This window comes from Aphelocoma coerulescens, chromosome 23, assembly GCF_041296385.1.
Source record: "Aphelocoma coerulescens isolate FSJ_1873_10779 chromosome 23, UR_Acoe_1.0, whole genome shotgun sequence".
Taxonomy (NCBI): Eukaryota; Metazoa; Chordata; class Aves; order Passeriformes; family Corvidae; genus Aphelocoma; species Aphelocoma coerulescens.
Window position 1 is genome coordinate 946,124 of NC_091036.1, and position 139,108 is coordinate 1,085,231.

Sequence of the window (139,108 nt, forward strand, 5' to 3'; positions counted from 1 at the left end):
GATGGAGGGGGGAGCTTGGGGGACATTTGAGAGGGGTCTAGGACAAATTGGGGGGTCCTGGGGTAGATGGGGGGGGACCTGGGACGGATGGGGAGGACCATGGGGGACATAGAGGGGGGCAACCAGGTGGAGGCAGCAGCTCCTCCAGCCCTCGGGAGCTGGGGGGAGACCTGGGACGTATGGGGAGGGATCTGGGGCAGATGGAGGGGGCTGAGGTAGATGGGATGCGCTGGAACAGGTAAAGGAGGGCACTGGGACGAACTGGGGGCAGCCTGGGGTACGTATGGGGGGAACTGGGACAGACTGGCGAGATCCAGGGGGAGATGGGAGGGTCCGGGGGCAGCTGGGGACACCCAGGAGTAGATGGGGGGAGCCCAAGGTGGTGTTTGGGACACCTGGGGGGTAACCAGGGATTGGTGGGAGGGGAAAACCTTCGGCCGTTCCGGGAATCCCTCCCGGGCCGACAGCTGAACCAGCCCCAGCACCGTGCCTCAGTTTCCCCGTTCAAAAAAACCCGGGATAACGGTGGGGTCAGAGGGCGGGGCCATCCCAGTGACTTCCAGACACCTGCCAGGTGACCCTGGGGTGGCTCCGCTCGGAATTTGGGGGCTTGGTCACTCCGAGGGGCCCTGGGGGTGGTGCGGCTGTGGGTGAGCTGGGAGCAGAGGGATGGGGTGGGAATGAGCCGTTTCCACACGCGGGGGATTCCTCCTTTCCTGTGAAGGGCCTAAAACCGCACTGGGATTCTATAAACCCCCTCATTTACCCTCAAAATACACCCCGGGAGGGGCCCGGGGGGGCAGGGGGGGTTACTGGGACAAAGGAGGGAAAATAATCCAAATTCAGCCAAAACTGGAGCTGAACCCGCGGCTGGGGGGAGCAGGGACACGGCCCCCCACAAATCCCCCACTGAGCGTCCTCCCGCTGCCCCCGGGACTGGAAACTCAGGGAAGCCCTGAGGGGGTGGGAAACAGCGCGGGGGGCTCCGGGGGGCCCCGCCTGAGTGACGTCATTCGGTTTTAATTGTGCTGTAATTGGCAGAATCCAAATTTTTTTTTTTTTTTTTAAAGTGCATTAATAGAAGGAGCGAGAAGTTGGGGGGGGGGCAAAACCCGGGGAAAGGGGGGCAGGGGGGAGTCCCCGGGGTGAAGAGGGGGGTCCGGGAGGATCCCTGAGACGTTGGGGGGGTCCCAGAGAGGGGGGGAATCTCCGGGACAGTGGGGTGGCCCCGGAGCAGCGGGGGTCCCGGGCAGGGGGGTCCGGGGACGTCCCTGGGGCCGGGAAAAGGGGGGCTCTGGGGACAGGAGGTGTCTTTGGGGCAGGGGCGGTACTCGGGCCGAGGGGGGTGTCCCGGTGCAGTGGGGGGTCCCAGGGACACCGGGGGTTCCAGGGACACCGGGGCCACCCGGGCCGGGGGGTGTCCCCAGGCAGGGGGGTCCCCAGGCAGGGTCCGATCCCCAGGCACGAGGGTCCCCAGGCAGGGGGGGTCCCCAAGCAGGGTGGTCCCCAGGCAGGGGTGTCCCCAGGCAGGGGTGTCCCCAAGCAGGGGGGTCCCCAGGCAGGGGGGTCCCCAAGCAGGGGGGTCCCGGTGCAGGGGGGTCCCCAGGCAGGGGGGTCCCCAGGCAGGGGTGTCCCCAAGCAGGGGGGTCCCCAGGCAGGGGGGTCCCCAAGCAGGGGGGTCCCGGTGCAGGGGGGTCCCCAGGCAGGGGGGTCCCGGTGCCGGGAGTGTCCCAAGCAGGGGGGTCCCCAGGCAGGGGTGTCCCCAAGCAGGGGGGTCCCCAGGCAGGGGTGTCCCCAAGCAGGGGGGTCCCGGTGCAGGGGGGTCCCCAGGCAGGGGGTCCCGGTGCCGGGAGTGTCCCAAGCAGGGGGGTCCCCAGGCAGGGTCCGGTCCCCAGGCAGGGGGGTCCCGGTGCCGGGGGTGTCTCCAGGCAGGGTGTCCCCAGGCAGGGGGGTCCCCAGGCAGGGGGGTCCCCAGGTCGCAGCCCGGGCCCGGCGCGTTGCTGGGGCTGCACCGCCCCGCCGTGGCCGCCGCCACCCCTGCAGGGACCGGGCCGGGCCCGCAGGGTCCCCTCGTGTCCCCAGCCAGGGGTGGCACCCCAGGGGTGGCCCCTGAAGGGTGGCGGGGGCTTGTGGGGGCCCACAGGAGGGGCTGGGGGGGCGGAGGGCGCTGCCACCGGGTCCTTGTCTCGGCTGCGGCCGCGGTGGCTGCGGCAGCTGCGGTCCCCTCGTGTCCCCCCGTGTCCCCTGGTGTCCCCTCGTGTCCCCCCGTGTCCCCTGGTGTCCCCTCGGGCCCTGGGCGGTGCGATGGGACAGGAGTGGCTCAGCGGGTCCCGGCTGAGCTCACGGAGATCCCTTCGCATCCCTTCTCCAACCCGCAGCCGTGCTCTGGAGGGACCGAAGCAGGGCCGGCACGGAGCACCCGCGTCCTTCCCGTGTCCCCTCCGTCCCCCGGCTGGGCCAGCGGCTCGGGGTGAGAGCCGATCCCACCCCCAGCGCCTCGGGGTGAGAGCCGATCCCACTCCCAGCGGCTCGGGGTGAGAGCCGATCCCACTCCCAGCACCTCGGGGTGAGAAGGGTGCCCAGGGCTGAGCCCGGACCCGCAGCAGTCTGGGGGAGCAAACAGAGCCTGGGCACGCTCCCTTTCCTCTCCAGCCTGAATTAAACGCTCAGTGCTAAATTAAACCTCAAAATTCGATTTCTACTCCTGCTTTTCACCGTGTTTGTCCCCAGACCTGCAGCCAGGTGCTGCTGGCTGAGCTCCACGAGCACCACCAGATAAATGAGACCCCCAAAGGGTTCTGAGAGCTCTAAAACCCCAAAGGTCGAGTGCCCGTGCCCTCGGTGGCTCGGGGCGACACGGGGGCACAGGGTGGCTTCAGACCCGGGGCAGAAACGGGGCTGAAGCCCAAATCAGCTCCGGGGGAATTTAACACCGACAGGAGTGGGAAGAGATCAATCCCAGTCTGAGATCCCACATCAGTCCCAGTGCGGGGTCCCAGATCAATCCCAGTGTGGGGTCCCACATCAATCCCACTCCGGGATCCCAGACCAATCCCAGTCTGAGATCCCAGATCAACCCTAATCTGGGATCCCAGACCAATCCCAGTGCGGGGTCCCAGATCAATCCCAGTCTGAGATCCCACATCAACCCCAGTATGGGGTCCCACATCAATCCCAGTGTGGGGTCCCGGGGGTGCTGGGCCCTACTGAGGGTCGGGAATGGGGCGTGGGAAGAGTCCAGGCTACAAAACCCAACCCTTTCCAAGTGCTCAGCCAAAATAAGTAATTTCCTGTAAAATGGGGATTTTCTTCCCCTCCATCACTTTGCCACATCTTGCACAAATTCCCAGATTCATCGGGATTCCCCAAATGTCCCTCTGGGAACGGGGTTTTTAAATGCACCAAAGTGCAGCACAGGGACAGGGAAGGTCGGGGGAAAACTGGGAGGAAGGAGAGGCCGATTTTGGGGTTCTGTTCATGCAGGGGACAAAGTGGGGAGCTGGAGCTTCCCTAAAGAGGGAATTGGGGGAGTAAAGGACGCCGGGACATCATGGGGGCAGCAGGTGAGGGGAGGTGGAACCAGGACCAGCCTGGAGGGATGGGAGGACAAAAAGTGATCAGGAGATGAGAAGCACCAGGGAACAATTCCTGCCCAAGATCCCATCCAGCCCTGCCCTCTGGCACTGGGAAGCCATTCCCTGGCTCCTGGCCCTGAATCCCTTGGCCCCAGTCCCTCTGCAGCTCTCCTGGAGCCCCTTTAGGCCCTGCAAGGGGCTCGGAGCTCTCCCTGGAGCCTTCTCCTCTCCAGCTGAGCACTCCCAGCTCTCCCAGCCCGGCTCCAGAGGGGCTCCAGCCCTGCAGCAGCTCCGTGGATTCCTCTGGACTCTCTCCAGCAGCTCCAAATCATTGATTTTGGAGGCTCCAGGGCTGGAGGCAGCTCTGCAGGTGGGGTCTCAGGAGAATCCCCCCATCTCAGTGCCCTGGGGAACCCATTCAGGAGGAGGAACCTTTCCCTGCTCTCCATCCCAACCCTCCGGCACAGCTCCAGCCCTTCCCGGTGTCCTGTTCCCAGATTGAAGCTCCAAACTCCAACATTCCATGAAAATCACAGCTCCAGCCCTTCCTGGTGTCCTTCTCCCAGACTGAAGTTCCAACTCAACATTCCATGAAAATCACAGCTCCAGTCCTTCCTGGTGTCCTACCCCTGCTCCCAGGCTGAAGCTCCAAACTCCAATTAAACATCCCAACCCTTCAGCACAGCTCCAGCCCTTCCCAGTGCCCTGCTCCTGGGATGGAAGCTCCGAACTCCAATATTCCATGAAAATCACAGCTCCAGCCCTTCCTGGTGTCCTTCTCCCAGACTGAAGTTCCAACTCAACATTCCATGAAAATCACAGCTCCAGCCCTTCCTGGTGTCCTGCTCTTGCTCCCAGATTGACGCTCCGAACTCCAATCTCCAGCCCTTCCCAGTGCCCTGCTCCTGGATGGAAGCTCCGAACTCCAACATTCCATGAAAATCACAGCTCCAGTCCTTCCTGGTATCCTACCCCTCCTCCCAGATTGAAGCTCCACACTCCAACATTCCATGAAAATCATGGCTCCAGCCCTTCCCTGTATCCTGCTCCTGGATAGAAGCTCTGAACTCCAACATTCCATGAAAATCACAGCTCCAGCCCTTCCTGGTGTCCTACCCCTGCTCCTGGATGGAAGCTCTGAACTCCAACATTCCATGAAAATCACGGCTCCAGCCCTTCCTGGTGTCCTGCTCTTGCTCCCAGATTGAAGCTCCGAACTCCAATCTCCAGCCCTTCCCAGTGCCCTGCTCCTGGATGGAAGCTCCGAACTCCAACATTCCATGAAAAGCAGAGCTCCAGTCCTTCCTGGTATCCTACCCCTCCTCCCAGATTGAAGCTCCACACTCCAACATTCCATGAAAATCATGGCTCCAGCCCTTCCCAGTGCCCTGCTCCTGGATGGAAGCTCTGAACTCCAACATTCCATGAAAACCACGGCTCCAGCCCTTCCCTGCCCCCGGACTGACCCCAAATTCCCCACTGACCAACTCCACGGAGCCCAGAGCCAGATTCCAAAGTTCTGTATTTTTCAAAATAAAGATCACACGTTGTTTAGAGACAATCTACACAAGAGTTACAAAAAATAGTCGCCCAGGCATAAGCATACACAGGTTTGTTAATTATACACATATGGTTACAAGTGTGCTTGCAAAAAAGTTCATTGGAAATATACACAAGGCTCTGTAAATGTACACCGTGTAGTGTTACAATTCTATATTCAAACGAGGAAAATTGACAGTATGTTACATTCACTTACAAGTAGACAAAATGCAAAATACAGTTCATCTTCTGTACAAAAAAGGGGGAGGTGATTCACACTTTACAAGGTGAAAGGGGACTCTGATTGTAAGGAAAACTAGGGGGGGGCTGTACTTCTGCACTTTTTTGTTTCTTACTGTCACAAAAGAAGCAAAACATTACTTTGTAAGATTCAAAAAAACCACTATTTGGAACTGAATCAGGTCTGTAGAACATTTAGAAAGGATCTCTACCGTCCAACTAGGTGACAAATAAAACCAAGCAGTTATTTTTCTTCCTTTTTTGTTTTTAAACATTAACTAGGCTGTATAAAGAGAACATTTCCTTCAAAAGAAAAAATTTACTTCTGGTTGAAATTACAATTTACAATATACAACACTATATGCTACGACCATAAAAGGTGTGAATATACACTGAAATGCACAGGTTTTTGCTAATTCTTTTTTTTTTCCTGTTTTCTTACCAAAAAACGGGTTTTTATGTCGATTCAAACTTCTCCACATTTACATTACAGAGGTTTACAAATGTACAATTGTACAGTCAGAAGTATGTTCCACTACTAGGGTACATTATAGATACAGATCAGACATCAAAACAAGAAAATACTACAAATTTTTATATATGTAAAGTCTACACCAAGTATACACTATATATTTATAGAAGCAAGACCAAAGCCGAGTTGGATTTTTTTGTTTTTTTGTTTTTCCTCATGCTAAATAATCAAATTGTGTCTCTCCAGGTGAACAGAGGAGCGGGGCAGTTAAAAATTCCCCCCCAAATCCTCCCCTTTAAAATCATCTCTGGGTGTTTTCTCGAAACGCCAGCCAAGCTCCCTCCTCCAGCATGTCAGAGTCACAAATAAAATAGAAATAAAGCCATTAAAAAGTCCCAAAAATTGTATTTTGGTGCCTTTAAAACCGAACTTTAGCAAGCTGAATTTTTCTCTTTTCAGCATTTCTACCGGTGAACTCAAATCCCAACTTCTCGCTCATTTTTGGGCTTAAAAGGAGGAAAAAAAAACAACCCCAAAAAAAGGTATTTGCAAAAAATGATGAATTAAAAACGGGGTTATTTTTTTGTATTGTTTGTTTGTTGTTTTCAAACCAACCACCCTGAAAGTCTCCACATTTGGAATTATAGATACAACAGTGAACAAAAATGTGGCCTTCCATGTACATCTGAGACCTATGTACAAGAATTCTATACACCAGTAAAACAGCAGGGCAATTAGTTAATTAAAAAAAATAATTAGTACATGTTATGCATAATAAAATTAAAGAAATTTACAAAGGCTTCTCTTTTTTTTTTTGTTGTGGTTTTTTTTGTGTTTTTTTCTGCTTTTCTTGGTTTGTTTTTTTTTTTGTGGGTTTGTTTTTGTTGTTTTGTTGTTTTTTTTAGAACCGTCGCGGGTGGCGTGGGTGGGTTCTGGGATGGATTCTGGGATGGATTCCTGGGATGGATTCCTGGATCCTGGAGTGGCTCTGGGGGTGTCCCCTCCTCAGATGATGCCGTTGGGGGGGCCGCAGATGGGCCCCAAATCCACTCCGTTTTTCATGTAGTATTTCTCCAGCTTGGCCAGGATGTGCTTCCCGTAGGTGTACTTGCGCAGGGTGGCGATGTGAGGCCGGATCTGCCGGGAAGAGCAGGGAAACCGGGATTTAGGAGAGCCGGGATTCAGGAAAACCGGGATTTAGGATCATGGAGGGGGATTAAACCCACCCGCGGTGAGCTGAGATCCCGAACTCCCCGGGGGATTCTGCAGAGGGGAAGCACCGGGGCTCTGAATGAAAGGGATTCCCAGTGCCCGAGGGCAGGGCTGGGTGGGATCTTGGGCAGGAATTGTTCCCTGGCAGGGTGGGCAGGGGCTGGCATGGAATTGCCAGAGCAGCTGGGGCTGCCCCTGGATCCCTGGCAGTGCCCAAGGCCAGGCTGGACATTGGGGCTGGGAGCAGCCTGGGACAGTGGGAGGTGTCCCTGAGGTGGCACTGGGTGGTCCTTAGGGCACATCCCAACACAAACCATTCCAGGATTCCAGGATTCTGGAGCCCCTCTGGAGCCGGGCTGGGAGAGCTGGGGGTGCTCAGCTGGAGAGGAGAAGCTCCAGGGAGAGCTCCGAGCCCCTTGCAGGGCCTAAAGGGGCTCCAGGAGAGCTGCAGAGGGACTGGGGCCAAGGGATTCAGGGCCAGGAGCCAGGGAATGGCTTCCCAGTGCCAGAGGGCAGGGCTGGGTGGGATCTTGGGCAGGAATTGTTCCCTGGCAGGGTGGGCAGGGGCTGGCATGGAATTGCCAGAGCAGCTGGGGCTGCCCCTGGATCCCTGGCAGTGCCCAAGGCCAGGCTGGACACTGGGGCTGGGAGCAGCCTGGGACAGTGGGAGGTGTCCCTGCCATGGCAGGGGTGGCACTGGGTGGGATTTAAGGTCCCTTCCAACCCCAACCATTCCAGGATTCCATGATTTTACCATTTTCTCCTCTCCAAGTGGCAACAGCCTGGCCTGATGTCCAGCATTCCCTGCTCCAAGGGTGGCCACATCCCATCACTGACCATGAACAGGGAACCCACCCCAAACTCCTCATCCCGGCTCAGCAGCTCAGCCTCCAGCCCCTCCAATTCCCTCTCCACTCCAAGGACCCACATTCCAAGCACCACAAATCCAAGCCTGGTCCCCCATTCCCAGCAGGAATGCCACCTGTGCCCAGGAAAAGGAGCAGTGAAGCTCCAATTCCAACAATTCCTTCCACTTCTCCCCCTTTACTGCCACAACTGCTCAAATCCCTTTTTCAATTTAATTTTTTAAGATCAAAACTTCACTGAAATCCCATTTTTGGCCCCATCCCAGCCTGCTGTTTTCCACCATCCCAGCCATTCCCAGAGCCCCCGAGTCCGCTCTCCCAGGCTTTGCTGCAGCCTGGGATCACAGCTCAACTCCCAGCACTCGGGCCCATTTAGCTGTCAACCCGCAGCTATTTCTGACAGCCCCACTGATAATCTAATTTGCATTTTATTCCAACGAACGAGAAACTGTGGAATGTCAGGAGCAATCATTTGTACTTTTTTCTTTTTAACACAAATTCTAGATTAGTGCTACAGATTAGCAAATCCACGGCCCCTCTGGCACAGATAAATTGGGTGTATCCCTTGCCAGGTATCTTTATTATCTTTAGCATTTCTTGTGCACTAAAACAGATTTGGGGTTAAAAGAACGACTCTGAGTGACTCCTAAACCCAAGAGTCGCCATCCCTGAGGATTATTCCAGCTGCTTGTGTGGATTCCATGAATGTGGAGGTCAAAGCAGCTCCACACAAATTCCCGCTTTTTATAGAGAAATCAGTCTGGTTTAGTCAAGGATGCTTAAATTTAATAATAAAACCACTTCATTAGCATTTGAATGCCTGAATTTATTCACAGTTCCTGTTCACAGTAAATAAACCTCAGGTTTTCCATGCCTGGGTCAGTCAGGATTTCATTTCTCTGGCTGTACCCTGGGATTTTTCATTGAGTAACCCCAAGAAATGTCACTGAGGAAATGAAAACCATCCCAGTTCCATCCCCCACCTAAAGCCTGTTACTCTCCATTCACTGCCATTCCAAAGCCCTGCAAATGTGACCTTTCAAAGCAGGAAAATGAAGACATTCCCAGTTTCCAGAGCTCCTGCCCTTGGAGCAGCAGGCACAGGGCCCTGGGGATGGCAGCAAGGCAGATTTCATTCCAAATGTCTTAATTTGGGACAAATATGAACTCCTGGGATGGTTGTGCATTCAAACACTGCAGGGTAATGCTAAAGCAGGGAAGTTTAGGACATCAGCAGGAATTTCCCCATGGAAAGGGTGCTCAGGCCTTGGAACTGCCCAGGGAGGTTTGGAGTGCCCATCCCTGGAGGTGCCCAAGGAATTCTGGAGGTGGCACTCAGTGCTCTGGGGACAGGGTGGGGATGGGGCACAGAACAGCCTGGGTGGCCTTGGAGGGCTTTTCCAGCCTCAGGGATCCTGGGATTCCGGGAAGTGTCACACCAGAACTCATTGAAAAGTGAGAAACGGAGCGTTTGATCAACGGCTGCAGGCTCGGAGGGGGCACCAGGCAAGGGCAGTGGCCTTGGGAGGGACACGGAGGGACAGGTGGGGCTGGCAGGCACAGGGACACAGCACAGCAGGGGGACAGAGCCTGCAGGGACACACAGGGACATGGGCAGGGGGACAGAGCCAGGGGGACACACAGGGACATGGGCAGGGGGACAGAGCCTGCAGGGACACACAGGGACACGGGCAGGGGGACAGAGCCTGCAGGGACACACAGGGACACGGGCAGGGGGACAGAGCCTGCAGGGACACACAGGGACATGGGCAGGGGGACAGAGGGGGACAGAGCCTGCAGGGACACACAGGGATATGGGCAGGGGGACAGAGCCAGGGGGACAGAGCCTGCAGGGACACACAGGGACACAGGCAGGAGGACACAGGCAGGGGGACACACAAGGACACAGGCAGAGGGACACAGGCAGGGGGACAGAGCCCACAGGGACAGAGACACAGGAATACAAGCAGGAGGACATAGAGGGACACAACCAGCAGGGACACAGGCAGGGGGACACAGGCAGGAGGGAGGACACAGGCAGGGGGACACACAAGGACACAGGCAGAGGGGCACAGGCAGAGGGGCACAGCCCACAGGGACACAGCTGCAGGGACACAGAGGGACAGAGAGGGGGGACAGCCTGAGGCCTGGGTGGCTCCCAGGAGCGCTGCCCTGCTCCCATCCCGGATGTCCCCAGCTCCGGGCACCGTGGGGGCCCAGCGCCGCCAGCGCTGGCAGGAGAGCGGCGCCTGCTCCGTGCAGAAGTGGGTCACTGGGACACGGGCACCGCTGCCAGCAGCCAGCTGCAGCTAAACCCCAGCGCAGCTCCGTACTCCTCCAGAAAGCTGGAGAGGGATTTGTGACATGGGAATGGAGCGACAGGACACGGGGGAACGGCTTCACTCGGACACAGGGCAGGGCCAGATGGGATATGGGGAGAAATTCTTCCCTGGCCCCCAACATCAGCAGGACCTGGAGCTGCTGGGGAGAGTCCAGAGGAGCCCCTGGCGCTGCTGCAGGGCTGGAGCCCCTCTGGAGCCAGGCTGGGAGAGCTGGAGAGGAGAAGCTCCAGGGAGAGCTCCAAGCCCCTTGCAGGGCCTAAAGGGGCTCCAGGAGAGCTGCAGAGGGACTGGGGCCAAGGGATTCAGGGCCAGGAGCCAGGGAATGGCTTCCCAGTGCCAGAGGGCAGGGCTGGGTGGGATCTTGGGCAGGAATTGTTCCCTGGCAGGGTGGGCAGGGGTTGGCATGGAATTGCCAGAGCAGCTGGGGCTGCCCCTGGATCCCTGGCAGCGCCCAAGGCCAGGCTGGAGCAGCCTGGGACAGTGAGAGGTGTCCCTGGGGTGGAACTGGATGAGTTCTGAGGTCCTTTTCACCCCAAACCATTCTGTAATTCCCATCTTGCAGCTACTGAAACACCCCAACCCCTCTGCCAGCACTCCACCCGCAGCCTCATTTCCCTCCACACGCAGGTGCCGGTGCCAGGCTGTCCCTGCTCAGCCCCCAGCTGCTCACCTTGTGCATGACAATCTTCCTCTGGGCTGGCTCTGCCACGTCGATCATCTTCTGCACCACGTAGTTGGCGTACTGGTCCTTCATCATGGTGTATAAGGCACTGTGGGGGCCGTCGTTCATGGTGCACACCTCGTCGATGAGCATGGCCCGCTCCGTGCGCGACGCGTGCGTCACACACTTCTCCACCACGTTGCTGCAAGGGCACGGGGAGCCATCAGCAGGGAGGGGAGCAGGGAGAGGGGAATGGAGCTGGGAATGGAGCAGGGAGATGGGAATGGAGCAGGGAGAGGGGAATGGAGCTGGGAGATGGAGCAGGGAATGGAGCAGGGAATGGAGCAGGGAGATGGGAATGGAGCAGGGAGAGGGGAATGGAGCTGGGAATGGAGCAGGGAGATGGGAATGGAGCTGGGAGATGGAGCAGGGAATGGAGCAGGGAGATGGGAACAGAGCAGGGAGATGGGAATGGAGCAGGGAGATGGGAATGGAGCAGGGAATGGAGCAGGGAATGGGAATGGAGCTGGGAGAGGGGAACAGAGCAGGGAGAGGGGAATGGAGCAAGGAATGGAGCAGGGAATGGAGCCGGGAGATGGGAATGGAGCAGGGAGAGGGGAACGGAGCTGGGAATGGAGCAGGGAGATGGGAATGGAGCTGGGAGATGGGAACAGAGCAGGGAATGGAGCAGGGAGATGGGAATGGAGCAGAGAGATGGGAATGGAGCAGGGAGATGGGAATGGAGCAGGGAGATGGGAATGGAACAGGGAACGGAGCAGGAAATGGAGCAGGGAGATGGGAACAGAGCAGGGAGATGGGAATGGAGCAGAGAGATGGGAATGGAGCAGGGAGATGGGAATGGAGCAGGGAGATGGGAATGGAGCAGGGAGATGGGAATGGAGCAAAGAGATGGGAATGGAGCAGGGAGATGGGAATGGAGCAGAGAGATGGGAATGGAGCAGGGAGATGGGAATGGAGCAGGGAACGGAGCAGGAAATGGAGCAGGGAGATGGGAACAGAGCAGGGAGATGGGAATGGAGCAGGGAGATGGGAATGGAGCAGGGAGATGGGAATGGAGCTGGGAGATGGGAATGGAGCTGGGAATGGAGCAGGGAGATGGGAATGGAGCAGGGAGATGGGAACAGAGCAGGGAGATGGGAACAGAGCAGGGAGATGGGAAAGGAGCAGGGAATGGAGCAGGGAGATGGGAATGGAGCAGGGAGATGGGAACAGAGCAGGGAGAGGGGAATGGAGCTGGGAATGGAGCAGGGAGATGGGAATGGAGCAGGGAGAGGGGAATGGAGCTGGGAGATGGAGCAGGGAATGGAGCAGGGAATGGAGCAGGGAGATGGGAATGGAGCAGGGAGAGGGGAATGGAGCTGGGAATGGAGCAGGGAGATGGGAATGGAGCTGGGAGATGGAGCAGGGAATGGAGCAGGGAGATGGGAACAGAGCAGGGAGATGGGAATGGAGCAGGGAGATGGGAATGGAGCAGGGAATGGAGCAGGGAATGGGAATGGAGCTGGGAGAGGGGAACAGAGCAGGGAGAGGGGAATGGAGCAAGGAATGGAGCAGGGAATGGAGCCGGGAGATGGGAATGGAGCAGGGAGAGGGGAACGGAGCTGGGAATGGAGCAGGGAGATGGGAATGGAGCTGGGAGATGGGAACAGAGCAGGGAATGGAGCAGGGAGATGGGAATGGAGCAGAGAGATGGGAATGGAGCAGGGAGATGGGAATGGAGCAGGGAGATGGGAATGGAGCAGGGAGATGGGAATGGAGCAGGGAACGGAGCAGGAAATGGAGCAGGGAGATGGGAACAGAGCAGGGAGATGGGAATGGAGCAGAGAGATGGGAATGGAGCAGGGAGATGGGAATGGAGCAGGGAGATGGGAATGGAGCAGGGAGATGGGAATGGAGCAGGGAGATGGGAATGGAGCAAAGAGATGGGAATGGAGCAGGGAGATGGGAATGGAGCAGAGAGATGGGAATGGAGCAGGGAGATGGGAATGGAGCAGGGAACGGAGCAGGAAATGGAGCAGGGAGATGGGAACAGAGCAGGGAGATGGGAATGGAGCAGGGAGATGGGAATGGAGCAGGGAGATGGGAATGGAGCTGGGAGATGGGAATGGAGCTGGGAATGGAGCAGGGAGATGGGAATGGAGCAGGGAGATGGGAACAGAGCAGGGAGATGGGAACAGAGCAGGGAGATGGGAAAGGAGCAGGGAATGGAGCAGGGAGATGGGAATGGAGCAGGGAGATGGGAACAGAGCAGGGAGAGGGGAATGGAGCTGGGAATGGAGCAGGGAGATGGGAATGGAGCAGGGAGAGGGGAATGGAGCTGGGAGATGGAGCAGGGAATGGAGCAGGGAGATGGGAATGGAGCAGGGAGATGGGAATGGAGCAGGGAGAGGGGAATGGAGCTGGGAATGGAGCAGGGAGATGGGAATGGAGCAGGGAGCTGGGAATGGAGCAGGGAATGGAGCAGGGAATGGAGCAGGGAGATGGGAACAGAGCAGGGAATGGAGCTGGGAATGGAGCAGGGAATGGAGCAGGGAGATGGGAATGGAGCAGGAAGATGGGAATGGAGCAGGGAGATGGGAATGGAGCAGGGAGATGGGAATGGAGCAGGGAGATGGAGTAGGGAATGGAGCAGGGAACCGCGAATGGAGCAGGGAACCGGGCAGGGAATGTCTCCTCAGAGCTTTTCATCCCACCCCCCAGACACCTCCTGTGCTGCTACAGGGGCAGGTGACCGGTGCTGGCAGAGCTCAGCGGTGTCACACAGGACGTGGGACCTCAGCGGGGATGTGGGATATGGAGCAGCTCCCATTTCATCCCAGTTTGTGCCTTGGGATCTGAGTGGGAATTCAGGAACCGGACCAGGTCAGGCCAGTGTCCAGTGCTGCTGTGTGAGGTCAGTGCCCACCCTCACAGCACAGAAGCCAAGTTGTTGTTTTGGTTTTCTCCCCACTGGAACACGATGGGAATGCAGATCCAAGGTTAAAACAACAGGGAAATGCTCATTCAGGAATGAAGAATCTCAGCCAAGCAGAGGATTTCTGAAATTCCTGAATATATCAGCGAGCAGCCGGAGCTCTCTGGAGAGCCAGAAGTAGGGTACATGAAAGGGGACCGAGGGCTGTGCTGGCCTCATTTCCACATCCCTGCCTGACTCACGGGATCACCCTGCGGGTCTGCTCAGCTCAGGGGACCCTCCACTAATTAATGCTCCAGCTGGAAAGAAGTTTGGGAAAAAAGAGCCAGGCAAGGCAGGGAGGGAGAACCTGAAATAACGACGTGAACACCACCACGCTCTCCTAATCCTCATTAATGTTACACCTCCCTCGTGTCCCTGAGTATTCTCATCAGAGGAAAGGGGAATTCTGAGCCTTTGAAGAGCTCAGCCTTCATGTTCAAAGGGCTGGAAGCACATCCAGCAGGGATTCACGCAGGTGGGAAGCGTTGCTGTGTCCTGACATCCACAAAAACCTGGCTTTTCCTTCAGCCCCGTGTGGCTCTGCAGCAGCTGGGAGTGCTGCAGCTTCCCTCGGAGGGGCCCTCGAGTGTGACTCAAAGGGGACACAGCAAAAAGCTGGGAAATGATGCAGCGAGCGGGGATTCCTCTGGGAGAAGTGGGATGGGCTGGTGCTGCACTGATTTCCCGATGCCCTTGTGGCTGGACACAGCACCCCAGGGCAGTGAATGTTCTTATTATCCAAGGGCTAATAAGTGACAGCTTCAACCCCATGGAAATAAACCAGATAAAAACAGACCACACAAGAACTCCTGGTTAAATCAGGAGCTCGGATCGGGGCTGCTCTTCCACACCTCCATCCTCCTCCGTGATGAACTCCCCTGGCTGACACACCCCAGTTTATATTTGTTAATGTTATAAATAACAGTTTTTTAATTAAGCCAAAGGAATTTTCACCTCCTTTCACCCATCCCTAACTCTTGTGCAGCTCTGGGATGTGCCCACGCTCCCGGAGGGAGAATTTAAGGCAGGAATTCCTACCTGGCAAATTTATGTTGACTCAACACGAGCACGTTGCCTCTGATTTCTGCTACGATCTTGCTCTTGTCCTCGGGCCGGCCGTGCTCCAGGACGTGCTGGATAACGTAATTCCCATACTGATCCTGGTTGTGAGACAGCAGGAGGGGGTCACGAAAGGTGGAGAAGTGGACAGGAAGAATTCCCAGCAAACTGATTCCCAAAGTGCATTCAGAGTGAAAAGTTCAGCTAAAGATTAATTAGAATATTTGCTGTACAAATCACCTCGATAGTTTTTATTTCTGCAAAACTCTGCACTCTGGAGTGGTAGCAGGTAGTAAAATGATGCATTTTTGTAGCAGTTGAATTATTTATAAAACTTAAAATGATGTCCTTGCACAGGAAATGTCAATATCCTGCCTATTCCCGGGTTGTTTTTCCCTCTCTCCAGGTTCAAACCTACCAAATCCCACATCCTGGAGGGCTGTGCCGTGGTTGTGCCTATAGGACACTGTCCTTAAGCACATTCAAGTTCTGAATTTGGGAATATTCAGAGCACAGGATATTAACTTTCCAGTTCAGGGTACCAGAGGCATGGCCTCATGTCCATGTCCAACCTCTTCCCACTTCCCAACGCTGAGCACACAGGATTTGGGATATGCACCAGCTCAGTGGGAATTTGGGCTATGGCCCAGCTCCCATTTCACCCCAATTTGTGCCCTGGCATCTGAGTGGGAATTTGGGAACCGGACCAGGACTTGCTTTGCTGCTTTATCCATGTGCCCCCAGAGCAGAATCCACGTAAAACCCTGGCCCACCAGGTTCTCCCAAGGACTGCAGGGAGGAGGGAAGGCAGCCAGGAGGGGGGTGAGCACAGAACCAACTCTTCCTAAGAATTCCAATGGCTCAGCACCTCCTTTTCCTCGGAGCAGTCGGCTCCTGGCATCCCTTCTGCCCCTCCTTGCACCGGAGCGAGGCACCAGGACACGGGGCCCCCTCAGACAGGGAGGTGACACCGCCCTGACCTTGTCCCTGTGGCCACAGCAGGAGGTGCTGATGCAATTCCTGCTCGCTGTGCTCATTCCCATTCCTTTTCCAGGCGGGAATGCCGGTGATGCTCCCACAGGGCTCTGCAGGAGCTGTCCCAGCACTCAGCAGTGACCTGGGGCCACCCCCAGCCCCTCCCACACTGACCTGCACCAGCTGCTCCGTGTGCTGGTGGAGCTCCTCCAGGATGGGAAGGGTCTGCTCGGGAAGACAGTGCTCCAGGATCCTCTGGATCACCCGGCAGCCGTACGGGTGCGTGGACAGAGCAAACACCTGGGCACAAAGGACAAAGCACAGGCAGCAACATCTCATCAGTCCTTGGGAATCCCAGAAACCTTCCAGGATTCATGCAGGGAACGCCAGCTCCAGGCAGCACCAGCTGCAACTGGGAACACCCGCTGGGATCCCAGGCACATCCCATCCCTACCTGGGGAAGCCTCAGCTTCCCCATCCATGAAAAACAAGTGGCAAAACCTCTTGATTCATACAGAAACCCCTGGAACAACCAAGCATTGCTGGAACCTTGGTTATTTTCCCCAAATAATTCCAGCACACTGTTTGCCAGCACGAATTTTGAGCTCTTTAAGAAATGCTACGAGCCAGAAAAGTTAAAAATGCCCAGCAAAGGATTTTCCTCAACTGTTTGGATTTGTTTAAAAGCCTTAAGAGTGCTTAGGAGAAGTGACAACAAAGAATCTTTCTCATTTCTAATGGATTAGCAGATCCGTGGGTGAGAACATGACACGTTTTATTATTGCAGCTCCCTTTTCTGTCTGAAGCACCAAGTCCCGTTTGGTTGCTTTGATTTAACAACAGCAGCAAATCCGAGCACTGAAGTTTAAATCAACAGTCACACATTTTTAATGACTGGTGAGTAAACCCTGCAGGGAAACAGGGCTTGGAGTGCAATTAACAGCAGGGCAATCACCGGCAGGTGAGAAGTTTAATCTGCCGTGTGAAGGCGCAGATGAAACTGGGACGACTGGGCAAGGAAATGTCAGAGCTCCCAGAGATGCTTCTGCCTTCCCAAACTCCCCGTGGAAAATCCAAGCCTAAATTCTAACCAGGAGCAGCTTTCCAGCCAGAATCCTGCTTGTTTTGAGCCAGCCAAGCAAATCCCCACTTTCCCAGGATTCCAGCTCCTGGCTCCTGCTGTAACAGCCCCTGGCTGTCCTCACATCCCTGGAGCAAATCCTCAAAACTGCCCAAGTGCCCCTGCAAAGCCAATTCAACAGAGGTTGGGAACACCCAGAGCAGCACTTCTGTACTGGGAGCTGAGGCAGGCAGAGTAAAGCCAGACACAACTGATAGCCAGGACATCAACTCAGGAGAGGACACCAATAAAAAAGCAAAAAACCAGGAGAAATCAAGGACAATTGCCCTTTTCTAGATGCAGCTCCTGGTTTTTCCCTGCTCTGAGGCCCTTGGGAATCAGCATTCAGCATTCCTCTGAGCCACCTGCACAGACAGGGATCACAATGAAACTTTGCTCTCCTGTGCATCCCCCACTTTCCTCTCTGCTGCCCTCAAAGAGAAGCAAATCTAAAATGCACAAAGTTCACGAACTCTTTGGCTATCAGGGTCACCTGTCCCTAAAAGGGGATCAGCTCTGGGCTCAGAACCTGCTGGGATTTTACACAAGCCAGGTGATAATTAGGGAATTAATGAAGTTTAGACATGACTGAGGTACCCCAGCAGCACAAAACTCTGCTCACCACCTCCTCTAGGAAGAGGGATTAGGGACAGCCTTGTTCTCCCTCATCAAAAATACTCAATATTCCAGGGGAGCAGCCTCATGCAAGGAGGCTTTACTCTGACAGATCTGCTCCCCAAACTCGCCCTGCTCTGCTCCCCAAACCTGCCCTGCTCTGCTCCCCAAACCCATCCTGCTCTGCTCCCCAAACCCATCCTGCTCTGCTCCCCAAACCCGTCCCGCTCTGACCCCCAAACCCGTCCTGCTCGGCTCCCTAAACCCATCCTGCTCTCCCCCCAAACCTGCCTTGCTCTGCTCCCCAAACCTGCCCTGCTCTGCTCCCCAAACCCATCCTGCGCTGCTCCCCAAACCCACCCTGCTCTGCTCCCCAAACCCATCCTGCTCTAACCCCCAAACCCATCCTGCTCTGCTCCCCAAACCCGCCCTGCTCTGCTCCCCAAACCCGCCCTGCTCTGCCCCCCAAACCCATCCTGCTCTGCTCCCCAAACCCACCCTGCTTTGCTCCCCAAACCCGCCCTGCTCTGCCCCCCAAACCCGCCCTGCTCTGCTCCCCAAACCTGCCCTGCTCTGCTCCCCAAACCTGCCCTGCTCTGCTCCCCAAACCCATCCTGCTCTGCTCCCCAAACCCATCCTGCTCTGCTCCCCAAACCCCCCCTGTGCTGCCCCCCAAACCCGCCCTGCTCTGCTCCCCAAACCCATCCTGCTCTGCTCCCCAAACCCACCCTGCTCTGCTCCCCAAACCCATCCTGCTCTGCTCCCCAAACCCGCCCTGCTCTGCTCCCCAAACCCATCCTGCTCTGCTCTCCAAACCCATCTTGCTCTGCTCCCCAAACCTGTCCTGCTCTGCTCCCCAAACCCATCCTGCTCTGCTCTCCAAACCCATCTTGCTCTGCTCCCCAAACCTGTCCTGCTCTGCTCCCCAAACCCATCCTGCTCTGCTCTCCAAACCCATCTTGCTCTGCTCCCCAAACCTGCCCTGCTCCCCAAACCTGCCCTGCTCTGCTCCCCAAACCTGCCCTGCTCTGCTCCCCAAACCCACCCTGCTCTGCTCCCCAAACCCATCCTGCTCTGCTCCCCAAACCTGCCCTGCTCTGCTCCCCAAACCCATCCTGCTCTGCTCCCCAAACCTGCCCTGCTCTCCCCCCAAACCCGCCCTGCTCTGCTCCCCAAACCCATCCTGCTCTGAGCCCCAAACCTGCCCTGCTCTCCCCCCAAACCCGCCCTGCTCTGCTCCCCAAACCCATCCTGCTCTGAGCCCCAAACCTGCCCTGCTCTCCACCCAAACCCATCCTGCTCTGCTCTCACAGACCTGCCCAGAAATGGTAACAGGGATGTGACCAAGGACTCCCTCATGTGGCTGCATCAACCTCGCAAGCGATGGTCGCTAAAACTGAGAACTCCCAAGAGTTGAAGCCGCAGCCACTCCGAGGCTGCTCCAAGCAGGGCCAGGAGCTGGGCAGGGCCTCACCTGTCCCTTGAAGGCGTCGATGATGAACTGCAGGGACTGAGGCTGCACACACTCGATGCACTTCTGCACCACGTGGTTCCCGTTCTGGTCCTTGACGCACTTGAGCACGTGCCCGTCCAGCTCCCGAACCATCTCGTTCTACGGGAGGAGAGAGCACAAACAGAAAGCACCACCAGCATCCCCAGCTCAGGAGGGCACAGCTGGCACTGCTGGCCTGGGCAGGAATGGCACAGGAATGCTCCAGTGGCCACGAGATGAAGCTTTGCTGGGCTACAGCAACCAGCAGGGAAAATCCTGCTCTGCTGGTTAGAAAATCCTGCTCTCCCATTAGAACCTGGCCTGCTGGGAGGGTCCCTGGAATGGGAGCTTGGAGCTCCATTCCAACCCAATCCATCCTGGGATTGCAGGAAGATGAAGCCCTTCTTGATGAGCATCCTCTTCCATGTATCCAAATTAAAGAAATCCCAACTGATCCACAGTGCTCCTGTGCATCCCCCATTTTCCTCTCTGCTCCCCTCAAAGAGAAACAAATCTAAAATGCCCAAAGTTCATGAAGTCTTTGTGTATCAGGGTCACCTGTCCCCAAAACAGGGTCAGCTCTGGGTTCAGAACCTGCTGGGACTTTATAGAGATGATAATTAAGGAATTAATTAAGTTCAGATATGACTGAGGTACCCCACGTGCAGGCTGGAAGCTTCACTCATGAATAGAAATGACACTTCGGGGCATTTTAATGCTCTGACAAAATCTGGGTGAGTTCAGTTTTGTAGCTGAATCAAACCCAGGAATTTCGGGAGAGCTGAGTACTCAAACATGCCATTGTGGAGGAGACAGCAAATCCTTGGAGCAGCAGTGCTGGAGCCTGGCACTGCCCCACTGACACACTTGGCTCAGGCTCAGCCTAGAGGGAAGGACACTCCTAAAGCCTCTTTCAGATTTTTCATTTCATAACCTACACTGAGATTCCTGTTACAACCGTTCCCAACCCTTCCCGAGCCAGCCTGCCCAGCATCTTTTTCCTCTCAATTCATTGTTCCTGAAACCCTTGAGGGAAGAGCTTTATTAATGAGCTCTGAGTGGGGCTATCAGCCACATCTCTCCAAAGCCAGAGCGAGGAGCTCCTCATCCATCTCCCTGCAGGAGCACAGGATGTTGACCCACATAGCAATAACTTGGTGAATATTAAAGACAAAACTCTTCCTTCAAGGGATTTAAGAATCTCTTTTGATTCACTCTCATTCTCAGTTTTCCCTGTTTCCAGGCAATTAACAGAGAAGCAGCCCCACGGCCAGGGAAGGGGACAAGGAGGTGACAACGACACCCAAGGACGGTGGCACGGACTCCTCACGCACAAGAAACACCACAAACATGCCAGGAACTGAACCAAGGGAACACCAGGCACGAGGGGGACAGGAGGGGACAGCTCAGGAACGTCAAACATCAAGAAGAAAGTTAAAATTGAAACTTACAATTACCTGCTGGTCTGGGGGGATGAACTCCAGGGCCTTCTGGATCACCCTGCAGCCGTACATCTGCAGGGCCAGCGACAGCACGTGGCCACGGATGCGCTCTGCCAGCGCCAGCTTCTGCTCCAGGCTGCCAAACTGCGACAGGAAACACGGTCACTGCCAGGACAAACCCCTCCCTGGCCACTGGCACTGCCCTCCCACCCTGCAGACAGGAGCTGCCCACCGAGGAGGGTCAACCCCATGGGAAGGGGGGGGGTGAACGGGCACAGCCGGATGTGTTCTGTGTCTGCCTGGCACACCCCAAAGGGGCTGGAGCCACCAGGTGAACCCTGCCAGGCCACTAAGGCTGGACAGGTCACAGCCCCAAGGCTGCCAGAGCTCCAGGAGCACTGGGACAACGTGGCCAGGCACAGGGTGGGATTGTTGGGGTGTCTGTGCAGGGCCAGGAGTTGGACTTGAGCCCTGGGGGTCCCTTCCAGCTCAGGAGATTCTGTGATTCTGATTCTCAGTTACTGGGCAGAAGCACCAGAACAGCTGGTGGAGAAGGACCAGACCGGTGTCGAGAGAGAGGGACGGGGGTGGGACACAGCACTGAGCCAGCAGCTGCTGCTACTGGAGAAGCTTCTCCCGTGTTCCTCAATCCACGAGCACCAACAGCTCACCCTGGGCAAGTTCTGCTGGATCTGCATCTCACAGAGTCCCAGGGTGGGCTGGGCTGGAAGGGACCTTAAGGCTCAGCTCATTCCAAGCCCTCTCCCCCTTCCACTGGACATTTACATCTCCTGGATACGTTGCTGTTTACCCCCACACTTTTGCATCTCAAGGTGTTACTTTCCAGATGAATCTGAGTCCCACCCTCAGTGGCCCCAGCGGGAAAGATCCGACAGCCTGTGGGGAGGAGCTGGTGCCAGTGCTGACAGTTATCCGTGGTTTCAGCCTCAAGGCAGGGCTGTCCAGGCCCATCCAGCACCTCGGGACAGCAGGAACCCCAGGAAGAGCTGCGGGGGAAGGCAGCCTTACCTCAAAGAACTTCTGGATGACGTAATTCCCAAACACATCCACCATGAGCTGATAGGCCGCCTGCAGGATCTCGTTGAACACCAGCTGCCGCTCTGCTGGGGTGGCACGCTCCAGCTTCAGCTGAATAAACCTGAACAACAAGGCCTGGTGTGATGCCACGGGCACATCTGCTCATTCAAACCCTCTCCAAAGCCCCACGCGCGTGTTCCAGAAACCACCATGAAAAATCCTATTACGCATGAAGCACTTCCATTACCCTGAGCGTCCTATTACAAGTTAAATACCCAAATTAAAGACCTTTTAGTGACCCACAACTCTTGCAAACAGTTTATCCAGCCATCTGAAAGCTCGGGGTGGGCACAGCCATGAGGTCCACGGCCACATGTTGGAATCCTCATTCCAAGCAAAGCAGATCTCAATGGAATAATGCAGCAAATCTCGTGTCCAGCTGGCTTTTAAAATGAAATAAGCTGTGCCAGTGGGATGAGTGAGCAAACCACAGAGCAGGGAAGCTCCTTTTAGAGGAGGAATTCCTGCTACCAGCCCTTGTCCCCAGCCTAGGAAGGGCAGGAGTGTGACCTGTCTGCTTGGCTTTCCCCACTTATCCTTTGCTCTGCCTCGGCTTTGGGAGGCACCAAATTTGAGCTTTTTTACTGCTTCCGCTGCCTTTGCCTCCATCCTCAGCTTCCTCCCACCTCTCCTGCTGCCCTGGCAAGGACTGAGTTCCCAGAAGCCTCCTGGGGGCGGAGGGCAGGACGGAGACGACGCCGAACAACGCGACGGCGGGAACCAACCACGGCACCGAACCAACAGCACCGGACGGCGGGAACCAACCGCGGCACCGAACCAACAGCACCGGACTGCGGGAACCAACCGCGGCACCGAACCAACAGCACCGGACTGCGGGAACCAACTGCGGCACCGAACCAACAGCACCGGACTGCGGGAACCAACCGCGGCACCGAACCAACAGCACCGGACGGCGGGAACCAACCGCGGCACCGAACCAACAGCACCGGACTGCGGAACAGCCGGCGCTCCCTCGAGGCTCCCCCTCCCACCTGGAGCCGTGCTGGTCCTGCGAGAACTCCATGATGTGGCCGGCGATCTCGCGCAGCTGCAGGTTGGGGTAGCGGTTGTTGCGGAAGTCCTCGAGCAGGCGGCTGCGGCCCGAGGGCATCACGTCGGACATCCCGTAGCGCAGGCGGGACGAGGGGAACAGGGCGCTGCTGGGGCTGAAGAGGCTCGAGGCGCTGCTGGCGCTGCGGTACTTGGCCTCGGCCCCCGGCGCCGCCGAGATGTAGCGGCCGCTGCCGTTCGTCAGCCCCCCTGCAGGGAACAGGGCAGGGATGGGATTGAGGGGATTGATGGGATTGATGGGATTGATGGGATTGAGGGGATTGATGGGATTGATGGGATAAGGGAACAGGCAGGGATGGGATTGAGGGGATTGATGGGATTGATGGGATTGATGGGATTGAGGGGATTGATGGGATTGATGGGATATGGGAACAGGGCAGGGATGGGATTGAGGGGATTGATGGGATTGATGGGATATGGGAACAGGCAGCAATGGGATTGAGGGGATTGATGGGATTGATGGGATAAGGGAACAGGGCAGGGATGGGATTGAGGGGATTGATGGGATTGATGGGATATGGGAACAGAGCAGGGATGGGATTGAGGGGATTGATGGGATGTGGGATTGAGGGGATGTGGGAACAGGCAGGGATGGGATTGAGGGGATTGATGGGATGTGGGATTGAGGGGATGTGGGAACAGGCAGGGATGGGATTGAGGGGATTGATGGGATGTGGGATTGAGGGGATGTGGGAACAGGCAGGGATGGGATTGAGGGGATTGATGGGATGTGGGATTGAGGGGATTGATGGGATATGGGAACAGGCAGGGATGGGATTGAGGGGATTGATGGGATGTGGGATTGAGGGGATTGATGGGATATGGGAACAGGCAGCGATGGGATTGAGGGGATTGATGGGATTGATGGGATATGGGATTGAGGGGATTGATGGGATATGGGATTGAGGGGATTGATGGGATTGATGGGATATGGGAACAGGCAGGGATGGGATTGAGGGGATTGATGGGATGTGGGATTGAGGGGATGTGGGAACAGGCAGCGATGGGATGGATGGGATTGAGGGGATGTGGGATTGATGGGATGTGGGAACAGGCAGGGATGGGATTGAGGGGATTGATGGGATTGATGGGATTGATGGGATTGATGGGATTGATGGGATATGGGAACAGGCAGCGATGGGATTGAGGGGATTGATGGGATGTGGGAACAGGCAGCGATGGGATTGAGGGGATATGGGAACAGGCAGGGATGGGATTGATGGGATTGATGGGATGTGGGATTGAGGGGATTGATGGGATTGATGGGATTGATGGGATATGGGAACAGGCAGGGATGGGATTGAGGGGATATGGGAACAGGCAGGGATGGGATTGATGGGATTGATGGGATGTGGGAACAGGCAGGGATGGGATTGAAGGGATTGATGGGATGTGGGATTGAGGGGATTGATGGGATATGGGATTGATGGGATATGGGAACAGGCAGGGATGGGATTGAGGGGATTGATGGGATGTGGGATTGAGGGGATTGATGGGATATGGGATTGATGGGATATGGGAACAGGCAGAGATGGGATTGAGGGGATTGATGGGATATGGGAACAGGAAGCGATGGAATTGAGGGGATTGATGGGATTGATGGGATATGGGAACAGGCAGAGATGGGATTGAGGGGATTGATGGGATCGAGGGGATTGAGGGGATTGATGGGATATGGGATTGAGGGGATTGATGGGATATGGGAACAGGCAGGGATAGGATTGATGGGATTGATGGGATGTGGGAACAGGATGGGATTGATGGGATATGGGAACAGGCAGGGATGGGATTGATGGGACATGGGATTGATGGGATTGATGGGATGGGATTGATGGGATATGGGATTGATGGGATATGGGATTGATGGGATATGGGATTGATGAGATTGATGGGATTGATGGGATATGGGAACAGGGCAGGGATGGGATTGAGGGGATTGATGGGATATGGGAACAGGGCAGGGATGGGATGGGATTGATGGGATATGGGAACAGGATGGGATGGGATTGATGGGATGTGGGATTGATGGGATATGGGAACAGGCACGGATTGATGGGATATGGGAACAGGATGGGATTGATGGGATATGGGAACAGGCAGGGATGGGATTGATGGGAACAGGCAGGGATGGGATTGATGAAATTAATGGGAATAGGATGGGATTGATGGGATATGGGAACAGGGCAGGGATAGGATTGATGGGACACGGGAACAGGGCAGGGATAGGATTGATGGGACACGGGAACAGGGCAGGGATGGGATTGATGGGACACGGGAACAGGATGGGATTGATGGGATATGGGAACAGGGCAGGGATGGGATTGATGGGACACGGGAACAGGCAGGGATTGATGGGATATGGGAACAGGGCAGGGATGGGATTGATGGGACACAGGGATGTGACTTTGGATCCCCGAGCTGTGCTCCACAACAGGGGGTCTGGCATTCAGCTAGGCAGGATTCCTAGGTGGGATTTCTAGGAAGGATTTCCAGGTGGGATTCCCCCACTGCAAGGGTGCTCAGGCACTGGAACTGCCCAGGGAGGTCTGGAGTCCCCATCCCTGGAGGTGTCCCAGGAATCCCTGGATGTGGCACTCCGGGCTGGCTGATCAGGCACAGCTTGGCCTCGCTGACCCTGAAGGGCTTTTCCAACCTCAGTGATCCCATCCTGTCACTCCTGACTAAGCTGAGTGAGCTGCCCTCCAAGGAATTTGGATGGGGCCGTGTCCAGGCATCCGAGGTGCTGCTGGAGCAGGGTGGGAGTGGCTGAACTCCAGCAGAGGACTGTGGGGACCCCTCCTACGTCGGGATATTCCGTGATTCTGACTCTCTCAGTGATGTCAGATCTGTGACTGCGATTCTCTGACACACAGAACAACTTCTGCTCCTCCCTCTGTGTCCCAGCTGCTGGAACCAGACCAGGGGCAATCCCAACCCTCCCAGATTTGAGCTTTTTTGCTGTTTCCACTGCCTTTGCCTCCATCTCAGGTGTTTCCCACCTCTCCTGCTGCCCTGGCAAGCACTGAGCTGAAAGAAGCCTTCTGGGGGTGGGGGACAGATACAGAAGTATAAAAATTGTGCCTATAAAAACTGAAATCACTGTTAAATTCAGGTGAATACCAATGAATTAAAACCAACAAAGTCTTTAAAACCCTGTGCTTTCACAAACCCTGTGCTTTCACAAATATCTGCACCCACATTAAAAAGATGCTGTTTCCCAAAATACTCCCAAAAAATATTCCCAAAACCAGGAATACGGGGGCAGGTGATGGCTCACCACACAGGGAGCAGAGGGAAGACTTCACAGGAACAAACCTAAACCTTCCAATGCTGCTTCCCTGCCTGCACTTCTCCAGGATTTGGCTCAGCTCTGTGGCAGAGGATCGGATTCCTGCCTTTCCTGCGGGGCTCGGGATCCCTCTGCTGGCCACAGAGCGCAGGAAGAGCCCGCACGGATCTTCCCGGCTGGAACAAAGGCCTCAGGTACAGAGGCCAAGGTGAGGCAGGGGGGAATCCCAGGGAAATGAAGCTGCAGGAATCTGTGCCACGGAGAGGAGAGCTCCAAGGAAACCTTGGCAGCGCTGGCTGCAGAGAACCAGCTCCTGGCAGCTGGGCTGGAATGAAAATATTCCATGAAAACAGAGCTCAGGGAGCTGCACTCCTCAGCCATCGACACCTGGAGGGAGCTCCCAGGCAGGAAACGCTGCTGGAGAATTCTCTGTCTGGTAACAGCCTAATTAATTATTAATTATGACCTCTGTGGCTCACTCCCAGCCCAGGATATTCTGTGATTCTACACCTCTGAGCCGGGCAAATTTCTCTGGAGCTGGTGCCAAAACTCCCCTTTCCCAAGAAACAGGAGGAATCCTTTTCTCCCTTTTTTCCCAAGGAAAAGGAGAGCTGAGAACTCCCTGTGCTGCCCCGCAATGAGATCCATCACCTCCTGCACCCTCCTGACTCCACACTGAGCAACAACTCCCAAAAGCCCCCATCTCTTCCTGGATACTCCTGATATTCCTGTCTCCTGGGAGGACTGGGATTGCCACAGGAGAGTAAAGCACCTCGCAGGTGAAGGAAGGGACAAGCTGATGCTTCCCACACATCCGAAATTCTCAGAATCCCAACGTTTTGTTTCAATGCCTGGAGCAAAGTAAAGAGCTGGGGCTGAAGTGGAAAACAGCTCCTGGTGGGAAAGGGGAGGGTTTGGCACTCAGGCTGTTCTCTCTTAGCTCAGAGCACCATCAGTACAGAAAAGCTGTCAAGAGGTTTTCTGAGAAAACCCCCACCACTTGGAGATCCAAAATAAACCAGGAATGACTCCACTTTTCCCCCATCTCTCTCTCTCCTCATGGAAATGCTGCCTGCAGGTCTCCCCACGATGCTCAGCATCATCCTGTGGTGGACAAACTTCCCAAATCCCAGTTCTGACCCTGACCTGTGGCCTTGGGGTGCCTCCAGCTCCTCTGTGCCACGCTGTGGTTGGGAATAGGCACTGCTCAGACCCCTGACTGCACTCAGTAATTTACACATCTCTAATTCTGATCAACCCTGGGGCGCAGAGAGCCCCTGCCAGCACCCAGAGGTGTGGATTTACTCACAGCTGCTCATTCCTTACACCTTGGAGTATCAGGCTCAGTTTTAGCTCAGCCTTGGTCCTCCAGGGGCCCTTTCCACAGGGGCTGTGTGTGGTTATTTCAGGCACTCAGCACTGCCCAAGGTCACTTTACAGCACCAGCAAAATCCCAGCTTGATAAATGCCCCTCATTTTTCAGCGCTCTGAGCTCCCAGGGAGCCAGAGCCGGATCTCTGCAGAGCCCAGCGAGCCAAGCAGTGACTGCCTCCAGCCCCAGGGACGGGACAAAGGCAAGCCCACAACTCAGCCTGCTCTAGGCACGGATTTGCTGATCACAGCTCGGGTTTAAAGGCAGCTTGGGTCACTGGGGAGCCCTGGAAGCAGAGCTGCTGGCAGTGACTCCCTCAGGTTGTGCCCCCTCAGGAGGAGCCCAGGGCAGACGTTCCAAACCCCATGAATTTCCATTTGTGTTCCCACCTATCCCTTCATTTTCAGATATTCAGGAACAGCTCTGGGCCTTGGTATCACAAACTGCTCCTGGGATCACTCCTGAGGGAAAAGGAGTCAGCCTTGAGCTTCTTGCAAGGAGAAATGTCTGTGCTGTCTGTCATGGACTCAGGGAATGGTTTGGGTGGGAAGAGACCTCAAAACTCATCCCATCCCACCCATTCCATGGCAGGGACACCTCCCACTGTCCCAGGCTGCTCCAGCCCCAATGTCCAGCCTGACCTTGGGCACTGCCAGGGATCCAGGGGCAGCCCCAGCTGCTCTGGCAATTCCATGCCAGCCCCTGCCCACCCTGCCAGGGAACAATTCCTGCCCAAGATCCCACCCAGCCCTGCCCTCTGGCACTGGGAAGCCATTCCCTGGCTCCTGGCCCTGAATCCCTTGGCCCCAGTCCCTCTGCAGCTCTCCTGGAGCCCCTTTAGGCCCTGCAAGGTGCCCTAGGATCTCCCTGGAGCCTTTAGAGCCATTAAAATTTATTTCATAACCAAAGGAAACCAGAGCTCCCCCTCCCACTGCCCTCCACTACCGGTGAAAGAGAAACTTAACAAAAATAAAATGACCTTTCATGGATTCAAGGTCAAAGCCACACAAATCAGAGCTGTCCCAGGTGAGATCTGACCTCCAGCATCACCCAGCATGGACCAGCCATGGAGGGGACCTGGCTACAAGGACAGGAATATTCTGGGAAGTTGGGAAGCCCCACACTGATCCTCTGGAGCACCACCCATTTCTGGGGCTGCTAACTCCCATTTCTTTCCAGAGCTCCTTCCCAAACAGATCCTCCTTCCTCTGGGCCAGAGGAATTCTTAAGATTCTTTGATTCCAAAGAATTTTTAAGATTCTTCTCTTTGCTGCAAGGGCAACCAAGTTTTTCCTGCTGCCAGCTTTGGGCTCTGCTTCCTCCCCAGCACTAATTCACTGTGGCCATTTACCTGCCAGCCAAGGACTGCACAGCTGCATCAATAAAGCTCAAATCCTTCCAGTTCTATGAGAGCTCCGAGCAAGGCACGATGCTAAATCCAAACCCGATCTCCTGAGATCAGATTGATGGCTATTCCAGCTAACCTAGAGCCAGCAGTGAATTTATCACACAGGCATGGAATAAACGTGATAAATACCGTGTCTGCTGAGGGGGCAGAACTGCTCTGAGGAGCAGAAGTTTTGTTAAACCCAGCAGATTCATGACACGACCCAAACCAAGTGAATTTTGGGGAGGAAATATTAAATTACCTGCTGCAGGTGCAACAAATAATCTCTTTGGTTTGTTTATGAGGGAATGAACATTTCAGGAGGCTCAGGTGAGCACTGCTTTATTATTTAATATTTGCTTTATTTATTTTCAAGATTTACTTGATTGTGGGCCAGGCAGAAGCTCTCTGAGAAGATTCAGCTGCACAAAGTCATGGATCTTCCCAAAATTATTTCTCCTGTGCTTTTGATAAGGCCACAGTGATGGGAAATTTTCCAGGGCAAACTCACCAAATCCCCAGCTCAAAGCTGAGCACTGCTCCAGAGAATACTGGTCAAAAGGAGGAATTGTATTCCAAGCTCATTATTCTTAATTTAACGGGTATTTTAAAACATCCCCTTTAAAACCATTTAAATTGAAGATCTGCCCTCCTTATCCATTTTATTCCACAAACCATTGTTACCAAGATCTGTACAAGAAAACCCTGTGTTTTAAACACTTGGGAATATTATCCCTAACTCTGAGCTGAGGAAACTGGGAGAAAAGACAGAAACCTCCCGTTCCCAACACACACCGTGAGGGCTGCACTTGATGATATTGAAGATTTCTCTCCACCTAAATGATTCTGTGATCCCACACAACTCCTGCCTCAGTGCTGCAGGGGGACTGCAGGGAAATCAGGGAATGGTTTGGGATGGAAAAGACCTCAAAGCTCATCCAGTGCCACCCCAGGGACACCTCCCACTGTGCCAGGCTGCTCCCAGCCCCAATGTCCAGCCTGGCCTTGGGCACTGCCAGGGATCCAGGGGCAGCCCCAGCTGCTCTGGCAATTCCATGCCAGCCCCTGCCCACCCTGCCAGGGAACAATTCCTGCCCAAGATCCCACCCAGCCCTGCCCTCTGGCACTGGGAAGCCATTCCCTGGCTCCTGGCACATCCACCTCAATGTGATCCCACACAGCTCAGTGCTGCAGGAGAGAGCAGAGCAGGGCCCTTACCCAGGTTTAGGCTGGAGGAGGATCCGTGTGAGGACAGGGAAGGAGGAGGAGTCTGCGAGTGGCCGGGCCCTTGGCTGGGCAGGGGCATCCCCACGGGCCCGGGGGAGGAGGAGAAGCCGAGGCCGTTGTAGAAGCTGTGCCCGATGGGGGTCAGGCTGCTCGAGGTCCTCTTGTACAGGTCGCTGCTGCCCGTCAGCGAGTCCCGGCGCGAGCCGCTGCCCGTGGTGGAGTTTGCCACTGGAAAAACAGGAAAACTGGGAGATGCCAACCAGCCCAGAGCACTGGAGAGCCACAGCTGCAGTGCAGCAGGCCGCTGTGTGATGAAGTGATGGAATCAGTCATTAAAGCCACCTTGGGAATGATCAGTCGGCTTAAAAAAGTTATCTGGGATCTTGGCTTTGACTTCAGAGCGTTGGAGGTTTTATTGTGACAGAGCACATGGAGAAACAGCTCCTAAAACCCCCAAGTAGGAAGGGCAAAGGATAAAAATTGCCCTAAAGGAAGGAACCACGTTGGTTCGGGACACCCGGAGAGCACTCTGGGGGACACCCTGGGCATGTTGGGGACACCCTGAGCACTTTGGGGACACCCTGAGCACCTGAGGGACACCCTGGGCACGTTGGGGACACCCTGAGCACTTTGGGACACCCTGAGCACTGTGGGGACACCCTGAGCACCTGAGAGGCATGTTGGGGACACCCGGAGCACTTGGGGACACCCTGGGCACTCTGGGGACACCCTGGACACCTGAGGGACACCCTGAGCACATTGGGTACACCCTGGGCACTTTGGGGACACCCTGAGCACTGTGGGGACACCCTGAGCACTTGGGAACACCCTGAGCCCCTGGGGACACCCTGAGCACTTTGGGGAATACCCTGGGCACTGTGGGGACACCCTGAGCACCTGAGGGACACCCTGAGCACTTGGGAACACCCTGGGCACTGTGGGGACACCCTGAGCACCTGAAGGGACACCCTGAGTACTTTGGGGACACCCTGAGCACCTGAAGGGACACCCTGAGTACTTTAGGGACACCCTGAGCACTTTGGGGGACACCCTGAGCACTTGGGAACACCCTGGGCACTGTGGGGACACCCTGAGCCCCTGGGGACACCCTGAGCACTTTGGGGACACCCTGAGCCCCTGGGGACACCCTGAGCACCTGAGGGACACCCTGAGCACTTTGGGGACACCCTGAGCACCTGAGGGACACCCCGGGCACATTGGGGACACCCTGAGGACCTGGGGGACACCCTGAGCGACACCCTGAGCACTTTGGGGGACACCCTGAGCACTTTGGGGACACCCTGGGCACGTTGGGGACACCCTGAGCACTTTGGGGAATACCCTGAGGACCTGGGGACACCCTGAGCCCCTGGGGACACCCTGAGCACTGTGGGGACACCCTGAGCACTTGGGAACACCCTGAGCACTGTGGGGACACCCTGAGCACCTGAGGGACACCCTGAGCACTTTGGGGACACCCTGAGCACTTGGGAACACCCTGAGCACTGTGGGGACACCCTGAGCACCTGAAGGGACACCCTGAGCACTTTGGGGGACACCCTGAGCACTTGGGAATACCCTGGGCACTGTGGGGACACCCTGAGCAATCTGGGGACACCCTGAGGACCTGGGGACACCCTGAGCACTTGGGAACACCCTGGGCACTGTGGGGACACCCTGAGCAATCTGGGGACACTCTGAGGACCTGGGGACACCCTGAGCACTTGGGAACACCCTGGGCACTGTGGGGACACCCTGAGCCCCTGGAGACACCCTGAGCCCCTAGGGACACCCTGAGCACTTTGGGGACACCCTGAGCACCTGAGGGACACCCTGAGCACTTTGGGGACACCCTGAGCACCTGGGGACACCCTGAGCACTTTGCTCTGGCCCTTCAGGAGAAGGTTCGAGCTCCCCAGAGCTCCTTTCCCCCAGGCTCCCGGGGAGAACAGCAGACACGAACTCCTGCTCCTGTTTGCTCCCGGCCTCGGAGCCAAACCAAAGCAGCAGGAGATTTTCTCTCTCTGTGTTTGCTCAGCAGCGTGTTCAGCCTGATGCACATTCACCCGAAATCCTTGTGCTCACCTTTCCTCAGATGAGAAAACAGCTCCTGTTTGCCCCCAGCTTTATGGGGCTGGAAATCAGAATTCAATTTCACTCACAGCCCCCATGGTTTTTAAGAGCTGTCTCGACAGGCAAATACAAACTCTTTAAATGCACGGTCAACTTGAGGGAGAAGAAATCAATCTTGCATTAAACTCTTGTTTAATAAACAGTGGAATTGTGAACTGCACTGAACAAATCATTTCCCATGAGTGCACACGGGCTGCAGGAGCAGCAGGGTGCGAGCTCTGGTCGCTGACTGAGGGAACACAACTCTGTGCATCTTGGCACTGAGCACACCTCTCATGGAATTCAATTAGTTAAAGAAACTGAGGGAGGGAAGCAAGTGCTGTGTTTACCTGGAACCAAGAGGGTTCCAATTCTCCAGCTGGGCTGAAGAGAAATATTTAGAATAACTTTTTATTCCAAACTGTTATTCTGTGAGGTGACAGCACCTCCCTGAGCCCGTTCTGATGGAGCCAGGCTGGAACCTGCCCCTCATGCTGATGAAAGCAGCAAAGTTCAGGAATTAATTACTGCCCTGAGACTGAGCAGTAATTAAAACAATTGTTTCACTTTGAAGAAACACAAACCTAAGGAGAAAAAAAAACCCTAAAAAACCACAGACATCTCTGGGTGGGTTTGATTGTGAAAGAACCTTGGTCTCCAGCTGCCCAGCAACATCAAACCACCCTGGGAGGGAGGTGTCTCACAAGCACAGCGATTCTTTTGGTGTGTGATGGGAACAACTCCCAGAATAAAGCAGGGAAACCACCTCAGATCAGCCTTCCCAAAGTCATGAAGAGCTCCTCAGCCTTTACTCCGAGGTGAGAGGGCTGGACACACTTGGAGCCAACTCCTGGCAGCCCAGTACTCCACATGCAGGGGAAAAATCCTCACCAAGGGGTGACTGACGGTGTGTGTAACAACCCAAGGTCATTACTCTGGGACTGCTAATTATCACCTCCTAAAAGCATTTTTGCCAAGAACTGCTGCAGATTTTAAAAGCCTGACGCAGTCCCTAAAGGAGAATTTCCAGTGAGGCTGAGATGGATGAGGAGGGGACAGCCAGCCCTGCTGCTGTCCCCCTGCCAGTCAGTCCAGCTCACTGCTCATCCACTGCCCAGCCACTTTGCCCAAAAAATCCTTCCTTTCCCACATGCCTGTACCCTTTTCCTCACACCAACCCTGCCCTTTCAATGACAGGCTGCCTCCAGCAAGGGGCAAGATGATACGAAAGCTCTTTTCCCACCCTCATTCCCAATGCTGAGGCAGGATTTGTGCAGGATCACAAAACCCTTCAGGTGGAAAAAGACCTTTAATACCACCGCCGATCTGCTCCGAGCACAAACTCCAGCAGATCCCTAAACCTGGGCCTCTCCTTGCCCTCGTTTTCCCGGGAAGAGCCGCGGTCCTCACCCGCTGTGCCGAAGCCGCCCAGCGCCGAGCCCAGCGTGGCTCCCAGGGAGCTGCTGCTGCCGAAGCCCAGCGAGGTGTTGGCGGGCTGGGCCGAGCCCTGCGAGAACAGGGAGCTGCTCTGCGAGTTGCTGCTCAGCGAGTTGTTGCCGTAGAAGGAGCTGGAGGCCAGGTTGTTGGTGGGCTGCTGCTGGGGCTGGGGCTGCGGCTGCTGCGTGCCCAGGGGTCGGAAGGGGCCGTTGGTGGTCCCTGCCAGCCCTCCTGCCGCTCCGTTGGCCGAGGCCGCGGCCGCCGCCACCGCTGCGGGACACGAAAATTGGGGAAACGTTGGAAAAAGCACTGAAAATCAGGGAGGAAATCCGTTTTTGTCACGCTTCTGGAAGTTAAAACTTAGCAGGTCGCTTTGAATTGCTACAGGTTTTTCTTTCAGGATGAAAATCTCCCTTTTGCAGCAAACTCTGCATAAAGCTCTGTTTGTTCTGAGCTGCCCCAATCATGCCCACCGCCCCCAGACTCCAGCCAGGCCCAGCTGCTACTGCTGCTCTCGTGCTGCTGGAGCTGCACTGATCAAAAGCAGGGATGGTTCTCTCTCCAAAGATCCCAGATTGCAGCCCCGCACTCGCAAGGGCCAATTAAGAAACCCAGGTTTTGAAAGAATTGAAATGATCCTTCAGCAGATGAAATGTGAACCTGCGGTGCCAAGAACATCAAACCCAAGGACTTTTGGTTTTCAGCCAGTTCCAAAGTTAAAGAAAAAGCAAAATAAACAAGAGCTACGAGAAAACAATTAAAAGGCCCATTTCAGAATCTGGGCCCAGCGCTGGTGGGGGCTGCTCACACCGATGGATTCTGGCTGAAAAACCCTCCCCCAGCCCTGAACTGCCAAGGAACCCAAATAAATGCCAAAGCAACTCACGCCAAAGGCACACTGATGATACCATAAAGTGCAAATCATGGAATGGTTTGGGTGGACAGGACCTCAAAACTCACCCAGTGCCACCCCAGGGACACCTCCCACTGTCCCAGGCTGCTCCAGCCCCAATGTCCAGCCTGGCCTTGGGCACTGCCAGGGATCCAGGGGCAGCCCCAGCTGCTCTGGCAATTCCATGCCAGCCCCTGCCCACCCTGCCAGGGAACAATTCCCTCCCAAGATCCCATCCAGCCCTGCCCTCTGGCACTGGGAAGCCATTCCCTGGCTCCTGGCCCTGAATCCCTTGGCCCCAGTCCCTCTGCAGCTCTCCTGGAGCCCCTTTAGGCCCTGCCAGGGGCTCGGAGCTCTCCCTGGAGCCGTCTGGGAATTCTGAAGGCTCAAGTAGGTGGGAAAGCAAGTGCCAGCAGATAAATTTAAACAACTGCTGTGAAACTTTACAAAATAATTCGAGTTCCTGCTCCTCCCCCTCTCCGTGGCTGCTCCAGAGGCTCAGGAAAGTTGAGCACAGAGAAGGTTTCTCAACAACAATCCCTGGATGGATCTCAGTGAGGGCAAGTTTGTCATCATTGCCAGCGGAGCACGGAGGGCTGGGGACACCGGGGACAGAGCAGTCACTTGGAGGGACCAGAGGTCACCTGCCTGGGCCAGGAGGGGACAGGACTCACCTCCCTGACCAGGGAGGGGACAGGGACTCACCTGCCTGGGCCAGGAGGGGACAGGACTCACCTGCCTGACCAGGAGGGGACAGGGACTCACCTGCCTGGGCCAGGAGGGACAGGACTCACCTGCCTGGGCCATAAGGGACAGGACTCACCTGCCTGGGCCATGAGGGACAGGACTCACCTGCCTGGGCCAGGAGGGGACAGGACTCACCTGCCTGGGCCATGAGGGACAGGACTCACCTGCCTGGGCCAGGAGGGGACAGGACTCACCTGCCTGGGCCAGGAGGGGACAGGACTCACCTGCCTGGGCCAGGAGGGGACAGGATTCACCTGCCTGGGCCAGGAGGGGACAGGACTCACCTGCCTGGGCCAGGAGGGGACAGGGACTCACCTGCCTGACCAGGAGGGACAGGACTCACCTGCCTGGGCCAGGAGGGGACAGGACTCACCTGCCTGACCAGGAGGGGACAGGACTCACCTGCCTGACCAGGAGGGGACAGGACTCACCTGCCTGGGCTGCAGAAGAGCTGATGATGACAGGGGCAGGGGCCACCAGGCGCACAGGGGCCCCCAGGCCATTCCTGGCCCCGGCGTTGACCACGAGGGCTCCGGTTTGGTCGTAGTAGGCAGCAGGAGCCAGCACTGGGTACCCTGCAGGGGCAAACACAGGGGACAGGGCAGGTGACAAACAGCTCAGTCATCTCCAGGTGACTGCAGGGTTTTTAAAAGAAAATCTGAATGGGGGAAAAAAAGCACAACAGCCCCCAAAAAATCCACAACTTTATACCAGGTAAGATTTCCAGGTAGAAAAGACGCCTTCCCTCCCTGAACCTTTTGTATTACATTGTCCCCAGTGCAAATTCAGCTAAAAAAAGGGTTTCGAATACAAAAGCACCATTTCTGTTCCACTGTAAGTACAACGTGTGCTGGGATCTCTCAGAGCTGGGAACACCCTGCACGTCCAGGGTGCACCCACAGGGAACTTCCACTGGGGTATTTTGGAAGGCTGGTACCATAAAATATCCTTTAATGTATGTAAATAAACCCTCCTAAATGCTGGTGACACACAGAGCAGCAGACTGACAGCAGAACACAGTGATTTAGGCACCTCATTATGGAATTCTACATGAAATGAAAACGTTTAAAATTAAATGCAGCGACTCTCCAAGGTGGGGGGTCACTAAGAGAATGCTCCCTGTGAATATTTGCTTTGCAAATAGAGGCACAAACATGTATGTGTAATTGTATATTATGTGTGTATTTGCTTTGCAAATACAACCCAAATAACACAGATTAAAGGAAATCGGCACAGTTCACTCTGCAATTTAATACTGCAACGTTCTTCTCAAACAATAAAAAACCCCATTAACAACCATGTGACACTGCCAGCAAGGATCCAAATAATAAATCCAAATAATCCCTTTTTCCTTACATTTGACCAGCAGGACACATCTGCACATTATTCTGATGAGCTCAGGTGTGGCCTCTGCCATCACAGTAATGCCCTGAATAACCAAACATCAGCAGCGTTTTACCCCAAAGCCTCACGGATCAGAGGCAGAATTCCTACAGCAGCTCCACGAAGAGCTACAAATGAGAGCTAAACCCTGCTCCCTTTTATCCCTTTTCTTCCCCTGTTTTTAAGCCTCTGTGAAGAGCGATCACAGAGGGGAAGCTGCTGCTAAGTCGAGCACCGGGCGGGGATGCAGAGCTGAGGTGAATGAACGGGGCTAAGAAACCTCTGAGGTTTAAAATGCAGATCCCATAAGCTTGAAGGGTCCACAGAAAAATCTGGAGGTGATTTTCCAAAGGAGCCATCAATTCTGGGAGTACCACGCAGCCACAGGGTGCCAACACTGCTGTCACTGTGCCACAAGGTCACCGGTGACCCCTCAGTGCCGCCCGCCGGGGGGGACACACCCAACCCTCGAGTTAACCCCTGGATTAACCCCCAAACCAACACAAGCAGGCACTGCCCACGCCAGGCTAAGGCAGCCCCAGGAGATCCCATTTCCCAGGCTCTCCCTGGCCCTGGGAGGTGCTGGTACCTGGCATTCCCGCTGCCAGCCCCTGGCCGAAGGCGAGCGCGGAGTTGACGGCGGCGGCGGCCACCAGAGGATCCGTCTGCTGGCCCTGCTGGTTCTGGTTGGGAGTCAGGGGACGCTGGCTGGCTCCTCCACGGAGAACCTGGAGAGGACAGAACAGCCACGGGGTCATTCTGGGATCCAGGGGCGAGCCACCATCACCAGGCAGGAGCAAGAGCAGCACCAGCAATAGGGGCACCTCTCTCCTCTGCTCCTAATTGGCTTTTCCTGACACTCAAAAACGACACGGAGGGGCTGGAGCGTGTCCAGAGAAGGGAGCAGAGCTGGGGAAGAGGCTGGAGCCCCAGGAGCGGCTGAGGGAGCTGGGAAAGGGGCTCAGGCTGGAGCAAAGGAGGCTCAGGGGGGCCCTTGTGGCTCTGCACAAGTCCCTGACAGGAGGGGGCAGCCGGGGGGGTCGGGCTCTGCTGCCAGGGAACAGGGACAGGAGGAGAGGGAACGGCCTCAGGGTGGGCCAGGGGAGGGGCAGGGTGGATATTGGGGAAAATTTCTTCACTGAAAGGGTGCTCAGGCTTTGGAACAGGCTGCCCAGGGCAGGGGTGGAGTCCCCATCCCCAGAAATGCTCAAAACACACACGGATGTGGTGCTTGGAACGGGGGTCAGTGCTGGGCTAATGCTTGGACTCCACAATCCTTAGAGAGCTTTTCCAACCTTTCTAACTCCCTGATCCCACCTCCAACACTCATCCTCTGTCACAAGTGTTCAGGAGCCATCAGCTGACGTTTTGTGCCTGTCACCACTAAACCCCCTTGAGCAGAACCTTACAAAGCCCAGTTCAGGAGCTGGGGCTGACTACGGGGGGTGACCTGGGGCTCTCCAAGCCAGGACCCCTGCGGAAAGCAGAGACTCAAATCACAGGAAACCACGACTGAAGAGCCCACAGTGGGCTTTGCATGGACGAGCTGCTGTGGGCTGAGTCCCTCAGAAGGGCCAAGGGCAAAGTGGCTCTCCTGCAACTACCTGGGACAGGCCTGCTTTGCCAAAGCCTCGCTCAGAGCTGGTGCAGGAATCTGCAAGCTCAGCTTATTGAATGAGCCACCCCCGTGTCCTCAGCACATCGTGGGTGCCACCTGTCACCTTTATTAACAGGAAAAACTGACTTTGTGCACTGAGAGGCTGGGAAGGATCCCGAGGTTCACTGATCTGGACGTGCCCCCCGAGTCTGCAGAGCTGCCAGAGCCCGGACAGGAACCCCCTGGCCCAGGGAATCTCTGGGAGCCAGGAATTCCAGGGGGTGCAGGCTGCAGCACTGGAATGCTGGTGGGTTTTATTAAAACACCATCAATGAGTCCCAAGGGTCACAAATCAAGTGTCCACACTCAGAGCTCCAGGTGCCCAAACCCTTTGCCTCAGCACTTTTACTGCAAACAATCCCCAGTGCAGCCCCTCACGGACGGAGGTTTGCATCACAAACCTGCTCCCGACCCCACTCACGCCTGCTCCACGGCCATAAAGGTAATGAAAAATCCCATAAAGGCCACTGGCACGGAGATATTTTATTTTAATAGCCTGAGTCTTTGCAGAAGCTCTCTCAGCTCACGCCTGCTGCATCTTGAAAGGCCTTGTAACACCTCCTGACACTGGGCTTTGGTTTTCAAAGGGTTTCCAGCTTCTGAGCTGAAAAACTCAGCTGCCAGCTGCTCTTTATTCTGTCACCTCCATCACCCAAGCACCAGACAGGAGAGCTGCTGAGGGGACTGAAGCCCAGTTCTGGTTCCTGGTGATTTCCCCTCACACACCAACAGCACCACGGGTTTGCTGCTGCACAGCTCAGGCCATTCCCAACCCGACCCATTGATGTTTTCCAAGTAACCATTCCCCAGCAGGTCACTCCCACCAATGTACAGGTGCCACTCTCCACGTGCACCACGGATAAACCGAATTACAAATGTACAGATGGCTCTTGTCCCTTTTTTTTTAGAAGAGGCCAAAGGGTTTTCTCCTCACAGAGCTGAGGCCAGGAGGAGTCACGGAAAAAATCAGGGTTTAGAATGGCTGGAGCTGTGTCAGGGGAGGGTTAGGTTGGGTTTTACACAGAATCAGCTGGGCTGGAAAAGACCTTTGAGATCATCGAGCCCAACCTGTGACCTGACCCCACCTTGTCACACGGACCGTGGCACCGAGTGACAGAGGGACACAGACAGGCTCCCCTTGAACACCTCCAGGGCTGGGGGCTCCACTGCACTGGGCAACCATTACACTGACCAGACACCCTCACTGGGAAGAAATTGTCCCTGATCTTCTTCCCCCAGAGGGAATGGGCACGGGAACGGGCATGGGAATGGGCACGGGAATGGGAATGGGCATGGGCATGGGAATGGGCACGGGAATGGGAATGGGGATGGGAATGGGCACGGGAATGGGCATGGGCATGGGCACGGGAATGGGAATGGGCACGGGAATGGGCATGGGCATGGGCACGGGAATGGGCACGGGAATGGGCATGGGAATGGGCACGGGAACGGGCACGGGAATGGGAATGGGCACAGGAACGGGAACGGGCACAGGAATGGGCACGGGAATGGGCACGGGAACGGGCACGGGAACGGGCACGGGAACGGGCATGGGAATGGGAATGGGCACGGGAATGGGCACGGGAATGGGCATGGGAATGGGCATGGGCATGGGAATGGGGATGGGAATGGGGATGGGAATGGGCATGGGAATGGGCACGGGAATGGGAATGGGCATGGGAATGGGGATGAAAATGGGCACGGGAATGGGCACAGGAATGGGAATGGGCACAGGAACGGGAACAGGCGCGGGAATGGGCATGGGAATGGGCACGGGAATGGGCATGGGAAGGGGCACGGGAATGGGCATGGGCATGGGAATGGGCACGGGAATGGGGATGGGAATGGGCACGGGAATGGACACAGGAATGGGCATGGGCACGGGAATGGGAATGCGCACAGGAACAGGAACAGGCGCGGGAATGGGCACAGGAATGGGCATGGGCATGAGAACGGGCACGGGAACGGGCATGGGAATGGGCATGGGGATGGAAACGGGCACGGGAATGGGCACGGGAATGGGCATGGGAATGGGCACAGGAACAGGCGCGGGAATGGGCATGGGAATGGGCACGGGAATGGGCACGGGAATGGGAATGGGCATGGGAATGGGCATGGGAATGGGCATGGGCATGGGAACGGGCACGGGAACGGGCATGGGAATGGGCACGGGAATGGGCATGGGAACGGGCACGGGAACGGGCATGGGAACGGGCATGGGAACGGGAACGAGCATGGGAACGGGCATGCGCACAGGCACGGGAACGGGCACGGGAACGGGCACAGGAATGGGCACGGGAACGGGCACGGGAATGGACACAGGAATGGGCATGGGCACGGGAATGGGAATGCGCACAGGAACAGGAACAGGCGCAGGAATGGGCACGGGAATGGGCATGAGAACGGGCACGGGAACGGGCATGGGAATGGGCATGGGGATGGAAAGGGGCACGGGAATGGACACGGGAATGGGCATGGGCATGAGAACAGGCACGGGAACGGGCATGGGAATGGGCACGGGAATGGGCACGGGAACGGGCATGGGAATGGGCACAGGAACGGGAACGGGCATGCGCACAGGCACGGGAACGGGCACGGGAACGGGCACAGGAATGGGCACGGGAATGGGAATGGGAATGGACATGGGAATGGACACGGGAATGGGCACGGGAATGGGCATGGCAATGGGCACGGGAATGGGCATGGGCATGAGAACGGGCACGGGAACGGGCATGGGAATGGACAGGGGAACGGGCACGGGAACGGGCATGGGAATGGGCACAGCCCCGGGGCTGCCAGAGCTCCAGGAGCGTTTGGGCAGCGCTGCCAGGGATGCCCAGGGTGGGATTTGGGGTGTCTGTGCAGGGCCTGGGGATGGAATCCACGATCCCTGGGGGGTCGTTTCCAGCTCAGGATGTTCCCCACCCAAAGCCCAGGTGCCCCGTGCCCCTGGCAGCCCCCAGGCCTTACCTGCTGCTGGCCCTGCTGGGTCTGCTGCGTGGTTTGCTGGTTGGCAGAGTTGGTGGCGGCGGCGGCGGCGGCCGCCTGCTGCTGGAAGAGGCTGGCGGGATAAACCCCCCAGGGAGTGACCCCATAGTACTGGTGAGGGACCACAGCCGGACCTGGAACACAGCGAGGGCGGGCTGAGCCCCTGCAGGGGGCGAGTGGCCCACGGCACCCCAAAACCACCGCTCAGCGTGGCTGGTTTAAGGTGATCTGCAGGAAATCCTTTGTAAACACACGGGGATTTGGCGTTTGTGCCACACGTTCTAGAAAAGCTCCCGAGTCAGACCTGGAATTCCATCACTGCATGAGGTCAAACTCTGCCAGCAGTGATTCCACGCTTTTATTGGGGTGCCCTGGTTTTACAGGGCAGGAACAAAACTGTAACCCATACAGAGGAACCTTGTTCAAGCCCAGAGATCAGCTTCTCATCCCGGCTGACGTGTGCAGCTCACTGCCATCCATCCACACTCAGCTCCTCAGCAAAGCACAAACCCTCTTCACAGCTGGACTGCATCAACTCTCAAGTGTTAAAATGTTCTCTTTCCTGCCCTGCTTTGCATTTTCAAACCCCCCATAAAAGAGGCTGCATGATCCTGTCCCTTCCCACATCCCCTCCTCAAACTTCACATCCCTTCCTCAAACCTAAGAGGCTTAAAAATGATAATAATAATAATCATCATCATCATCATCATCATCATCTTGGAGAGCAGCAGAAAAAGCCTCACTGACTCCTGAAGATTCCTTGTGCTCCTCAGCTCTCAGGACACCACAGAGATTTGGAGATGCAGAATGGCAGCCTCTATCCTTAAATGATCCCAGCTGGAATGATGCTGAGGAAGCTCTGGGTGCTGGAGGGAGGAGCCCTTCCCACCAAATACCACGATGGGAATCCAGTGCTATTTTGTACTGTGAGTGTTTGAGGTCTTTAGGAAAGGCCAGGAGAGAAGCAGAAGTGTTTCCTTGGATTCCCAAATGCATCCCCAATCCCAAGGGCTCCTTCCCCACAGCGGGAGTAGCTCAGGGCACACCAGGCCGAGCCAGAGTCAGGTGTGACACTGGAATAAACAAATCTTTAGGGAATCTTGTCATGTCTGGAGTAAAAATAGGGATTTTTTTTTTTTAAGAGAGACACTCAGCACTTGGGTTCTGACCAAATCCGTGATTCCATGGAAAATGAGGGATGACACAAAAAGGGAGGTGCAGACACTGCTGAGTGTTCAGTGTTAGCCTGGCTGTGACAAAGGGGTTGGAAAACCCTGGAAGAAACTTTTCCTTTTGCTTTTTGTTCCTTTCTTCTCTGTTTTTTCTACAGTAACATTTTCTTTTACAGTAACAGCTCAACTGCACTCCTGCAGATGCCAAGGGTCTGGACGAGCTCCTGCTCCCACATCCACACTTCAGGATATTCATTCCATGTTTCATGCCAAATACTAAATTCATATTTCAAACATGTAAGAGTTACTCTCCTTATATTAATTCTGGTTTTAACCACTGTGCTTTGCCCAAATTTAGGATTTAGGTGCCCAGCGCTGTGCACAGCAGGGAGGTGCTGCCCAGTTCCAGGGAGCTGCTGAACGCCTGGATTTGGATCTCACCCCAAAGCCCATCCTGGCTGGATTTACAGGATCAGAGAGGCTGACCTGCTTCTCTTACTCAAATGTGAAGCAGCAGCCACTCATTTCTTACCTTCCAACCCGGAAATTCATGAGCAGTGGTGGCTAAGATGGAAAAAAACCTGTGGCAAATGAATCAGTGCCATGCAGGTGGTGCCTGTGGTGCCTCAGCAGGCACAGACAGGAACCCAGTGAGTGACTTTAACCTGTTTATAATCACTGAATGCACATCAAACCCCAACTCCCGGGGTTCTTCTGCACCCAACAGGGAAGGAGCTGCAACTGCTCCATTTTAATGCAAGTCATTAACCTGCACTTGCCCTCCGGCTGCTGGAAGTTGCTGCAATCCCCTTTATCTGGGCAAAATTTGGGCATCTCTCTGGGATATTTCAGTCTCAGCTCTAATTATCAACCAAGCACAGCCTGGATGGGTTTTTCTCCTTGTCAGAGGTCGCTGCCAAAGCCTTGGAGGAGACACGAAAGCTTTGAAGTTCGCAGGCAGCTGGGCTTAAAAGGGCTGCAAGTCTGGCTCAGCTGCTCCAAGCACACGGAGACAGAGGCTCATTACTGAACAGAGTTCTCAGTGAGGGCAAGTGTGGCATCACTGCCAGACTCCAGCAACACCCAGAGCTGCCTCTCCAGGACATGCTGCACCTGCTGCTGCACTCATTAGAGCTGTGCATTCCTGAGAAAATAAAAGCCATTCCAGAGCCTCTGGAAGCAAATATTCCCAGTGACTCTCACACATCAGCCAGTGCTGGACACCCACAGCTCCTCCTTGCAGGAAACATCAGCAAATCCAGCTGTGAGTGTGCTCAGAGCAGGGGCTGTGCTTTCACCTCAGCCTGCCCACCGCGATCTCTCCGAGCAGGAGCCGTCCCTGCTCCCTGCAGGGACAGCCAGGGATGAGGAGCAGTGGCAGCAGCTCAAAGGGCCTCAAGGAGCTCCAAGAGAGGCTGCAATCAGCAGCTCAGGGATCACCAGCCATCTGTGGGGTGATCCCCTCGGAACTGCCAGCACGGCACCCACAGGTGGTTTTTAGGGATGGCAGTGAAATGCTGAGCTCAGAAGTGCTGCCCCTCATCCAGGGGGGCAGAGAGTGCCCTGCCTGACACTGCTGAGGGACCTGGGGTAAATCCAGGTGCTGCCAAACCCCAGTCCTGGGAGGTGCGTGCACCAGCTCAGCACCAAGGGCCCGAGGAGTCCAGGACTCCAAAGGCTGAAAAAATCCCAGACCCTGCTGTGGGAGCCTCTGCTCTTCCTGCATCCAGGTTATCCCAGCACTTCCCCACAAAGAACAGGAACACTCCTCTACCTGCAACACTCCAGCTCAGAGGGAATCATTTCCCAACTGGCCTTAAAAAAGGCAAGATTTCAGTTTTTTGAGTGACATCTTTCTCAAATGATGGAAGGCAATTCAAAGGCAGCAGTATCTTCCCCACAGTTTAAAATCTAAACAAGTTTTTTTTTTCTAGGAAGTTCTTCCCCCTGCATTCAAATTTGTTCTTTAGAACGCTGCTATTGTTGGGAAGAGAAGAGCATTATCCCAGAGCTGCCACTCTCACAATCATGACAAAGCTGCCATAATGGCAAACCTTAACTGACAGATGATCTCTGCCATAAAACACACACAGAAGTTCCCTCTCTGCTCTGAGAGTGAGCAATCAACTCCCCAACAACTCCAAACTCGTTTCTTCCATCTCGGGAGCTTCTCCAAGTCCTCCCAATTTAACACCCCCAGGCACATCAAGGAGGATTTTTGGCTTTATATAAACATTTAAATTGTCCCACGTCCCTCCAGTGCTGCTCTCAGTCATGACAGAAAAAAAAGGGGTCTCAAAACTGCTCAGGTCCAGACAGAGAAAATGCTCTTCAAAAATAAACATCACCATGAAGTTTATCTTGTCATTTCTAGGGTTCAAAGCTTGATGAGAGGATTAAAATAACCCCTATTTCTCCTGTTAACGCTATAAATACACCCAGCACATCACACATGGTTTTGTTTCTTTCAAGAGTCATCAGTTTAGAATTATTCAAGTAGAGACGCTGATGCCAAGTTTGGGGATGCTTTAGGTATCCCTGGGGTGTTATTTCCAGTTCAAATGTCTAAAACTCCAGTTAGGCACAGCCTAGCTGGGCTTTTCTCCTAGTCAGAGGCTGCAAGAGCTCAGGCAGCTGCAGCTTCAGCAGAGCTGAGAGAAATAAAAAAAGCTGTGGCCAACACTTGGTGTTTCCTGGAAACGTGGCCCAGTTCCACACAGTCTTTCTAGGAAATCAAGATGCTGACCTGCTGCTCCTCTGCACGCTGGTGTTACTGAGAAATGAGCACTGGGAGCCCTGAGGTGATGCAGAAAGGCTGAGGAAAAACCTCCCTGTAAGGAATCCTTCACAAACCTCCCCTTCTGCCTGGAACCGGGATTGCCATGGGCTGGGACCTCCTCCCTGCTGAGCCCTGACTGAACTTCCCTCCTGGATTTGCCAAGAGCAGCTCAGCTCATTCATTCCCTGCTCCATTCACCACCACACGAGGGTTTATCAGGTCCTGGACCAGCAGAAATCTCCTTTACTCCTGCTCTTGGCTCTCTCCCACAGAATCACAGCGTCACTTGTTTGCCAACACCCTGCTGGTGCCTACAGCCAATCTCCCCATGGCATTGCACAATCCTCACACAGAATTCCCAGCAGCCCAGGCCAAATCCCAAATTCTAACCCAAATTCTTTACATCCATCTGTGTGATCCACTAAAAACTCCGCCCAAGTGGGCAGCAGTGGCTGAAATCCCAGTTCCCCGCTGCCCTGACGGTGGCCTCAAAGCTTAAAAGCTCAGCAGGGGTTATGTAAGAGCTGGAGAAGGGGCCAAAGTCGTGTCCCAAACCACAGAGTGTCACATCCACACACATCCCATGGTCCAGGAGTTTGATTTGGGAGTTTACAAGCTCTAAGTGGAGCGTGGCAGCAGCGAGAGCCTCCACAAACATCCCCACTCCAAACAGAGCAGGGTTCATCTGCAGCACAGAACCTTTCCTCTGCCTTGCTCAAGGAAAGCCAGGCATGGTTAGAAAAATATCCCTCTAAAAGCACATTCTTCCTTTAAAAATCCTCTCCTAAAAGCACATTCCTCCTTTAAAAATCCTCTCCTAAAAGTACATTCTTCCTTTAAAAACCCTCTCCTAAAAGCACATTCCTCCTTTAAAATCCTCTCCCAAAAGCTCGTTCTTCCTTTAAAACCCTCTCCTAAAAGCTCATTCTTGCTTTGTCCCCAGTGCTTTGGGCAAGAACTTTATGGCACCCAGAGCAGAAGTGCCACTCTCACCGTGTCCCCCAGTGCCTGATCAGCTGTGGCTCGGAGCTGTCACCTCCAGACACGCCAATTGTGGCTGTGACAGCTGGGAGAGTTTGGGAACTGATGCAGGAGCGTTTGCAGGAAGATGCTGCAGGAACACAAGAGGCTCCATCTTCGCTGCCATCTGCTCAAGGGCACATTCCCAGCGTGAGCCTGGGCAGATATGGGTGTGTTTACCTAGAGAGCCTGAAGTGTAAATTCCTGACAGAACTTAAGGGTTTGCAGGATGCACCACAAGCTGAACAGAAAGGAGAGACAACTTTCCTGGCAGGAAACACATCCTGCATCTTTCCAGCCCTTACTAAGTTTGCTTTCAGAGGTTTTTCTTGCTACTGTCAGTCACCAAAACACCCCAAAAATGGAGCAGTATTTGTGTCTGTGAGTGGTTCCCTTCCCATTTGCTCCAGGAGCCCAAGCCCGCAGCCAGCGTTGAACAAAAACGATCCCATTTCATCTCCAGCAAACACAGTCCCACGACAAATTCTGGTTTTACTCCCAGACACAGCATTGTATCAACTCTCCCCCCCTTCCCCAGACACAGATTGAGAGCGGTTCTGATGCAGGGAATGCAGAGAGAGCTGGAATTTCTCACCTAACGTGGCAGCTGCCGCCAGCCCGGCCGCGTAGGGATCCGTCCCCGGAGGCGCCGCGCTGATGATGTAGGGATTGGGAACAAAGGCAGCAGGAGCTAAACCTGCTGAAAACATTCCTGTCAGTGAAAACAAACTCCATGGGACTGCAGCCCCACCACAACCCCGCTGCTGCTGCCTGGGCAACACCAAACTCAGGGTGCTTTCGTGTTTTTAAGCTTTTTTCTACAGCGAGGGAACAAGCAGTGAGGGCTGAGAGGCAGAGGAGAGAGCTGGAATAACAGAAAAAACCAATTCCAAGGATTCAGTGCTCCTTAAGTGGTAAAATCCTTTCTATCCAACAGCTCAGGTACCCGTGCAGGGCAGACAGACCCTGTTCAGGAGACTGGACAGCAACATAAGCCAATTGTTACTACTCTGTATTTCCTACAGCGAGTGAATCAGGACCCAGACCACCCAATTCAGAGCTCCATGCCCACCACAGGATCCCAGCATCCCAACTGGTTAGTCTGGAACGGGTTCAGGAGTGGAAAAGCATTCCCTCCCTGTGCAAGGGGACAGTTTAATCATTAGAGAGAGCCCAGGTGGGCGGGAGAGGGGTGGGGAGGGGAGGTGAAGCTGAAGGGGGGGGAAGTTAAAAAGCTGAATAATTTCAATCCCTGAACTCCACTGAGCACACAAGGCCACTGCACAGAGCTGGGAGAGTCCCAACATGCTTATACTGGGATTTTGGGCAGGAAGAACTACCACAAATTGCCTACTGTGCTGAAAACATTGGAGTTTATTAATCCAGGAGTAGCCCTCCTATAGTTTTCCCAGTTTTCTACACAGAGGATGAAGTGCTTTATTCCCAGTTCATAAACATGATCTATTTTATGAATGTTTTTATTAATATCAATCATGTGTTTGCATAAATTACACCTTTAACTCATCAGACCCCAGGCAGCACATTCAGCTGATATTAAATTGTGCATTTTCTCCTCACTTCACTGTGCTGCCACCCTGATTTATGCCTCACTCGGAGATTTCCAAACTCTCCTGACTGACCAGCACCCTCAGGAGGGTGGGACTGTCAGTCCTGCCAGAGATTTCCAAACTCTCCTGACTGACCAGCACCCTCAGGAGGGTGGGACTGTCAGTCCTGCCAGACAGGGAAGTCCTTTAAAAGGCTTTTCATGTGTGCAAGAGACACCCTCAAGCAAATCTTTAACAGCACGCTTCTGCTCGTGCATTATCGCCTGTGAAAACACACTTTAAACCCTCCCAGCCCTTTTTCCCCCGCTGTTTTCCCCATGGATTAAGAGAGGGGAGGTGAAAAGGGCTGGAGGAGAGGGCAGACTCACCGATGTGTGGCTGGTGGGCAGCAGCCAGGGCGTACTGCTGCTGCTGTGCTGCCGTCAGCTGCTGCACCGCCAGCGCGTTGGGCCTCTGGAACAGCTGCGGGCACAGAGCACAAAGAGAGCCTTAAAGGGGGCACAGGAACAGCAACAGTGCCCTTAAACCGGGCACAGGAACAGCAACAGTGCCCTTAAACCGGGCACAAACAGTGCCCTTAAACCGGGCACAGGAACAGCAACAGTGCCCTTAAACCGGGCACAAACAGTGCCCTTAAACCAGGCAGAGAAACACCAACAGTGCCCTTAAACCGGGCACAGGAACAGCAACAGTGCCCTTAAACTGGGCACAGGAACACCAACACCGCCCTTAAACTGGGCACAGGAACACCAACACCGCCCTTAAACTGGGCAGAGAAACACCAACAGTGCCCTTAAACTGGGCACAAGAACAGCAACAGTGCCCTTAAACTGGGCACAGGAACACCAACAGTGCCCTTAAACTGGGCAGAGAAACACCAACAGTGCCCTTAAACCGGGCACAAACAGTGCCCTTAAACTGGGCAGAGAAACAGCAACACAGCCCTTAAACTGGGCACAAACAGTGGCCTTAAAGGGGGCACAGGAACAGCAACAGTGCCCTTAAACTGGGCACAGAAACAGGAACACTGCCCTTAAACTGGGCACAAACAGTGCCCTTAAACAAGGCACAAACAGTGTCCTTAGAGTGGGCACAGAAACACCAACACTGCCCTTAAACTGGGCACAAACACCCCTTAAACCAGGCACAGTGTCCTTAAACCAGGCACAGGAACACCAACACTGCCCTTAAACCCGGCACAAGCACCCCTTAAACCCGGCACAAACACCCCTTAAACCAGGCACAAACACCCCTTAAACCCGGCACAAACACTGCCCTTAAACCAGACACAAACACCCCTTAAACCAGACACAAACACCCCTTAAACCAGACACAAACACCCCTTAAACCAGGCACAAACACCCCTTAAACCAGACACAAACACCCCTTAAACCAGACACAAACACCCCTTAAACCCGGCACAAACACTGCCCTTAAACCAGACACAAACACCCCTTAAACCAGACACAAACACCCCTTAAACCCGGCACAAACACCCCTTAAACCCGGCACAAACACCCCAACACTCTTTAACTCAGGCACAAACACCCCAAGGCCGTCCTTAGCTCAGGCCCAAAAGCAGCAGCCATTCCTTCCTTTCCAAGCCACCCCTCCGCCCTCCATTTCCCCTCGGCCCCCCAGACACCCCACTCCACATTTCCAAAGCCTTTGAGCTCCTCAGGATCCACCAGCCCGAGCTGACCCACCCGAAAAACCTTCCCAAGGCTGGGCTCCCCCCTGCTGCTCCCTGCTCAACCCCCGAGGGAGGCCCTTCATCCCAACTCCTGCTCAGTCCCCGCCTGGGGGTCACCAGGAGCCCTGCCAGGTGACACCAGTGACACCAGTGACACCAGTGAGCCCTCCCAGCTGGCCTGAAGCGGGAAATGGAACGGGAATGGGATGGCAGTGGGATGCAGAGCCAAATCTGAGACACCCACGATGCCTTCAGAGCCACCACAGGGGATTCAGCCTCAGGATCCCAAACCCCAAACTCTTCCTTTGCCTGCAGCCCCCAGCTCAGTTCTCAAGGTTATTGAGAATTTTTTCCTCATTAAGGGAAAAAAAAAAAAAAGAGGATTCCCTTAAAGTATTTTTGCTGAGGGTTTGGGGATTTTTTTTCTTTCATCAGGTCCTTACTAAAAGTTCCTTTCCCCCCTTCCTACGCCTCTACCTGAAGGAAATCCCTGAATCCACCCATTTCAGCTCTAATTAAAACATTTAAGGACACACCAGCTGAGTATCTCCTCTGAAATTATCCAGTGTGTCCATCCCCCCTCCCTTCCAGGGATCATTTCCGAGGTGGGAATGACTTCACAAACCACGGTGAGAAATGGTTTCTCCCTCTGCTCCCTCAGAAAAAACTTGGATGCCCAAATGCCCACGATTTTCACACCCATTACCCTGCCCTCCTTTCAGACAAGTGAACTACTGGCAGAAGCAGCAATAATTTTGCCCAAATTTTTGGCAGGAACCCACAGCACTCAAGAAGAAGCCCAGAAACATTAAGAAAATCTGATTTTTTTTTTTTTTAAGGCAAAAAATTGGCGTTGGCTCTCCTGAGAGCAAGGTGAGCAAACCTGGGTGAGAAAAATCCACCTTTGTTTTTGTCTTTTTACAAGTTCAGGTGGAGAAAACTCATCTGAGGGATCAGCACCAGGTTTATGAGGTGGAAATGCAGCATTTAGGGGAGCCAGAATTAACCTGCTGTGTGCCAAACCCTCACAAGGGCTTTGTTTGCTCATCCCTCTCGATGTTGGGGCTCCTAAAAACACCACAATGTTCCTTGTGGGGAAAAATATCAGATCTACAGTTACAGTGGGGGCTCCTCTGCAGCATCCCAGGGTTTGGGGTCTGCTTTTGTCTTGGTTCAGCAATTTTAGATTTTAACTCTCTTCAGCTGCAAACTTTCACCAAACCCTTGAGGATTCACATGCTTTTGCATCCCTGGGATCTGCTTTTCCAGCCTGTTGATGTGGATTCCACCCAGCGAAGCACAGAGGAAATGGCTGGGTTATTATTGCCTTGTCTTGAGGGCAAAAAAAGCATTTCTCTCTCTGAAAACACTTCTTGTGCTCATTTTACACGTGTGAGGATTCCCACACATCCCAAATGCAACTCACTGATCCACGTGGAAATCAGAGGAGTGGCAAAAAGGAATCCACACCTACTCAGAGCATCAGTATTTCACCACCAGTATTTCACCTGCTGCTCTGGGCTCTTCTTTTCGTTGTCTGCCTGCTCTGGGGGCTCAGCTGATCCCTGCAAAATTTGACTTCCAGATATAAAAGGACTCCAAGGAAGCTGGAGAGGGACTTTTTCCAGGACAGGACAAGAGGGAATGGCCTTAAACTAAGAGAGGAAGGATTTAAATGGGATCTTGGGCAGGAATTGTTCCCTGGCAGGGTGGGCAGGGGCTGGCATGGAATTGCCAGAGCAGCTGGGGCTGCCCCTGGATCCCTGGCAGTGCCCAAGGCCAGGCTGGACATTGGGGCTGGAGCAGCCTGGCACAGTGGGAGGTGTCCCTGCCATGGCAGGGGTGGCACTGGATGGGATTTAAGGTCCCTTCCAGGATTTTGTGACCTCTCCCTCCTCCCACTTTAATTCACAGCCTTGCTCAGAAGAAAGTCAGCACAGCTCCAACCCTGCAGCTGCAGATTTCATCCTGCAGCCTGTCCAAGGAGGCAGAGCCAAGGAAAACCATCCCAATTCCAGGCCTTCCTCAGCCAGATAAGCCACGGGAGCTCTGGGAATCATCACCTCAACGTATTTAGGAAGAGCTGCTAAAGCCTCGCTGCGCTGTCTCCATCTGCTGACAGCCCAGCCCCACACCCCAAACCCCACAAATCAGCGTGAAATGGGGGGGTTGAGGGAGGGGAAAAGGACGAGGAACCTCTGCAACAGGAATGTTAACCTGAATTTACCAAGGTACCAGGAAAGTGCACCTGGAGCACTTCAGGCTGCAGGAAAATGCGTTTGGAATGAAAAGCTACAAAGGCCTGACACGGTTCTGCAGGAGTTCAGGGACACTTCAGTGAGGCTGCTCCCCTCTCTTCCAGGACAAATGAAGGACGATTTCCAGCACGTGGAGGAGCTCACTGAGGGAATTCCAAGGAAGCAGAACCCCACGGTTGTGGGAATGCTGGGAGATCAGATCTCCCTAAGCCATATCAACATCTGACAGCTCTAATCAGATTACACGGGGGTAAAACCTTCCCCTTCCTCATACTGCTCCCAGCTGTGCTGGCTCCTAATCCCTCCCAAGGATGGGATGCTTCCCCACAGCCCCAAAGGGCACTTTTAGGGATGAGATCCCTTGTTCAGGACAGATTTCCTGCTGACGACTGAACGGCAAAAGATTCCTTTCATCCAGGCCGAGACTGGCAGTGGACAAACCCCGGCTCTGGGCATCAGGTATTGAGGAAATGGGCACAAGTGTGAGCCAAGACCCCTGGATTTCCACAAACCTGCCCTGAGAGGGCACACTTGGCTGGGGAGTGATTCCTTATCTTCACTACAGCACTTCAGGCTCACAAAGGCTCCTGTTTGCTTTCACTGGAGGTGGAAGCTGCAAAAACTGACAATAACAGATCTTGTTTGGCAGCTCAGCAGGGCCTGGGTGGGACTGAGGGGCAGCAGCTGTGTCCCCACTGCTCCCCCAAAATCACGGAGAGACAAGAGGGGATTTGGGCTCCACAACAGGGAAATGGAGCTGGGAAGGGGCTGGAGAATTCCTGAGGGAGCTGGAAAGGGGCTCAGCCTGGAGCAAAGGAGGCTCAGGGGGGCCCTTGTGGCTCTGCACAAGTCCCTGACAGGAGGGGGCAGCCGGGGGGGTCGGGCTCTGCTGGCAGGGAACAGGGACAGGAGGAGAGGGAACGGCCTCAGGCTGGGCCAGGGGAGGCTCAGGGTGGGCAGCAGCAGGAATTTCCCCATGGAAAGGATGCTCAGGGATTGGCAGGGGCTGCCCAGGGAGGTTTGGAGTGCCCAGCCCTGGAGGTGCCCAAGGAAGGATTCAGGACGTGGCACTGAGGGCTCTGGGCTGGGGACAAGATCAGGCACAGCTTGGATGTGATCTGGGAGGGCTTTTCCACCCTCAGTGATCCCGTGATTCCCAGACAGCTGATGACACAGAGGTGACACCAGCTGCACACGGACACTGCCCATCCACTTGGTATGAAACAAAAACCCAAACCCAGCCAGAAATCCACACTGCATCGCTCCCAAAACGGGGACCCTTCCCTGCTCTGCCTTCCTTTGCGAGGGTTTATTTCCACCAGCCAGGTGCCAGACGTGCCAAATTTTAAATCTTAATTTTTAAAGGCTGAAAGAAACAAATAAAAACTCCTCGAGCTTGTAAATGAGCCTTCACTGAAATAGAAAACCCTGACAAAATGCAAATTCCAGGCTTCCCACTCCTGCCGTTCCAGTCCCATCCCTAATGCTTCTCCAGAAGCAGCTCACTTGTGTAGCCCTAATGTTTTAAAAACCACACAATTTCATGGTTTAAAAGTAATTCTGGCATCCCAGGCCTTACAACAGAGCAAGACAAAGACTTGGAACTATCTGGTTTTTTTCCTTTTTGAACTCTACAGCAGCTATTTAGTTTAATCATTAAATTTTCCATCATTAACCTCCCCAAGATGCTGTAGAACAGAGCAGCCAGTTGAGCTCCAACACAGATTATTTACATTGCTTTTAAGGCTGTGATAACTCAGCACAAACTTGGCAATGGTTCCCCTCACTCCAGAGTGCCAGAGGCTCTTCTGCTAAAAAAATCAGATATTTTAGGGAAGCCAGGGAGAGTTACACATCCCTGCAGTCAGCTACAACAAAGGGCTCCGTTCTTCTCGGAGGGATATCAAACTTGCAAAGGGAAAGTTTACAATACAATAAAGTTTACAATAATTACCCAAACGAGCAGGAACAGGAGCAGAGCAGGAGTCGATTGCTGGAGCCAGGCCCAGCATTCAGCAGGAGCCAAGGGAGGCTTTGGATCAGGGACTCTGGGCTTGTGTGGGAGAAAGGTCAAACAAACCTAAACCAGGCTCAGATAAAGGTTTGTAGTGGTGGACTCTGCCCTCAGGGTTTAAACCAGGCTCAGGCAGGAGGAGGTTTGAACTCGTAATTGCCTCAGGCTGGCTCTGGGGCAGCAGAGCCCAGTGTGGGACCCAGTAAAACCCAACATGGGCCTCAGTAGGGCCAAATGTGGGGCTCAGCAAAGCCCAGCCCAGCATGGGGCTCAGCCCAGCCCAACATGGGGCTCAGCAAGGCCAAATGTGGGGCTCAGCAAAGCCCAGCCCAGCATGGGGCTCAGCCCAGCCCAATGTGGGGCTCAGCAGGACCAAATGTGAGGCTCAGCAAAACCCAATGCGGGGCTCACACCTGGGCTGAGCACTTCCTGGATCTCTCAGTCACTTTCAAGGCTCCAGGGTGGGTGTTTTTTGGGTTTTTTACCACTTTTTACTACTTTAAAGCTCTTTTTCAATGACACCCAGGATCACTCGAGAGGGCAGTGCTGTGGGAACTGCTGTGGGAATTGCTGCCACGGGAAGCAGATCTCCTGCTCCAATGCCCTCTGAGGACCCACACAGCACGAAGACGATGAAAACACTTCAAATCTTCCTCCGCCCCTTCTCCCAGGACAGGATCCCGAGCTCATCCCATCCCACGTGGATTCCTGTGGAGCCACAGGGGTGGGTCAGGGACCAGCTCCTCACCTGCTGCTGGGAATTGTAGTCGAAGAGCCCCACGGTGGCCGCAGCCGAGTCCACGGGGACCTGAGTGCCGGAATAATCGAACTGCAGCGGCTCCATGCCCACGTGCTCCATGGCATCCAGGGGCACGCTCTGAGATTCCATGTTGGAGAAGTCCTCCACGGGCTTGGCCCCGTTGGTGCTGGCCAGCTGGGCCAGGCCCTCGGAGCCGTTCTGGTTGGGGCCCAGCAGATCCACCTCGCTCGCGGAGTTCTGGCAGTTCCCGGGCGTGCGGCTGCGCGGGGAGGGAAAAGCACGTCAGGAAGCAGCACCAGGAACGCTGCAGCCCACCCCCAGACCCACCAGAACTGCCTGGAGGGGGCGTAGGAGAGGGGCAAAGAAATCAAGAGGTGGTCTGAAATATTTCCCTGAGTTAATTCTAGGGAGAAATGGACGTATTTAAAAAAATAAATAAGAAGTAAAACCAGGAACGCTCCAGCCCAGCATCACAGCAGCACCACACACCCAGACCCAGCAGCACTGCCTGGAGGTGGTGCAACGAAAGAGAGAAAAATAATGAGAGGGTCTGAAAGGGCTCCCCGAGTTAATTCTAAGGAGAAATTGATGTATTTTAAAAAATTCAAAATAAATAAAACCAGGAACGCTCCAGCCCAGCATCAGGCCCACCAGAACGGCCTGGAGGTGTTGGTGTAGAGAGGGGTAAATAAAAAAGATGGTCTGAAACAGTTCCCTGAGTTAATTCTAGGGAGAAATGGATGCATTTAAAAAATACAAACAAAAAGTAAAACCAGGAACGCTTCAGCCCAGCATCACAGCAGCACCACACACCCAGACCCAGCAGCACTGCCTGGAGGTGGTGCAACAAAGGAGAGAAGCTCCCTCAGCCTGCCCTGGCCATGGAGATGCTCCAGTGACTCCAGGGGAGCCCAGCTGTCCTGGCAATGGGATGCCTGAGCACCTTCCCTTGGCAAGTGCTGGGTAATTCCTGCTTTGCTTCCATGCACAGCTTTCCCTTCCCCACGAAAATGTTTCCACCTCAACCCACGAGTTCTCACTTTTCCCCTTCAGATTCTCCCCCACCATGGCACTGCAGGGGAGGGAGTGAGAGCCTGGGGGGGCTGAGGTTGGACCCCAACGCTGATTAATTATTAACTGATTAATTATGAACATACCTGAAGTCTTTGACATCGGCGTCGATCCCATTCTGAACAGGCAAACCATTGGATTTATCCATCACATCCCCCTCCTCCTTCAGATCTCCCAATTTGTCTCCATCAAACGTGCCCTTGTTTTTCTTATCCCCTTTGTCATTCTCGTCACTCTCTGCATCCCTTGGCCCCTGGGCAAAAGAGACATTGTTTTAATAAGCTGAGTTTTCAGATCAATTTTCCCGTTACCCCGAGATGGTAACAAATCAAAGACGCACGTCACAACAAAAGAAGTCACTTGCAAACATTAATTCCTACCAAAAAGTAGGTAAAAATGCAAAATATTCAATAATAATCAAAGAAATAAGGGAATTTGTTCTCACTCTTCCAAGAGGGGTTTCATCTATTCGGGTTTCTTCCATTTAGTAACTCAAGGTTTGTTTTTATAGGCTCTAAAAATCCCACCCCAAAATAATTTTAAAGAATTCTCTTTCTAGATGGGACTTAAGCACTTCCAAATCAACACCAGCAAATGCTGCAGGGGCATAAACTGAATTAGAGCCTCTCTGAAGTGCCTGGCTCAGTGTCAGAGACAGCTCTTGACTGGACAAGTGTTTGAAAATCACCTCAGTTTTGGGGGCATCAACAGTGAATTCCAAAACTTCACAGCTCATTTAAAAACACTCAAATAAATCATGCCTCAGTCACTGGCTCCTGTAATCCTGGAGCGAATTTCTTTGGGAGAAAAGGGGGGGGGGGAAAAAGGAGGAAGAAAAGGATTTCTGTTCTGCTGAGCATTTCATGAGTGGCGTTAGAGCTGCAGCGTTCCTGCCCTTCATGTCTGCCTTTTATTTCACTTGGGAGGAGAATAAAGGGCCATGATGCCTGGGGCAGTGTTTTGAACAACAAAAGGGAGAGGAAAAACAACATAATTTATGATAAAAACCAGCAAGGGGCATATAAACATATTTATCAGAGGCAGCTTTGGTGCTGTCACAGGGACAGACACCCAAACCCTGCCCTCCTCCCTGCTGGAGGCAGAAGTGCTCTGCACACAACGTTTGTGCCTCTGGCACCAAACCCTTCTCCCACTCTCTCTAATTGGAGGGAGGGATTTTTCCCCCTCGTATTTAGAGAAAACAGAACTGTTCTGAAAGCAAAAATCTTTTGATGCTGCTTCTGAAAGAGAATAAAATTGTGCTTCCTGAGTATTACCTGGGAATGCCACCTGTAAATGCAGATTTGGAGCGATACTCCCCCAAGCAATGGGGTGTCACCACTGTCACCCTGACTGTGCTGAGGAGCAAATCCCTCCCTGACCCCCAACGTGGATAAATTGGCTCCTTGCCCTGAGTGCTCACATCCCAAAAATCCTCTCTGCTCGGCTCAGGGCTCTCCCCGATTCTCAGGCACCCCCTAATGAGGGCCAGCAATCCCAGGAGGGATGAGGGAAGCTGCAAAGCAGCTCCCTGGAGAGCATCCAAAGGATGGTTTTCCACCATTTCTGGAGCCCTTTTCCCTGCTACAGGGCTGGGCTCGATGCCACCTCTCCCCACAGCCTGAAATTCGAGGCTGTGCTCCTTCCCCACCCCACGGAACACGTGGGAAACGACCTGTGGGGAAAGCAATCCCAGCTGTAAAACACATCCATCCAGCAAGCAGCAATTCCAGGGAAGGGGGTGTGAGACCAATACATTTATTGGAGGGGGGGTTATCCCAAAAAAATAGCGTAAGGAAAAGCCACAGGACAAGGATAACCACTGTGCCATGACAGTTCTCATCAGGTGAGGAGCAGGGCTGGAGCTGTGTCCTGTTTCTGGCATCATCACACGGAGTTTTTGTTCTGAGGCAGCACCAAGGCAGCCACAGGCTCAGGGGAGGTGTTTGTGCAACCTTCTTCAAGGATTAGCTTGGATGGGGTGTTACTGCTGGGGGGCTTATCCAGGGAATCAGGGAATGCCAGCACCATCCTCCAAGTCAAGGACAAAACCTGCCCTGCTTGGGGGAAGAGCTACACCGAGAGCAAAGCAAGAAACCTCTGCCTTAGGAATGATCAACAAACGAACAAACCGAGCAGCAAAGGGAGAAAAGAACAGCAGGGGAACAGAAATGTGGGGATCAGGCACTTACAAATCCTCCTTTCCTTAGGCAGGAATCTCCAGGAGATGAGCTCAGCACATACTCCACCATGCTAACTCCGAGTCCTCCGCTCTCTGACCGTGGTGACAGCACTGAGTTGACTTCGCTGTTCACATGGAAGCCCTGCCCAGGTCTTCTCTGAACCATAATTGGCTGGGAAACAGAGTGATCTGGAACAGAAACATGGAAATTCTCACAAGCACATCCAACTATTCAAAGGAGGCAAATTAAATCATTCAATATGTACTCCCCAGGGGCTTGCTTGCACTAAAAAGTGCCAACTCTGTCACTCTGGTGATGTCCATTAGTAAAACCAGGATGGCGTTCTCATTTTTTAAATACTACAACGTGCAAATTTGCAAGCGAGAGCTGTGTTTAAAATCTAAAATCATAGAATTTCAGCAATTTAAGACTAATTAAAGGTTGCCATTAAAAAAACCAAGGTTTTAGTTTTTAGTTTTAGTAAAACTCTTGCATTAGTACAGTGATAAACAAGTTTTGGGTTGTCATGTAAAACATGATCCTATGGCCTCTCCCTGCATCCTCTGTCCCATCAGTGGTTGTGTTCATGTCATGATCAGAGAGTTGTTTTGGCTGCTCTTTCCTCAGGAAAAAGTTTCTGAGGAGTTCATCTCTTCCTCCTCACACCCCAGTCCTCCTGCACCAGCCCCAGCCCTCTGCCATCCCTGAGGCTGTGAGGTCCCACCAGGACAGACTCGGGAGTCTCCAAATCCTTCTGGGCTCTGCAAAAACCCCTGGCTGGGCAGGAGGGAGTGACCCCAAGGAGGGAAGGGAAGGAATTCTCTGCTCCTGACAACAGCCAGGGAGTCAAAAATAACAGGCAGCAGGTCTGGGAATTGCCAGGGGATGATGGGACATGGAAGGGACATCAATATCCAAGGATACTGACACTGGAGCTTCCTCACAAAGCAGGCGAAAGTAATTCCATTCCCTGCCTAAACTTCCCTCCTTTCCCACCAGTGTGGCCACAGAGGGACGTGGACTGGGGGGATTTTGGGGGGAAACAGCTTCCAAAGCCAGGGAGAAGGCAGGTTTAACGCAGCACTGCTGCCCAGCTCCGTGTCCCCGGGAGGGAAGGAAGGGCAGGACTGCAGCTTTGAGCTGGGCTGGCTTTAAAGGTTCTAAAGCCACAGCTTGGAGACAGAGGAAAACCCCAAATCCGTGTGGGAGGCCTGCGGGGCATCCTGTGGGCACGGACGGAGCCAAGGCACGATCCAGGCTCCAGCATCCCACGGAGGCCGGGTGGGCGCTGGGGGGATTTTGGGGAGCAGAGACCTCGGGTGCTGCTCCCTTATTTTGGGTGAGCCCAAGGGAAACTTCCCAGACACTCAGGGCCACTGTGAGCAGTGGGATTAACGGGAATCAGCAAAGGGAGGGGTGAGAAGGGCTGGGACTCCTGGAGATGTGGGATGAGCCTGGCCGGGGGTGTCACCAGCAGGAGAAAGTCCCACCCTCAGCTGTTCCCAAAGCCTGGCTCAGCCTTAATCCCCGTCAGCTTCAGGCTGGACTAACAAAGCCAGGCACAAGGTGCTCCTGAGGGCTGGGACACGCCAGGAGCTCCCCAAAATCTCCCCAGGGCCCAGACTGACCCACCCAGGCACATTTGGAGAAGCTCTGTCCCCTTTTCATGGCCATTTTTCAATGGGAGTAATAAAAAAAGGCCTTGTCACTGTCTCAAAGAATTCAATTTAAAAATGGGTATTTTCAGCAGGAAAAACCCGGCCCAACAGAGAGGCTGCTGTAAATCCCATTTCCTGGGAGCTGTAAATCCCATTTCCTGGGAGCTGGAGGTTTTGGGACCTGCAGCAGACACCCAGGAGTGCTCCAGGAGCAGATTCATTACACGCAGAAGCCAAGGACAGAACAAATCAAAGCTCAGCATTTCAATCCCAGCACTTGCAGGGGATTTTTTGCCGTTTACCTAAAACCAACCTGAATATTCTCCCCCAAAGTTCAAAATTAGGGACAGTCCCTGAGCCAAGAACAAAATCCTTGGCAGATAAAATTCAGTACTAATTCAAAACCTCGGGTTTTTTTCTTTTTAAATTGAATATTGCTCTCCCCTCAAGTCCAAAACCAGGGACAGTCTCTGGTGCAAGAACAAAATCCTTGGCAGATTTAACTCAACACTCATTCAAAACAATATTTTATTTGTTTTTAACTAATGCTGGCTTTTGGTTGGTTGGCTTAGTACTGAAAAAGTGAAGGGATTTCTTTTTTTATTCAACTTGTTCTCCAATCTCTTTGTGCAAACTTTCAGTTAATCCATCCCCAGGCAGAAAACACATCAGAAACTGAAATTTTAAGGGCAATTTAAGCTTTCTAAGCACATAAACACAAATTTACACATATTCCCATTGGACAGTGTTCAGACACCTATGGATATCTTAATTTTATCACAAAGCAATGTGAGGTTTTCTGTTTGGCTTTTTTTTTATTATAGAATCCAGGTGGGTTTTTAAATCTTTTCAAAGCTCTGTCATCCAGGCCGGCCAGTGACTTTGAGTAAATAAATTGCACATTTCTGTATTCAACCCCAACTAAATTAAGGAAATAATTGAGCTACCTGATGTTCCCCAAGCACTGTCTCTCCACTGATCTCCCAGAAATATCCCTTTTGGTCCATCTTTGCTGGAATCATCAGATTCCCAAAACTTTTTACCCGGCAACAGCTGCTGCAATTAAAAAAAAAAACAAACAAACAACAAAACGGAAAAAAAAAAAAGAAAAAAAAGAACAAAACAAAGCAAAGCATGATTAAAATAAGTATAAAATGCAAACAGAAACCATAAGCATCTCCCTTCTATCAGGCATCAATCATTAAACACAACTGATATAACCCAAATATCGATATACTCCGGGGTGGAAGCTGAGGGAACAATTCCATCTCCCCACTCCTGATTTTCCAACCAGCTCCAGGAACCCCACACACATCAGGCACTCACACAGCTGACACTCTCCAGCCTCTCTGCACTCACCAGGGAAAGGAAAGGAGGAGGAAAAGATCGTGATCCAAACGTTCTCCTGAGCCCAGCTGGGAGCTCCCAGCTCCAACCCCGGCCCCCCAATCCGAGCTGCTGCTGGAGGGACAGAAAAGCTCAGGAGATGGATGGCAGGAGCTCCCAGCTCCAACCCCTGCCCCCCAATCCGAGCTGCTGCTGGAGGGACAGAAAAGCTCAGGAGATGGATGGCAGGAGCTCCCAGCTCCAACCCTTGCCCCCCAATCCGAGCTGCTGCTGGAGGGACAGAAAAGCTCAGGAGATGGATGGCAGGAGCTCCCAGCTCCAACCCCTGCCCCCCAATCCGAGCTGCTGCTGGAGGGACAGAAAAGCTCAGGAGATGGATGGCAGGAGCTCCCAGCTCTCCTGCTCCAGGGGTTGTTGGGGAACTGATGGGAGGGAGCAGCTCTGGGCCAGCACCGGCCACGTGCGGGGACTGCACCAGTGGGAGAAGCTCCCTGGGAATGGGACGGAGCCATCCCAGGGCTGGGAGAGCCCAGAGGGGCTGCTCTGGAGGCTGAGATGGCAGAGGGAACAACCCCCGTTCATTAGGGGGTTTTGGGAACAGCTTCAGCAGGAAACACCTCCCTGTGGCATCTCCAAGGGGAAAATACTCCAGTAAATCCTCTGGGTGGGATGGATGGAATTCACAGGGGAAACCACAGCACAGGCACAGCAAGTTAACCAAGAAATGAGCCTTGCCTCACGTTGGGATAACACTCAAGGAACTGAAGATGAAAAGTACTCGAATCTGCCTGGAATTACCATGGAACAAACGGGAATCATCAGATCCAGGGATGTCTCCTCGCTATCAGGAGTGGGGCTAAGCCCTGATCAATATCAGCTTCAACACTCTGATACCAACATCAATATCTTGATTTGCTATCAACTTCAACACCCTGATTGAGATCAAATTCAATATCCTGGCTGATATCAATTCCTGCTGGTAACTCCAGCAGCAGATGTGTGAATTTAAGGCTGAACCTGAGCAGTCAATCAGCTGCTGCAGAAGCAGGAGTAACTGATTTCACAGCTCTCAGTGCTGCTTTAAAGCACAATCAGGACAGTTGTGCTCTCCATTTCCTCCCCAACTCTACAAAGATCTGTTTGTTTACAAAATCAATCACTTTTCAGGCTGATTTCAGACAGGATTTCTCCTCACACCCTCAACACGGCGTAGGCTGCTCGAGATTCTCCCACTGAAGGATGAAAGCAGGGACCTTGCACTGTGCTCCCCTTTATGCAATCCCAAAATAACTCCAAATGGAAGGACAGGAGACTCCCATGAGCAACAATCATTTCCAAACGCAGATGAACCTGCTCCTCCATCTGCACCGGCAGGGAGGTGAAAGCCAAGCCAGCCCTCTCCAGGATTCATAAACATAAACACACATCAGGTGTCTTGCAAATTTTTTTAAGCTTCTGTCATTTCCCATATTTCTTCAAATGCAGATTTTTTTCCTGCTGCTGCTGCCACAGTGCAGAAATAACAACTCTCCTCGTGGCATTGCAAGGAGTTTTGAACAGAAAGCAGCACAAACTGATTAAACTGAATTCTAGCTGCAATTAAACACTTCCCATTTCCTCTGACAACACCTCAAAACGCAGGACACAAAGTGTTCTGCAGCACAGCTCCAACCACAGAATCCTGGAATGGTTTGGGTTGGAAGGGACCTTAATGCCCACCCAGTGCCACCCCTGCCATGGCAGGGACACCTCCCACTGTCCCAGGCTGCTCCAGCCCCAGTGTCCAGCCTGGCCTTGGGCACTGCCAGGGATCCAGGGGCAGCCCCAGCTGCTCTGGGCACCCTGTGCCAGGGCCTGCCCACCCTCACAGTAGAAATAAAGGATGGGAGGGGTATGGGCTTGCAGGACAGAGACAGGAAAGAATGAGCAGAATAGAACATTAAAAATTCCAAAATTTTCTTTTCAAGGATAAAGGAGAGGGATTTTTACAAGGGATTCAGGGCCAGGAGCCAGGGAATGGCTTCCCAGTGCCAGAGGGCAGGGCTGGGTGGGATCTTGGGCAGGAATTGTTCCCTGGCAGGGTGGGCAGGGGCTGGCATGGAATTGCCAGAGCAGCTGGGGCTGCCCCTGGATCCCTGGCAGTGCCCAAGGCCAGGCTGGACATTGGGGCTGGGAGCAGCCTGGCACAGTGGGAGGTGTCCCTGGGGTGGCACTGGATGAGCTTTGGGGTCCCTTCCCACCCAAACCACTCTGGGGTTCTCTCAGACCTGCAGCAGCTGCAGCACACCCGGCTCTGTTACAGCATTTCCCTGCTGGAGGGGGATCTGAAGCTCTTCAGCCCTTCCCTGTTTTCTCCTGCTCTACCCCTTTCCTAAGGAAAACCAAACCTTTACCAACAGGATCCTGCAGAACTGCACCCCAAAACCTCCTGGGTTTTGCAGTGAATCACAGCCAAATGTCACAAAACATTTTCAGTCTCCTGCACACCCTCCTGCTCCCGCACAAACCACCCCAGCTCTGTCCCCTCCAGTTTCATCTTCCCCCTCCTGTTTAATCCTTCCCCACCAGAAGCATCAAATTTCCACCTGGAAGTTCTGTCCCAACAGCAGAAACAAACAGAAGAGAGATGTTTACCTCACATGGAGATTCCAGATCTATTCACAGCTATCAGGGAAACCCCAAAGCCAATATTAACAGAGGCTAACGGGGGGCTTTGTTCTGTCAAGTGCTGCTCCAAGCAGTACAGAGGGTTAGCAGGCAGCAAGCATCTGCACTGAATTATGCAACAGGCTGCCAAGACAATGGATTTTTCCTCAGGGAAAGTTGTCAGTTGCAATGGAGAGGAAAAAAAAAAAGGTGTTTTAAGTGACTCTCATCCAGTTCTGCAGGTTGGAAATTTAAAAAGAACAAGCAGCGGTTTAGAACGAGAATCGTTTATTCATTCCCTGGTTTTTATTAAAATTGACCCTATCCAGTATGAAAATAATCCTGCTAAGCCCTCTTACAGAGGACTTATGAGTTAGGCCAGTGTTCAATTCAGCAGAGCAGGGAGGAGGGGAGGACTTACACATCATCAACAAAAGCAGTTCTTCCAGCAGCCAGGGCACAGAGATCCCACTGAGATGGGATTATGAATTAGACAAATTAAGAAAACTGATCGCCCTCAGACAAGGCAAATATTAAGATAAAAGCAGCCATCTGTGCAGTGCAGAAGTGGGTTTCTCTGCAGCAACAGGTAGGGAAGGCAGAGCGGGTATTTACAGGTCCGGCTCAGCTTTACAAGGCCGGAGATGTTAGGCTCAGCTTTACAAGGCCGGAGATGTTATCGGCCCTCCCGCAGCTCCCGGGCACGGCCAGCCCAGCACGGCCCCGGGGGTCACACAGCTCCGGGCACAGAACAAAGGGAGGAGAGCGTTGGGAATGGCTGACCATTCCCAGTGCTCCCCTTCAGGTCTGCTCCCGGCCCCCGAGCCTTCCTGATGTGCCAGGGGAGCTGCTGTGGCAGCATCACCACCCCGGCCCCACTGCTCCCATCACCATCCCAGCCCCACTGCTTCCATCACCACCCCGGCCCCACTGTTCCCATCACCATCCCGGCCCCACTGCTCCCATCACCACCCCACTGCTCCCATCTCCATCCCGGCCCCACTGCTCCCATCACCATCCCAGCCCCACTGCTCCCATCTCCATCCCGGCCCCATTGCTCCCATCACGACCCCACTGCTCCCATCTCCATCCCGGCCCCACTGCTCCCATCACCACCCCACTGCTCCCATCTCCATCCCGGCCCCACTGCTCCCATCACCACCCCGGCCCCACTGCTCCCATCACCATCCCGGCCCCACTGCTCCCATCACCACCCCACTGCTCCCATCACCACCCCACTGCTCCCATCACCATCCCAGCCCCACTGCTCCCATCTCCACCCCGGCCCCACTGCTCCCATCTCCATCCCGGCCCCACTGCTCCCATCTCCACCCCGGCCCCACTGCTCCCATCTCCATCCCGACCCCACTGCTCCCATCACCACCCCACTGCTCCCATCTCCAACGCTGCCAGCGCCTGGGAAACTGAAAAACTCGGCCCAAACATTATTCCCAACTGCCAACACTCCTCAGCTGCCAATGAATCATAAATTTATGGGAACACGGCACAGGCAGCAGTGGCATGGAAAGCAGAGGCACAGGGGTTTCGTTTGAGGTGGTTTTTTTCTTCATTTTTGTCTGGTTTGTGGTTGTTTCCTTTAAAGCAGGTACAAAAGTGCCCAGCCCCAGTGTCACAACCACTCTGAGCTGTCCCTCTGCAGCGGCTTCTCCAGGACAACGGGGCATAACCACGGACATGGGCACAGAACCATGGAATATCCTCAGCTGGAAGGATCCACAGGAATCATCAATTCCAGCCCCTGGCCCTGCCCAGACGCCCCAAATCCCACCCTGGGCATCCCTGGCAGCGCTGCCCAAACGCTCCTGGAGCTCTGGCAGCCTCGGGGCCGTGCCCATTCCCTGGGGAGCCTGGGCAGTGCCCAGCAGCCTCTGGGGGAAGAACCTTTCCCTGCTCTCCAGCCTGAGCCTGCCCTGGCCCAGCTCCAGCCGCTCCCTGGCTGCTGTCCCTGGCCCAGGAGCAGAGATTGGAGCTGCCCCTCCAGGTTCTGGTGTCCCAGAGTTCCCCTACAACGATCCCCAGGGGCTGCAGGAATTTCACTGCCCACCCTCAGTGACCCCAGCACTGCCACCTGCAAGGGCAGCAGCCCAGCAGTAATTAAACACTTTCAGTTAAATGCATAATATTGCTTACCAGCATTTCTTTCCCAGAGCAGGGTGCCACTCCCTGCTACCCCCAATATTCCATGTTTGAAGTTAAGCACCTCCAATTGCCTCATGGCTCTATGTCCCCATCCTCCTCCCACCCCCTGGATTAAGTTTCAGGCAGCAACTCACCCAGCTGCTCTGACTCCAGACACACACTGAGCACAACCTACTCTAAATCCAGAGTCCCAAACGCCTCTGAGGGGCTGGGGACAGAGCAAAGCACACCTCACAGCCCCTGTGTGCAGCCCATCATCCCCAAAGACACCACACAGACACTCCCTGCTGCGAGGCCACGGATCCAAGGGATTGCAGCATGGAAAAGCAGACACCCAGCTCCCCATCCTGAGGCTGGGGGAGAAAGGGAACTCGCAGGGCTTGTGTTAAACCAAAGGTAAGGGGCAGGGCTGTGGGATCAAGGCCTTAAGGAGGCACAAGCAGCAGGGCCACACGTGCTGGGCTCAGCTCCAGCACCAAAATCCCACATGGAACTGCTGGACAAAGCTCCAAGGTGAGCTCCTGCATCCCAGAGAACAGCCTGGACAAGGTGCTGGAACAGAGGGACAACACTGCCTGCCCTCAGAGCTGCACTGCTGAGCACAGGCACCACCAACAGCACAAAGCTGGCACAGTTTCAAGTGGAGAAAAAGGGGATCTGGGGCTCTTTTCAAGCTCCCACTCGAGAAAATACCACACTTCCAGCACTTCCACTCGCTGGAAATTCGGGAATACGTGGCTGGGTGTCTGAGGATGGAAACAGCCATAGGAGAGATGAAAGTTGTGGAGGTTTTCTAAGTATTCTTAATTTTCCCAGATAAGGATATCTGCTGATCTCCAAGTGTTATCTGCATTCTGAGGCGCAATAGATAAGAGATGTAACTGTTTGACAGTGCCCTTTAAAAAACTGCTCTGATGTCTTCACAAACTCCTTCAATCACTGAAATTACGATGGTGCTTAACAAGAAGCAAGAAAACAAGAAGATAAAAGACACAATAAATGCAGAAATGCTCTTCCTCATCTTTCTCCTCCACGTTTTTCACTATCATCTCCAAGAACAAGACTACTGACACTCCCTGCAGGTATAGAAATACAAATCAGATTTGCTCTTTTCCTCATTTACTTCATCTTCCTCCTTTGTTTCAGACTTTCGGATTTTCTCCATGAATTCCCTTCTTATTCCAGGAGCAGGAGAAGGGGAGGAAACCACCAGTGCCTTTTTAGGGCATCTAAACTGTACAAAATCCAGGTGAGGAATATGGTCCTGAAAGCCAACACAGATCCTGGGGGATCTCCTGAAATCAGCCTTGGAGAGAGAGAGAAAATTCAATGGATAAAGAATGGAAACTGTGAGACTGAGGGAGAAAAACCCCAAGAGAAATAAGAAATAGTGGTTTAAAGAGAAGGGTGAAATGCAACCTTTCCTGGAAAAACACACTCGTTCCAGCATGTGGAAAAGCCCAGTGACAAAAAGATGCCATTGCTAAAACTTTCTGCATCACGGTTACACGAAGAGGGGAAAAAAATGAGTCATCAGTGGAAGGCAAAGCTCCAAAACACCACCCAAACTCACTCCTCTCAGAAATGCCTAAATAAACCAAAAGCTGGGAGAACTCAGCATTTTTAGGAATTCCTTCAGGCATTTCAGCTGCGTGACCTCGTGTCACGATAAGCACAGCGACGCCGTGCTCGCTGTGAACCTGCTCACAGCAGCCTGTGCTCCCTCCATCCCTGAGTGAGCCTCCTGCCCAAATGAGGTGTCACAAAATCATCTCCTCAGAACATTCCCACCCCCAGCATTCCACAGGCAAGCTGCACATGGAGGCACAGCAGCTGCTTTGCAGCAGCTTCGGGCAGGTTGTTAATGTCGGGTTTGCTCCTCTGAAAATCGTTCTCACCTCCTCTTAGTCTTGGGGTAAATTAATCCAACCTGGAGAAAAGGATTTTCCTCGCAAGTCAAATCAAAATCCAACCCTGGATTATGGTTTTCCATGAAAGGAAGGGGGAAAGAAAGGGGGAGAAGGAAAAGAGGGAAGGATTAGGGGAAGGAAGGAGGTCTTTGACCTGAGAGAGGGCACCTCCCTATGAGTCCCACCATGCCACAGTCCTGGTTTGCTCTTCTCTCCAGAACAGCAACTTCAGGGTTCCAGGGATTTTCATTTTTGCACTGGGTACCAGACAGGATGGACTAAACACAGGGGAAATAAACTGGTCTGAACCTGAGGGGAACACAGCAAGGAAGGCTCTCCGAAACTCCACACCTGCACCAAGCTGAGCTGCCACACATTAACATCCTCCTACCAGACAGGATTTTCTCCTCTGTCCTTCCACAAGGCACTCACTAAAGCCAAAAGGAACCAGGCAAGGCAAAGAAGCCATTCCAGGAACCTACAGGAACAAGCTATTCTTTCAAGTCTCTCTAAGAATACAAGAATTCTCTCTTTTTCCAAGAAAACCAGTGGGCATTTCCCCCAGACCTGCCACCTCCTTGCTGTGCTGAGAGATTCACCAGCTCTGCCTGGGGTTCTGTGAAGTTCCAGCTGCAGGGCCCACTATCTCCAGCCTCTGCCCTGCCCTTATCACTGCTGCAGCCCTGGCTCACACAGCTCTGTTACCCCAAACGTTACACACGGCCCTGGCCCTCCTGCAGGAGCCAAGAGAGGTGGCCAGGAGTGGAACCAGGGCAGCAGGCAATGCCAGCTCAGTGAATCCCAAAATAAACCTGCTCCAAGCATTGGAACACTTGTCCCCAGCCCCATTTCGAGCTGCCGTTGTGCAGCCACTCTCTCCTGTGGGATGAGCTGACAGGTGGGGGTTTAGCTGCTCCTCCCACTGAGATGGATTCCAGCCTGGTGGGTTTGGGGTTTGATCCACCACACACAGACACACACACACAGACACACACAGCCACACTTCCCAGGCAGAACAGAGAACCCTCAGCATCACAGTCAGCCCAGCAGCCTCAAAAAACTGGTATTTCATTTCCTCCCCCTCCCAAAATATGGAATTTTTTTTTTTTTTTCCTCCAGGCCTCTCACTTACCTCTCCCATAGCCCGTCCCTCCAGAGCCAGCGCTTGGAAATCATGATTCAGTTCATCCATGGAACGCACCTATTTATAGATGGGGGAGAAAAAGCCGTGAGGAAATGCTTTTATCTGCTGTTATTTTTATTACAATCTGAGTTTATAGCCATTTTTCTGATCCAGACTCAGAGCTACATTCCACATGACAGCCTGTAACAGGGTTATGGAGCTCCAGAGGATGACTTACCTTTAACACTCCCAGCAGTTACAACATTTATATACTTTTATTATTATCTACACACACATATTATTATCCCCAGATTTATTTAGATGTGTTAGATTTACACATGCACAAGAAAGGAACAACCAGCAATTACTTTTAAGACACACAAAGCCTAACACAACTGTCTCTGCTCGTACTTCACAGAGGTTTCAGGTGAGGGAGTCAAGGCATGAGGAGCCAGCATCATTTCAGGTGGGAATCAAGGAAAGTCTCCTGGACAAACCTGGCAGATTTACATTCAGGTTACACCAATACGAAGGAGAAAAACACAACAGTTTGATTTGATGAAAATTGAGTTATTTAGAGCAGAAAAATAAAGCAGGAACCTGAAACTGTTGGATAAATAAGTAGATAGAACCATAGGACATTCTGAGCTGGGAGGGATCCACCAGGATCATCAATTCCAGCCCCAGGCCCTGCCCAGACGCCCCAAATCCCACCCTGGGCATCCCTGGCAGCGCTGCCCAAACGCTCCTGGAGCTCTGGCAGCCTCGGGGCCGTGCCCATTCCCTGGGGAGCCTGGGCAGTGCCCGGCAGCCTCTGGGGGAAGAACCTTTCCCTGCTCTCCAGCCTGAGCCTGCCCTGGCCCAGCTCCAGCCGCTCCCTGGGTGCTGTCCCTGGCCCAGGAGCAGAGATGGGTGCCTGACATGGACTGGATACACTGAGAACGCAGGAAAACCCTTCTCCTGCTTTTCATTCCCAAATCTCAGCTGCTGAGCACACAAGAGGAAGCAAATTAGAAAAGAAAGCCCAACTCTGGACTTGAGGCCAAAGCCCAGCAGCTGAGCCCCGTGCTGGGGCTGGGAGCAGCTGCCTGCCCTCCCCAGCCCCACACCGGTGTCCCAGCAGCCACAAACACCCTGCACAAGGCAGTAACTACTCCCCTCCTACTCAGTGTTTACACACTCCCTGCAGCCCAGCAGGGCTGAGCACCCCTCTCCTGAGCAGGGAGGAGTTGATAAAGCACTTTTAAGCGAGTAATGCCCACACTGGTGCGGGCTCCTTGCAGGATGCTGCAGGTCTGCACGCAGGGTTTAGCCCTGGTTCTGCACAGAGCCTTGCCAGGCCGAGGGAAGGAGCTCAGCAATGCCTGATGGGTGATTTACACGACAAAAATACCCCAAAAACTGCTTTAGATGCTCATGGCCCACTGGTGACCAGCACTGCATTGCTACACCACCATCACTGACCTTAACCCTGGCTTCTGATGCTCCAGCACCACTTCCAGCAGGACCAAGACCTTGGGATTACCTTTTATCTCTATTCTAAACCAGTATTCTATAGATCTCAACTGAGACAATGTTCTGGGGATCTCATCTAAGAATGAGATGGAGGAAAGCACCACATTAACCTCCAGAAATCCCCTCCAGTTTAACTCTTCTACTATTCTGTGGCCATCATACTCTGCAAAGATTAGTAATATATTATTGAACTACGTAATAGATATTTACACAATTTTCAAATACTGTGGGGTCACCAGAATCCCAGCTTAAAATTCACCCAGAATCCCAGTTTAAAAATCAGGTGTCCTCTTGTTACTGTATCTCAGCTCAGTTATTTTCAGTTCTGCCTCCACCTTGCCACCTTTTGCAGTGACATTTGTCACATGGGCCACTGACACTGAGTGAAAACAGGGCTGCACTTCCCAAATTTGCAGCCCTGTGGACTTTCCTGCCCTGCCAGCTCCATCCCTGCTCGCAGCTGGCACAGCTCAGCTGCCTGGTGCCACACAAATGCCACCGAGACCAAATTCTTCCGTGGAGCACTTCGAGCTGAACTCATGGAAAGCGCTGCAACCCCCAGATGTGCCAAACCACAGAAGCTGGCAGAGAGCAAATTATTATTTCCATGAGACATCTGTGGAATGGAGAAGTTGCAGAGAGAGATTCAGTAGGTGATGTAAACCCATCTCTGCTGAAGTGATGTCCCAGCAAACCACAAAAGCCACCGCAAAGGCTGCTCGGAGTGTGTCCAGCAGCTTCCCCAAAACAGATCATCTCCCGGGGGTGGGGGCTGAGCCATGGAAACCTCCAAACAAAGCTGCTCCAAGGATCCAATCAGTGCATTCCCAGCAAAATCCAAAAGGACATTAAGTGACGTTTGTATTCGGTTTGGTCAACATGGAATCACAGAACGGTTTGGGTGGGAAGGGACCTCAAAGCTCATCCAGGGACACCTCCCACTGTCCCAGGCTGCTCCCAGCCCCAGTGTCCAGCCTGGCCTTGGGCACTGCCAGGGATCCAGGGGCAGCCCCAGCTGCTCTGGGCACCCTGTGCCAGGGCCTGCCCACCCTCCCAGGGAACAATTGCTCCCGTACATCCAGTGTAACCTATTCTCTGCCAGTTGGAAGCCATCTCCTCCCGTCACCCCAGGCTCCTGTGAACAGTCCCTCTCCATCTTTCCCTTCAGGCACTGCAAGGCCACAATGAGATCACCCCAAAGCTTTCTCTTTTCCAGGCTGAACAATCCCAGTTCTCTAAGCAGAGGTGCTCCAGCCCTGCAGGTGACTTGGTGGCTCCTCTGGACTCGCTCCAACAGGACAATGACACAGAGGAGCAACACGCTGCCTCCATCCCCTTCCCAAAGATCCTTTACCCCAGCCACTGAGAAAAGCAGAAAAGAAAAACTGCCTTCTCTATCAGCTATCAGAGGTGAGGTAATGGAAGAAATTACTAATTGACAGATAATTCAGTCACATCGCTCATCATCTCTCTTTCAAAAGCCCTAACAAATATGGATAAAAGTATTTTCTACATCAGGTCCTTGTGCCTGATTTTGGGCACTCTGTGCTCAAACATATGAACACTCTCAGTCACACAGTTCCTTTATCTTCACTGATGATTGGATCTATTTATTGGATTTTCAAAGACGGCACCCAAAAGATCCTTTTCCCATTTCTCAACTCCTGAAACGTTAAATAGCAACACATTTTCACCTTACTGCACACAAACATCACAGGGCTCCTGCATTTCCCCTTCAGGAAGAACAAAGGGTCTGAAACAGCAGAACACAAAGCCAAAGCCATGACTCCAACACCTCTGGATTCCAGAAGTCAGGGATTCCTAAACAACGGAGATGATGTTCCACCTCGTCAGGATCTGTTCTTGTTAAGGATCCCCGAGCTCTGAGGAGCACAGAGCAGAGTCAGGATGGTGTAAACACGAGAAACAAGGAGCTCCACAGAGAGAGAACTTCTCCCCAGATGAGCACTGACGCCGATGAGATTTGATCACCAGAAAATGTGGTTCACCACTGAACCAGAGATTTGAAAGAAATCCAGAAGACAACGCCAAGATCAATCGGCTGCACGGGGAAGCGATGCCCTGACACCCGGGTACGACGTGACAACCTGGCTCCTTGGAGGGACACGAGAGCTCCACAAACCTCAGCAACCAGGAATGGCACAAAGAGAGGGCAGCTGGAGTCCCAATGGCTTCAGAAGTGATCCAACCAAACCTGACTCCTGCTCTCAGCCAGCAGCACCCCGAGGCTGCACCCCCGTTCCAGCCTATTCCAGGCAGGCCGTGCCTCTGGAAAGGGATGCACGGTGCACATCCTCACAGGAACCAACTCCTGCCTTCCAGGAAGGGAATTCCTCATTTCTGATCACACAGAACTCCAGCCAGCTCCCTCTGAAACCCCACCTCACCAAATGAAGGCTCTGGACATGAGCACCACGCTCCTGACCAAGCTCCAAAGCAGCTTCATTGCACAAGAACATCCCTCCCCTTGCCATGAAACGCGTGGATGCACTCAGGAATTATGTAAATCTCATTCAAGAAGAGCGATTTCCACACACTAATACAGGAATGTGTGTCACTGTAACACACTGCAGCTCCAGCCACTCCACTGACTCAGAAATCATTCCCTGCCTTCCCAGTGGGAGCGCACGTCCCAAAGTGGGATTCGCTACCAGCGAGAAACTGGAGCAAAACACCGGATCACTGCACTGCCTGAGGCTGGGGAGAATTCAGCCTCTGCTCTTCCACAGTTCTCACCTGTGCTGAAAAACATGGGAGAAAGCCAGACACAGCTGGATTCCCACTGCACACCCAACAGACACAGCTGGATTCCCACTGCACACCCAACAGACACAGCTGGATTCCTCATTCACACCCCTGAGGCACAGCTGGATTCCTCACTGCACATTCCTCTCTGTCAGACCTCTAAATCTCATTCATTCTCCCAAATCATGGAATCACCGAAGGTTGGAAAAGACCTCCCAGAGCATCAAATCCAAGCTGCGCCCCATCCCCACCTTGTCCCCAGCCCAGAGCACTCAGTGCCACGTCCTGAATCCTTCCTTGGATACCTCCAGGGCTGGGCACTCCAAACCTCCCTGGGCAGCCCCTGCCAATCCCTGAGCACCCTTTCCATGGGGAAATTCCTGCTGCTGCCCACCCTGAGCCTCCCCTGGCCCAGCCTGAGGCCGTTCCCTCTCCTCCTGTCCCTGTTCCCTGCCAGCAGAGCCCGACCCCCCCGGCTGCCCCCTCCTGTCAGGGACTTGTGCAGAGCCACAAGGGCCCCCCTGAGCCTCCTTTGCTCCAGCCTGAGCCCCTTTCCCAGCTCCCTCAGCCGCTCCTGGGGCTCCAGGCCCTTCCCTGGACTCGCTCCAGCCCCTCCGTGTCTCTCTTGCCACGAGATGCCCCAGCAGTGCCAGCACAGGGACAGTCACTGCCCTGCTCCTGTTGGTCACACTGCTGCTGACACAGCCCAGGTGCCAGCGGCCTCTGGCACACCTGGGCACACCTGGGCTCATGTTCAGACTGTCACCAGCACCCCCTGACCCTTTCCCAGCTTTCCAGGCTCTGCCCCAGCCTGGAGCTGCTGGGGTTGTGGTGACCCACAGGCAGGACCCGTCCTTTCACCCTGTGGATCCTCCCCACCCCCTTGGCCTCCCACTGGGGCTCCAGAGGCCTTTCCCAATTCCAACGGCAGACACCCAATCCTGTTCCAGGAGGACAAAACCCATGGAATGCCTTCAGCTCTCCTGTACTTTCAGCTCTTTCTGTACTGCAGAAACTGCAAACCTGTTTCTCACACAATGCAGAGGAGCCTCTCAGCAGCTCCGACCCAAACACGTTCACAGGGATTTTCCAGCCCCTCGAGCAGCTCATTCATGTCAGGCAGCCACCCTACACAGGACAACTGCACTTTATTTCTTTCTAAATAAGATCAGACAGCCTCAGCATCACAACACTCAGTGGAAACAACTCAGAAGCAAATGCTTTCATTGTCCCAAAGCTACCCAGACACCAGTCCTTGTCCCTGTCTGGAACACTTCTGAACAGATACAGCTGTACCAGACGGGGACAGAGCACAACTGCAGCAGGTGAGATGTTCTGTGTGCTGGTACCATGTGGCACTGGGCCTTCTGCTCACCCCACAAACCCAGGCAAGACACTTTTCCCTGCCTGTGAGCCCCCCATAACACACCCTGACACAGATTTAAGTTTTCCAAGTTGTCTCACAAAGAAGAGCAAAGACTCAGATGCTCATCACAGACATCACCAAAGGTCCAAGGTCTGGATCACCCTGGAGAGTGACAGAGGAGGGAACAACCCCTACACAGGGACTGGGACCAAACCCCTCCTGCTCCAGCTCTAAGACAGCACCCCAAAACAGGCTCTGGTGTCCCCTGGGGTAAAAAACTGCAACACAGCAAAGGATGAGCCCCAAAGGGCCTATGGAGCTGCTGCAGGGCTGGAGCCCCTCTGGAGCCTGGCTGGGAGAGCTGGGGGTGCTCAGCTGGAGAGGAGAAGCTCCAGGGAGAGCTCCGAGCCCCTTGCAGGGCCTAAAGGGGCTCCAGGAGAGCTGCAGAGGGACTGGGGCCAAGGGATTCAGGGCCAGGACTCAGGGAATGGCTTCCCAGTGCCAGAGGGCAGGGCTGGGTGGGATCTTGGGCAGGAATTGTTCCCTGGCAGGGTGGGCAGGGGCTGGCATGGAATTGCCAGAGCAGCTGGGGCTGCCCCTGGATCCCTGGCAGTGCCCAAGGCCAGGCTGGACATTGGGGCTGGAGCAGCCTGGCACAGTGGGAGGTGTCCCTGCCAGGGCAGGGGTGAAAGGAGATGAGCTTTAAGTTCCCTTCCAACCCACACCACCTGAGATCCCACAAAAGCACAGAACTCCACGATTCCACGATCCCCCAAAGCTGCAGCAGCACCAAGGCCCAGGGGAAGCAGCTCCTGACAGGAGCCAGGGCCCTGCTGGTGCTGCAAGCTGCGCTTCATTTGGTGCCAGCAAACAGCCAGGCCCAGGGGGAATGGCACCTGTCAGAAGGGATTGTGCACTCAGTGAAATTAACAGCAACCAGGGCCCCAAACTGTCCTTCTGATTGCTAAACAGGGAGCTGAAGGCCTGACAAATTAGCATGAGAACAACAGGGAATTTACTTTGCAGATTTCCAGGACCGTATTTTTTATTCTAGAATAATCCAAGGGGGTTTTTCATGCCCTGAGAGCCACCAGCGAAGTAGCTGAATTGTAATTTTAGGTAAATATTAATGTCAACAATCTGTGGTAATACTGCACCTTATAATAAGCAAATATGGTTGCTAAAATGACCTTTACATATAAATTCCAAGTGCAAGGCTGTACCACATTTCAGGTATCCCAGGGGATTGTACACCGGTCTTTTATATATTAAGGAATCCTCATTTATGTAGAATTTACATTCACCTGCACAGACAAGCAGCAAAACTATCCAAGGCTAAATTTCACTCTCAACCCCAAAGGATTCTTTTTCTTCCTCCTTATACAAGTGATGTTTCCCAGGAAGCAAAAGGCAAGTGGAATTAAACAAAGAAATAAAACAATCAGGCATACAGGAGAGAAAAAAAAAAATAGAAAACTATCCAGAAGTTCCTTTGGAGTAACAGAAGCTAAAAAATAACCAGCTAAGAAATATTCCAGTGATGATCTTAACTAAATTGTCTCTAAACGTGCACCATGAAGCCAGATTTATGGTTTTTTATTTTCTGATGTTGAACATAAAACAGATCAAATGCCTGCATTTAGTGGGGGTAACAGTGACTGAAGAGGGGTTAAATTCTCTGCTTCTGTAGCAAATGCTGTCAGAGGGGAACCAAACCAAACCCCTGCCAGCCCCAGCTCTCCAGGTTCCCACTCCCTCATTCCCTGCTCCTCACGTGGCCCCATGTCCAAGGCTGCCCTTCCCTTTTCCCAGCCCTTCCTCACCCCAGGATCCATTTCCCTCCCTCACACTGGAGCATTTGTTCTCCCCCAGTTCCCCTCCAGGCCAGGAGGGATCTGCTCCCACCGAGGCAGGACACAGGACGGGCCCTGCAAAGCCAGGAATTCCTGAAGCTGGAACATGTAAATGGATGATTTCAATATTCCTTTGATCTCCAGTAAATGACAGGGTCCAGTGCTGCCCTCAGCCCTGCAAACCAGCTCCAGGGAATCCCACAGAAACCTCCACAAGGAATTCTGGGCCAAGCACCCTGAGCTCGTCTTTGCCATCCTGGCAAGCAAAAGCACGGCAAGGGATGGGTGCTGGGACCACAAATCCACGGGAAGGGCTCATTCCTGCTGCTGGCTGAGCTCTTGGGGAGCCTGGAGGAGCCTCACAGGATCTCAGCTCTGCACAGGGTTGCAGGTCCCACCCTGCTGGGGAACCTCTTGTTTTGCTCCTCCACTGCTGCAGAGAAATGTGGGAAATTGTATTACTGTTACATGTCTCAGGATAGAGAAATGTCCTGATTCCTCAGCTCCAAGATGCCAGAATTCCAGACTGATCTGGGGTGGAAAAGACCCTAAAGCCCATCTTGTTGCAGGGACACCTTCCACTGGGCCAGGTTGCTCCAAGTTCTTTCCAACCTGGCCTTGAAGATCCAACAGCACTTGTTTTGTTTCTGTGACAAAACAGGAGAGGAAAGATTCCAAAAGATTCCAAGTTCTCCCTGTTTGTACACTCCAGGTGCTTATCCAGAGCACCTCCAAAGGGGGATTATTCCTTGGATATTTATTTTTAACTCCTGGGTACTCTGCAAGTGTGAACGCAACATTTCCATCCATTTGCCCTCCACGTTTTAAGTCTTGCTCAATTTGCAATAAAAAAAAAAAGCAACAAAAAACTCAAACCAAACACTTCTCTAGTAAAACATCCCTCAAAAAAAAAAAAAAAAGTCAACATGACTACAAAAACACCAGAACTGAGACAGGAAGAACCAAAACCAAGAAACATCCTTAGAATGGAGAGGAGAAAACCAAAAAGTACAGCTGAATACTTTGATTCACATACTCACAATTGTTAAAAGCTCTTGAAATGAACTAAAGGTTTACAAATTTCAGATGGAAACAAATCCTCCTTCAGCTGGGGGAGGCTGCTTGAGTTTGCCTTGTTTGAACAGCTCACACAGAAGGTTATTTCAAAAAATACCAGCTCTGAGTGCATTCACAGACACATTTATAGCATCCAGGAGAGGGGAATTGCATTCCTCAGCTGACAGCAAGGAAAGCATCACACGCTCCACAACAGGTCTGCCACTACCAGCCAGATCCAGGGTTAAAATATGTTGTTCCATCAAATGATTACTGCACTATTTTTAGTCTTCTCCCATAACAATAGTGGGTAAAGAAAGAATGTGAAGTCACAAGTATTAGACAGGATTAGGTGGTTTAACTACTATTTTTGTAGTAAAGGATTCATGGTTAGAATTGCTACTACCATTAGCTCTGGAAGCAAAAAGCCACTGAAATTGCAGATTGGCTAATGCTATCCCTGGCACTGGGCCAGGCTGATTAATGATTCAGGGGACAGAAATAACTGCAGGAAAGGCAGCCTTGCAGAGGGGCTCTCCTTCGTTAGCTAATTACGTTTTTCCTCCCATTTTATCCACCATGGGAAGCGCTTCATTAACGCGGAATTTAGGTTACCCTGCCATGTCTCAGGCACATACTGGGGAGCAGGATTCAAAAACACGGGATTAGGTAAGAAACAACCTTCATTTTGTACTGCTGGAGCTGGCAGTACTTTGGGAAAAGCACCTTCTGCATCCCAGGCGCGTGCCTGGATCAGCAGGTTTGTGCAAGCGCTCGGGGCCACGCTAAGATCTGACCACGGGGGGCTTTTCCTTTCACTCCCAGCCCTACTCTGACCCTTCCCAGGTTTAAATGCAGAGGGAAAAGATGTGGGAAAGGGATGCAGCAATGTTTAATGTTTAAGGTGCCAAGGCACCTCTGGCAGAACAGACGTGAGCGGCCTCGTGCCACACTGAGAGTTCCACAACGGCCGAGTTTCACCCCAGAATCAAAGTCTGAACAGGAGGAGAACCACGGCCAGATGTTCCCAATAAAAACAACTGCCCTGGAACAGAAGTTATCCCTAACAAAGGCAGGGGTAACAGGAGAGCTGAGAGCAGCTCCTTGCCGGGAGGGAGCAGCATCACATGGCAGCCGCACAAAGGAGCGGCTGTTCAGCCTGACATCAGCACCCAGGGAAAACAGCTTGGGAATCGTCCCTGAGACACCTAAGAGGGAGTTCTCAGAGCCAGGCAAGCCAGAGACAGTGCTCTGCACCAGCTCTTTAGTACAGGGCTCTGCACCAGCCTTTTATCGAGATTTCTGATTAGTGGCCGAAATGATTTGTGAGGAAGAGGCAGCTGGCCATGGACTGGGTGGCTGGGGATGGACTGCAAAGCTTCACCCGTTTACAAAAATGCTCCCAGGATCACAACCTGCTCTGCAGAAACACAAGGAGGTCACAGCAACTCAGCAAACCACAAACGAGCTGCTAAGGGGAGAGCAAAGCTGGGGAGAGGGGAGGAGAAAACAAGCAGGACAAGTTCTGTAATAAACCTCTTTTCAAAGCACACCTGTACAAGATAATCACTGAAATACCTGAAGTCTTCTGGAAGCACTGAAATTTGTTAATTCAGTAGTGTGAAAGTGGCTTTGCTCCTCCTGAGTGAGCACCATGACAAGGAAGCAGAGCACAAGAGCAACACCCACGGAGAAATCCCAACAGCAGCACAGGAGGTCACCTGGGCAATCCCATCTGGACAATCTTATCTGCAGCTGCCCATCAGAATAGTAAAGTCCATGGGTTTGGAGGAAATAGTCTCAAAGTAACTTTCTGAACGTTTCAGAGTGTTTTCTCTCCCTCGTATATCACAAGGATTTTCCAACCTGAAATAACCAACTAAGCCAATCTACTCGTGCTCCTTCTACCTCAGGAGAAGTTTCCAGAGGGCATCACAAAGCAGAAAACCAAAGTAAATGCTCCAGTTCCCCTCCCAAGCTTCCCCTTCACTATGGAGAAATCTCTGTGAAACAGATCAGCCAAACCAGACATTTCATTTCAGCAAGGAATAATATTTCAAATTATGTGGGTATCAAATTAGCACAGCCCTTTCGGTGCCAGGGAAGGAAAGCCCTGACCAGTCCACCAGGATACAGGAAGTTCCCATGAAAACTCAACGGGTTTAATGGAACAAGAGGTCAGAAACCACCTTCAAGAGCTGAGCCACGTGTGCTGTCACACGGTTTGTGTGACAAGGGACTCACCCCATACCTTCAACCCCAGCACAGACAACACGTCCAATTATTTGGAGCACACTTCCACAGGCACATCAGAAATCCTGGAATGGTTTGGGATGGAAGAGACCTAAAATCCCAGCTCATTCCACCCCCTGCCATGGGCAGGGACACCTTCCACTATCCCAGGCTGCTCCAAGACCCGTCCAAGCTGGCCTTGGACACTGCCAGGGATGGGGCAAAATCTCTGTCCTAAGAGTTAAGCATCACTTAAACAGTATTTCCCTTTGGAAGAACAAACACCAGGGCTTCCTTTGCTTCCAGGATCTTTTTAGAGGATTTCACCACAACTTTCAGGCAAGCTCTGGTTGTGGTGCCTGCCAGCAGTACCAACACTGTCGAACACGCTCAGATCCAGCAGCCTGGCTGGAGGAGCCGTGCTCCAGAAGGGCAGCTGCCAGAATTACCTTCTGTCTGCACTCAAATCCCAGCTCCCAGTGAAGAACTCGCATGGTCACACTGCCAAAAGGCAAAACTGAGCAGAAACCCCAGTCCCAGCCCTGTTGTGCTCACTATTCTTCACTCACTCCATGTGAAAAATTCCCCACATTCACCAAGACCATCCCTGCAGAGTTCTATTGTCTCCAATTATTAATTAAACATGCTCTGAGAGAAAGCAAATGCCTAAAATCATTTGCTTCTACTAAGCAACTCCCACACTACCCCAGTGCAATTCAGACAGTCTAAGTATATCCACGGACTGCAATTCCAGAGGGACCACCACCACAGGAACTCTCCCTTCAGTTCAAGCACACGCACGCACGAGCCACAGGAGGCCCCAGCCAAGAAAACCCGGCCAATTTTCCTAAAAACCTGCTCAGTGTTGATAACTTGTCCCAGCTGAATATCCCGAGTGTCTTTTCACTCTGCCCAGCAGCAGAGGCTGTTTGGGTTTGTGAGGAGATCTGTGCAGCCTTTCATAACCAAGGCAGATGCAACCCAGGCCATTCCTCACCTGGAACCATCCTGTACCCTACCTACGTGATGTGCTGACCCCTATCCATGGCTTTTGCTGGATAAACAGCCCACAAACTGTTTATTTACCCACTGCAGCCAGGGTAACTCTCTGCCCAACAGCAACAGGGCATCAGACAGCCCAGAGCTGCTCACTGGAATATTAAAATTACTGGGGGACCCTGACACTCAACCTCATCCTGCTGCTTTTTGTGGTTAAAAAGAGAAAAAATTTGCAGTTAAGTGTCTTCCGTGGAAGGCTGGTGATTAAGGATTTGAAGCTGCAAACAGCTGGGAGTTTGCTCAGGAGATCTGAGGAAATCAGAAGTCTGATTCCACCACCACTTCAGTGTCTGCAGGGACAAAGAAGACCTTGTAGCACAAGTTTTTTGTGTGGATGGTGAACCTTTGATACCTGACTACGTGAAATGACTGGGGCACCTTTAATTGTTTATTTTATACAGAAACTCGACCACAAACACACCTGCCAGAGGAGAAGGGGAAAATGCAACAGGAAAAGAAAGTATCGAAGCAAAATGCAAACAAGACCCAGCATTTTCCTGTTGCTCACAAGGAGAGGACACCACCAGGAAGGAGCTTCTCTCCTCCCTTCCTCGGGAGGAGTGAAACTTTTCCTTAAGCCATCCCTGCTAAAGCCACCCTCAGCTCAATTCCCAGAGCTGCCAAAGTGACCAGGAAGAACAGCACAATAAAACCCACAAAAAACCAGGATACTGAGCTCAGCTGTGACTCACAGCACTCCTGGCTGTTTAATAGCACCACGAAATGCCATCATTTGGTGAAAGCCACCGGAGCATTATCACCAACAGACACACGTCTGCCTACACACGCAACAAAAAGAATCTGGGATTCAACAATTAAAATCCTTTTTAATTTTAATAAAACCTTTAATTACGACCTCCCAAGCTCTAGGCAGACATTAACCTATATTAGCCTATAATTGGGGTTTTTTTCTGTCTTCCCATTATCTTTCAGCTACTGAGTTTCCTAACCAGTCTTCAAGGCTGGGCCCTCACTGCACGATCTCTGAAAGTCTAAAATGAGAAGTACAGTAATAAAAGTGTATCCATAAGAAACTGAGAGTCGGGAGACATCCATCATGATTCCCCACCTCCCTGCATGTCCCAGAATTTCCTTCCACTTCTGTTCTTGCAGGCCAAATTCAATTCTACCCCAGCTAAGCCCAAACTGAATTAAATCATTTTGCACGCCTAAGATTAGTCCTTGCTCCAAGGAATTTATAATTTAAGAAGCAGATGTGGAGGTGGCCAAGAAGTCAGAAAGAATGGCAGTGTTAGGATTACACAGATCCTACGTTCTGAAAAACCAGGAGTAAAACCCTGAGGCAGAGAACCATGGAAAAAGAGGGATGGAGCAATAAACACTGGTGAAAGTGCCCAGCACTCACTGGAGCACCTGGTACCAAATGAGACAGAGGAGAACAGGGTTAGTGCCCCACCTGAGAGCTGACTTGGAAGAAATTAAACACAAAGATTGGTTTAGAGATGGGCACTGAATGCAAAGCCATGGGGACTGTGTGATAAATATGTGACAGGCAACGTAAAAGGCAGCAGGAAGCAGAAGAGATAAAACCCCTGACGTTAATTGTGCTCTGGTGGGCATTTCCTGAGCCTCAGCTGACAGAACTCGCAGGGGAAGCTGAGAGAGCATCACGCAGCACCCTGTGAGCTCCAGCCTGCAGGTGTGCTCTGTCCACACAACCTCCTCACCACTGTCCTGCCTCCACACAATACAGGAACTGCATCTGAGAAGTTCATTTAAACTAGCATAAGTTAATGAGCTTTCCTTTCATTAACTGGTTTATTTATTAGTGGATTATTATTATATTACTGAAGAAAATCAAGCTGAGCAACACTTCTGCTGACAACAGGGCAAGCCTCTGGAACAGGCAGGATTCTTTTGTTTCAGTGAAAGTTTATGTCTTTCCATTATTAAATAAATAAAAGTTCAAATACCAGGAGAGTTTTTAATGACTGCAAGCTTGGAGTGCCCTGTCCCCACCCCCCTTATCTCCAGTGAGTTTTGTTGTCTTTGCTTTCAGGGATTTGCAGTGAAAGGAAGATGAAAGTGTGAGCTGGAGGAAAAGAGGATTGAGAATTTATGACATCATTTTAATTCATGAAGTCATCTTGCCACAAAATGCCCAAACAATAGCAGTCCCTGCCCAGCCATCTCCACCCCAAGACTGCGTGGCTGCTTTGATTTGAAAAACCTACAAGTTTGCAGTAAGAAATTCTTGCTTACTGTTCCTTACACAACTTAAAACACTTAAGATCTCTGGCTTTGATGTCTCTTGAAACAAGTTTTACAGTCAGTGACCGAAAACTTGGATCATAAACAGAAAAATCACATCTGTTTCAACACAGTTATTTCTTCTGAAGTGATACCTAAATACTGTGTTTCTCCATCAATATTCTTCTAGCTCCTCAGCCCATATTGCAGTATTTTACGTGATTTTTCTTCCAGAACAAATTAACAGGGCACTCGGGTTTATTTCTTTGTTGATGTACACGCTGCGTCCAGTGAGGTTGCAAAATTCCCTGCAATGTTTGCTTTTAAATGGTCTGGTTGGCAACACATCCCCTGGGGAGGCACAGCAGAGGAGCGAGGGCTGGGCCGCTTTGATTCCAGAAACTGGAGGCAGCAGATGTTCATAAAGGTTGCAAAAGCTTTGTGTCTGCTGCCCTGGCAATATTTGTGGGGATCATTCTGCTTTAAAATGTGCTTACACTCGGGTTCTGCTGCCTCGGAGAGGAAGCACTTGTGTGTCTTTGATGAGTGAGTTACAGGTCACAGACAGAGAGGAGTGAGTCAGCCGCTCCTTCAACTCCAGCACAACTCACAATGCAACTGCTGAAAGGACTTCTAGTAAACACCACTACTGGCACAGCCTGGCCCACTACCCCTTCAGAGACTCTGAGTGGCTCTAAGAAGTTCCTAAAACCACTGGTTGGTGACACTCTTAAAGCTGCTCTTCTCAGCTCAGCTAAGCACATCATCACCACCTCCCCCTCTAAAAGATAACCAGAAAAACCCAACCCCAAAGCAAAGAAACCCAGTCAAACACATCTCCAGCAACTTCCACTACTGTGTTTTCCAATACTGGGAATGGTAAAAGCCCAGCCTACATGCATTGGCAGTTTTGTAATACCATTACATAAGAACTATTTAACTACAGCAACAGATTCAAAAAGCAGCAGCAGCAGCAGCAGTCACGGCTATGCTGGTTCACACATCAGGAAAAAAAAAAAAAATCAATAAAGGGAGCCATGAATTTTGTAAACATGCATTTGACTGTCACAGAGAGTGGACTGGGATTTGGGATTTCAACACCCTCAAGAGCAGAAACCTTTCAGCTCAGAGCTACCAGGGCACCGCCACCCCGAAGAGAGAAAACAAACAGCACCACTGTTGCCATTCCAACTCCACCAGAACCAGCTCCAGCTTTAGAAGAGCACCACGAAAAGCATCTCTGAGAAGCCTGAAGGGCTGCCTTTGGAAAGCTGGGAGCGGTTCTCTACCTGATGCTCTGCGTGGATGTTGTCCCCGGTGGGCCAGCGGTGTTTGCTGTTGTTGTAGCCGCCGCCGCCGCTGCCTCCTCCCCCGAGCTGCTCCCCGTGCTGCCTCTGGAAGAAATAATCCACCATGGCGTCGTCCTGGGAGCGCCCCGCCACTCCTATGGATCCCGGCACGGGGCTGGAGTGTGTCCCTGCTGCAAGGGCCTGGTTTGCAGCTGGCTGTGGCTGAGCCTGCGAGCCTGTGCCAGATGTCAGTACCACAGGCATGGTGGGGTTGGCTGTGTCTTGGGCGTGCTGCTTCAGGTGGGGGCTGAACGAGTCCTGCCACAGAACTGCTTTTCTCTTCAAAACGCACGCTACGCTCATTCCACCAACACCTGCAGGGGGGAGATGGGGAAAGAGAGGGAGAAGAGACATGAAATCCTCCCAGCTGCGGCTCTGCGTGTTTAGTAACACACCCATCTTGTGACTGGCAGGGGAACATCGCTGTGGCAAACGTGACTCCTTCAACACTCCCTCGCTCCGTGAACCCAGCAGCTAAAATATCACTAAAACCGCCCAGAAATCCCACATTCTGTGCTGCACGGGGTTAGCAGGGTACACAGGATGCCCGTGAGGGAGCAGCAGAATGGCAGCTTCTGCGACGGCAACACGCTGACTGGAAAACTGCTGGGAAAAAGCCCCCAAAAGAAAGCCCCCCCAGAACCTGCCGTGCCCATTGACACCTGGCAAAAGAGGCCAGGCCCCCCATCCATACAAACACTCGAGGCCTCCTGTATCCCATTCTATCCCAAAGTATTCCCTCAGTCATGCAAAGCAACAGTTTGGTTTTGGGTTGGTTTTTTTTTTGCAATGCAAACTTAAAATCCTGGATTTCTGCTCGTACAGCTCATGAAGTCCCAAGCGTGACGTGCACTCTCCCTGCTAACTCAGAAGGCAGTAAAAGCCATGGACAAGCTTTATGAAATTCCCTGGAGAAAGAGCAGCAAACCTGGGACCTTGGCAGAACTTTCCAGAGCAGGCACAGCCAGCACTGCTGGTCCCGCTGTCGGTGGCACTGGGGGAAACTGAGTAACTCCAACACATTTTCAGTGAACACCCCAATAAATGAAACACCCCAATAAATGAAACACCCCAATAAATGAAACACCCCAAACGCTTTGCATACATCCAAACGATCTGCGTGCAGGAGGGAGGCCTGCAGATTAAGCTGAAGCAACTCATTAACATCCCATTCCCCAAATATTTTGATAACATTCCAACAGCACAAAACCACAGAAGTCTGTTTGTTATTTTAAGGCAGGACTATCAGAGCAATAAAGACACTACAGGTGTGAACAGCGAAGTGTTTCCCCCTGCTCTATAACGCTCACACACAAGTCAAACTCATTTTTAAAGGCATGGGATAGTCTGAATTAATCTTTATTAAAAAGATCAATCATTTATGACTTCGGGTACCTAAATGCAGCCCCACCGAGAGTTCTGAGGATGAAATTGGGGTGGTGGAGCCCTGAGAACCTCCTGGCACAGCTGCAGAGCAGCCCCAGGATGTTTTACTGTTGTACCTTGGTGGCTGCAGACCTTGGCCCTGCTCCTGCCAGCAGCTCCAGGGGCATGAAAGGCGGCTCTGTTCCCTCCCTGCTCCTCGTAGTAGCCCTGAACAACACTCAGCTACTACAAACAACTTCCAAGAACAATTTACTAACAGTGGGGACACCAAAATAAAAAAGCCCAGCCCTATCTTTGACCAAACTTTGCCAGGTTTGCCCCACAAACTGAGCACAGGGTTAATATTCAGAGGAAAATGACTCTAAAAACTGCAGAGATCAGGTTTTTTAATTGCACCTCCAACGTAATTTGTTGCTGCACACGCACACACAGCCCCCACGGCCACTCTGCAGGGCTTTTTATACACTCACAACTTAAATACCAGGGACACCCAACAGGACTCACTCCTCCGGCTTTCAAAGAGTCTGGAAATCACCACCTTCCCCAAATACTTAAAAAAAACACTGAAAACACGATATGACTAAATCTTGAGTGATTTCAAGACTACAGCTCAAATTAATGGCATTTTCCTCTTAGTTTCACTTTAGCAAACAGTACCAAAATCCTTCAGCGACATCACATGAAGCACTCAAGCTCCTCTATGCAATAAGGACAACAAAAAAAAGTAATTAATGGTAAGAAATTCATTTATCATCAAACTGAGGTGCGTATTAACTGAAGCAGTGAGATCTGAGCGGCCTCTTGAAAGGAAGTTACAAGTTATCTCAGGGCAGACTTTAAAAAAAAAAAACAAACAAAGGAAGATACTATGAATCCCCACCAAAAAAATTTCCAGTATCTCTAAGATTGTGACAAGCCCATTTCCAGTGCAAAACAAGGTACAAAGTTGCACTGCCACAGCCTTTGCTCCCTCAAAAGGCTGCGGGTCCCTCTGTCCACAGGCACTAATTAATTTCTGGGTTAATAAAGGTGTTCTCATAAAAATCGGGGAGGGTCCAGAAAATCTCAGTCAATGGATTTAAGGAGAGGCTGCTCCCAGACGCTTCCTCTTTGGGCTGCTCCGAACACGAGCGGAAAACTTGGCAAAGGCGACATTTTGAAAGGGAGCAAAGGGGAAGGGAGCACTGTGGGTAGTTCCAAGTGGAGTTCCAAGGCGCGTTTTGATGGGAATGCCGCGTTCGAGGCAGCGGGACAGCTGAATCCTGTCATTCACAGCTCCCGGAGCCCCGGGAATACGCGCAGTCACCCACACGGGCACTCGCAAACCCGCAGGGCCTCCAGAGCCTCCTTTCATTCCCCAACTCCTCCTAAAAATAGAGGATCAACTTTTCCCAGGTGAAAGCGTTCGCTGGGCAGAATCCCGGATTTGCAAACAAAGGCTTCCACGCTGCTACACCGCGCTCAGGGCAGGCGGTTCTGCTTTTCCCTGGATGAAAACACAGCGTGGAAATGAAGAGCTCCGTGCTATCGCTGCAGGCAGAACGCTTCCCATTATGGGACATTCCACAAACGACAGAAAACTTGGGAGAAATCTCCCTGCAAGTCTGAAGCACCGGTGGTGACAACACTGAATAAAGGAGCTCTAATCCACGCAGAGCCCGGCTCCACGGCCCTGGTTCCATATTCCCCTCAAAGTCACAGATTATTACAAAATGAACACGGTGTAAAACGCCCGTTCCAAAAAAGTTCAACCCCAGAGCAGAGGAGTTTGGGCTGGGTGGGTTTTTTTTGGAAAGTTCCACTGGAAATGAAAGCAGAGCCATTGTTTGAGAGCTGTGTGGCCTAGCAGAACTTTTAACGTTATCCCTGTGTTTTCCTGAAAACCTGGGGGGACGCAGCACTGAATTCCTGACCCATCGGATTCCCAAAAGCAGCATTAAAACCCTGGAGGACCCACGGTCCCCCTTACTCCACACCTCCATCCCTCTTAAGAAAGGAAATTCCTTACTCATGATCTGCCTAATAAAAATCTCTGCTCCGAACAAAGTTATTAAACATTGACCAAAGCAAACAACAACAACAACAAACAAAAAATCAGAGCATTTCTCAGGTTGGGGCGAGAGGCTCTTAAAATTCCAAGTTTGCAGCTCACAAGGGCCGAGGCTGTTGTTATGTGAGCACGAGATAAAAACAAGGGGGGGGGGGGAACCCACACAAACACAAAACCCCCAGGGTCACCCAGCACATCCAAAAGGATTGTCCGCTTTTTTCCTCCCTCCCGCTGCCAGCCCCGACCCCCTCCTCTTCCAGGGACCCCCAGAGCCGCCGAACCCCCCCCCAAAAGCTGGAGGGAAGGAACCCAACCACCCCCTCGGAGCCCCCGGGGCAACAAAGCGAGGCCTCGGCCGGAGCGACAGAGCCGCCTGGGATTGAACCCCCGGGAGCAGGGGGAGGCCCCCGGGGTTAAACCCCTCCCGGAGAAAGGGGAGACCCTCCCCGGGAGCGGGGGAGCCCCACAGGCGAAGGGGGAGCCCCCGGCGGGCCGGGCCCGGGGGGAGGCGGGTGGGGGCCGGGATGGGCCCGCGCCCCCCCAACAATAACCCCCGTCCCCGTTACCGGAGCGCCCGCGGGGCCGCGCTCGGGGCCCGGGGGTCCCCCCGCGCCCCCTCCCCGCTAACAATGGGCCCAGGCCGCGGCCCCGACACGGAGCCGGGCGGGAGCGCCGGCGCAGCGCCCCCGCCGCCGCTCGCCTTCGGGGCGGCCTGGGGCCGCTCCTCCCGCGCCCCCCGCCAATATGCGCCCACGGGCGGGTCCGCGGGGGTCCGCGGCGCGGCGGGGCCGGCCCCGGGCCGGTACTCACGGGCGGAGCGCTCGGATGCAGACGGATGCCGGGCCCCCCCCGGCCGCTCGCCGCTGCCTCTCCCCGGCCGCTCACTCCGACAACATGGCGGCGCGGCGGGGCCGCGGCCGCGCTGCACCACGGGAAGGCGAGGCCGCTCCAGCGCCGCCGGGACGGGCGGGAGGGACCGTGAGGGACGGGGAGGGACCGGGTGGGATAGGGTGGGGTGGCTCGGCATGGACCGCACCGGGACGTGCCCGGGCTGTACCCCGACCCTGCCCCCCTGCCCACGCTGGGGTCAGCCCGCAGCGCCCGCCCCGTGTGGCCCCTGCCCCGGCCGGGGGTGCGGGCACAGCCCCGCGTTCTGCCCCGCGCTGCCGCTGGCACCGCCACCAGCGCTCGCTGGGATGGCGGGGATGTGGCGGAGCCCCCCCAGCCTGGGCATCCTGATTTCCCCTCTAGTCCGGGCAGCCTGAACCCTCCGCACCCCGCTGCCCGGACACCCCAAGCCTCCCAGCCCGAGGCCCCCCAGTCTGTGCACCCCGAGTCCGCCCAGCCTTGGCCCTCCCAGCTTGTGCACACCTAGCCCCTCCAAGCCGGGACAGCCTGAGCCCCCCCAAGGCTGGGCACCCCGAACCCCCCCCCCGCACCCCCCTGCCTGGACACCCTCAGCCTCCCAGACTGTGCACCCTGAGCCCCCCAAACCTGCGCACCCCGAGTGCTCCCAGTCCGAGTGCCCCCCGAGTCCGCCCAGCCTTGGCACTCCCAGCGTGTGCACACCTAGCCGCTCCAAGCCGGGACACCCTGAGCCCCCCACCCCCCCAGCCCGGGCACCCCCAGCCCGGTCCCCCCGAGCCCCCAACAGCGGGGATCCCCCTCCTGCCCCAGAACCGCCCCGGGGGCACCGAGCGCCGGCTGCCGAGCGGCGCCTCCTCGCCCTCCACCAAGAGCCAAACACAGCTCCGGGCTGGTTCTCCCTTCCTGCCTCCCCCCAGCACGTCCCCTGCCCACAAAGCCGGGGCTGCGGGGGAACTACAGCCCCCGGCGTGCGGCGCTGGGCGCGGAGCCCGGGCAGGGCAGGCGGCGCTGGACGCTGGGAGCGGTAGTTCTGCCCCGGCTCCTCCATGTTAAAGGGGCAGCTCGGGGGGCAGCGCCTTTGTGCCCCTCCTGCCCTTCCTGCCCCGCCGAGCCGCGCTCCTGCGGGCTTTGCGGGAGGTTGAGCGCTTGCTGCGCCCATGGGATGTTTTCCCTCCCTCCTGGCCAGGCGCGCAGGGAAACAGGAGGGAAGCGGCGGCGCTGGGAAGAGCTCGGGACATGCCCTCACTTGCACGGGGAGAGAAGCGGCAGCTGTTTGCGAGGGCTCCGTCCGGCCGTGGGGCACAGAGCCCGCTGCAGAAGGGTCCCCGCAGCCGCGGCTTGTGTGGCTTATGTGCGTACGAGAGGTCACTTCGAGCCCGGGTTCTCGGTCATTAAAACACGAGCGAAGCTGGACCCAGCCCTGCCTTGCATCCATTTTCTGCTCGGTGGGCTGCCGGGGTGATTGATGCGCGTTCCCACCACCACGCTGCCTCTTCCAGCGTGCACCCCCTTGAGGGGCCGCGGGACCTCACCCCGACCCCCAAAAACCTGGGGGAACACGGCTTGAAGGGCTCGGTGCTGAGTGCCCCCGGCCGGGCGTGACAGGGGACGGTCAAGATAAACAGCGAGCAAAGGTTTTCCCTGCTGAGGGTGGGTTTGGAGCCGAGCCTTGTACAGACACCCAGAGGTGTCTTTGGCCAGCAGCAGCCTGGCTTGTGTGACCTGGCAAAGCCCTGCTGGATAAACTCGGCTCTGCTGGGCTCAGCTCTGCTGTGACGCTCAGCGTGGACCCCTCTGAGCACCCCACGAGTGGCCGAGATGTGGATTCTGGGTCTTTCCTGTGGCTCCCGTGTCTTGAATTCTCTGAAGAGGGGAAGGGGCTGGAGAGGGAATCCTGTGAGGAGCGGCTGAGGGAGCTGGGAAGGGGCTGGAGAATTCCTGAGGGAGCTGGGAAAGGGGCTCAGGCTGGAGCAAGGGAGGCTCAGGGGGGCCCTTGTGGCTCTGCACAAGTCCCTGACAGGAGGGGGCAGCCGGGGGGGTCGGGCTCTGCTGGCAGGGAACAGGGACAGGAGGAGAGGGAACGGCCTCAGGCTGGGCCTCAGGAGGTTTGAGTTGGATATCAGGAAAAGTTTGGATATCAGGCATTGGCACAGGTGGTGAAGTCACAACCCCTGGAAGTGTTCAAAAAACATGTGGATGTGGCACTTGAGGACGTGGTTTAGTGGTGAGCACGGCGGTGCTGGGTTAATGGTTGGACTGGATGACCTTAGAGGTCTTTTCCAACCTCAATAATTCCATGATCCTGCGGTGGCCTGTGCCGTGTCCCCAAAATGCCAACGGTGTGAGCAGGGCCAGCCTCTCGCCGTGGTGGAAATGTGAATGGTGGAGCTGTGTCCTCTGGGCACTGGGCCAACTAAATCTGTCTGCACACCCTGCTCCTCTGGTTCCACCCATCTCCTGGGCACCCTGGGCTGATACAAGGCACCAGTGATGGCTCCTGGGTGACAAAGATTTGGGCTGCAAAGCCTGAGAGGTCAGGAGCCCTTTGTCCTCAATGGGGACAGAGGTCTGGGGTGTCCCTGGCCATTTTTGGGGTGCTGTGCCCGCAAGCTGCCATCCCTGGCACCCCACCAGGCTGTCCCTGAGCTGTCCTGCTGGCGGTGGCCCAGAGGTCCCCGAGCAGCGCTGACCCTCGGCTGCGAGGCAGAGATAAGAGCTGTGCCACGGCGGGCTCAGCACACACCCAGGCTGCTTGCTGACACTGGAAACGTGCTTTCTGTTAATTACACCTGGGATAATTACATTTATGCCGGTGTAATGAGAGGGGGAGGGAAGGAGTCCTGCTGGGGATGAAGCGTGAGCGGTTCGAACCCACATTTGCCAGTGAAGTTTGCTGGATTTAGGGAGCTTTAGGCTGGATTTAGGGAGAAATGGCGTGTGGGGACACACAGTCCTGCGGCTGGGAGGCTGAGGGGGTGTTTGGGTCTCATCTCCAGCACTTCCATCCCTCCCACAGCCTCTCCTGCCTCCCACCGCTGCCATCCTCTCTTCTGCCTCAGACCTTGCCCGAGCTCCCAGCTTGTTGCAATCCATGGAAAAGTCTCCCACTGGGAGAACATGCTGCTCCAAAAACTTCAGAGCCAGAGTGGGAGGAACAGGCAGTGAAATAACTTCCACCTCCACAGGAAAAAACTTCTGGGGGTGGAAAGGTCCTTCTGATCTCCGTTGCACCGTTGGCCGCCCAGAGCTGCCCCAGCTGCCTGGCCCTGGCTGAGCCCACGCCAGTCCTGACAGAAGTTATCCTGGGATACATCTTCATCTGCAAAGGGAAAAAGGCACCTCCAGAAGGCGATTGATGTCCTCCCACCTCCGAATGACTCCCTAGAAGGGCCTTTCTCCCTCTGTTCCCCACGGAAGGGGCTCCAATCCACGGTGCTCTTCACTGAACATCAAAATTCCACATCCAGACACAATGCCCAAATCCAGACCCTCCCTCCATGCTCTGCCCAGGCGCTGTTCCGGGTGGCACGGTGCCCAACACCACGGAATCTTCTCTTTGAAGGAGTCTGAGAGCGAACCAACCCAGCTCTGCTGCCGTGATTCATCCTCCTGGGAGCAGAGCTTCCCACAGCTCCGCAAGGGAGACACCTGCACGGGACAGGGGCTTCACCTGGGAGAGAAAACCGATTGGGGGGGTCTCCTAAAAGTGGCTTCAGTGCTGCCCCAGGCAGCCCTGGCTGTCCCCACCCTTGGGACCCAGCACTTTTATTCTGATGACAATTCAGTGCCTGCAGTTAAAAGCTGAATTGGAGGAAAGAGGATCCCGCTCTGTGTAGGGCACCACCATTTTCTTGGCCACCAGAAATAAAAATAAAATTAAAAAATCCACTGACTGACTCAATTTTTCCCAAACCAAGCCAAAAAACTGCTGAGGTCTTTATGCAGAATATTTTCAGAGTGTGCTGGCTTGACCAAAAACTCCTTGAAGAGCCAAGTGCATCATTGATTTGCATCACTGGGGCAGCGTTTCGTCAAACCCCGGCGCCTTGAGACGCAAAACGATGACCAGCCCTGTGCTGGGCAGCTCCAGTGCTGCTCCTGAGCATATCCACTGCTCCAGACACCCCAAATCAGGGACTTTCCCAGTGTCACCTTCATGGAAACATTTCCTGAGCTGGACCTGTCGCCAGCAGCAGCCGGGGAAGGTCCCCAGGTTCTGCAGCAGCCCCGAGCCATTGGATAAAGCCCTGGTTTCCACTGACACCTTTTGCCCAAGGGTTTCTTGCCACGCTCCTGTTGAGACACCCAGAGCAGAGGTTTTTCTTTTCAGGAGTCCCAGCCAAGTGTCTAAAAGCAGCTGCTGAAATGTTGTGGTTGTGGGAAGCTGCAGGGACTCCTGGCTGCGGACCCACCTGGCAGCAGCGGGGTCTGAAAGCTGCGTTTTGGCTGCAGAGCTGCTTTAGCTTCTGAAAATACAGCTCCCAAAAATTTTAACAGATTTTAAGTAGCTCCCACCCACCAGCTGGGCTTAGGGCTGTGCTGAGCTGGATGTGGAGTCCCCGACATGGGGTGCAAGGACAAAGCTCTGTGGGGGGATTGTCCTGAGGGTGCTCAGATCCCACGGTTTCCTCTCCGTGTTCAGGGAGGCTGCTGGGAAAGCCGTGCCACATCCCATGGCTGGGAAAGAGCCGTGCCAATGCCTGCCTCTGCATCCCAGGGAATGGGCTTCCAGCACAGGGTGGACCTGGAGCTGCTGGAGAGAGTCCAGAGAAGGCACCAGGATGATCAGAGGGATGGAGCAGCTCTGCTGTGGGAGAGCTGGGATTGTCAGGCCTGGAAGAGAAGATTTGGGGTGACCAAATTGTGACCTTCCCGTACCTGAAGGAGCTACAAGAAAGGTGCAGAGGGAATGTTTCCAAAGGCTGGAGGGCCAGGAGCCAGGGAATGGCTTCCCAGTGCCAGAGGGCAGGGCTGGGTGGGATCTTGGGCAGGAATTGTTCCCTGGCAGCGTGGGCAGGGGCTGGCATGGAATTGCCAGAGCAGCTGGGGCTGCCCCTGGATCCCTGGCAGTGTCCAAGGCCAGGCTGGACATTGGGGCTGGGAGCAGCCTGGGACAGTGGGAGGTGTCCCTGCCAGGGCAGGGGTGGGTTGGATTTAGGTGATCTTTAAGGCCCCTCCCACCCCAAACCGTTCCCGGGTTCTGTGATCCCGGTGATGACCCCTGCTGTCCCTCCTCCCCTGTGCCACAGCTCACAGAGCCACTGCAGGAGACAGCCAGAGGCTGAGAAACAGCCCTGGAGAAGTGAAGATAACCCCAGGACGGATTTATGGGATCCATAATAGGCTGAATCCAGCATAAGAGACATACGGGACTTCTTCTCGCTCTGTGGGGTCAAGAAGGTGTTTTCCCCAGGGCCCAGGCAGCAAGGAATGTTTTTTTGGGGGGAAAACGTTTGACAGACAAATGATTTTTTGGTTTTGGCAGGCACAGGGGGGTCGAGTGTCACTGGGAAGGATCCGTGAGTGCCCCTCTGCCACAGTAAAAATGAGGATGGAGCTGAGGAACCTGCAGGAGCAGCAGCCACACAAACACCCGCCAGAGCTGTAAGCCAGGAAAAAGGAAATTCGCGTTCGGTTTAAAAACCGCTGGGGTTTTCCCCCCGTCCTCGCTGCCGAGACGTGTCACAGCTCTGCTCGCATTCCCACCTTTCCAGCAGCCCTTTGAGCCGGCTGCCAAACCCTGCAGGGATCGCGGGGAGAGAAAACAGGAGCGGGGAGAGATCCCGAAGGGTTAAAAGGTGCAGCTGGGGTGCGAGAGCCGCTCCCCTTGCAGACAGGCGAGGGTTGAGCTGTGGGGACAGCAGCTGGATGGAGCTCAGACCCGGGAGCTGGTGGGATCTGAACGTTCCTGTGGCTTCACAGAGGAGGGTTCAGGTGGTGGCACCTTCGTCCCAGGGGGGAGGTGGCTGTGGTGTCCCCGCTGAGTGACACTGCTGTCCCCGTGGTCGAGATCCAGCTGGGAAGGAGCTGCAGGATCCATGGCCAGGTCCTGGCAGAGCCTTGTCCCTGCTCAGGGCAGCTCACCTGCCCCGTCTGTGCCTCCAAACGCCCCAGGCCAGCCCCAGCCAGGGCTGTCCCTGTGTGAGGTCTCGCTAGGTCACCCCAAAATCCGAGCTGGATGCCTACAGCCCTACAGCTGCTCTGTGGGCCCCAGAGGGGTGGGTGGGACACAGGGGCCCCTCCACTGCTGGTGCCCGGTCAGTGAGGGAGGCGGACGCTGCCTGGGGGCACTTCCCACCCACCGGTGCCACCTTGTCCCTAAATGCTGCCGTCGGTAGGAGCGGCAGCACCTCCTCAGTGGGATGTGAGACTCCCCTCTTTGGGGGTCATCCCCCACCCCGTTCCTTGTCCCAAATTCTGTCATTAGCGCTCCGAAGCAGGAGGCTGATTAAGCTTTCCAGCTTGTTTGTTATCATTGAAGACATCGGGGCTGGATTTTCTCAGCAGCAATTACGTGACTCAGCCGTCTGGAAGCCTCCTGCCCTCCTGTCCGCATGACTTCTCCTCACAGCCCCACGGCCTGATTGCGTTTCTGGGGAGTCATTTCCCTCTGCCAGCTCCCTGCTCCTCATTTGCATTGCATCAGCCCTTCCTCGGGCTGCAGATGGGAGAGGGATGCTCCGGCTTCCTCCTGCTGCTCCAACGGGATCATGGAATCACGGAGTGGTTTGGATTGGAAGGGACCTTAAATCCCACCCAGTGCCACCCCAGCCATGGCAGGGACATGAGTGCCACATCCCACTGTCCCAGGCTGCTCCCAGCCCCAGTGTCCAGCCTGGCCTTGGGCACTGCCAGGGATCCAGGGGCAGCCCCAGCTGCTCTGGCAATTCCATGCCAGCCCCTGCCCACCCTCCCAGGGAGGAATTTCCTCCTAACATCTCATCCAAACCTCTTTTAGTTTAAAACCTTTCCCCTTTTCCTTCCACTCTCTCCTTGCAAAAAGTCGCTCTTCCTCTTTTTTATCACCATCTCCAGAGCCAAGCTGGGCTGGAGCACGACATCGAGACCAGAGGATCCTTCCCCTGCAGACCGAGCTATTTATTGGGATATCTGTGTGTACTGGGAAATATTTACCATTACTGGAGCAGAGTCACAGGGCAGCAGAGCTCACACAGGAGCAAGGGGTGAGCGGGGACTCACGAGGGTGCCGGGCACTGCCCAGGCTCCCCAGGGAATGGGCACGGCCCCGAGGCTGCCAGAGCTCCAGGAGTGTTTGGACACCGCTGCCAGGGATGCCCAGGGTGGGGTTTGGGGTGTCTGTGCAGGGCCTGGGGCTGGGCTGGATGATCCTTGGGGTCCCTTCAGCTCAGGATGTTCCGTGACTCTCTAATTTTGCACTATTGGTCTGGCAGCCAGAAGGTTTCCCAGTCCCCAGCCCCACTCTTCACTCCCAGCTTCCCCAGACCTTATTTACTGGTGTTTAATTTCTCCAAATCGCTCTCGTCCTCGTCACTCTGCAGAGGGTGACCAAGGGGTGGCCCCGGCGCCCTTCCCAGGGCACAGCTATCTGCTCCCTGCACCTTCCTGCTGTGTCCCCAGCTAAGAGAGAAAACAACAGCCCCAAAACTGTCACGTTTCTGAGGCCATCGCCCTGCCAGCTGCACGCTCCTGGGCTCGCCTGCATGAACGCCCGTCCGCTGTCACCTTCCAGCGGGGACCGGAGGTGCCGGGAGCGCTGCCCAGAGCATTTCTCTAGGGACGAAGGGCTGGGGATTCCGGGGCCTCCCACCCGCGCCGTGTCATGGGTGATGTGGCTTCAGGAGGGTGTCCTTGGGGTTGTCACATCTCCCACCTGGCAGGGACCGCTGGAGAACCATCCCTCCTTGCTACGGAGCCAAAGAGGGAAGAACAAAACCCCGAACGCGTCCCTTGCTCGATTTAGCACCGGGAGCCAAGGCGGACCCATCGCTGTTCCATTCCCCCTCTGCTCCCGTTTCCCTGGAACTCAGCACACCTAGGAGCGCCCCAGCTGGATCCGCACATCCCCGAGCCCCTCAAAAGCGTCTCTATGCCTTTGTTGGCAGCTGTGAAAGCGGCTTTTTTCCTCCTTAACATCTGTGCCTCGCCGGGCTCCGGCGGCTGCGGGAGGGAAAATTCATCCTTTGTTGCTCCTCCGCCGTTTCTTTGCCGGGGTTGGGATGGAAGAAAATCAGCTCGTTTTTCTTCAAATCAGCTCGTTTTTCTTCCTGCCCTTCCTGTTTACGGCCACGCTGGGGGTCCTTGGGCGCTGCTCGGACTCGGTAATTACAGCTCAGCCCCGGCAGGGAGGGGACAGGGGCTATGGACAGGGGACAGGGCTGTGGACAGGGGCTGTGGGGAGGGGGCAGAGCTGTAGGGAGGGGACAGGGGCTGTGGGGAGGGGACAGGGGCTGTGGACAGGGGACAGGGGCTGTAGGGAGGGGACAGGGCTGTGGGGAGGGGACAGGGGCTGTGGATAGGGGACAGGGGCTGTAGGGAGGGGACAGGGCTATGGACAGGGGCTGTGGGGAGGGGACAGGGCTGTGGGGAGGGGACAGGGCTGTGGGGAGGGGACAGGGGCTGTAGGGAGGGGACAGGGGCTATGGACAGGGGACAGGGGCTGTGGGGAGGGGACAGGGGCTGTGGGGAGGGGACAGGGCTGTGGGGAGGGGACAGGGGCTATGGACAGGGGACAGGGGCTGTGGGGAGGGGACAGGGGCTGTGGGGAGGGGACAGGGGCTATGGACAGGGGACAGGGGCTGTGGGGAGGGGACAGGGGCTATGGACAGGGGACAGGGGCTGTGGGGAGGGGACAGGGCTGTGGACAGGGGACAGGGCTGTGGACAGGGGACAGGGGCTGTGGGGAGGGGACAGGGCTGTGGGGAGGGGACAGGGGCTGTAGGGAGGGGACAGGGGCTGTGGGGAGGGGACAGGGCTGTGGGGAGGGGACAGGGCTGTGGACAGGGGACAGGGCTGTGGGGAGGGGACAGGGGCTGTGGGGAGGGGACAGGGCTGTGGACAGGGGCTGTGGGGAGGGGACAGGGGCTGTAGGGAGGGGACAGGGGCTATGGACAGGGGACAGGGGCTGTGGGGAGGGGACAGGGGCTATGGACAGGGGACAGGGGCTGTGGGGAGGGGACAGGGGCTGTAGGGAGGGGACAGGGCTGTGGACAGGGGACAGGGCTGTGGACAGGGGACAGGGGCTGTAGGGTGGGGACAGGGCTGTAGGGAGGGGACAGGGGCTGTGGACAGGGGACAGGGGCTGTGGGGAGGGGACAGGGGCTGTGGACAGGGGACAGGGGCTGTAGGGTGGGGACAGGGCTGTGGGGAGGGGACAGGGGCTGTGGGGAGGGATCGGTTCAGAGTGAGGCCCCCCAGACCCTCCTGTGAGTGTCATTGCAATGCCCACACTCACCGGATTTTTAAATTTGGGGTGCCCTGATGGTTTTTTGGGATGCCGCAGCCGTGTCGCGGCTCAGATGGGAGCAGGGTGGGGACATCACAGGGCACAGGTGACATCTGGGACACCTTTTGCCCCGCGTTTATTTTACAGAATTCCCCTTGCTGCTCTCAAAAGACGATTCCGGCTCTAAAGCCAACCCTGCGGTTATAAACCCCAAAGTTGTCTCCCACAATTAAAGGTTTTAAAGGAAAACCACTTCAGGGAGCCTATTCCAGCCTCCAGTTTAGTGCCCTCCTGCCCTTCCCGGGACACAGGAGGCGGAGCACGGGCACAGCGAGGCCGAAGGCTGCGGCTCCGCTGCTGCTGCCGGAATTCCGGAATTCCGGGCGTGCCCGGGCTGGGCAGCGGGAGGGTGTTCGGGAAGAGGCAGGTCCGGGGCTGTGGGCTGGAGAACGGGTTCGCTCCTCCCTCCCGGCTGGATGCTGGAGCGCTGTGGCCATGGAGTGACCCCACCTGCAGAGCTGCCCCGGCCCTGGAGCCTCCAAAATCAAGGACGTGGAGCTGCTGGAGAGAGTCCAGAGGAATCCACGGAGCTGCTCCAGGGCTGGAGCCCCTCTGGAGCCAGGCTGGGAGAGCTGGGGGTGCTCAGCTGGAGAGGAGAAGCTCCAGGGAGAGCTCTGAGCCCCTGGCAGGGCCTAAAGGGGCTCCAGGAGAGCTGCAGAGGGACTGGGGCCAAGGGATTCAGGGCCAGGAGCCAGGGAATGGCTTCCCAGTGCCAGAGGGCAGGGCTGGGTGGGATCTTGGGCAGGAATTGTTCCCTGGCAGGGTGGGCAGGGGCTGGCATGGAATTGCCAGAGCAGCTGGGGCTGCCCCTGGATCCCTGGCAGTGCCCAAGGCCCGGCTGGACATTGGGGCTGGAGCAGCCTGGCACAGTGGGAGGTGTCCCTGCCATGGCACTGGGTGGGATGGGATGAACTTTAAGGCCTCTTCCCACCCAAACCATTCCATGATAAAAAATAGGGAAATCTGGGCGATTCAGAGCCCTAAGGAGGGAGTTTTTGCCAGAAAAAAAGAGCAAAATTTTTAAAAAATTTAGAAAAACCCCACCCCAGCCTTTTAATCACCTGAGGGGCGCAGGGAAGGGAAGTGCCCGGAAGCAGAACAGCACCAGCTGAAACTTTCCTTTGACTTTTATAATTACAGAATAGAAAAGAAATCCTCGGTTCACGTTACAAAGACGGGCTCATAGAAAACCAAGCCAACGGAACAGAAACACCCAAGGTCCCGGAGCGCCGTGCCCGGCTCCTGTGGAGCCCAGCAGAGGGAGGCTCTTCCCGAGAGTTTTAATGCCAGGGAGCTCTTCCTGCTGGGTTTGGGAAAGGTTGGGGAAAGGGGAGTGGCTGCCTGTCCATCCCATCCCATCCCATCCCATCCCATCCCATCCCATCGGAGCATCCTTGGTCCTGGAGAGGAAAATAAACTCCAAAGATGCTGCTGGCCCCGGGGCTTGGGGATGGGGATATGTTCTGGGGGATGAGGGGGATGCACTGCCTGGAGAAACAGGATTTTCCTTGGAAAAAAGAGGGGGGGAAAGGTGGAAAAATTATTGCCTGTAGAGTTCACAGCTTGGCTGGAGGTGTTGGGGGGCTGTGGGGGACTCAGCCCATCCCAGCTCCGGGCGGTGGCGCTTCCACGGCTCCTCAGGAAGGGCCAAAAATCCTTTCCAGGGTAAAAAATTCCCCCGGGACTGGAGGAGAAACAGCTGGGAGGTGAAATCCATGGGAAATCGCAGCTCCCAGGGGTGCAGGGTGGGCTTCGGGCCAGATCCAGGGATCCTGGGGGAGCCACATCCCACAGAAAGGAGACCAAGGAGGTTGCCGGGAGCTGGGACGCTGCAGGGAGCTCCTTTTTCTCCTTCCAGTTTCTTCCAAGGCTTTTCCTTCCCAGCTGATCTTCCTTCTGCAAAGCAACCCCTGCCCCGCCCACCCCACACATCCCCTGCGCCCCCCAGAAAATCCTTCCCCTCGTGCCGATGTCCCTGTGCCGCTGGAGCTGATTTGGCACCGAGCCCCCCATGGATGAAGGGACCAGGGGAGGCTCCCCCCAGCCCTGGGCGAGGTTTTGGGGGGCTCTGGGGGGTTCTCAGCGATGCTGAAGGCACGGTGTCGGCCTTGGGGGGGCCCGGCTCAGCCAGAGTCTACTCAGGCACTTTAAATTAAATAAAAACCCGAAGAGATGATTAAAAAAAAAAAAATCCCAAAGCAACCCCAAACATTCATCAGATCCGTTCAAACAGCCAGGAAGCAGCGTCGCTATTCCCAGGTCGGAGCAAGGCCCCCAAAATGTGGAGGGAGGGGGGGTACAGGGGGATTTCGGGGTCCTGTGGGTCCCCCAATGTCCCCAAACTTAGGGGTCGAGGCGATGCTGATGGACGGATCCAACTCCTCGGAGCATCCCAGACCGAGCCCCTTCAACGCTGCTTCATCCAAGCGTGGGGGGGCTGGAAAATTCCTGCTGGGAGCCAAATCCCCGTTTTTTTGGAGGCAGTCTGAGCCCCAGATCCAGAGTTCCGGGGAATCGTCCCAGCCCCGCGGGGAGCGGCGCTGCTCTCTGTGTCCGCTGTCCCTGTCCCAGTCCCAGTCCCGGCCGGCTCCAAACCAGTCCCGCTCCCTTCCTGGCAGGGCCCCGCTGCTCCGAGGACAATCCAGGCTGGGAGACACAGAAGGAGCCGGCGTCCTGCGAGCGCTGCCGCCTCCCCGCGTGTCCCCGCGTCCAGCCCCGCATCCGGCGTGGTTCGGGCTCGGCGGCTCCGTGGGGGTGGGTGCGCAGCTCCCGGCGCCGGTTTTGGGGCGTTCCGGGCTGCAGGAGGCAGGAGGGGACGGGGGGCTCGCCGTGGTGCTCCCCCCGCGCCGGGGGGTGGCTCCGGGGGGGTCCTGGCGCCGCTGGATCCCGGTTATCCGGAGCTGGAAAAAGACGGGAGAGGAGGGGGTGGGACAGAGCCCAGCACGGTCCCCACGGGGGGACGAGGAGTCACGGCCGGGGGGGACAGGGGGGACAGGGACCGGCCGGGGGGGACAGGGGGGGACAGGAGGGACAGGGGGGACAGGGACCTGCCAGGGGGTTCAGGGACCTGCCGGGGGGGTTCAGGGGGGACAGGGACCTGCCGGGGGGATTCGGGGGGGACAGGGACCTGCCGGGGGGTGCAGGGGGGACAGGGACCTGCCGGGGGGATTCGGGGGGACAGGGACCTGCCGGGGGGGGTTCAGGGGGGACAGGGACCTGCTGGGGGTATTCGGGGGTTCAGGGACCTGCCGGGGGTATTCGGGGGGACAGGGACCTGCCGGGGGGATTCGGGGGGACAGGGACCTGCCGGGGGGTTCAGGGGGGTTCAGGGACCTGCCGGGGGTATTCGGGGGGACAGGGACCTGCCGGGGGGATTCGGGGGGACAGGGACCTGCCGGGGGGGACAGGGGGGGACAGGGACCTGCCGGGGGGATTCGGGGGGACAGGGACCTGCCGGGGGGGTTTCAGGGGGGTTCAGGGACCTGCCGGGGGTTCAGGGGGGGACAGGGACCTGCCGGGGGGTTCAGGGGGGTTCAGGGACCTGCCGGGGGGGTTCAGGGGGGTTCAGGGACCTGCCGGGGGTTCAGGGGGGGACAGGGACCTGCCGGGGGGTTCAGGGGGGTTCAGGGACCTGCCGGGGGTTCAGGGGGGGACAGGGACCTGCCGGGAGGGACAGGGGGAACAGGGATTTGCCGGGGGGCTCAGGGGGGGACAGGGACCTGTCGGGGGGGGGGGTTCAGGGGGGACAGGGACCTGCCGGGAGGGCTCTCACGGGGCCATCCCTCTCCTTCCAACCCCAAAAATGTCAGAGAGCAGCTGGGGCCAGGCTGGGGACCAGGGCTGGTGTCCCCTCACATGGGGACACGGTTTTCTTGGGTTTATTCCTCTCTCTTCTCGTTGTGTCTGTTACTATTATTATTATTATTATTATTATCATCATCATCATTATCATTATTATCGTTGTTACCATTATTACTAATTATTTTATTGTTGCTGTTATTATTAGCGATAATGCAGTTGTTACTATTACTGCTACTACCACTATTATTCCTGTCATGATATTTTTTAATTTCAATTAATAAACTGTTGTTACCCCACGAGTTCTCCCTATTATTGGTATTGTTATTTGGTGTTATTACTTCTATTGATAATAACAGCACAACTCCTCCTACTGCTATTACTTCTACCATTGCCATTACTATTATTCTTGTTATTCTATCTTATTTTATTTCATTGCAAGTATCAAACCGTTGTTACCCCACAGCTTTTCCCTATTATTACCGTTATTATTGTTATTATTATTAATAATAATACAGTTGCTACTACAACTATTACCACTACTACTGTTACTATGATTCTTGTATTTGTCTTAATTTCAATTATGAAACCACTGTTGTATCACGGGTTTTCCTTATTAGTGTTGTTGTTGATAATGATAATGATGATGATAATAATAATAATAATAACGATGCTATAACTACTTCTATTGTTCTCGTAATTATTCCCGGACCTCCCCGCGCCGCCGTTAATTCAATCATGGCTAATTAGAAACTGTGGAACGAGCTTTAATTGCCGGGGCCGCAGCCCTGCTGGCCCTGGGCACACGGGTGGCCTCAGGCACCCCACAGAGCCAGGCCAGCCCCTTGTTTGTCCCCTCGCTGGTGACAGGGGCACCCCCGTGCCCCCCGTGGGCCACCCCAGGACCCCACTTTGGGGACAGGGGTGTCCCCGAGTCCCCGACCTGCGCCGGAAATGACAACTGCATTAATTAGACACTGATTAGACGCTGGGTCATTCCCGAGCTGCGGGGAGGGTGCAACCTCCCAGGGCCCGAGTGGGCCAGCCCGGTGGCACAGCCCCAGCTTTCTGGGCCATCAGCTGTTGTGTCCCCTGGGTACCTAAATTTGCTGCTCCCACCACTGAAAATCGGTTTTTCAGCCGCTTTCTCCAAATCCTGCTGCTTTCAGCACCCGTCCCGCAGCCATCGGGGAGTGCCGGGCCCGCAGCTCCCCCTGGCACCCCCTGTGCCCCTGGAGGGTGACACGGGGGGTCAGGGTGGGGTCCCCTCGCCCCTCTGCCCACGGCGGCTTTGCCCCGTCCCACCCAGGCAGGGCTGAAGGGACACAGGGGCCGCGTCCCCTCCGTGGGACAACACTCGGGTGTAGATACAAAAATGCGGCTAGCGAGGATTTTCTTGTTATTTTCTAAGTCCGTGAGAGACTTTTCTCTCTCACAGAAGAGGTGGCAGGGAATGTGAACAACCCAGACACCTGCAACCTTGAAAAGTCTTGTTTATGGTATGGTAGAAAAATATTTTGACAATGGATGTTTTAGGATTTTAGCCAATCAGCCCCAAGGGGTGGCTGGCCCTTTGTCCAATTAGGCTATGAAGAAAAAAGTCTATAAAAGAGTTTGTAAAATAATTAAATAAATCAATCTTGCTGCACAACTCCTGCCTGCTGGATCTTCTCCTCCTCCTCCTCCCTCTGGCTGCGGGACACGGTGCTATACCGTAGGAACCAGGCCTGCGGCAATACTCGGGGGTCCCCCAAGGGTGGCACCCAGCTGGGCGTGGGGGGAAGGACACCTCAGTGACCCCCAGGGTGTGGGTGCTGGCACCGGGGAGCGCCAATGCCACCATCCCTGTCCCTGTCCGGGTCCCACTCGCACCGCGGGGCTGGGGGGGTCCCGGGGAGGGCCCAGCTCCGGGCACAGCACCCCTGGGTGCTCACCGCCACCCACGGGACCTGTCAGCGTCCCCAGGGCGGGCCCAGCACTGTCACCGATGGGGCTGTGTCCCCCCAGCCCCTCTTTGCCTCCCTAATGGCACTGCCTGCCCTTGAATTTGCATACGAGGCTGAAAATATAATTAATTTTTGGCAGCGGGCAGAGCCTGCACGAGGTTAATCCCTTTAGATCCCGAGCCTTATCTCGCTGGAGTGTTTATCGGGCGGGGAGAGGGAGGAAGAGTCGGCTGCGCTTATCTGGAGAGCAGCTGCTCCCCCGGGTGAAGCTCAGCAAACAAAACCCAGCCAAACACAAACCGCGGGCAGGAGGTGCCCGGCCCTGCCCGGATGGAGCCTCGGGCTTTGTGGTGAGGATGCACAGCCCCGAATCTGAGCTGTGACAGAGCCGGGGGGCACCTTGAGGGGGTGCCGCACCCCTGAGCAGCCCCTGAGCACCCCTTGGGCCCCCCGGGACTCACGTGTAGAGCGGCTGTAGCTGCAGGTGCGACGTCTTCTGTGGTGCCTGGTACCCGTAGGAGTCAAAGCCGCCGATGAAGTCAACTGGGAAGAGCCGGGAGAGGAGTGGGGTGAGCTGGGAAGGGCAGCGGGGACATTCCCTGCACCCCGTGGCAGCCGTGGGACAGGGAACAGCAAAACTCAGCATCCCAGGAAAATCCAACATCCCAGAGTGCAGCTGGGAGAGCTCCGAGCCCCTGGCAGGGCCTAAAGGGGCTCCAGGAGAGCTGCAGAGGGACTGGGGCCAAGGGATTCAGGGCCAGGAGCCAGGGAATGGCTTCCCAGTGCCAGAGGGCAGGGCTGGGTGGGATCTTGGGCAGGAATTGTTCCCTGGCAGGGTGGGCAGGGGCTGGCATGGAATTGCCAGAGCAGCTGGGGCTGCCCCTGGATCCCTGGCAGCGCCCAAGGCCAGGCTGGACATTGGGGCTGGGAGCAGCCTGGCACAGTGGGAGGTGTCCCTGGGGCGGCACTGGGTGGGATTTAAGGTCCCTCCAACCCGAACCATTCCAGAATTCCGTGACCCTGAGTGCCCGCAGCATGCCGGGGCAGCGCCGCATCCCGGGTGGTGGCGCAGCCCAGGGGAATGAATCAGAATCACGAACTGCATCAGGTCGGAAGTGACCACTGATGGTCACCCAGTCCAACCCCCCCGCTCAAGCAGGGTCCTCCAGCGCTCTTGGAATTCTATCCCACCGGCTCTGGGATACCTCCAGGGAAGGAGACTCCGCAGCCTCTCTGGGCAGCCTGAAACGGAGCATCCAGGGAGGCACAGCAGCTTCCCGGCCGGGGCTGCATCCAGGGAACAGCAGCCGGGATCGCGGCAGCATCCCGGGAAAACACGGGTGAGAAAGGCAGGGAAGGAGCCGGAGCAATTCCCGAGATCCCGGCGGTTCCTTCTCCTTCCCAGCCCCGGCGCTGCCGCTGGACAGAGAGGGAGAAATTCCCTCCCACTGTCCGCGGAGCGGGCACTTAGGGAGAGTTATGGGGGAATTAGCGCTCGTTTGGGGCTGTCAGCGCCGGGGATTGCAGGCGCGATAGATCAGCGCTCACTGCCCACAGTTCCAGCCTGGAGGCTCATCCCGCTCCGAGCCCATTCCCGGGAGGATCCCGCTCTCGGAGCCCGGCCCTTCATCCCGAGCGGTGCCGGGGCAGCTCTGGGTGGCTGCGGGTGCCCTGGGGGTGCTCTGGGGGTTCTGCGGGCACCCAAATTCTCCGAGATCATCCCGTGTTTCCCCAGAGCTGACCCCGCCCCCCGGCACAGCCAGCACAGGGATGGGCTCCGGGTGCAGCCAAGATGGGAAATCCACCCTTTCCAGGATCTCCAGCACCACCCAAGTCCCCAAACCCAACAGAATCCCACTCTGGGGTGGGTTATCCGTGCGTGTCCGAGAGCTGAGAGCTCCAGGGGAGAGCCCCCCTCTCCCGGAATATTTCCCTTCCCGGTTTAATATTCCGCCAGCTCTCGGTTTTGACGCCATTTCCATCCATTTCCAACTCTAATAAGATATTCCATTAAAAAGATGCATTTGCATCCCGGGCTGAGGCAGCATTAATATTAAAAATGTGTTGGATGCGGGAGTTTGTGGGAATGCAAACCCGCTCCCGAGCCGCCAGCGCTGGATAAACCCTTCTGGAAACGAGATATTCCTGCAGGCAGCGGCCAATTCCACACGGAGATGTTTCTTTTCATCGGAAAGGAGGGAAAACATGGGATGCTGCACCCCCGGGCTGGGCTGGGACCAGCTGTGGGGCCGTGGCATGGGTGGGATGCTGATCCCGGTGCTGATCCCGGTGCTGATCCCGGGGAAGGAGCGCAGCCGGGTGGCTGTGGCACAGCCCTGCCCGCCTGGGCTGCCAGCATCTGCCAGCTGGTGGGAATTAATTAACAGCAGATGAGCTTTTAATGCACAGCCTCGACCACCTGGTTAATTGGGGCCGGGGCGCTTCCCGAGGGGCGTTTGTAGGGATCGGGCTTGGATCAGGCAAGGTAATCCAGCTGGGATAAAAGTTAGACTCCACTTTGCCTAAAATGCTGTTTTCCCGTCGTTTTGGGGTGAAAATCTGGCGGTGGGGAGGCTGTGGGGACACAGCCCGGGGGACACCGTGTCCCCAGGCCCCTGTGGCTGTCAAGGGCGGCGGGAGCTGACGGCTGCCCCATCACACCCCAGCACCTCTGCCCCACCAGGGATGGAAAAATGGGGCAAAAAACCCAACTAAAGGGATTCCTTCAACTTTCTGGGACCCATGCACTGCTTTCCCAGACCCTGCTGGGAGCTGCCACCCTGCTCAGGGTGGCATCAGCAGAGGACCTTGTGCCCCCTGTCACCCCCAGCCGAGGCACTTACAGCTGTCCTCCTCCTCCAGGAACACTTTGCTGACGTAGCAGGCGTAGACGAAGCCGAAGAGCTGGGGAAAAACAGGGAGAGGTTGGTTATGGGGTGATGGGGAGCCCGGGTGGGGGCCTGGGAGTGAGCTGGGATCACTGGGAGTGAGCTGGGGGCACTGGGAATGTACTGGGGGCACTGGGAATGAACTGGGATCACTGGGAGCGGGCTGGGCGCACTGGGAATGAACTGGGATCACTGGGAGGGAGCTGGGGGTGCTGGGAATTAACTGGGATCACTGGGAGTGAGCTGGGTGCGCTGGGAGCACTGGGAATGAACTGGGATCACTGGGAGTGAGCTAGGCACACTGGGAATGAACTGGGATCACTGGGAGTGAGCTGGGGGTGCTGGGAATGAACTGGGATCACTGGGAATGAACTGGGATCACTGGGAGTGAGCTGGGTGCGCTGGGAGCACTGGGAATGAACTGGGATCACTGGGAGTGAGCTGGGGGTGCTGGGAATGAACTGGGATCACTGGGAATGAACTGGGATCACTGGGAGTGAGCTGGGGGCACTGGGAGTGAGCTGGGATCACTGGGAGTGAGCTGGGCACACTGGGAATGAACTGGGATCACTGGGAGTGAGCTGGGATCACTGGGAGTGAGCTGGGCGCACTGGGAGCAGCCAGAGCCCATCCCGGTGCTGGTTTGGGGTGCAGCAGGGTTGGATGGATTCAGCTGCACAAGGGTGGTGGGGCCCGAAGGGGGCCAGGCTGGCACCCCCCAGAGGGTGCCGGGAGCCCCTTTGGGGACCCCAATTCCCCTTAAAGCTCTGTTTTAGGGAGCTCTGCCCCCAGGCGTGCCCCGTTCCCACCTCCCCACACGGAGGGACAGCCACCGGCAAGGGGGGGCCGTCCCTCCCAGCGGGCAGCACATTCCAGCGGCTCATTCCCAGTGAGTGACTCCTCAATCCCTGCAGCATCCGGCCCCAAACCTGACCCATTTTGGGGTGGGCAGCACCCCTGGGGTGCTGGCAGGGCTCTGTCTGCTCCTCCCTGGATGACACAAACGTGCCATGGGGGCACCTCCAGCTGGACCGCGGCGCCTCTGCCGCCCCCAGCGCCATCACCCCCCGTCTCCCAGCCCCGATTCGGGGTGCAGGCTGAGGAGAGGCGCCCTTACCGCCAGGAAGATCTGCGTGGCGCTGCTCACCACCTCGATGTACTGGTAGTCCAGCAGGCAGCCGCTGACCGTGATGACGTGGTGGTCCTCGGGCGCCAGGTTGGAGTTGAGCACCGGCGTCACCAGGCAGCCCGGGCCGTTCTCCATCCACCACGAGCGGTGCAGTGAGGTATTGAAGGTCATGATGAAGTCCCGGTCCTGCAGGAGGAGGAGGAAGGGGGCACAGGTTTTGGATCCGAGGCTCTTTGCAGCAGCGTTGGGTAGAAAATGGGTTTTTCCAAGCCGAGGGCGCTCGGTGAGATCAGAGCAGGGCATCTCCCTGACCCCCAGCCAGCAGCCCCGCGGTTTGGGGCTTCCTCCCGTGCTGCTGCTGTGGCCATGTGGTCAAGCAGCGTCCAGGTGATGCCCAGGTGACAGGATGGGCGTCACAGAGGGGTCACCAGAGCGGCAGGGAAGCAGCTGCTGCTGGTCCTGCACCCAGCCACCCCAGAGCTAGGACCATGGGACCTCCCCACGTTCCAGGGATGCAGGGCAGCCCCTGCTGCTTCCCCTGGGGTTTTGGGCTGCCATCCCCTCATCCCATCCCCAGGGAGCCTTGCAGGGTCCCCCCTGATGCGTGTCCCCTCCTTGGTAGCCCCTCACAAGCTTTGGGATCTCCCTGAGTCCTCTGCAGCAACTGTGGGGTGGCCATGGGCTGGCTACAGCGCCCTGGAAGGGGGGGGAGGTAATCTTCAGCCCCTGTCTGCCCCTTTCCACCCCATAAGAGTCCCTCTGGTCGCCCTGGTGAGCTCCCAGCCCATGGAGGGTCCCCCCTGGTACCCCTGGTGAGCCCCCAGCCCATGGAGGGTCCCCCCTGGTACCCCTGGTGAGCCCCCAGCCCACGCAGGGCCCCCCCCGGCCCCTCTGTGCCCCCCCGGCCCTGCCGGTGCTGAGCATCCTCCGCAGGAAATCACCGATCTGGGATTAAAAGATTTTTGCTGCTGGGGGCGGCAGAAACCCCGAAAGGGAATGAGTGGGTTTGGGTTTGTGGAGCCGGAGGACGTGGGTGAGGAGCAGGGAAGCGGACGAGGGGGGGCTGTGCCACCGCGGCGTGACGGGGAGCGGGGATTTCCACCAAAAACCCGCGGTGGGAGCGAATCCTCCCCCTCTCCCCATCCCGCTGCGCTTCGGGAGAGCCTCAGGTGACCTGGAGCAACTCGGGAAGTGTTCCCGGCCATGGAGCCCCGTCCCCCGAGGGCTGTTCCCTGCTTGGGGCAGCGCAGAGAGCGGAGCTGGCTGTCCCAGCCCTCTGGGGTGTCCCGGCAGCCTCGGAGCGGGGTTGGGATGCACAGCTCGGCAGAGGGACCCTGCCCCTGCCTGAGGGTGCTCAAATCACCCGCTGCTGCCCCATCCCTGCGGGAAGTTTTGCTCTTTTTTTTGTGTAAAAGCTGTAATTTAACAGCCCAGGGTGTGGTGGAGGCACAGCCCCGCTCCCACCCTCACCCCATCGCCACAGGGTGACTTCCCAAAGCCAGGAGTGCTGTCCAGCCGCGGCTGGGAGCCCCAGAAAACCCCGGAAAATTTGGAATATGCGGCAGGGGGTCTCCTCCTCCCACCCACAGCCCTCCCCATCCCTGCCAGAAACTCTGCCCCAAACTTTCCTCTCGTTGCTCATCCCTGTTCCCGGTGTTCCTCCTTTCCTTTATCCCCTCGCTGGAGATAAAGGGAATTAATTCGGGGTTAGGAAACGGCCGCCCCATTGCCACCCCGGCCTGAACTGTCCCTCTGTCCATCCCATCCCATCCCATCCCATCCCATCCCATCCCATCCCATCCCATCCCATCCCATGGGAATTCAGCGCTCCGAGGAGGCACCCCCGGCACCCGGGTGGGCGCTTTGCTGCGGGGCTGGGGGCACCCACGGGCTTGGGGGGGCACTTTTGGGGAAGAGCGGTGGAGCAGGGAAGGAGGAGGAGGAGGGCGAGGACGGGACAGGAAGGATGGAAGGATGGAGGAGGAAGAGGATGCGGGGAGGAAGAGGAGGGAGGAGGGGGCGTTACCTGTGACAAGCGCCCGACCTCCAGGTAGAAGCAGATGATGAAGGCGTTCCAGCCGACCCACAGCACCAACCACACGGCGTACTGCGAGAGGAGACCGGTCAGGCACGGACACCCCGCTCCGGCCCCGCTCCGGCTCCGCTCCGGCCCCGCCCCGCCCGCTGCATCCCGCTGGGATCCGGGGTTGGATCATGGAATCACAAGCTCACAGCATGGTTTGGGGAGAAAGGGACCTTAAAGCCCACCCAGTGCCACCCCTGCCATGGGCAGGGACACCTCCCACTGTGCCAGGCTGCTCCAGCCCCAATGTCCAGCCTGGCCTTGGGCTCTGCCAGGGATCCAGGGGCAGCCCCAGCTGCTCTGTTCCCGGGGATACAGGAGGGGACCTGGGGCTGAGCCACCCCCGGCAGCGACGCTGCTGCACCCGCAGGGCGCTACCTACCATCATGAGGTATCTGGATCTGTACTGGATCGTCCCAAAAATTCCCAAAATCACGGCCATGATGTGTAAAAAGTTCGCCAGGATGGGGGCCCACTGGTACCCCAGGAAATCAAAGATCTGCCTCTCCAGCGCCGCGACCTGGAACAGAGCAGGGGAGGGGAGCAGCGATCAGGGCCGGGCACCGCGGCGGCTCCCGGGGCGCTGAAGGCAAGGAGCAGCTGGAAATTCCTGGGAATTCCATGGAAAATGGGTTGCAACAGGCTGGAATGTCCGCGTGATGCATCGGCCGGCGGGCGAGGCGCTGTTCGGGACATTCGGAGCTAAAAGGGGAATGCAAGGAGATGTCAGCTTGTCACCCTCCGTGCCTCAGTTTCCCCGTCACCTCAGGGCTCAGGCGCGGCTGAAAACCCATCCCGGAGGATGATTCGCCACGGGAAGAGCCTCCAGCTCCCGGTATTTTGATTCCCTGCCCTTCCTCGCCGACTCTGCGGATCCGCCGGGCTCTGATCGCCGTTATCATTTGTAATCCACAAACGAGGCCGTGCTGCAGGCGGATAAATCACCCCGGCAGGGCCGGCAGGGGTGGGATCCATCCCTGATCCCAGAACTTATTGATGGCTCCGCTCGCTGCCGGCTCGGGCTCGATTACTCTTAATTACGGGATTAGCTCCAAGGAAGGGGAGAGCAAAGGCGAGGTGGGAGCGCCAGAACCTTCCATGGTGGGTTTAAGTTAAAAAACTGAGATTTTGGATGAGGCCGTGGTTTTCTAGAGAATTTTTAAGGAAGTTTTAGGGAACTCGAGGGTGCTGGGACACCACAAGGTGCAGGGACAGGCCGGCAGCAGCCTGGAAACCCCAAATTTCTTCCCATTTGTTTTACCCAGCCCTGTCCTGTCACTCTTTGAGGTGCCCCAGATTCACCCTGAGAGCTGCAGGCTCCCCAGTCCTTCCCAGAGCACCGTTCCTCAGTTTCCTGCCTGAAAAAGGGGAAGTTTATCCTGAAAGCCACAGGAAAAATGGGCTTTGCACCCTCCCTCCATTCAGCAGCAGCTCCCAGAGGGATCTGGAATCAGGGGAGCACCCGTGGGGGTCCCAGGCAGTGTCCCAGTCAGATTTAATGAGTCCTAATTGCAGGGGGGAATTAATGAGGTGGGGAAAGGCCTTGCCTGAGTTTTTCCCACCAGCCATTTCCCCACCCATGAAACCCCAAATACTCATGGAATTTCCCTCGTGAGAGCTCTAATCCACACCTATTTCAGCCCAGCTCCACCCCACCACTGCGATATCCCATTCCCTACCCTCTCCCTGGGATGGGATCCGCTGGATCGGTGCCAGCAGGACCCTGATTTCAATCAACGGAGATGCAAATCCATGGAGCGGCAGCCCCCGGATCTGTGGGGTGTTTGCACCGAAACTTAATTCACTTCCCTGCTATTTAAACTCTGCGAGGAAACAGCCTCTGGAAATACTCACAGCCGGGCTGTAAATCTCCCGAATTGAGGGATGTAAATAATAGATGATACAGGGAGCGCGGCGCTCGGGGTTTTATGGCCACTCATCCATCTGGGGGCTGTCGGCAGCGCTGCTTAGCGGGAGCTGGATGGGAGCTTTGGGGTCCAGGGATGCTCCAAGCTGAGGGATGGGGCTGGGGAGAGCCTCTGAGGGCATCCCGTGGAGCTGGAGTGATGGGATTGCATCCGGGTGGCTCCTTAATCCCAGCCTGTCCAGCTGGGATGGAGTGAAAAAGGAGGAGCTGGGAAGAGCCTGCTTGAACCAAACCCAAACCCTTCTTCATCCCAAAGAGAGGCAAAATTAGGGATAAACACCCGTGGATGAGCAGGGGCTGCTAATTACCCCGGAGAGCTCTGCTGGAGCCCCCCGGGCTGGTCCAGCGCTGCTCCGTGGGTGCATTATTCCAGCTTTTTCCCTCCGTGGGAAGAGCAGATCTCGGTTTTCCCATCCTCGTGGGATGCAGCTTCAGGGTAAGGGACAAACAGAGACGGCACAAAGGCAGCGTGGCTGCAGCTGCCCGGCTCTCACCGCCTGCCAAGGGCACCACAAGGGCACCCCAAGAGCTTCCCAAGGCCAGCCCTGCGTGTTTCATGAGGGGGGAAACTGAGGCACGACCTCCAGCGGGAGGGTCCAGGTTTGGTGATCCTGCGCAGGGAATTGCGGGGCTGAGCGAGCGCTGTCAACTCAGTGCTGCTCCTCAGGCTGCTCCAACCCCCGGAGCATCGTCCCCGATCCTGCGGGGATAAAATATCCCTGGGAGGGACCTTCAGGAGCGCCGGCTCTGCGAGCAGCCACCCCCGGCCCTTCGGTGACAGCGGCCCTGGCTGCGGGGCCCACCCCGAGCGCGGCTCCCCAGGAAACGTCCCAGCAGCATCCAACCCCCGAAATTGTTTTGTGGAGCTCAGAGCATCCTTCCCGGGCTGCCCTGCTCCTGGAATGGGAATTCCCGCTGCTCACAGCACCCCCAGCCCCATTCCCAGCCCTGCTCCTGGAATGGGAATTCCCACTGCTCACAGCACCCCCAGCCCCATTCCCAGCCCTGCTCCTGGAATGGGAATTCCCGCTGCTCACAGCACCCCCGGCCCCATTCCCAGCCCTGCTCCTGGAATGGGAATTCCCGCTGCTCACAGCACCCCCAGCCCCATTCCCAGCCCTGCTCCTGGAATGGGAATTCCCGCTGCTCACAGCACCCCCAGCCCCATTCCCAGCCCTGCTCCTGGAATGGGAATTCCCGCTGCTCACAGCACCCCCAGCCCCATTCCCAGCCCGCCGTCCCCTCCCAGCTCCGGCGGCTGCTCCGCCCGCTGCTCCCGGGGCTCTGGAGCCGGGATGCAAACGCCGTCCCGCTGCTAATTAAGATGAACCCGCGGCTGATCAATACAACGAGTTTTAGGGCTCCCTCTTAATTAAACACTCTCGAGTTCATCGATCGGCCCCGAAAGTTCGCATCCATCAGCTGGGGGCGGTCCCGCTCGTCCCCACGCGCTGCCTGCCAGGATTTGTGTTTTCCCCGGGAGAGCGAAGCAGGAGCGGCCGGGCTGCCCCGCTGGGTGAGGGGAGGACAGTGCCAGGAGGGGACACTCCTGGGGACAGGAGCTGGGGGCTCAGCCCGGGCTCGGGGAGGCGGCACCAGGAAGGCAGAGCTGGAGGAAAATGGGATTTTTCCAGGGTGCTGGCACCAAGTTCAAGTGGGGAGGAGCTCTCCTGTCCCTGAATTGATTATGGCACCTTCACCTTTCAGACCCATCCCATCACTCCAAGTTTTCCCAGTCCTTAATCCCCATGAGGAGAACTGGATCCCGCTCTGGCTGTGCCGGGAGGATCGCACGGACACCAGGGAGCACCTTCCCCAGCACAGCGGACAAACCGAGGTCGGAAATCCTACTGCAGCCGAGGTGGGGAGCGCTGGATGGACATCCCAGAGCCTCGGAAACCAGGAACTTTCCTGCCCAGCAGCTCCCACTCCTTCTTCTGGAACCAGAGAATCCCAGGATGGTTTGGGTTGGAGGGACCTTTGAAGCCCATCCCATTCCATGGGCAGGGACACCTCCCACTGTGCCAGGCTGCTCCCAGCCCCAATGTCCAGCCTGGCCTTGGGCACTGCCAGGGATCCAGGGGCAGCCCCAGCTGCTCTGGCAATTCCATGCCAGCCCCTGCCCACCCTGCCAGGGAACAATTCCTGCCCCAGATCCCACCCAGCCCTGCCCTCTGGCACTGGGAAGCCATTCCCTGGCTCCTGGCCCTGAATCCCTTGGCCCCAGTCCCTCTGCAGCTCTCCTGGAGCCCCTTTAGGCCCTGCAAGGGGCTCGGAGCTCTCCCTGGAGCCTTCTCTCTCTTCCTGGGACAGTCAGGATCCTGGAGCTGGCACCGGACAGGATCCTGGGACAGGCAGGATGCCGCTCCCGGCTACCCGCTGCTCTTCATCCCCGCAGCAGCATCTGCACCTCGGGCTGAGCTCTGAGCTCCCTCCCTCCCTCCCCTCCGGGCAGGGCTCCCTGACCCCCCGATGGGTCATTATCCTGCAGCCGGCTGATTTCCTCCCGCACACCATATGCCCGAGGCTCGCCGGGGATTTAACTTTTCATTTCGCTGCGTTTTGAAGAGATTTGGCCGCTCTGATTCCCCGCGGGCCGCGTCCGAGGGTGCTGCGAGAGCATCGCTCGCCCCGTCCCTGACCTCCCCCCCTCCCATTTCTGGGAGTTTTGGCCCCAAAAAATGTTTGTGTTGAGGGAGAAAACCCCCAGGGCAGTGTCCGGCTGGGCAGCAGGATGCCCGATCCATAAGGAATGTTCTCCATAAGGAATGTTCTCCAAAGCCGCGGGGCTGATGGAGCATCCCGGGAGCTCCGGCCACATCCCGGCCCAGCCTCAGGGACGGCCGCACCCCAGAGGCGCTCCAGGATCCCACATCCCCACCCCGACCCCCTTGCAGGCCCCCTCCCTCCCCCAACCTCTCTTTTTGAGGCAGTTTAAGGTATTTTGGCTGATTTGGGCTCTGCCAACGCCCTCCCTTGCTCGGGGGGGGGGAGCAGGGACCGCGGGAAGCGGCTCCGTCGCGCAGCCCCCGCCCAGGAAGGGGAATCGGCTGCGATTTCAAGGAGAGGAGAGCGCGGCTGTTGAGGAGGCGCAAACAGCGCTGCGAACCCAGGGACTTCATTTAATGACTTGGAAACAAGTTCCTGACCTACTTCCATCTGCAAAAACCTCCACAAAATCGCAGACGGAGAGAAATTAAAGGCGCCGGGGCCTCAATCCCTCTCCAGCATCGCGCGGGGATGAGCAGGATGCGGCCCCAAGCTGAGAAGAGGCCCCAGTGCAGGAGCAAAAATTGGGGTGAAAGAGGCACAAACCGGGTCCTTCCCCAGCTGGGGCCATCCCTTGTGGATGCCGCCGGTTTTGGGGGGCTCCTGGTGGCTGCACGGCCCCTTTGAACCCCCTTGACCGGAGCTCCCACGGCGTGGCTGGAGCATCCCAGCTCCCTGGGGTCGGGATGTGGCACTGGGGACGCTTGGGGTGTGCGGGGTCCCTGGGCCCCCCAGCACCCCCCGCCCGTCCCACGGCTTTCCCTCCCCTCTCTCATTTTATCCCCCCACCCCTTTCCCAGGTTTATTTATTTAATTTCCCCGCATCCGGCGGCGTTGCCATGGGAACGCAGCCCCGGCTGGATGCGCCTGTCTGGATGCTGCACCCCGGGATCCCGATGGAAATCTGCTCCATGGGATGCAGCCCTGGGGGCAGCCCCACCCGGGGTGTCACCCTTGGGTGCCTTCCAAGCCCTGATCCCACATCCGTGCTCCCGGCTCCACCCATCCCATCAGGGAGGGCTGGGAAATGCAGCCTTGGGGTGGCTAATGGCAATAAATTTTATTATTTTAATTTTATTTTATTTTAAATTGTTATTATTTTTTATTTTATTTTAAATTTTTATTATTTTTATTTTATCTTATTTTATTCTACTCCTATTCTATTCTATTCTATTCTATTCTATTCTATTCTATTCTATTCTATTCTATTCTATTCTATTCTATTCTAATTTTAATTTCCCCTAAATGGAGCAGATCAAACCCGGCTCCTCCCGTTCTGGCTCCATCACAGGGAAGGGAAACTGAGGCACAGCACTGAGACACTCCCCCAAAACCTTCCCGGTGCCCTGAGATGCTGGGAACGCTGAAATCCAGGGAATTTGGTGCTCCCACAAGGAGCGGGGACGCTCCATCACCACCTCCCGCTGATTCTCACCCCAGGAGGAAGCTCCTCCTCATTTCCACCCCAAAAACAAGGCCCTGAGCTCTGTCAGCTCCCAGACTGTGGGGTTTGGGTGCATTTGGCCCCTGACAGCTCTGACGCCCCCATAAAGACCCCCGGGAATTTCAATAGGAATTTTTTTTCCCTGAAAACACCACAAATTCCCGATTTGCCCAGGAGTCCAACTGATTAACCTCTGCCAGAACACCACATCCCTCAGCTCTGATGCAACACTGCATTGACCGGGCTCTGACCCAGCCCCCCAGCCCCTGTTGGCACCATCCCATAAACGCTGCCCTGAGATCCCTTTCCCCCTCCTGCCTCCCAGCCAGGAAACTTTTCCACGCCGAGGGAAAGCCGAGGCGATCGAAGCAGCTCAATCCCAGCCTGGCCGGCACGGCGATGCCCTCCCGCGTCCCCCGGCGATGCATCCCCGCGGGGAATCCTCCGTCCCCCCGGGATGGAGCAGGAGGGAGGATCCCGCTAACGCCGGCTTTGTGCTCACCTTGCAGCGACCTTGGATGCGCTGGGGGGGGGACACGGGGTGGTGGCACTTGTGGGAAGGGGTGAGGAGGGGGCCAGGAGTGTCCCCGGAGAGGGGAATGTGCACCGGGGACAGCCCAGAGGGGAAACTGAGGCACGGGGCTGTGACCACAGCGGGACCCGGCGTTCCAGTGAGGCTGAGGTGGTGATCCTGCCCTGCTGTGCCTCAGTTTCCGTGGAAAACGGGCTGATTCCTGCTCCACGCCGCACCAGGAGCATCTGCTCTCCTGGCCAGGGGCAGCAGCTCCATCGGAGCAGGTCTCACAGGGAAACTGAGGCACGGCAGGGTGGGGGGAAGCTCCAGCCCGGGGGAAAGGCCGTGCCTCGAGGACACCGGGCTGGGAACTGCTCCGGACCCGTGGGAGCAGGGCCAGGATCTCTGGGGTGGCCAGAGGGCCTGCTGTCCTATGGGAGCCATCCATCCCACCCCATCCATCCATCCCATCCCACTTGATCCCATCCCACTCATCCCATCCCATCCCATCCCATCCCATCCCATCCCATCCCATCCCATCCCATCCCATCCCATCCCAGCCATCCTGTCCCATTGTATCCCACCCCACCCATCCATTCCCAATCCCATTCATCCCAATCCCATCTCATCCCATCCCATTCATCCCATCTATCCACCCATCCCAATCCCATCCCATCCCACCCCACAGCAAACAAATCCCTGTCCCGCTCCAACACGGATCCCTTGGAAGTGTTTCTCATTCCTGGGGAGATCTGCCTCCAAACCAACAGCCAGGTAAGGAAAATCGGGATTCATCCAGGACCTCGGTTGCGCATCCCATTGGAGACTCCCAGCAGAAGCCACTGAGAGGTGCAGCCTTCATTAAAATGAAGGAAAAATCCCCAAAAAGCCCCACAAGCAAATGGGGAATCGCTCAGGGCTTAAACCTGGGGGGTCTTGGGCTTTAATCTGTAGGTTTGGGGATGAAATGTGGGCTTAAACCTGGGAGATCTTGGGCCTAGGTCTGAGGAAATTTGGGCTTAAATCTGGGAGGTTTTGGGCTTAAATTTGCGGAATGGTTTGCTTAGGTCTGGGGGAGCTGGGGCTTAATTTGGGGATCTTTGTCTAAGATTTGGGAGAGCTTGTGCTGAAATCTGGAAGGGTTAGGGTTTGAATTTGGGGATCTTGGTCTTAGATCTGGTGGATTTGGGGCTTAGATTTGGGGGGATTCAGTGCTTAAATTTGGGAGATTTTGGGTTTAAATTTGGGGGATTCAGTGCTTAAATTTGGGGGATTCAGTGCTTAAATTTGGGAGATTTTGGGTTTAAATTTGGGGGATTCAGTGCTTAAATTTGGGAAATCTTGGGTTTAAATTTGGGGGATTCAGTGCTGAAATTTGGGAGATCTTGGGCTTAAATTTGGGGGATCTTGAGTCTAAATTTGGGGGAATTTTGGGTTTAGATTTGGGGCGGTGCACAGACAGAGGGAACAAGATGGGAAACCAGAAGAGATGTGGGGAGCCTGACTCCCTAAATCCCAAATCCTGGGAATGAGACACAGGCAAAGCCTAGGGCTGGCCATGGAAGGGGAACGGGCACGGAAAAGCAAAGGAATGGGACAACCTGCTCCAAAAATTTGCCAAAGCCCACCAGGATGGGACAGGAGGGATCCCGGAGGGGTTGCCCCCAGCAGCCCGCGGAGCACAAGGATTAAGCCGCAGGCAATTTCCATGCTAATTCTCCCGGTTCCCTTCTTTATCCCGACATCCGGGAGAAGCCAGAGGTATTTTTCCCCAAACCTCAACCGACGCCTCAAAGACCCCGTTAATACAATCCGATAGAAGGGAGGTAAAAAATGAATATATTATATATATATATATATATATACACACACCAAAAAAAATCCAATTTACCGACTTATTTAGTGACACTTTCCGTAATCAATTCTCCCAGGGAAGAAACCCTGATTAAAGCCAAGCGCATCGCTATGGAAACCGGCATTCCCTCCTCCCACGGCCCGCGGGCTGGGAAGGAGAAGCTCGGGTGAGGAAATCTGCCTGGTAACAACCCCGTTAATGAGCCGGGGAGCAAAAATAATCCCTGCGAAAGGAGCAGCCGGCGGCAGCCGGTGGGGAGGCGAAACGGCTCCCAAAATATTGATTTTCCTGGGATTGTTTTGGAGGAGGAAGGGACGCTCCCACATCCTGGAGGGATGAAGGGGATATCTGGAGGTGGTCCCCACGTGCACCCACCCAGCCCGGCGGGTGGGGGTGTTTTCTTCCCATTTATCCCGTTTTTAAGCGTTAAAACCCGGGATAAAAGCACGCAGGGCTGAGGGATTCGGCCGCCCGGCGAGGATGGAGCTGCCGGCACAAAAGGGATTTGTGGGATAACCCCGGTGGATTTCCCTCTCCTCGGGGTAATTCCACAACGCACGGGCACCCACGGATCCGGGTGAGGGGCAGCAGCCCCCACTGCCCGCTCCCATCCCTGGTGCTTGAATCTTGGGGCGTTTGGGGCTGGAATTTGGGGATCTTGGTCTTGGATCTGGTGGATTTTGTGCCTAAATTTGGGAGATCTTGAGCTTAAATTTGGGAAACCTTGGGCTTAAATTTGGGAAATCTTGGGGCGTTTGGGGCTGGAATTTGGGGATCTTGGTCTTGGATCTGGTGGATTTTGTGCCTAAATTTGGGAGATCTTGAGCTTAAATTTGGGAAACCTTGGGCTTAAATTTGGGAAATCTTGGGGCGTTTGGGGCTGGAATTTGGAGATCTTGGTCTTGGATCTGGTGGATTTTGTGCCTAAATTTGGGAGATCTTGAGCTTAAATTTGGGAAATCTTGGGCTTAAATTTGGGAAATCTTGGGGCGTTTGGGGCTGGAATTTGGAGATCTTGTTCTTGGATCTGGTGGATTTAGTGCCTAAATTTGTGAGATCTTGAGCTTAAATTTGGGAGATCTTGAGCTTAAATTTGGGAAACCTTGGGCTTAAATTGGGAAATCTTGGGCTTAAATTTGAGTGATGTAGGGCTTAAATATGGGAGATCTTTGGTTTAGATTTGGAGGATTTGGGTCTTAAACAGGGGGGATCTTGGGCTTAAATTTGGGAGCAACACCCCAAGGGTGAGAATTTCTTGGAGAATTGGAGATTTATTCTTATTTCTCCAACCTGGAGGGCTTGGGAGTCTCCCCCCGGCTGGATGAGCAGCCTGCGAGGGGAAGATGCTGGGTGCACCCAAGGGTGTGCGAGGCAGGGATAGAAATTCCCACGGCTGCACATAAAAGGATCGGGGGCTGGGAGCGGTGAGCGGCACGGAAGGGGCTCGGATGTTCCCCGAGCCCTCGAGACGCTTTTTGGGCATTTTGGGGTCCAGGACACCATTTGTGCTGCTCAGTATCCATTGAGGAATCCAATAACAATCCCACCAACCTTTCCCCTAAAATCCGCCGTCCCCATCCCCGTCACCGCCTCCAGGGGTGGGGGTGGAGCCGCTGTGCCCTGGCAATGGGGCTGTGATCCCGGCTGGATCCTGTGGGATCAGAGCACCCAACCATTCCCATCACCCATCCACCCGCACCCCAGCACTCCAAACTACGGGAGCTGGAGAGGCACCCAGAGGGATCCCAATAAAAGCGGAATATTTGAGAGACTCCTTCAGCGAAGGAGCCGCTGCTGCTGATCCCAATGATCCCTCTGCTGCTGATCCCAATGATCCCTCTGCCATTGATCCCGATGATCCCTCTGCTGCTGATCCCAATGATCCCTCTGCTATCGATCCCACTGATCCCTCTGCTGTGGGTCCCAATGATCCCTCTGCTATCGATCCCAATGATCCCTCTGCTGCTGATCCCAGTGACCCCTCTGCTGCTGAATCCAATGATCCCTCTGCTGCTGAATCCAATGATCCCTCTGCTGCTGATCCCAATGATCCCTCTGCTATCGATCCCAATGATCCCTCTGCTGCTGATCCCAATGACCCCTCTGCTGCTGAATCCAATGATCCCTCTGCTGCTGAATCCAATGATCCCTCTGCTGCTGATCCCAATGATCCCTCTGCTATCGATCCCACTGATCCCTCTGCTGTGGGTCCCAATGATCCCTCTGCCGCTGATCCCACTGATCCCTCTGCTATCGATCCCAATGATCCGTCTGCTGCTGAATCCACTGATCCCTCTGCTATCGATCCCAATGATCCCTCTGCCATCGATCCCACTGATCCCTCTGCTGCTGATCCCACTGATCCCTCTGCTGCTGATCCCAATGATCCCTCTGCTATTGATCCCAATGATCCCTCTGCTGCTGATCCCACTGATCCCTCTGCTGCTGATCCCAATGATCCCTCTGCTATTGATCCCGATGATCCCTCTGCTGCTGATCCCAATGATCCCTCTGCTGCTGATCCCGATGATCCCTCTGCTATCGATCCCACTGATCCCTTTGCTATCAATCCCACTGATCCCTCTGCCATCGATTCCCTGATCCCTCTGCTGTGAGTCCCAATGATCCCTCTGGCATCGATTCCCTGATCCCTCTGCTGCTGATCCCAATGATCCCTCTGCCATCGATCCCAATGATCCCTCTGCTGCTGATCCCAATGATCCCTCTGCTGCTGAATCCAATGATCCCTCTGCTATCGATCCCACTGATCCCTCTGCTGCCATTGATCCCACTGATCCCTCTGCCATCGATTCCCTGATCCCTCTGCTGCGAGTCCCAATGATCCCTCTGCTGCTGATCCCAATGATCCCTCTGCTATCAATCCCAATCATCCCTCTGCTGTGGATCCCAATGGTCCCTCTGCTCTTGATCCCAGCAATCCCTTTGCTGCAGATCCCACTGATCCCTTTGCTGCAGCTCCCACCGATCCCTTTCCCGTTAATCCCGGGGGGGACGTGCCGGCCGCGTGCCGTGGCCCCCGGTGCGTCATTAACCGCAGCCTCCGGCAGCCGCCGCGCTCGGGAGCTCATTAGAGACTCCTTAACCAGCCGTAAAAATTGCTTTTATTAATTGCTTCACCCTCCCTTCACCCCCACCGCCTGCAGGAGGGGTTTTGGGGCTGGGGGTTTCCAGCCCCTTTGTGGGGTGTGGGCGGTGGATGAGCAGCTCCCAGGGCTGGATCCACCCCGGGCCCTCCCGCTCCGCTCCGACGGATCCCTTAATGACAAGATGCGACACCGGGGTGTCGCGACAGGCGACATCCCGAACCCTGCAGCAGTCCCCTACATCCAGCAGGGCTGTGAGCCCGTCCCCCTGGCGTCAGGGCCAGCCGCACACCGGGGAAACTGGGATTTTCCCCCCAAAATTGCTTTTTCCAGCGTAAGCAGGCGGGAAGGCTGCGCCTGCTGGGTGTCGGGTGCTGCCCCACCCCATCCCCCCTACGGATGCACCCACGGGAGGGATGAGGTTTTCCACATGAAAATATTTAGGGAAAACCCAACCCAGCAGCGCCAAGGGCTGGGGACGCTCCCCATGTGGGACCCGCTGTGCCGAGGACACGGGAGCGATGCTCCCACCACTCCTTGGGGTCCCTCTGTGGGGTCCCCAGCCATGGGAAATGGGGCTCTGGAGCTCCCCACGTGTTCCCTGCTCCCTCCCCTGCCCTGCAGGGTGGGGGACACCGACCCCACCCGCGACCCCGCTAACGAGGGCGCCGCTAATTGCCGAGCCCTCGCCCCATGTATAATTCAAGGCCCTTTGTTAGGGCCGGGTTTGCTTTGTCTGGGAAGTGCCACCGCCCCGCGGGACCCCGACCCCGCCGCCGCGCAGCTCCTCCTGCGGGGGAGGGCGTTGGATTGAAAATAATTAGGGCCTGGGGCTGCTGCGAGGTGGGGGATGGGGTCGTTAGCGAGGTTGGGGTCATTAGTGGGGTCGGCATCCCCCTCATGGAGGAGAGGATGGGGCAGGGGGACATGGGGAGAGCCCAGAGCACCATTTCCCATGGCAGGACCCACCGGAGAACCCCAAAATGTTGGGGACCCCCAAATGTGCCCAGGCTGTGGGTGCTGCTGGGCTGGGACTTCCCCCCACATTTTGAGGTGGAAATCCTCATTCTCGCTGTGGGTGCACCCAAAAGAGGGGAGGGTTTGGGGCCTGGGGGTGCCAAAGTTGGGGGGCAGCACCCGTGTCCTGGATAGGTGATGGAGAGGACCTGCACCTAATGGGGCACAAACCAGCCCCCAGTGAGTGAGGGTGTCCCTAAACATGGCTCCTGACACCAAAGAGTCCCAGACAGACACTCCAAATTCACACCAAATTCTCCAGAGACCCTCAGCTCCCCGTGGTGCTGGACCAGGATCAGACCCAGGATCAGACCCAGGCTGGGCTCGGGGGCAGCAGCCCTGGGAGGGGCTGAAATCCGGGTGGGATGCAGCCCAAGGAGGGGTTGGGAATGGGACAGGGATGTCCTCACCCCCACACTGGAAGGGACTGGGGGCCCTGCACCCCTCCACAGGCCATCAGCACACAACTGCTGAGCTCCAGGGGAAAAAGGAGATTAAAAATATAGAAATAAAATTCTGATAACCAGTGGTGTTTATTGGTCACAGCAGCACCAGGCTGTGCTGCTGAATGGGATTCTTGGGGGACCCACGAGGCAGATTCCCAGGAGGGAACAAAACAGGGAATAAAACTCTGATCCTGAAATTCCCATTGCTCCAGACTCTGCCCTGGTCCCTCCCGGGGGGATGGGGGACATCCCGGGTGTCCCCCAGGAGCACAGGGTGACCACAGGCAGCGGCAGAGCCGGGAGCTGGAGGGGACTGAGGCACAGCCAGGCTGGGCACGGGGACCCCCAGCCCCTGGGGAACCCCCCCCCCGCCTGGTCCCAACCCCGCAGCATCGTCCCCACCCCAGCCTGGCCGTGCCACCCACGGCCCGGGGGTTGCCCATTGCCCACTCAATGGCCCTGGGATGCCACCGCCCACACACAGGTGCCACCCTCCGGTGCCATCCCCCGGGGCCACCTCAGGCCCCCCAGCTGCCCTGTGACCACCCCCGCAGCCACCACGCCAGCGGTCCCCACACGGCCACGGGGACTCGGTGCCAGCCCGGTGCCACCCCACGCCCGTCACAGGGCCCTGGCTGCGTCCCCGCTCCCCGAGCCGAGGGAAAACGGTGCCAGATGCTGCGGAAAAGGGCCAGGGAAGGACGGATTCGCCTGAGAGTGCCGGCAGCTGCCGAGGGGAGCTGGCAAGCGGCCGGAGACGGGCTGGAAGTGGCAGCAGAGGAGGGGACAGCAGGGGACAGGAGCTGAGGGGGTCCCGCAGGCACAGATGGAGACGCCAGGTGTCCCCAGGGTGGGTGAGAGGGACAGGGCTCGTTCCTGAGCCAAAGCAGGGCAGCGAAAAGCAGAGAAAACCCAAATCTGAGCCCGCAAAGGGTTTGTGCAAAGCCGGGACCCCGGGCCCGGCTGCTGCAACCACGGGGGGGGACCCGGGTCCCTTCCCGGGGCTGGGGGACACAAATCAAGGCGGGGGGGGGGTCCCGGCTGGACGCCACAGCCGCGGCTGTCACCTCTCCTGAGATGCAGTGGGGTGGAAAGGCGGGGACAGAGCCCGGGAGGACGGGACAAGGACTCGCAGCGTGACACTTGCCGGCGGTGGCTGAGCACCACCATTAATCCGAGCCGTTCCCGCACGGAATTAGAGCACGGGCAGGTTTTCCCTGGGGCTCCCGGCAGTTTCAGCATCCCAAGAACCCCGCACCCTCCACTCCAGCGCTCCCACCCCAGGCACCCTCAGCTCCCACCCTGAGCTTCCTCCTCCCCCTGGGCCATTTCCCACTCGCGGTCTGTACCTGGGAGTCCCTGCGGGGTGGCACGAGTGTGCCCGGGGGAGTGGCACCGTTCCAGGGACATTCCCACAGCTCCCTGCAGCCCCAGTTCCCGCACTGGGGCAGTCACCGAGGCCACCCGCAGCCCTTTGGCTTCCCAAATCCCACCCACCAAAGGTTCCACGTTTTCCTGCCCCGGCACGAGGCCCGGGGAAGCAAAGCCGCCCTGCTCCGGCTCCTCTCCGCCCCCCGGTGCCGCATTCCCGGTGTTCCCAGGACACACATCCTGGGAAAGGGCCTCGCTATCGATCTGGCCATGGCAAGAGACCGGAATGCCCCAGAGTGCTAATTAGCCCTAATCAAGATAATTAGCCTGAGAGGCCAGCAACAGAGCAGCCCCGAGTGTGGCTGTGACCCCTGAGTGTGACAGCAGAGCTGTGACCCCGAGTGTGGCTGTGACCCTGAGTGTGACAGCAGAGCTGTGACCCTGAGTGTGGCTGTGAACCCCGAGTGTGACAGCACAGCTGTGACCCCGAGTGTGGCTGTGACCCCTGAGTGTGACAGCACAGCTATGACCCTGAGTGTGGCTGTGTCCTGTGAGTGTGACAGCAGAGCTGTGACCTCGAGTGTGGCTGTGACCCTGAGTGTGACAGCACAGCTGTGACCCCGAGCGTGGCTGTGAACCCCGAGTGTGACAGCACAGCTGTGACCCCGAGTGTGGCTGTGACCCCTGAGTGTGACAGCACAGCTGTGACCCTGAGTGTGGCTGTGACCCTGAGTGTGACAGCACAGCTGTGACCCCAAGTGTGGCTGTGACCCTGAGTGTGACAGCACAGCTGTGACCCCTGAGTGTGGCTGTGACCCTGAGTGTGGCTGTGACCCCTGCGTGTGACGGCAGTGAGGATGACCAGGGTGACAGGACACAGCCAGCGCCGGTGGCTTTGCAGTGTCATTGTCACCGCCAGCCCCTGGGTACCCGAGGACAATCAGCACCACCTCCCTCAGGTCCCCAGGACAGCACCAGGAGGTGGCACCGGGATTTCACCCCCTGTGGGAAGGTGGGAAATCCCCTTTGGGTGATTCCCAACCTGAGCCCACCATATCCTGCAGGCAGCCCCCAGCTCAGGGATCCCCCTGGATACCCCAAACCCATCCTGTGCCCTCCTGCATCCCTCCCTCCCTCCCAGCTCCTGCTTCCTGAACCTCTGGAATTGTTGGGATGTGCTGAGCCCCCTGCTCCCTGCAGGATCCCTGATGGTGAATGGGGAACCACCTCCATCCCAGCTGGAAAAGTGCCTATTAAATGATGTGACCCCATGGGGACAGAGGGGGACACATCCTGTCCCACTGCTCCCAAGCAGCACTTGGGCCATTGTTTCCCCCCCCCCCCCCCAAAATCTCCTTCTGCTGCAGTGAGAGCCAATTTCCCCCCAAGCACATGGGAGCTGTTATTAATCCTATTAAAAACCTCTCAGGGTTTTATGTCCTGTTTAAACACAGCCGGGGCCGCTCTCTGCCTGCTTTGCCTTCCCAGTTTTCCACCTCCTTACATCCATACTTTGGGAATTGAAATAAGCAGCTGCTTTCAGAAGGGAGGGGAGAAAAATATCAGTGCCAGGGGAACCAGCCCGAGCTGCTCCAAGCATCCCCCAGGGTCTGGGAATGGTGTTCCCTCCCCACTCAACCCCAGCGCTTCATCAGTTCCAGCCAAACTGCTCCCAGTTCCACACTGCGAGGGGGACAGGGACATCCCAGGGCGTTCCAGGGGGCAGGGATATCCCGAGGCATCCCAGGAGGATGAGGGATGGGGATAGAGCCTGGAGCAGTGGGGTGAGGGGTGGGAAGGTTCCCACCCGCCGGCACTCGGCTCGTCCAGGCGCTGCAGTGATGGATTCACAATCACCTGCATCCCGCAGCCGGCGCTGGAGGGGCTGTCAGGACATCCAGGACGTGAGGGATTTGTGGGTTTTCTATCCCTGCCCCTTTCCCTGAGGATGTGCCATCCCCAGGCGATGGCTGCAGCACCCCGAGGGCTCCCCAGCCCGGCGGGAGAGGCGATGCCAGCAGGATCCCATTCCCGGGGTGAGGGGCAGTGGGACACAAAGCCTTTGCCAGCCCTGGGAACGGGCACGAGCCTGGGAGGGTGTCCTGGAAGCCGCTCCCAGCATCCTCCCACGCACCCAACCCAGCTGTGCCGACATCTGTGGGGGCAGGGCTGGGAGCCCAAAGCCGGGTCCAAGTCCCGGGGAGGGATGTGGGGTTTCCCTTTGGGAACTGAATCCCTCCACAGCGAGTTTTGAACTGGTTGAGCTCCAAACCCTCCCTGCTCAATTATTCAGCCCCTCCAGGCCTTCCCTGGGGTTTCCCTCGGGAGGAACCGAGGAGAGAGGAGCCAAGAGAGGCGCTGCAAAGGGAAGAAGTGCTGAGAGCCATCGGTGCCTCGGGCAGGGAGAGCATTCCCCGGGCTCGGAGCCTGCCGATAAACAGCACCATGAGGAGTTCCCGAGGTGTTCACGGATCCTCCAGCGGCGAATTCCCTCAGCAAACCCAACCTCTTTGCTGGGATACACAGCCCAGGGCACTCAGCACCCCCTGAACGCCGCCACTGTCACCGCGGTGGGGATGTCCCTGAGGTCCTCAGCTTCCAAACACGGCCCCAGGCCTGGGGGAAGCGCTGGCCAAAGGCAGCAGGGAGAGGCCACCACTACCCAGAGTTAATTTCTGGCTGTGGTTAATCACCTTCAGGGCTGAAAAGCCACTTTTCTCCCCAAACTCACTCGTTTTGCCTTATTTCTCCTGCATTAAGGGCTGTTGGTGCCGGGAATCTCTTCCACCTCCCCATCTTCAAGGGTGGGAAGGCTTTAAATTAAACGAGGAAGGATTTGATGGGATCTTGGGCAGGAATTGTTCCCTGGCAGGGTGGGCAGGGGCTGGCATGGAATTGCCAGAGCAGCTGGGGCTGCCCCTGGATCCCTGGCAGTGCCCAAGGCCAGGCTGGACATTGGGGCTGGAGCAGCCTGGCACAGTGGGAGGTGTCCCTGGGTGGAGCTGGATAATCTGAAGGTCCTTCCAACCCAAACCATTGCAGGGTTCTGTGATCTTCCCTCAGATCAGCCTCTCAAGAGGCTCTTTTGCCACATCTCCCATCCTCAGATTCCTCTTCCCAGCCCCCTCCCAATGGCTTGCCAATGGATTTTGGGAAGGGCCACGCACCTGCCCCATGGGCTGGCAGGGATGCACTTCCAGGGGGGCTCTGCTCACCACCATCCCCTCATCCCACACCTTTCCTCCAGCGATGATTTCATTCCTTCTCTTTCTGCCGAGTCCTGAAACAAGCACCATTGATTTTTTATAGCGCTAATTTTTTTCCCAGCAGAAGCCACCTGGGATTAAATCAAATTCCTTATCAGCATCCAGACATTGCTGGGGCAGCTCAGCCCCTTCCAGCAGCCAACCCTGCGAGCTCAGCAAGAAACAAGAGCCAGGTTTGGCTGGACAAGACTCATTTCCCCAGCTCTCCATGAGCCCACCTGCTTCAGGCTTTGCTGCTCACATCAACCTTTGCTTCCCGGGCTCTGACGGCTCCGCTGTCGGGCCAGCCTGGTTTCAGCCTCATCCTCTTTATCTTCTCTCCAACCCAGCCCTCTGAGACATTTATTTTCCGGTCCCCCTCGCTCCCAGCTCTGTTAAGAACCGCCATGAATGATTTAGGGAGTTCTTCAGGCGGCCTCGTTAATCCTCCTGGGTGCACATTAGCTGGTCCTGCAAATTTAGACGTACGGCACTTTAATCGCGGTTTTAATTGCGAGCTGCGAGGCTCTGCCTTCCCAAACACGCGTCAATAAACCTTTACAGCCCTGCCTGGAATGTGGATGTGCCGGAGGATGCTCATCCACGCGGAGGTCTGGGCTGGCTGATGCTTCTCCACGGCCACCCACGGCCACCCACGCCCTCGGTCCCTGCTGGGCTCTCGGAGGGATCGCCCGGGGAGGTGATGAGGTGGGGTGGGGCTTTTCAGGCTTTTAAAACGCAGCTCCCACCTTGGGGCCGGCGCTGGATCCTCGTCACTGGTCACCCCTGGAGGATCCTCATCCCTCCATGACCCCACAGAACCCCAGGTGTCACCACACCCATCATTCCCACCCCACGGGGAGGGGATGTGGGGGAGCGGGGGGGGCTCAGGGCAGCGAGGGGCTCCCCTCGCCCTCCCCGCGCTCCTGCCAGCCCCCCATTTCCATGGCAACCATGCAAATGGGAAAGCTTTCCATAATCATTAGGGAGCGGAGCGGAGCAGTACAAACAGCGGCGGCAGTAGATTACAAGCCCATTATGAACAGTCGCACCTTCCGAGCGCTGGTAATTACACCTAATTGTGCATTTAATTGTGTAATTGAAAACCTCCATCCCGAGTTCAGCCCGGGCTCCTTTCCCCTCTCCCGGCGGGGGGGATGCGGCCGGGGGCAGCCCCGGCCCCGCGGTCCCCGGGCCATCCCCGCGCTGAGCACCCGGAGCCGTGCGAGGACAAAAGATGCCGGCAGGGAGGAGGCGGGTGGTTCCCACCGGTGCTCCCGGTGGCGGCCGAATCCAGGGAAATCAGAGCAGGAAGGGAGAACAGAAGGGGACGGGAGGGCCACGGAGCCCCGAGGGGTCGCGCTGTCGCACAGGGATGTCGCACAGGGCTGGGGATGAAGGACCATCCTCTCCCTTCATCCCTCCTTAAGCCCAACTCCTGAGCTCCTTCTCCAGGACTGGAGCCGGGGGTCACATTCCAGAGGGTCCCGGTGCCCCGTGCAGACCCCACGGCCCGGGGAGAAGCTGGGATGGACCCGCGGCCGCTCTGCTGCGCCCCAACCCTGCAGGGAGCGGGGCTGCCACTGCCGGCTTGGCGTGGCACCGCGTGGCACCGCGTGTCCCCGCATGTCCCCGCATGTCACCGCACGGCCCCGCACCGCACCCCGCCAGCCTGGCAGGCTCCGGCAGGCGGGAGGTGCCAACCCAGCTCTGCTTCTCCAGCCAATTAAAGGAGAACGAGAGAAACAAAGAAGGGAACGAGACCCCGGTTGGAAGCGGCTCCCGGCTGTGCCAGGCGGAGGCGGGAGCGCGGAGCGTCCCTGTCCCCACCCAGCTGCGGGGCCGAGCGGCCTCGCGGCCCCAGCCGCCCCACAGGAGGGGCAGTGGGATCGCCGGCTGGGGATGGAGAAGGAGCCAGCTCGAGGGAAACCATCCTGCACCAGCGCCTGAGCGCGGCCCCGGGGCACGGAGCGGGGTGGCCGCGGGACGTGGGACAGCAGCTGGACAAATCCGGCCTGACCTCGGCTGCCAGCAGCGCATGTCCCGATGTCCCGATATCCCGATATCCCGATATCCCGATGTCCCAATGTCCCCTATCACTGCCACCAAGGCTGGCACAGCCCCGGGCAGCAGCACAGCAGTCCCAACGCCACCAGGCTGCAGAGTTTACAAATGTTGTGCCTTGTGGCTCCCACACCCCCGTGCCCGAGCAGGGCAGCGTCACCTCGGGTCCCTGTTCCACCCACCCCCCCTCAGCAGCTCCCACTTCCCACATGGAAAAAGTGAATCCGACAACACCGGCTCACAGGGACAGGTTTGGGTCTCCCAGGTGGTGGGAACAACCAGCAAAACCCCGGAGTTTTGATTTCATCCCACCTTGTTATCATGAATATCTGCTGGTGGCCCCTCCCGAGGCGGGGCAGGGCCAGTGGGTGTTTGGTAAGAGGATTTTTCCAGGGAAAAACCATAAATGGAGGCAAAATCCGGTGGGTGCTGCTTGTCCCCAGGACTGGGGTCACCCAGCACTCGCAGCGTGGCCTCGCCAGGGGTGAAGGAGCTTGGAGGATTTGGAGCTCCAAAGCAGCTCCCTGTGGTGCCATGGCCCAAAAACCAGTTTGCCAAGCTGGTTCAGGTGTGGGGTGGAGCGGGCAGGGCTCTGCAGGGCCCCTCTGATCAGGGACCTTGTGCTCAGTGGGTGCCAGCAGCACCCAGGGCCTGGAGCCTCCAGAGCATCCCCGGAACCAGGGGGACAAGGGACCAGGTTACAAATACTGGGAAGCCAACTGGAGTGTGAAAAGTGACCACGGGGTGACGGTGACACACAGGGAGCCACGGGAAGGTGTCTGTGGGGTGATGGTGACACACAGGGAGCCATGGGAAGGTGTCTGTGGGGTGATGGTGACACACAGGGAGCCACGGGAAGGTGTCTGTGGGGTGATGGTGACACACGGGGAGCCACGGGAAGGAGCCTGGGCCGGGCAGTGAGGACCAGAGAGGGATGGTGGCATCACCCCAGGGAGGGCTGGATGTCATCACGCTGCTGTTTAAGGGACACCGAGGCCCAGGCTGGCCGGGAGGGGGCCCAGCAAACCGGTGCCACCCCTGGGCAGCCCCATCTTGGCACGAGTTGGTCCTGCAGCCACGGGGCATGGCCTTCCAGGCAGCCCCACACACCAGTACAACCCCAGCCCCGTGACTGGGCGCACCCCATTTGGGGTGAAGCAGAGGAGGGGAGCGGGGATGGGGTGAGGAATCATCCCCACTCCCTACGGATCCATCCCAAACCTCAGCTCTGCCTGGTCCAGGTGCCGTGTCACCTCAGGGTGGCCTTGGTCACCCCAGGGGACACCTGGGTGGCACTGCCACCTCCTGTCTCCAGGGGCTGGCTCAGCACAGGGCTGTGGGTGGGCACCCAGACCCCTCACTCTGGGATGAGAAGCTGAGGGTCGGGGGCATCCCCCCATGGCTGGTGGGGTGGAAGCTGCTGCCTCCAAAGCCAGGAAGAAGCTTTGGAGAACCTCCCAAAGGATGAGAGGGGATGAGCCTGGGGTGGAAAGGTCCCTGCTAAGGGATTGGAGCTGAGCCTTTGGGGATGCCAACAGAAGCAGGACATGGGGTGAGGGGGGCGGGGACAGCCTGACCCCGATTATCAGCACAAAGTTTCGTTGGGTGTGAGCAGGAGCTGCTCTCCCAGCCCGGGAGCTCGCACCAATTCAGCGCTCCCCCAAAATTAACAGATTAAAATCTCCCGGATCTGGGATATCTCGGGGAATAATCACCAACAAACCTGGCTGGGAGCTGAGTGCTAAAAAGGGATGTGACCAAAAGCCAGGAAACTCCTGCACACCCGGAGAACCTCGTTGGATTGATCCTGAATGAGGGGAGCGAAACGCCAAGCGGGACTTCACAGAGCCAACCCAGGGGACAGCTGGGGACACAGAGGCCATTCCCGGGAATGGAGGGACCTCAGCCTAGGAATGATTCCACTGTGCCTCTGCTGCCCAGGGCTGAGCACTGCCTTCAGAGCTCCCCCACCCCCCTCGTGTCCCTCCCATCCACAAGTGGGGACCCCTCCCCACCGCTGCCTTGCGAGGGATGAAGAATGAGCAAGAGCTGGGAAGAAAGTGCCTGTCAGCAGGATGCCACCATCATCTCCAGAGGGCTCTGGAGCCCGTTTCCACCGCTGCGTCCATCCATCCATCACCCCCTGTCCCCGGGGACACCACGAGCTGACCCCACAGATTTCAGCAGTCCGTCCCTGCTCTCCTCGCCGTGACGAGCCCGGCACGGCCGCGGGGGCAAGTTGGAGGCTGCTGATTCTCCATTAACGCACCACCCTGCCGGGATAATTAATCGCAACCTCGCCGGCGCTGGTTTGAGCAGAACCCCCCCGGATCCCCCCCGCGCTCCCTTCGCCGGCTCCTCTGGCAGAGCCTGATGAAGATTGATTCGCGGGCGGCGGCAAGCGCGGCACCGAATCGTCACGAAACCCGACAACCCCGTTAAAATCAACCCTCTCCTTTCTCCTTGCCGGTGTCCCCCACGCCGCGGGCAGGTGGGTCCCGCTCAGGAGCGGGAGAGTTTCCAAAGTGCTGGCAGCGGCTCCAAGTTTCCCTCTCGCCCCGACTCAGGGGACCAGCACCCCGAGACACATCCGTGGAGTCACCAGAATGGGAAACCGCGGGCGGGAGTGAACTCGGAGGGAAGAGATTGCAGTTGGGAACAAAGCTCACACCTGCTGGAGACACAACCTCGGGCACTGACAGCGCAGGGAACCGGTCCCCATCCATCTCCCCGGGCAGCGCTGGCTTGAGGCAGGAGATGAGGGTGGCACTGCCTATCTTTTAGATCAGCATTTTTCCTTTTCTGTGGGTTTTTTTTGGGTGATGGTGAGGCATCCCCGAGCTGGTCCCAACACAAGGTCACCGCCGAGGCGGCGTGGGGAGCGGTGACAGGCAGCATCTCGCACAAAGCACCCCCGGCATGCCGATGAGCCTTACCAGCTGCAGGCAGCAGAATCCCACCAGCGTGCATCGCCCGTTGCATCTCCCCATGGCTCCCCAGCCGGATCCTCGGGGCTCCCTCACCGTGGCCTCGCTTCTCCGCCGCGCTCCAGCTCCTCACCAGCCGCCCTTTGGCCACCCGGGGAGCGTCACGGGGGGCTCCAGCACCATGTTCTGCTCTCCAGCCTCCGGCCAGCCCCGCCGGCTCAGCACAGCGGCGGGCTGAGCTCGGCGCGGGGCATCGCCCCCTTCTCCCTCCGCCCCCCGCCCCGCTACAGCCCGCTCGGGCGGCGCGGGGGCCGCGGGGCCGCGCAGCCCTGGCCGCCCATCCCCGGCCCGGCCCGGCGCGGAGCCGCCCGCTCCGCTATTGTCTCCCGCACAGCCGCGCTCCGCGCCCCGGGCGGGCGGGCGGGGGGCGCGGGCGGGGCCGGGCGGCGAGGCCGGAACAAGGCGGGACGCGGCAGCCGGCGGGGCGCGGCGGGCGGCGCGGCCGGGCGGGGCGGGGGGGGGGGCCGGGCACGCCGCGCCGCGCCGAGCCCTTGGCGGCCTCCGGGGGCGAGGGAAGCGCGGCCCCTCCGCCGCACCGCGGCTCCCGCCTGGCTTTATCCTCATCCTTAATCATCAGCGTTTGTCTTTTAAATCGCAGATTTTCATTATTATTCTTTTTTCCCCTCCGGAGCCAGGTGCGGCTGCCTGAGACCCTGGAGAAGGGCTGCTAGATACTCCCCCCGTATCCCCCCCCACATCCCCCCGCATCTCCTGGCCCTGCGGCCCTTGGGCGGCGCCTGGACCCGCAGCACAGGGACCCCGCCACCTCCCCTGGGGTGGCCATGCCAGGGCAGCAGCTGGGCTTGCGGGGAGGACAGATGGCCGAGCCCGGCGGGAGCCGCAGAGCCCCGCTCCGCAGAGCCCCGCTCGGCACACGCGGCTGGGGCCGGGGGCGAGCGCTGGCCGGGGGCAGGTGCCCTGGGCAGGGAGGTGGGTGCAGACAGGGCTGACACGGCCCCTCACCGCCACCCACCCGCTCGCCTTTGTTCTGTTTTCACTGAACACCTTCGGGGACATCGCAGAGCGCGAGGAATCACCGGGGCGTCGCTTTCCCAGTGCTTTAGAAACCTCTGGCTGAAATGCCGCCTGGCAGAAACACTTGGAAACAGTTTGCTGCTTTTAATTTCCATGATTTCTTAATCCTCAGCGCCGATATTCATAAGGAAGCATCTCCTGCACCGGCCCCACGCAGCATCCGAGGGATGAAGCTGCATTTGTGTGTGTGGTCCAAGCTCATCCAAGCTTGCCAGGGCTCATCCTCATCCCTGTGCGCTGCTGGGACCAGCCTGCAGCACCTTCCACGCCTGGAGCTCCTTCATCCTCCACGCTGGGGATTTCTCTGCCCCCCGCGGCTGCTCCGTGCTCCCAGGAGCATTTGGGGAGGCTCGTGCGCGGCTGAAGGACGGGGCTCTGCAGGAAACGCTTGGCTTTTGTGCATTCAGGAACGCACAGTGCAAGGATGCAGCGGGTTCCTCAAGGAGGGCTCTGCACCGGGCTCCTGGGAGCAGGAGCAGACTGGGACGGGGTGGTTGAAGCGTGGACACCTCTGTGTTTATTCCGCCCTGGCCTGGCTGAGTGACCTCCACCCGCCCTGAGCACTCCCACGCCTCGCTGGGCAGGGAGGATCCCGGCTGCGGAGCTGGGACACCCCCACTGTGGGCTGGACTCCGTCCCTCCAGCTCTCCTGGCTCTGGAATCCCCAGGTTTTCACCCAAGAAAGGTCCCATCACCTTCATCCCAGTGGTGTCCCAGCCTCGTGAGGGTTATCCAGGTACAGACACAATTCCAGCATGGAGCCTGTGGGCTCCTCTGGGATTTAAACACAGCAGAAACCTGGAGCAGAGGGACTGGGATCGCCCCACAGGTCCAAAAAGATAAGGATCAAAGCACCCCACAGCATCTCCTCGGCCATGGCCGGGCAAATCTGCTCAGCTCAAGCCTCCTGCAGCCCCCTAAACGCCAGGGAAAGGCGAAATGCTCTGATGGAAAATCATAAATCCCCGTCCAATGGCGCCGAGATCCCGCCTGGCTCCCGACCAGGTGGAGTTTTGCAAAGAATCAATTTTAGATTAAAAAAAGGTCAATAAAGCCCGTCATGGAGCTCCCCTGGAAGGAGAGGAGACAACTTCATCTGGGAGAGGGTGGGAAAGGAGCCCAGGGCTTTGTCCTCTGCTCAGAACCTGCCATGCCAGAGCCCCCACCCTGGGGTTTATGTGCGAGAAAAACCCCCAATGGCCAAAATTACAGAGGAAATATCAGGAGGAAATCAAAAAACGGGTCATGAAATTAATTGGGAGGATGGGAAATGGGAGGGAGCCGTGAGGATCTGTGCTCCCACCCAGCCCTGTTGTGCCTCAGTTTCCCCTGGTGGTGTCAGAGCCTCATCCCAAATCTCTTGAGGGATGGAGAAGGGAGAGGAGCCACCCCTCCCTCAAGACTCCACTTGTCTGCCACCCCACATGCCCTGGCAGGGTGACAGGGATGTCCCCTGTCCCCCAGGGCCACAGGACCGGCAGTGGGGCTGGATCCGACCCAGCTGAGATCTCCATCCCCAGGGCAGGAGGAACCAGATGGGATCTCTCCCCCAAAATCCTCTCCTTCCACTAAACCAGGGTGTTTTAAGTCAAAACCCATCTGTATCCTTATGCCAGAGAGAGCTCTCCCTGCCAGGTGCATAAACAGAACACAGGGAAAGCAGGTTTTTTTCATTGAACTGATATTTTTATCCCAAAAAGTCTGGGTTCTGTCTATTTGGGCCGGGCTGGAGCAGCCTGGGGACAGGGACATCCCAGTCCCAGGGCCAGGGGTGCTCCGGCTTTGGGACCAGGGATGGCCCAGCCATAAAGGATACCCCAGCTGGGGGTCAGGAGTGCTCCATCCCTGGGGCCAGTGACACTCCAGCCCTGGCTGCCAGGGATGCCCCAAACCTGGGACCAAGGATGTCCCAAGCCTGGGGTCGGCCCTGGGGTCAAGGATGCTCCAGCTCTGGGTCCAAGGATGTCCCAGACTTGGGATCAGGAATGCTCCACCCCTGGGGTCATAGAGGCCCTGGTTATGGGGTCAAGGATGCTCCAGCCATGGGGTCAGGGACACCCTGGCCCTGGGGTCAAGGATATTCCATCCCTGGGGTCAAGGGTGCTCCATCCCTGGGGTCAGTGGCACTCCAGCCATGGATACCAGGGATGTTCCATACCTGGCATGAAGGATGTGCCAGTCCTGGAGTCAAAAATGCTCCAGGCCCTGAGGTCAGGGATGTTCCAGACTAAGGGTCAGGTCAGGAATGCCCCATCCCTGGGGTCACAGAGGCCCTGGTTGTGGGGTCATAGATGCCCTGGGGTAAGGGATGCTCCAGCCATGGGGTCAGGGACACCCCGGCCTTGGGGCCAAGGACATTCCATCCTTGGGGCAAGGATGCTCCAGCCCGGACTCCAGGGATGTCCCAGACCCAGGATCAGGGCTGCCCCATCCCTGGGCTCAGGTTCAGCCCAGCCCCAGGCTGGACATTGGGGCTTGGAGCACCCTGGGATGGTGGAAGGTGTGGAATGGGGTGAGCTTTACATCCCTACAACCAAACCACTCCAGAATTCCGTGATTCTGCGACTTCCCCAGCCACCTCCAGGAAGAAACACACATTGATTTAACCAGCCTTTCCCCAGTTTGAACATAACGAGCCCCCAGCTGCCAGGCACCGTCAGCTCCGTGGATCCCAGGTAATGGATCGGGCTCGGGCGGCTCTTGGACAATCGATGGAGGAATTAAAATGCGTCCCCACCGTTCCTTCTCCGTGTTCATCGTCTCTGTGCTGGGGAGAGGGGCAGCACATCACAGGATCCATCCTCATTTCGCCTTTGTAGCTCTCAAAAATCCACAATTAACAGAAAATTTCTATTCACTTGCTGATGTAATTTAATTAGCTTTCCATTAAACACAGACTGAACAGCATCTATTCCCCAGCAGAGCAAATAATTGTTTTCTGTTCTTCCAGAAATCATCACCCGCTCCTTGGAACCCTCCGGATTCATGAGGGAGCCTCGGAGCAGCAGTGGGAAAAGCTGGGGAAAGGAAGGGAAAAGCTGCAGGAAGGACAGGAAGGGGCTGAGAGGGCCTGGAGCTGCCTTTGGCTGAGCTGGGATGGGCAGGGATGCCCCCACTGATGCCAGGGTGGGGGTGCTGGATCCATCCCGCTGCACCCCAGGAGCTCCGGCTGCTGCCTCCGCCTCCATCCGGGATCTCTTGCGGATGCTGGCATTGCCAAGGGGGCAAGGACCGGGATGGGGATGGGGACAGGGATGGGGACAGCCCCCCAGGGCCATGCTGGGGTCACTTCCAGCCCCCCAGTCCCCACTGGAGCTGGGAATCAGCCCCGCCTCCAGCACAGCTCCATGGAACAGGGGCTGTTTATCCGCATCCCAGGAAAGATTTAATTTCCAGTGGAAATCTCTCAAGCAAATACCTCCCTTGGAGGAATGAACCTGTTTAAGGAAACAATTTTCTCTGCGCTCAGATGAAGCCGTGAACGCTTTGCTGCTGCCATGGCCCAGGGCTGGCACGGATCCGGCGTGGGATGGGAGCCAGGAGAGGCCTGGGCTGCCCTGGGGGAAGCTGGGAACCAGGGGGACCATGGAGGCCTGGCCCCAAATCCCCCTGGGTGCTGTTGGGAACCAGCAGGAATGAGAGGGACTGACCCCAAATCCCCCTGGATGATGTTGGGAACCAGTGGGAAAGGGGGGGCTGGCCCCAAATCCCCCTGGATGATGTTGGGAACCAGTGGGAAAGGGGGGGCTAGCCCCAAATGCCCCTGGGTGCTGTTGGGAACCAGCAGGAATGAGAGGGAGTGACCCCAAATCCCCCTGGATGATGTTGGGAACCAGCAGGAATGAGAGGGAGTGACCCCAAATCCCCCTGGGTGCTGCTGGGAACCAGCAGAAATGAGAGGGACTAATCCCAAATTCCCCTGGATGATGTTGGGAACCAGTAGAAATGAGAGGGACTAATCCCAAATTCCCCTGGGTGCTGACCCCAAATCCCCCTGGGTGCTATTGGGAACCAGTGGGAAAGGAGGGCTGGCCCCAAATCCCCCTGGATTTTTGGCTGCTCAGCACGGGGCATTGTCCTGTCCCCAAGGGGTGATGGCAGTGCTGGCCCTGGCACCTCTGGGGTGGTCAGTGCCAGCTCTCCATGGTGGGTTCCAGCTTCTCCCAAACCAACTTCCCTCTCTCCCAGGGCTGGGACATGGACACATGGTCTGAGGGGTGGGCATTGTCCAGCCCTAATTGCAATTAGCAGTGAAACCTCGAGCTGCCCCATCCATGTCTCCCTCCTCACTGTCCATTGGCATCAAAGGTTTATTTGGCTTTGTCCATCCAGGTCTGGCTCTGCCCATCCTGGGCCTGCTCTGTCCATCCAGGTCTGGCTTTGTCCATCCAGGTCTGGCTCTGTCCATCCTGGGCCTGCTCTGTCCATGCAGGTCTGGCTTTGTCCATCCAGGTCTGGCTCTGTCCATCCTGGGCCTGCTCTGTCCATCCAGGTCTGGCTTTGTCCATCCAGGTCTGGCTCTGTCCATCCTGGGCCTGCTCTGTCCATCCAGGTCTGGCTTTGTCCATCCAGGTCTGGTTCTGTCCATCCAGGTCTGGCTTTGTCCATCCAGGTCTGGCTCTGTCCATCCAGGGCCTGCTCTGTCCATCCAGGTCTGGCTTTGTCCATCCAGGTCTGGCTCTGTCCATGCAGGTCTGGCTTTGTCCATCCAGGTCTGGCTTTGTCCATCCAGGTCTGGCTCTGTCCATGCAGGTCTGGCACTGTCCATGCAGGGCCTGCTCTGTCCATCCAGGTCTGGTTCCGTCCATCCAGGTCTGGCTCTGTCCATCCAGGTCTGGCTTTGTCCATCCAGGTCTGGCTCTGTCCATCCTGGGCCTGCTCTGTCCATCCTGGGCCTGCTCTGTCCATCCAGGTCTGGCTTTGTCCATCCAGGTCTGGCTCTGTCCATCCTGGGCCTGCTCTGTCCATCCAGGTCTGGCTCTGTCCATCCAGGTCTGGCTCTGTCCATCCTGGGCCTGCTCTGTCCATCCAGGTCTGGCTTTGTCCATCCAGGTCTGGCTCTGTCCATGCAGGGTCTGGCTCCGTCCATCCAGGTCTGGCTTTGTCCATCCAGGTCTGGCTCTGTCCATCCAGGTCTGGCTCTGTCCATCCCGCTGCTCCCTCAGCCCAAGGATTTGCCCTTAATCCGGATCATTTCCCCGATCTGGGTCATGGCTCCGTGTCCATCGTGCCCAGGCCATGGAGGGGTGTCCGGGGGCACACGGGATGACACCCACAGACCCCAGGGTGGGCTCTGGGTCCACCCAGCCCCCACTGGCACCCAGAGGTTTCAGGAGCCCCAGGACTCCCCAGACCTCAGGGCAGGGGCAGAATGACGCCCCTCCCTCACTCCCTGCAGGTTCTTGGGATGGGAATTAGGAAAACAAAACCCTTTCTTTGTTCCTTTAACCAAGCAGGACTTGGCAAAGCTCAGGATTGCTGTCCTGGCTCAGCCCCAAGGGTCTCTCTCCCCTCTGACACTGGGGTATGGATCCAAATAAACCCCTAAACCCTTGGGATTACGACAGGCTCTAATTAAGCCCTAAATCCACGTGGCAGCCCCTCCTCAGCCAGGAGGAAGGGGCTCATCCCTGGGCACGAGGCTCCCACTCCGGAGTATCTGGGTCCCTCCTGGCAGTCCCAG

At 56.0% G+C, this 139,108-nt stretch overlaps 2 protein-coding genes and 1 non-coding gene across 11 annotated transcripts; all 3 read right to left on the reverse strand.

Moving 5' to 3' along the window:
- Window positions 1-5,080: 5,080 nt before the first annotated feature.
- PUM1 (pumilio RNA binding family member 1) lies at window positions 5,081-88,387 on the reverse strand. 8 transcript variants are annotated; one of them, XM_069035765.1, is made up of 23 exons: window positions 88,263-88,387; window positions 84,212-84,330; window positions 83,957-84,061; window positions 68,619-68,687; window positions 60,371-60,479; window positions 57,775-57,953; window positions 55,669-55,835; window positions 54,500-54,770; window positions 48,155-48,248; window positions 46,814-46,930; window positions 41,230-41,381; window positions 37,192-37,330; window positions 35,651-35,794; window positions 33,554-33,850; window positions 30,023-30,259; window positions 22,678-22,945; window positions 21,617-21,746; window positions 20,597-20,731; window positions 19,128-19,265; window positions 16,093-16,218; window positions 14,923-15,044; window positions 10,917-11,109; window positions 5,081-6,963 (listed from the first exon to the last, which is right to left on the reverse strand). In XM_069035765.1, exons 2-23 carry the CDS (start codon window positions 84,317-84,319, stop codon window positions 6,832-6,834), a joined length of 3,432 nt encoding a protein of 1,143 aa, XP_068891866.1. In that variant the 5' UTR covers window positions 84,320-84,330; window positions 88,263-88,387; the 3' UTR covers window positions 5,081-6,831. The 8 variants fall into 8 exon arrangements, with proteins under 8 accessions (XP_068891866.1, XP_068891862.1, XP_068891860.1 ...); XM_069035761.1 differs by having other exon boundaries at window positions 20,603-20,731; window positions 60,371-60,476; window positions 83,957-84,330; XM_069035759.1 differs by having other exon boundaries at window positions 60,371-60,476; window positions 83,957-84,330.
- LOC138098184 (small nucleolar RNA SNORD103/SNORD85) lies at window positions 43,403-43,490 on the reverse strand. The gene has a single exon (XR_011146564.1). It is a non-coding gene; the product is annotated as a small nucleolar RNA SNORD103/SNORD85 (small nucleolar RNA).
- Window positions 88,388-99,787: 11,400 nt separating the features above from the next.
- Window positions 99,788-132,393, reverse strand: NKAIN1 (sodium/potassium transporting ATPase interacting 1). Of its 2 annotated transcripts, XM_069036022.1 has the most exons (7): window positions 132,340-132,393; window positions 110,030-110,167; window positions 109,591-109,671; window positions 107,553-107,750; window positions 106,391-106,451; window positions 104,009-104,090; window positions 99,788-100,703 (listed from the first exon to the last, which is right to left on the reverse strand). In XM_069036022.1, exons 1-7 carry the CDS (start codon window positions 132,391-132,393, stop codon window positions 100,694-100,696), a joined length of 624 nt encoding a protein of 207 aa, XP_068892123.1. In that variant the 3' UTR covers window positions 99,788-100,693. The 2 variants fall into 2 exon arrangements, with proteins under 2 accessions (XP_068892123.1, XP_068892122.1); XM_069036021.1 differs by lacking the exons at window positions 99,788-100,703; window positions 104,009-104,090 and adding an exon at window positions 105,732-105,913.
- Between the last annotated feature and the right edge of the window lie 6,715 nt (window positions 132,394-139,108).

Excerpts from the sequence above, each read along its gene's own strand:
- PUM1 (XM_069035758.1), bottom strand. The coding sequence starts at position 84,319 with ATGAGCGTAGCGTGCGTTTTGAAGAGAAAAGCAGTTCTGTGGCAGGAC. Across the intron at positions 20,732-21,616 it reads TCATCCAGAAGTTCTTTGAG|TTTGGCAGCCTGGAGCAGAA; the intron begins GTAAGGCTGCCT and ends TTCCTGTCGCAG. Across the intron at positions 15,045-16,092 it reads ACACGGAGCAGCTGGTGCAG|GATCAGTATGGGAATTACGT; the intron begins GTCAGTGTGGGA and ends TCTCACAACCAG.
- NKAIN1 (XM_069036021.1), bottom strand. The coding sequence starts at position 132,393 with ATGGGGAGATGCAACGGGCGATGCACGCTGGTGGGATTCTGCTGCCTG. Across the intron at positions 109,672-110,029 it reads GATCCAGATACCTCATGATG|TACGCCGTGTGGTTGGTGCT; the intron begins GTAGGTAGCGCC and ends CTCCTCTCGCAG. Across the intron at positions 105,914-106,390 it reads CCTGGAGGAGGAGGACAGCT|CTGGCAGATGCTGGCAGCCC; the intron begins GTAAGTGCCTCG and ends AATTCCCACCAG.